The following is a 112,965-nucleotide window of genomic DNA, read 5'->3' on the forward strand; positions in this document are numbered from 1 at the left end:
GAACGGACGGGGGAAGTCGCGCTCGGACGAATTTGGAGCGAAAGACGGGTAAAGAGAGAGAGAGAAAGAGAGAGAAAAAGGAAAGGGAGAAGAAGGGGACGAAGGGGCGAAGATTGGAAGAAGCACGCGGCACCGCGTAAGAGCTCTCGGAGATTATCGCGTACCGAGCGCACAGTACAGTCGCGTATCGCTTCCTCTCTCTTTCTCTCTCCCTCTCTCTCTCTTTCTTTCTCTCGCTCCGGGCACCGCTCGCTCTTCACGCCGCTTCCACGTCGATCGCGGCCGCGTAACCAGCACGCTCTGCACTTGTTCGTTACAGAGGGGTAGGACGGCGCGACATAGCGTCACCGGAAGCAGGAACCGTGTCTCACGCGCGTAATGGAAGCGCGATGCCGCGATCGCGTGCGATCCGCCGCTCGATCTGCCGCCGACGCCGCGTTAATCTGCTGAAACGTTGTTGCGAACGTACGCGGACTGCTCGACGTCGAGCACTGTGCGAACGGAGACGCCTCCGACACGCCGCCGCCATCTTGCTACGTCAAGGGGGTGATATTGCGCCGACGCCGGTAGGGATAAGGGCGAGCGGACACGAGCGAAGTCGGAGCCGCCCGACGATCGTCCCGGCGAGAGACCGTCGCGACAACCCCCTCCCGCACTTGGCGGCCGCGAGCCACTCGCGCCGGTTCGGTTCTCTCTGCGATCCTCCTCCGCCATCGGCGAGAGGAGCTATCTTCCCCGACGATGCGTTCCCCCGTTCCGGGAGTGCAACGTCTTCGAAAATCGTTGCAGACCCGGTCCGCGTCGGACGGGATAATTTCAGATTCGGAGGGGGTGGAACATCGCTCCGCTCTCTCTCTCTTTCTCCGTCGATTTGCATGGTACTTTAATGAGAATCGCTTTCGCACCGTCAAAAATTGTGCGACGAAATATTCAATTCGGTTCGAGTATTTTCATACCAAACACATTTGCACCCTGTATTTTTTATAACGCGAAAGATTAAATACATCGAAGCTCCGTCGATTTCGAGTTTCACGGATTACGTTAACTTGAATTATTTTAATTAACGATATTATTCTAGTCTTTCTTGTTTTCGGAGCAAACGCATGTCGCGACGGAATTCGTTTTCCACGAATTATAATAGAGAAAGAAAAAGAAAAAATGAATCATTTGTAGATGCCTAATCCCGATAACAATTGCCTACATCGCCATTCGTGATTACTTTACGAAGCGATGGCAATCTCTCTCTCTCTCTCTCTCTCTCTCTTTCTCTCTCTCTCTCTTTTTCTCTCCCTCTCCCCTTTTCTCTCTCTCTCTCTCTCTTTTTCTCCCTCTCCCTTTCTCTCTCTCTCTCTAATTATTTTGAATAAATGCTATTCCGTTGCTATCATAAAGTAGCTATAAAAAGCTACTAAAGTCGTAGTATGCCGCTGGCACGATTCAATTTATACACTCGAATGAACGAAAAGTTGCTTTCGATTCCGCATAACATATAATACATGCGAGAAATAAAATTTTATTCTACGAATAACACGCGAAATATAAATAGTATATATCGTAACGTCCAAACTTTCCCGATATTACCAATTCAAGATATATTCCGAGCATTGGCATTAGAGATGGAAAATTGGTTCTCATTAGGATGCATGTGGAAACTATTTTCTCGTTAGCGTGATAAAGAGTCGTAAATGCGGGGTTGAACGAGCCGAGGGACACGCAACGACTGGTATTCAAAGTCTCTGTAAACGTGAAATAAGGTTACACTAGTATCGTTGAGATAAGGAATTTTGCACGTTGTCAAATAAAGATATTTAATCTTTAATTAACTTCGCGATCTATTCCCTTTTGCGTCAATGTAACAGGTACGTGAAACTTCCCCGGAAAACTTCACTATTTACGCCGACAACTCTACGCGCGCAGGTAATGCACCGCGTTAGCAAGTAGTTGTGTCGTTTTATGGCGAGTCTTAACAAGTAGTAAATCTCGCTCGCGCGAGACGCGCGAGCAGCGAGCCGCGTCGTTGACTCGAACTACTGAAAATAAGATCGGAAGTCGCGCACTGCGATTTTCATATGTGAAATATCGTCGTATCAAATAAGAAACACGTATTTTCCGTGAAATAAATCCGTTTATAGGTTTAGAAGTTGAAAAAGCCCATCGAGAGATAATCTCGATATATTTTATTCAGATCAAAAGTAGTCAAAGAGTCATGCCGAAAAAGACGTAGAGGAAAACGTAGACGAAAATCTTTACAATATTAAAACAGTAATGTATATGTAACCATGTATATGTAATCATGTATATTTAGTTTTTTCAGAGATATTGTGGAATTAGCTTCAAAAATATAAAAAAAAACTGAGATATTATATAATATATATGTATATATATATATTTTTTTTTATACTTTTATATGTATATATATATATATTTTTTTATATTTTTTCGCCCCATAATCTACGCGTTAAAATCATAGCTTATGCCTGAAATACACGGAATTTATACACATACACATAGAATAATTTAATCAATCTTTATCTTCTATTTAATTTTTTACATACTTTGAATTATATTGCCAAATGTTGAAAATGTTATTAATAAATGTTATAAAATATATTAAAATATATAATATTAAAAAAAAATATATATATATATATATATATATGTATGTATGTATGTATGTGTTAGATAATATCTCAAGCTTTTTTTAATATTATATATTTTAATATATTTTATAACATTTATTAATAACATTTTCAACATTTGGCAATATAATTCAAAGTATGTAAAAAATTAAATAGAAGATAAAGATTGATTAAATTATTCTATGTGTATGTGTATAAATTCCGTGTATTTCAGGCATAAGCTATGATTTTAACGCGTAGATTATGGGGCGATTAACAAAGTTTTAAGGATAAAAGCGATTAGAAATCAGTTGTACGTCTACATGCTGACCAAATTTTAAATATAAAAAACTTCGTGTCACGCGATATCGACGTTGTGTATTTTGATCTAACCGTTTTGTCGAGGGAAACGACGTCAGTTCGATGTAGGGCGATTTCATTGGACCAGGTTATAAATAGTCTTTCATGCTCCATAGTTATCAATAAGAGATGCACCGCGCACAGTAACAGAGCGATGTTCTCTTCAGACATTAAGGCGCACGCCAATGTCACACATTGCCATAAGCTTTTTATTTCGAGAGAAACAAACAATGGCTGTTACGTCATAAATAATAAGAGCCGAAAAAGAACGCTTTAAAAATACCGAGCCGTTGTCATTATTTCATTCCATTTAAAAAAATGTATTTTACTGACTTAAATATCTTACACGTCTATAAATCCATGATTATCACACGGTCAAAGATTATAGCTCTGATATAACGTATTAAAGTTGACTGCGATATCTATTTTTTTACATCGCATAAGAGGTATTTTTGGAAAATACTCGAATGTATTTGTTACTAAAATTATGTGTTTCTTTGCATTCATCACATCTATATTCGTCGTTCTTCTCGATAATATTGTACGCTTGATAACATTAGCCGTAAATCGCAATTGTCGATATAATTCAAGATTGAATTGCGAGCCTGTTAAATAGCAGCAATTCTACACGTATATCTCATACGTTTACGATCGATACAATATAACGTAGGAAATCGTAAAAGGGCCAAACGGCCACGCGAAGAAACGCGAGGATTAACTGTTCGTAGAGAAAAAAGGGAGAAGTTGCATCCGCTTTGGTAGCATTTTAACTTGGGGATTACAGACTAGCGTGCTTCAAATATTGTCGACTCGCGATTCCGGTCGTGAAAGAGAATGATGGAAGAAGAAAAGGCGTGGTGAATAAGAGAGAAGTCAGGATAGACTTCCGAGACTGCGTACAATGCATAAAACTAAACGTGTGGAGTATAAATGTAACGCGGAGTGTGATATTCGCGATATGTATGCACGAGTAGTCACAACTCAGCAGGTATATACGAAACATTTATCAGACGGCTATATATATATAGTATATGTGGCATTTACAAGCTCATGCGTTTTCCCGATATCGTCGAAGCTACTTCGCGAAATCGATACAATTATTTCGCGATAATATGCGACCCGATTTACGTCACAGGTTACGTCCGAGGCATGCTGTTATTAAATTAACGGCTAATTGAAAGCTCTTATAAGGCCCAATTATCTTTTTAAAGACGTTTGAGTTGAAATGTGTGTCCTACGCAAATCCTGCTATTTTTCACATGTTAATCGATCGCACATAATTTTAACAGTTCGTAACTCGTTGGAACTTTTATGAGAGAATATTATATATAACTAGTTTATTTTTAGAGCGTTTTTATTTAGACTGATATAAATTTGTAGAGAATAAAAAATATGAAACGTACGCACAGTTTAATAGATATTTATTGAAGAAAAATATTGGCCGCCCAAAATTTTGAAAAAATATTTTACCCCTTTATAAATCCTTCTATAATATTCCTTCTATAATATTTATAAAAAGATATATAATCTTACATTTCTCGATGCTCTATAAATATATCAGTTCAATACTCAATGCTCTAGAAATATATCAATTTAAATAAGAGTTCGCGTATTTGAATATGTGCTCTTGCCAAGTTCAAAAGTAGCACGAAAAGTTTTGGCAAAATACAACGAAAAATAGAAAAAGTAGGAGAGGAAAATAGAGAGAGAAGAGAGGAGAGAAAGAGAGAAAGAGGGAGGAACGTTCAAAGTGATTGATATTGACATTTCCTACGGAAAACATTTAAATAATGCAACAATGTGCTTTTTATGCAAACGATTGACCGCTGCAAAATGTGTCAGTGGTTGTAACCGTATTGATCAGCCACGCCGACGCTACTTCCGTTAATGCAGACACCGAGAGAACATCGATACTCCGAAATTCTCCATGTTACACATGGACCATTAATACTAGACGTATAGCATTCCATTACTATATTCCGAGATGCCTATCCCGACGATAAAGGCAATCGCGGCGTTATGACATCCATTTGTCATCGATCACCGTTATATTACCTGCCGAACGCACCTGTCGAATCGGATCTTATCTAATAAATATGTCAAACAAAAATACGAGAAAAACTCAAAAAACGAAAGAAGACATCTGATATCGTGCACGTACATAATAAAAATAAATAATATACCGTCAAAGAATATAATATTGCATATGTGCCCTTTTAGGAGTATTAATATTGACATGTTGTTCATGTTGTTTCGATCATAAATTCGATGATAAATTTTGCATCACTCTATTATTGTCATTGTTGTCGCAATAATTGACTATCGATGATGTATATTTGATGTTTCTCTCCCTCCTCTATCTCGTTAAATCAGCAACTACACATTAATTGCATATTAAAGGTAGCGGGACGATTTTGACGTCATTTCGATATAAAATTTGACGCGAAAATGATTACTTTTTCTACCCGAGTTGCTAACGAGATATATTCGCGCACAGGATCGCACGTTTTCGCCGGATATAGGTATATGCATGTGGTCTCTACCTGTGAATTTTCCTCTTTGTCGATATTCCTCTGAACCTATAGTTGACTGGCTATCGCGGGCCGATTGCTTTTTAAAAAATGCACGAGCCCGCCCGAACGATTGAATACCGTAAACGGGCCAAATGGAAAATAACGCGGACACGATACGAGCCGCCATGTGCGCGCTTTCGCCCAAGTTAATTTCTCAGATTGCGAAAGCGCTTGCTCGAGTATTATCGAATATCTATTTTCGTGGAGAGCCAACTACGAGCCAATAAAAACATGCGAACGTCTTTTCCGCGATGTCTTAGCGGCAGATCCCCTGATATATCTCGAGGATGGAAAAATGTAATGAAAAATCGATGTGACGAGGAGAGAATTTCAAGTTTGCGTGACCTGCTTGTTCTCTCCGAGATAATATTTCCGTCTTATTTTTATATTTTACACCGACGTCGCGTCGTATATATCAACACCGCGTCACGGTCCACGGCGATAATACACCTTACCTTCTTGTATTTAATAATAATAATGATAATTTTACTCACATTTTTCGTCCCGATCCGTCGTCCATCCGTGATTTCGCGCGTCACCATCCCCGCGGACCGATCGCGCCCTCTGTCAGTCGGCATCGATCGTCCGTCGGTAATGGAAGGGATCCTCGGCTTGTCGCGCGCCTGCGCACAGAGGACGTTGGCGTCACTTACTTTCGAGTCGATAACGACGTCATGACGTCGTCGCCGAGTGACTCGGTGCGATGACAATTACGCATTGACATGACGCGCGGACCGATCGCATCAATCTTCGCTCTCGGATCGCCCGAATAATGAATTGATCGGCGCGCGAAGTAAGAATCGGACCGCGACGGGTATCGCGTATTCGGAGAGGCTTCGTCGTGTCAGCGACAGACGGCTCCGGAAGCATCGTCGTCCGAATGGCAGAGGCGCATCGGCGACTGATCACGTCGTCGCGCTCGCGCGGCCAATCGACGTTCGCCGGCGCGTACCACGTGATCGAAAAAATCGAAATGGTGGACGTATCGGGACGCAGGATCCCGTGCGGAGACGAAGGACGATAAACCTGGGCAAGGGCCCGTCATCGGTGACCGTGCGTCGATTTTCGCGGCGGACGAGCGAGACTTGGGGCGAGGAGCCGCGTCGGAGGGATACGTCGCGATTTCAAGAGCGTCCCGGCCAGGCCGGTGCGCGCCTTCCGATCTCCACGTCCAGCAGTGCCGATCGCGACGCGTGTTTACCCAAGTGTCAATCCGCCCGTATTGTACGCGCGCGCGTGTGTCCGATATATATATATATACACACACGTATATATCGTCGTCTGCCTGTCGTGCTGCCGTTGGATTGTCCGAGGTCTTTGGAAAACGAAGGCACGACGGCCAACGTAGCGCGGCGTAATCGCGAGCGAGCCAGCCAAACGTCGTCGCTCGCCTCGGTGTTGGTCTCGCGATTTTCGCCGCGCTTCGAGAGAAGGAGGGAGGAGGAGAGAGCGGGCGCGAGCGAGCGAGAGGGATCCGCGAGCTGTGCGAGGCTCGGGAAGCGGATGCGAAGGGGAAGAGGGAGAGGAGAGATCGGGGCCTCGAGGACAAACGGCAGCATTTTCACGCGGCGGCGAGCTCCTGACCCGCGACAGCATGACGTTTGAGTGCGCGCAAAGTGCTGCCCCGCTGCTCCCGGAGGACGATGCATCGCAACGTGGATCCCGCGATCAACGAAGGAGGTAAACGGATTGCAAGGCCGCCTCTCCGAGCGGCCTCCGATCCCTCGCACGCAAGTGAGCGAGCGAGCGAGCACGCACGCACGCACGCACGCATGCACGCACGCACGCCTGTGCCTGCCTGCCTCGCAATCTCGCAGCGATATACATTCTTTCGCGGTGATATCGCGCGCGCGAGTCGAGAGTGTCGCGTATCGTGATCAGCTTCGCTCGAGAAATTCCTGCGACTTTAAGCTCGGTTTATCATGTTGACGTTCGTTTGTCACGATACAGCCGTCCCTGATTAGTGGCATGGTCCATGACCCGTCAGTCTATCGCGACCGAGTATCCCTTTCCCGAATGTCACACGGCCGTCGAGCCCCGCTGGAGCGAACGGACGCATTTCGCAGAGATATAATGTAAATGCCGCTTTTAGCGTTCCTTTGTATACGTATGTATACGCGATCGCGCAATCTGTTGCCGATCCGACGAGAGAGTCCCTGGACCGCGACCCAATGTTGTATTCTTGGAGCGATGGTGTTTTTCTCGTCGCGACAGAGTAGTTATTTGCGTGCGCGAATTCGCCGGAGAATTGTCCAGGGTAGAAATGAGATATTTTTAAATTCGGCTTCATCACCTCGAAACACGTGCATATGTGTATGCGTCGCGTCCGATGTGAAGTTTCCTCCGCTGACGATATAGATATTACGTGACAGATTAAAATGATTGGAACTTTCAATTATTTTCATTTGTTTTTGTGCTCTTAATAGCCGTTCTAATAATTGACTTTCTCCTATATAATTCATTACGTGCCTTATCTCGATGTGTGTGGGCTTGTTTAAAATAGGAATTCAATGCATCATCTGTTCCATTCTTGTCAAGTCACAAAGTAAGATGGACTGTTATGTTTAAAGTGATTTATTTCATGTGTATATAACTCGATCTTTTTGAATATATAAAATTTCAAACTTTTCTGTATTTTAAATGCTTGAAACATGGAGTATCCGCACTTTTATAAGACATTGCTAAATTTAATATATTGATTAAATATATGAAATGATATTAAATATTTGCAACTTTTATAAAAATGCTTACACGCACATTTCTTCGTACAAATTTCACATTTCCTCTTTACGTTAATGCATTATATACATTTTTTTCAGATAGGATACTTTTCTGGCTTAGAAAAAACTCTGTGCAATAGAGGGAAATGATACACAGCCGTTGTAAACTATTGCAATAAATATACTGAAATACTCAGGAGGTACAAGAATATTTACAATAAAAGACCTAATTTGCTGAAGACCTTGGATTTTTGTCAGAACAAGGAAACTAAGTTACTGCCTACCAACAATAGCACACCCACGCTTGTCACCTGTTCAGTGAATGTTGTGATAATAATTTAATGGCTGTCAGAAAAGTTCCAATAGACATTTCACGTTAAAAACTTGATATTCGAATGAAACAAGCTACTCTACAATTAACAAAAATACTCTAACTCTTGAACAAATCAGCAACAAGGACCTATAAAATTGACTGAATCTATAAATCTAAAAAAGAATCAAATAATTCTCTAATGACTCTATATATTTTATTACTCTAATAATTATTAACCACAATATGGTTGGAATACTCTATTCTATTCTATGAGTCATGATATTCTGGATTTAACGGATTTAAGAAAGACTTGAGAATAATTTGGAAGGGTTTTACAATTTCTTATTAATATGCTTTATGACCAGAAGAGATACCTGCAAATTTTTATTTTGTCACAGATTTATTTTTAAAACTTTATAAATGATACATATGTGTGTGTGTGTAAAACATTGATTAACTCTTGAAATCTATTTTGTCAACTGACAAGTGTATTTGACAAGAGTAAATTAAATTGATATTACAGCAAAAATATAATATAATTAATACATGTAAATAATCATAAATACTGAAATCATATCCTATTGCAAATTTACGGGGGAAAAAACAAAATGTATAATAATTATTTTAAACGTTTAAATCAGTGGTTGTACATAACAAATAAACAAGGAGAAGGAAAAACGACATATTTGAGATATTGTATAGATGACAGAGGACATACTTATTAACCCTCTTAAATATAAGGTATATTTTGTTACATTAGAATGATCTAGTGTAAATTAAATATTATTTTATATATCTCTTTATAATTTTATTATCTTAGGGTTAGAAAATGGACAACAGTGGGTCTGGAGTAGTGCAAGTGTTTGTGGGTGAATGGAGCCCTGAATACGAGGCGTTATCCATTAAAGCTACGAAACAGACTTCATCAGCTGAGATAGTGGAATGTATTATTGAAAGGCTTGGACTAGTTGTCGATACTTCTGTTTCAAATAGCTATGAATTAGCAGAAGTAGTAGGAAATTCTGTTGGACAGGAATGTAAAGAAAGAAGACTCGGTCCCACCGAGTGCCCTGTGGCACTTATGTTACTGTGGCCGAAAAATGATGCCCAGCAAGAATATTATAGGTCTATTATATATGTTTTATGAAAATAATTATTATTAATTATTTCTAATTTAAAGGAGACAAAGTTTCCTTTACTAATATAATTTTTATGTTTAAACTTTCAGATTTTACTTACGAAAAAAGCAACCAGACTACTTATGGTCTGATAGTAGATTTCCTATGGATCCTCAACTTTTAAAGGACTATTTCAATAGATTCCTCTATCAACCACGTGACAAGGAATATCCAGATCTGTGTCAGCTGCCAGATCTGAATGAACAAACGTTGTTGGATAATCTGAGGGCTAGGTTTTTGGCTGGCAACATATATACCTACGTCGGCAGCATATTAATTGCCTTGAATCCATTCAAATTTTATCCTATCTACAATCCGAAATATGTAAAATTGTATCAAAACAGAAGATTGGGCCCAGACATACCTCCGCATATATTTGCCATAGCTGATGCAGCTTATCATTGTATGCTTAAGGAAAAGAAGAATCAATGTATTGTTATTAGTGGTGAAAGCGGTTCTGGTAAAACAGAATCAACGAATTTCCTCTTGCATCATTTGACAGCACTTAGTCAAAAGGGTTCGCATGGCAGTGGAGTGGAACAAACAATACTGAGCGCTGGACCTGTCTTGGAAGCATTTGGTAATGCAAAAACAGCACATAATAATAATAGCAGTCGCTTTGGCAAGTTTATTCAAGTAAATTACAAGGAAAATGGAATGGTCCATGGGTATGTTCTAATAATAATAATATGTAAGGACACACTATGATAATATGTAAGGAAGAAAATAATCTTCTAGTTACTGATTTTACAGTGCTGTGGTTCAGAAATACCTCCTGGAAAAATCCAGGATTGTCTCTCAAGGACGAAACGAAAGGAATTATCATGTATTTTATTATCTGTTGGCTGGCGCAAGCGATCAAGAGAAACAATTGCTACATTTGGAGAGCTGTGATCGGTATAATTACTTAAATAAAAGCGGTTGCTATGGATTGGAGAATATCGACGAACGGCACGAGTTCTCGAGATTAAAACAATCTATGGAAATGGTAGGCTTTACAGCAGAGAAGCAAAGGCGGCTCTTCGCAGTTCTGTCGGCGGTCCTTTTATTAGGTGATTATTCAATCGTGCTTATATGTGCTTATTTCTCTGAATGGAGTAATTAAAAATTTTCAATTTAGGTAATGTTGAGTTTCAACCACGAAAGTCGTACCATCATCATGATGAGGCCGTAGGTGTCAAAAATCCGGAAGTGGTTGCACTGATATCGGAACTTCTTAGAGTAAAACAAGAAACTCTTTTGGCTGCACTTACTGCCAAACGCGCAAGAGCTTCCGGCGAGACTTTAGTTATTAACTACAGACTTCCCGAAGCGATTGCGGCACGTGATGCCATGGCAAAGTGCTTATACGGAGCTTTATTTGATTGGATTGTGCTACAGGTAATAAAGATTTGCTTCTATCTCCAAAAACTGATATCATATAAAATAATGTATTAACATATAAAATAATCGATATCGTATATATCAGGTGAATCATGCACTGCTTTCTAAAAAGGACACTCTTAGAGACCATCAAGGCAATAGTATAGGTGTATTAGATATATTTGGCTTTGAAGATTTCAAAACATGCAACAGTTTTGAACAACTATGTATCAATTATGCGAATGAACAATTACAACATTACTTTAATCAACATGTTTTTCAATACGAGCAACGAGAATACAGAAAGCAAGGGATTAGATGGACAGATATCGGATATAGCGACAACTCTGGATGTCTCAATCTAATTGAAGGAAAGCCGAACGGCCTGTTGTGTCTTCTTGATGATCAATGCAAGTGAGTATTGTTTTATAAATAAATGAATGCTTAATGTAGTGAGTATTGTTTTATAAATAAATGAATGCTATAAATAAATGCTTTTCAAAAGCTTGTGGAATTGATTATAAAATATGAAAATATCTAACTAAATTTTTTATCTAAACTTTATTTCGCAGCTTTCCTGGTGCAACAAACGAGACGTTGCTACAGAAATTCAACACTGTGCATAAAGAAAATCAGTTTTACGAGGCGCCGCAGCGACGAGAAGCCGCATTCGTTGTACGCCATTATGCTGGCGCAGTCAAATACCAAGCTGCTAACATGAGAGAGAAGAATTTAGATCTAATGCGACCCGATGGTGTAGTCGGAGTATTGAAAAACTCTTCCCTTGCCTTCGTGCGGGAATTGGTCGGCGCTGATCCAGTTGCCGTATTCAGATGGGCCATACTGCGGGCTTTCTTTCGTGCTCACTTTGCATTTCAAGAAGCCGGCCGAGCGCACAGGCATGGTAGAGGTATGTATTGAATCATGTGTAGTTTAAACATTAATGCATAGAATAAAAATGCGAGGAATTAATAAAAGTAAATATATATTTCCTTCCTTTTAGTTGATGGAAATAAGACGTCTGTACAAAACAGATACAGGACACCTAATGAGAATTTGATAAGGTAATGTTCAATTTCGTATAACATCTTTAATGAAATAGAATATATATTACTACATATATGAACGGTAATGAAAGACAGTATCAAATGCTTTCACATGTAATTTATAGAGCAAGATATATATTAGTATTACATTGACAACTGTAAGAAGAAAGTGCTGATGTTGTTGCGCTTGTTTCTTTGAATATGTTTGATCTGTATATTGTCTCATATACGTATGAACGGCGTATGAATCTACGTTGTGCATTAATAATACATGCATCACGCTGACAAAGTTTTGATGTTGATATATTAATTAAGATAAATCTTTATTATATTTATATTGGCCATGTGTCTTTTGTCCTTTGTAGCCATCTTGTGACGTTGTCGGCCGTCAATCTAACTATTAACCGAATTGCGTAAGTGGTCTTTTGATCCACTGTATATGTAATTTTTGGCAAATATTATATATTTTGTTGACATATCCCATGGATTTACAACACAAATTATGTTATACATATATTAAGAACAGTTAAACTCAGTTGAAGTTTTTTTAACAAACACGAGTATCCATGTAGATTGAGTAAATTTGTAAATCCATATATTTTTACTCCAATTCTTTTTCGATATATATGTCTTCCAGATTTTATTTAAATTTCTGTTTGCACCTCTTGTATTATTAGCTGCAACTAGAATGCAATCTTCATGACATTCGCCATACAATTACATTCTACCATTTTACAATATTCTTCTTGCTATTGTACTTGGGCATGATTCATGGCGCAAAACTGAATTTTCTTTTATACAGTTCATGTCAGTCATCTTCTCTCATTTTCTTTGTTTCTTATATTTAAATTACATCAATTGATATTCCTTGAAAACATCCCACCTAAAACTTGATGAGAGGAACAACTGAGAAAAAATTATTAAAAATATAAATGAATAATCAATTAATTAATCGTAAGAAATATCATCGATTTCTCGACGCAGTAATTAAGGACCAGAGAATTTTTCAGTTCACATAAACATACTCGCCCATCGAGTTATCAGAAGCAACGCAGTGTATGTTTACCGCCGGCCACTACTCCTTCTGCTACATTATCTTCTATACAAATCGAAAACAACGACAATATAAACAACAATCGCCTATCGTGGCCGCAATTTAGAAACATTAATCAGACGCAATACCCATCAAACGTTACATCGGCCAAAGGTTACATAATACGGGGCAGGGAAGACCAGCCTCTTAGTATTAATAAATTCAGACGAGATACTCACACACCACTAGAGAGGGTGCTTCCAAAAGACGAAGCAAATGTCATGGAACGCGCTAATCAGATCGTCATGTATGTAAAATGTATCTATTCGATACTCGATTAATAATGTAATTTAAGCTATGGAAAATTACTGCTCTACACAAGTCAAGATTAGTATGCGCTCTATAGCAATTCTCGGGTTGGTGATGGGTTTCCTTTTGTAGGTAATAGCTCATTCTCGTAGACCATTGATATGTTAAAACTGTATTATGTAATATGGCTTTTTATATATCATTATATCTTGATTCCTCAATGCGCGCACACTGCATTTCTTTCTATGATTAAAGAATATCGTGCATTATCATAAAATCACTTGTCATCAGATCTTGCTCCATCTTGCAGTTGTTCTCGATATATTATTTAATGATGATTGCTGCATGCTGAGTGTTTTGCAATACTTTTTTTTTTTAAATAATAAATCTTTAGGAAAAAATGTATAAATTTTTTAGAGTACTTGTTGTTGACTACACTGTTATAATCATAAATTTAGAGTACTTGTTGTTGACTACACTGTTATAATCATAAATAATTCTTATAGCACCGACTATCAATGTAACACAAAACATTGAAGTAATTTTGTGATCACAGTCATGAATTAAATATAATACAATCATGTATACTAATATTTTATTTATACTGTGTCATCTAATATTTATATCGGATATTTCTTATTATAATAGATGTTATATTTAAGCTTATTTTGTTTTTTTTTATTATATAACTATATATTGTACTATATCATTGCTAATTTTCTTCTATTATCTTTTGTATTTTATATTAGATACACATATTTTTTCGACACATATAAGGCACTATTATGATAGAGTATATGATTAGAGTAATTCCTTCTCCTGTACTGTATACATATTAATTATCAAACATATTGTTTGACAATGTGAGAATGATAAAGTAACAGGAGGAGGAATGTACATTGTATAATATCAACGTATTACAAATCTTAGCATAAAAACGTTTACAGGAAAAATAAATCATTTCGACCGAGGGAACGTGGTAAAAAAGGCCTGAAAAATCTACAAACTGTGAAGACACTTGCTGGAAGAACTCAAAGTTATGGCACTGGACCGGGAAAAGCTAGAAAGCAGCCCATGACAGTTTCCGCACAATTTCAGCAAAGTTTGCACAGTTTAATGGATACTCTGAATCAAGCTAATCCTTTCTTTATCAGATGTATTAAAAGCAACGCTAATAAAGTACCGAATGAATTCGATGAGGAAACAGTGCAACGACAATTGCGATATACAGGAATGTTGGAAACTGTCAGAATAAGGCAGGCTGGTTTCAATGTGCGATTAACGTACGAGGAATTTATACAACTTTATCGGATGCTGCTTCCTAAGGGTCTTTTGAGCTCGCAATCAGACGTGAGGGATTTTCTATTGACTCTTAATCTCAACAGAGACAATTATCAGCTGGGTACTACCAAAGTTTTTCTCAGAGAGTCCGAAAAGATCAAACTAGACATCGAATTACATCAACAGATCATAACGAGCATTACTACTATACAAAAGTGGTTCCGTGCTTGTCTGGAAAGGAGAAAATTCCTCAGATTGAAAAATGCCATTGTACAAATACAGTCTTTTTGGAGAATGGTTACTGCACAACGACTAGCTCAAGTCCTTCGTGCAAGAACTGAAGCTGCATTGCACATACAAACTGCCTGGAGGGTATACAAACAACGTAGCTGGTTTAAAAAGCTGAAATCGTGTGTAATTACCTTTCAGGCATATATTAGGGGCAATAACGCCAGAAAGAAATTTAATGAATTGAAGAAACGAAAAAGACCACTACTGGATAAAGTTCAAGAAGTCAGGGAAATTCAAGAGTACAAGGAGTTTCTATACGATAAAATATGCGCCAAAGATCGAGATAGCGAAGAGTAAGTAATGTTTTTTATTAGTAAACTCATATATATTGGAACATGATATGAATAATTTTTTTTCTTTGTATTATTTTATTTTAAACATTATTACAGATTATTCACGGAAGATCGGAGTCTCACGGAATATGGCGAATCGCCTCGAAAAATAGAATCTCAAAATCGGCTCACGCTAGCAAGGTAGGTGCTAAAATCTAAATCTATTTCATAATTAGAGCCTCTGCAAATATTATGGATTTTTTTCAGATGCGATAACACAAATAGAGAGAGCGCCATAGATACAGGTATTTCATATTCTAAACGCAAACTCACACCGAACAAACGGATTCTGCATGACACAACGTTGAAGAATACAGAAACGTATCATTTCGACGAGATTGCGGAACGCAAGAGTAGTCTCGAAAGCTTGACAAGTCTGAGGAGTTACGAATCTCAAGCTAGTGTCAATAGTACCGAATCGCAAGACAATTCCGGTTCGAAACCCGTGCCGAGCACGAGGACGAAACGCGGTGATCATTCGCCAATAGTCACATCAAATGTCAACCTAACGAATGCGTCCAGTCGGTTATCCTCGGTGAGCAGAAGGACTGATAGTTCCTCGACGGGATACAGTGACGGTGAGACCGAGAGCGAGACACCGAGCGCTGTGCAAAGTGCCCCACCTGTTTTCAATACGAGTCCACCGTTTACCAGTTCGCGCGATACAAAATATCACACCGTTAATGTAAATCTGACGCATAATCCGAATCCGGACATTTGGCACCGTAGAGCGGATTTCTCACCTGCATATAACGATTACTTCATGTCGGTACCGCAAAAAGCGACTGTTACACGTTCTCCGAATGTTTCTCGTTACAAGAATATGACTGACAGCGTTTTCGAACAGATCCGACAAGATAAACCTAACGAAGCGGCGAACTATAATGTCAAAGTCGACACGAGTGATCGCTTTGTTCAGATGGAAAGTTTGACGAGCGGCAAACAGCAGCGTAGACTCAGCGATAACAGCGTACCTGATGAACGAATAGAGAATATTCCGATATCTCCGGTGAAACGAGATCAAACGCATGGATCTGCTAAAAGTATTAAAGATCTCGCCTACTTGCGACGACAAAACTCGGAGGGAGATACTACGACAAAACTCGTAGGTGTTAACGATGACAACACTTTAAAGAGCGGTTTGGGACTGAGAAGATCGCCCCCGAAGGAAAAGAACTCGCGATCGGAGAAATACGAACCAGATGTGCCGGTAAGAAGCGCGAGACGAAACAGACCCTCGAGAGAAGTTCAGTGTCGATCTATGGGCGAGAGCGCAGTTGAAACAAATGCGGAGACGCGAAATCTGCTCCTCGGGACGATCAAGGAGAGCGATTTGACTAAAACGACGAAAATATGGTCTCGAAAAGATTATCCGCACGAAACTACTTCCCGATCTGTGACAGATTGGCCTGTAAACAAGAACGAAACCACATACAAGGGACAACAACCCGGTAAACGCATGAGATCCAACGCGATTACGACTTTTGAACTACGAAGAAGAAACTCGGATCCAGCTACGAAGATCTCGGGTCTAAGCGAAGATAAAATGGGAACGGATACTAGTCCGAACGATTTGAAACTCGCTCCCGGTATGGACCTCCTCGAGTGGAAAGGTCATAATCTATTTACCTTGGCCGGTCATCGTTTCCGAAAAGTGGCGAGGTTCGCCAAGGACGACGTTTGCGTATGTTGTCACGAAAAGATGGACGCGTTCGTGACACAAGGTTACAAATGTGTCGACTGCAAACAGCTCTATCACGTCAAGTGTATTCAAAACGGCGGAGTGCTGAGAATGCCGTGCATATTGGCCAACACGCCGAGTAGACGGAAAAACAGGAAACCACCACGCACACCGTACGATACCACGAAACAGACAGTCGCGTCCAAGTTTAGTTTAACCGGCACTTCGGCTTTCTCGGATAGCACGGATAAAATCATTTCCGATGCCAAGGAGTTAGCGCTGATGCAAGATTTCATTACCAAGAAAATTTATATAATGGAGGGTCAAGGGGAGGGACGAAAACCGAGCGAAGTAGACCGCGTTTTCAAACAAGCTCTCAGAAAGTTTAAAGACGACTTGGTGATAACGTACAGCGTTGCCATACAACAAGGCGTAGAAGGCAACATCAAGTACACCGATTTGATTGCCAACTTTCTTCACGTTATGGAGACTGTTTGCAAGCAGGAGAACACAAGGGAAGATTTCCCTGTAACAATGGGCGTGAACGCCTTCAGAGGCTTTATGAATGAATTCATGACAATCGTTAAAACTGAAGCTCTCGAAAAACAGAGTAAGAGCAAACGAAAAAAAGAGAAAAAACGAAAGCAGGAAGAGCCTATCCGGCACGGTAATCACATGTTCCAATTGACTATCATCAATATACCCACCGCTTGCGAAGTTTGCACGTCTTTCTTCATGTGGCCCATTGAGCGAGGACTTGTTTGTCAAAGTAAGTAATTTATTCATATAAATAAATTTAGTATATTCCTTTTGTTGTATTAATAATCGTAATTAATCGTAATGAATATCTATTTTAGATTGCAAATTAACATGTCACAAAAAATGCTATACGAAGGCGTCTTCGGAATGCGGTAAGGACGGTTCGTTGCTCGAAACAAACTCCCGCAAGGTATTCGGTGTACCGCTTTACAAATTAGATTGCGGCGATGGCAAGGTACCGCTTGTAGTAGACAGACTGATCACAACTATCGAGATGCATGGTCTGTATACCGAGGGCATATATAGAAAGAGCGGCGTCAGTTCCAAGGTGAGAGAGCTCAAGATGAAAATGGACGAAGGTGATTTGGAGAAGGTAGACTTCGAGAACTATCAAGTGCATGTCTTAGCGGCGGTACTAAAGAGCTTCTTTAGAGACATGCCAGAACCGCTATTGACCTACGAATATTACGATGACTTTTTACACGCGGCGAGCTTGACGGATCCACACGATCGAATCAGCACGCTTTTCGCCATATTGAAAAAATTGCCGAAACCCAATTACGATCTGATGGAACGCTTGATCGTCCATTTGGCGCGAGTGGCGCGACATGAGGTGGACAATAGAATGTCACCGTCGGCTCTAGCTATCGTTTTTGCGCCGTGCATTCTCAGAACGAACAGAACGTTACCCGCGCAAGACTCTCTTCAAGATGTAGGCAGGCAGACGCGTTGCGTCGAGACGATAGTACATGAAAAGTTGAGAGTCGTTAGAGCGACATTAGCGGACATAAATACCCTCGAATCCGCCTGTCACACGGCGACTCATCGACTCTCCAGTCTACGATCGTCTAAAATCTTCAGTCCGGAGGAATTGAACGCGGTCGCTCCGATTGTTGCGGGACGAGCAGGTGCGATGGATCGCGAGAGAGATCGAGGAGACGAAGAAGAAGCATTACTCGTCGATCATATACAGGAAATTCAGAAGGAGAAGGCTCTCTTGACATCTACTCTACCCAGTCTAACGAGAGCCTCTTCGGACGATGATCTCCTCTTATCGGCAACGGATCTGGACGATGGATCTCTCGACGATCTTCTCCCACCTTCTGCTGGTAAGTATTTTTCGATAATTGATTACAATTAAACACTTTGGATAAACGATTATTATTATGCCAATAAAGCTATTTATTTTAGCAAAGATTTATATATAAGAGATTATTTAATCAGTTTCTCTCTGTGAATATGGACTTTTTCGAAAGATTTGTTATTATTAAATGATGAAAAATATTTAAGACATAAGTATAAATATATATAGATAGCTTTATAGGTTGAGTAAGATCTGTAATTTTTATCAATCACAGACGGACTCGTAAGGAAGAAGCCCGTTCAAAGGCAAAGTTCGGCAGACAATTCGTTTCCGACGATTATCAATATGGACGACGATATGGTAATGGTATGAATAGCGAATAACATCCGCAAATAATGTTAACGTGCATTTTAAACGGCTGTAGTAATTCGACAGATGATGCGAGATGTTGTTTTAGGATGGGGAATCAACGACTTTAAATAATTGCTGGTCCTACTAGCGAATCATTAATGTTTCGAGACTTATTAGTAAATGCAATTATAGATAGCTCTCGTAATTTGTTGATTCCGTAAAAAAAAAAGTTTAACTGTACGACTGAAATAACTCCATTTTCTCATCGAAATGTCAATAGAAATGTCTAAAACTTTCATACAATATGTGATAGGAGCACTGCACAAATTTTAATTTCGCCACATAATTTTATTCGCAATGCATTCCTGTCTTCGAAGACTGTCAAAGTATTTAAGCGCAACGTTTCGTTCGTCTATAGATTCTAAAAGAAATGTTATTCAATTTATCGCTTTACACATTTTAAATATAAGAAATGAAAAACACAAAACTTAGAAAGTATTAAGAGGAAATCGCTCTTATATATATTTTAAGAAATTTCCGCTTGTCAAAATGATGAGGGGGGTCGTATTGAATTACTCGTTTTACAAATTTACGTTCATAAAAAAATGTAATTTATTGTTGCACCATGTTGCAAATTCTCAGTAAGAAATCTGTTTACGGAGAATTTTTCTAACATATTGTACGTAGATGCGCATTTCCTTTAAAACTATATTCGTTTAGCATTAGTAGATCTGCAACTCGAAAACTATCTCTTCCCAAAGGATCTACTTGTCACGTTCGAGTAGAATCGATAATCGACTGCCTTAAATTCCTGCGAGATGTTTTTATTGTATGTATTTCGTTATATGATGTTTTCCGATGACGATAATCGACTTAAAGTGTTAGGTTTAGACGCAGGAATTTGAGGGACGACCAAGAGAGAGAGAAAGAGGAAACCAAAACATAGTTTGTACATATATTATGCAATATAACAATTTCGTAATAATCTGTTATTATTGTTAAATTTACGAGAGACGTTTAAAACGCAAGATTATATTTCTATTGTCGATATTTGTTGTAGGGATACATGCACGCTGTATATCGGGTCTCTGCCGGTTTTAGTGTTCTTTGGATTGATTTTTACTTAACGTGCTTTTTTTCCCCTCGCGCTCATATCATTGGGGCGTCTGAAAGTACGTGCGCATAAGTACGCACACATACACATGTACACATATATACACATACATGCATACATTACATACAGGTACTTATGTATAGACAAATTCGCGCGCGAGACTAATCAAACTTTTCTGCTCGGAATTTATCGCACCTCTCTCTTCTTTTAATTACTTTTTAATCCATATATATATTATTCAGTGCGTTTTAAATTTCAACAATTTCTTTCCACGATTTCGCTTCACTGTCCCCTTCGCCCATTCGTAGCCCGTGTACGCGATAACCTGACGATCCGGGAAAGTCGACAAAGGAAAAGGGTGAAAGAGATTTCGATCTCGCGTAATAGAAGTCTCTATCCAATAAGGATAATCAGATTAGGTCCCCACTTACGTACCGCGGACTTAATTGAATTCTCCTGCGAATTAATAGTTACGCTTGATGATGATGCCGGAAAGAGGAGAGGGGGAATCGGTGAATCGAATCTTTCCTTTTATTTTTTTTTTCTCTGATTACCGAAGAGCTGGGAACTGAGTATAACGATTTTCATTACGAGGGATGGTGAATTTATTATTATTACACGAAAAGTGACCTATATAGATTTTTTATTCGCTATTTCTGATGTATCACGTTACTGGATCATATATGCATCATACCTTCTGTTGCGTCCAATCACCAAAGACTCGTACGCAATTATTTTTTCATTCTTATATTTACGTCAGTTCAATATTTTTTACATCGCGTTATCCGTTTTTTTAATACTGTAAAGCGTCGTATAATTTTAATTGCCTTTGCATATCCATATTATGTATATAAATATATGTAAAAGAATGGAATTTATATTTCCATCCTCTCTCGAGTAGATCAATAGGTACGTTTGCGCAGCAGGTGAATATTTTAAGTTTCGTATATCGGCAATCGATGACGAGGTAAAAACTTTCTTTTTCCATTCAATTAAATCCCGTCTCGGAATATTGGACCACGCGCGACTTTTATCCGGATAACTTTTAGGATTAAATCGAATAATTAGAAAAACAAGAGAAAAATCTCGTTTGTACTTCCAGAATTTTTCTTTCTCTCAACTCGTAAAGAGACCCACCTCCGCGTTTACATTCGTTTTAAGAATAATCGACTCGGCGAGGATGAATTGTCCAAGCGATTATCGTCACGTCAAATCTCGATGATCGTTTTGGAGGACGGTCTCGAGAAACGGGACGATTTTAAATTGCCTTTTTACAATCGATAAGTTTTACGAGGGGTAAACTATAAAGGTGAAATCGTTATAAAATCGTTTTTTATTTTACTGTGGATATACTTCTGTGGATAAGCTGTAGTGTTATGTAAATGTAACGTTACCTTTCTCTCATCTAAAGCCATGACATCGCGATGCACAAGCGTGCACAAATGACTTGAGGCGAAGCGGAATGATCTTTAACGGAAGAATTTCATATATATTTATATATATGCTAGAAAATATATATATATATTTTCGTTACGTCTACCGAATGTGCGAGTTCCAGTGTGTGTCGTCCTCCATATATATTATAATCGCGGGGATGTTATCTGATATATGGTATGTTAAGAGAATCTTTTTTATGCATCCGTTTGTTATTTCGTTGAAATGTTCTGCGACGCATGCGGTTGACTTAAAAATTGATTTCACTCCATTTTGGACTAGTCCGTTGTTACGACAGTGAGATATTTCGGATTATTGATTTATCTCTCATCTGTCAATATGTGGGTAATAATCTATATTCTTCGACAATTTTAATGGGAAGGGGGGGGGGGATAAAAGTCGCACAACGGTTATAATAATAGATATTATAAATCGAATTACTCTTCGGCGACAGAACTGGGTTAGTAGACGTAAGGTAAAAAGTGAACTAATTATCGTTGTACGTGTAAAGTATCATCTATACAAACGCATACGCTTCTCTTACTGTGGAAGGTGCTTCGGACGACTCGCTAGCACGAGGCTAGTGCGAGAGAACCGAGCCGAATCGCGACGCTGAGATCGCGAAAGAAGATTTTCCTCTCGAGACGTCCCTTATTATAGACGGAGCGGAAATCTCGAACGGCCGTTCGATTAATAAAATTGCAATAAATCCGTGCCTCTCTCCGCAGAGGACGATCGAGGTTTCCACAGCGTGTCTAATTAAAGGTATAATTAATTAAGAGCCTGAATCAAATGTACTCCCCTCCGCGAATCCCCGTTCGAGATTCTCGCGACCGCGGCTATATATCTTGTCTATATAAGGATATAAAGATATGTACATAGATAATCAGTTATAATATCGTAAAGCGCGCAACAACTCTTCATGACAATATCGTTCCGCAAAGAAAGTCGCAATTCCGGATATCTCGCAGCTGCTGCAACGACGATGGGTGATTCTCGTTTTCCTCTCTCCTACATGCTTGTCCTCTCTCTTGATCTGCGCTACTTTTGTCGAGTGTTTCGTCGCACGAATTACATCGTATCGATGAAGCGGCTCATTACAATCGACCCGCGTCGATCTCTCGGGAATCGAGGTAGCAGCGAGCGCGTATCATCGTCACGAATCACGGGGAACCGAACGAACGAGATCGGTGTTGCTGCACTACTTGGCCGAATTTTTCAAATACGCTTATTACAAATATAGGTAAAAAAAAATACGCTCGCTGCTGTGTGTGTACAACACGAGTGTTGTGTGCGTGTGGCTGCGATGCGTGCGTGTCCGATTCCCGTTCACCGACGCGAGAAACCGCGCCGATTCCCCTCCTCGGCGAGATGAGGATATTTTCGCGCTCTGAATCTCGCTCCTACGATCGTTAGTTCTGCAGTCGTGCAGGTTTCTTAGCAAAAAAATAATTTAAAAAATCAAAATCAGATAAGAGAGAGACAGTCGGAGAGAAATATACTTTTCGGTAATCATTAAAATATTCGCGATATTAATGCTCTTCCCGTTTGTATCTTGGCGTAAATCTAAGAAATGACAATAAGCAGGACGTCTGTCAATCTCTCCCGGATTATGGATATCTTGAATATTTTATATCGGAAAATATATATTTTTTTCTTGTTTAATAAAGAAATATATATTTTTCTTGTATATACCTTGTGTTTATAAAAGATTCATTTTATTTCAATGTGCTTATTAAAATATTTTTTATTAATACATTTATTAATATATTAATCATTAGTTATACATATACATATACGATATCAAAATTATTTAGAGGCACAGCGGCGAGACATTGGACATCCTGCTTGTTATATTTAAATATGTATGTGTAGCACAGTGTACCCAGGAAGGTGTATGCTAGCGGCAGTACTCTAATCTTATATGAACGAGTCTTTCTTAGCGGAAATTTCATCGAGCGCATTATTATAATTATTTGTTTATAATCGTTTGTAGATTGTTTAATGTCGGATGCTTTGGCACGATTAGATCTCGTATTTTAATTTCCGCTAAGAAAAAATACGACTCGCTCGTAAAATAAAATATACGCACTCCTTTCAAAATAATATGTATACATACCATTTATTTTTCTTCGAGTGTGTATGCGTGAGAGAGATATGTATCCTATCGTGAATAATACATATAAAAAGATATAAATATATACATATATAAATATATATATATATATATATATATACATACAAAATATATGTGTGCGTGTGTATGTGCGTGTGTTGCATATATGTGTGCGTCTCGTAAGCATCTGCAGAAATGATCGACGGACATTTCTCGCACGACGACACGCTCAGTCGAAGAACGACACGAATGACGTGCACGATGGAGATTACAGACTTTTACTTATACAGCTACGGAACAATTTCAAGAGAGATACACATGGAATGCAAAACGTGTAAGATGAAATAGAGAGAGAAAGAGAGAGCGAGCGGACTACGTCTTTTGGATCCGTGTTATAATTGAAATAAATTTTTTTTCTCTCCTCTCTCGTTCATTTCCTCGCGACTTTCACCCTGTGAATTCCTTTCTTCTTTTAGCGATTGCAAAGCGCCGTAATTTGAGAATCAGATTTCACGCATAATAAACCGATCGAACTTTCAGCGATCTATCGAAGATAGAGCCAGAATTGGTACCGATTTTCCTGTCCTCGCGCAAGCCCTCGAACTCTCTCCCTCACTCTTTCTCTCTTCCGATCCACCTTCGTTTGCTTTCTTCTTTTTTTCCACGTTCGATCGCGCGTTCGCACCCTAATAACTGAGAATCACCGCGGGCGAGATACCGTGAAATGATCGAGGGCGGGAAGCAATTCCATGGGAACCCCGATGGGAACGATAGAGGTGGTTTACGAAGCATGACACTTGTCTCTTCTTTCATCCCGAAGTATTGATGCATCGACGTGGACCTATGTCATGCATGATTATTCGTGATCGTGATTGCGCGTAATTATTCGAAGTTGCTTCAGAATTAATCGATGGTATGTACGAGCTTATTCATTCTCGTGTGTCGCTGAAAATAATAAATTCCTCGAGAAGCAAAGGACATTTCTTTTCGCGCTTCCTCCTTCGAATGTCCAACCAGTGAATCCGTGCGTATTACGAGGAAGACATCGCAATTATAAACGACGACAGCGAGATAATAGAATCAATCGTTTTGCAACGAGAAGCTTTATAATCGATCGATTAAGGCAAAGAGAGAATACAAAAAAAAAAGAAAGAAAAGGACGAGCTTTATATCTCCTCGCTTTTTCGTGCGGCGAAGGAAAACGATTGATATCCGGTCCCATGAGGAGACACATCGATCGTCTCCTACTCGAGTAGCATTCGCACATCAAACCTTATAGACGGAGATTAAGAAAAGCGTCGAGGACGCACTTTCTTCGGAATGCATGCGAATGCGATTGTCGTCAATCACGCGTACTCCTTTCTTTTTTTGTTTGAAAATTTACCGATTTAGTTCGCGAAGTTACTTTAAAACGTTTCATTTGTATGCTTGTCGGTGTGTAAATGTATCTCCAAGTGTGATGTGTAAGATCGTATACTGCTAGCGTGGGAGTAATGGTGAGCAAGGTTACTTTTCCATGATCGACTGTAATTTTATATAATATTTGTAAGACAAAAATGAAATACTATATATATAATATATATATATATATATATATATATATATATTTATATATATGTATGTATGTATTAATATATATACATATGTATGTACAGCAAACCTGACAGTAAATAATAAGTATCTATATCTTATATCTCTAAGAGATGTTCTTGTCTTCTTTTCGGACCTATATTCAATGAATAGATTATCAAAATGAATTAATTAATATAATTCTTATTTTTATCGCACTTTTCTTATCGTTATAATTTTTATTTACATTAATGTAGTTTCGAAGCACTCGTTAATCACACTTAGAGGAACTCTTAAACACCAAACTCATTATTATCAAGCATGCTATATGCAAGTTAATATAAATTTCGTATAATCTAATTAGGATTTTCATCAAATAGCAATTGTGAATTGGCATAGATTGCCATAGAATTGGGATAGATTGCCTACTGTGATCGCGATGATACTCATTGCCTAATTAAATGACGCTTGCGCTCGTTCATTCGCGCCTATTGAAATTAGTACCATTCACATAATTGATCGGAGCAATAACTGACATTGAGATATGTCATCTCACGATGCAAAAAAAGATCGGGGCGTGTCACAATTAATTTACATTAATTTAAATAGTTATTGTTAATTTATTAATCTCCTTTTTTATGAAAATTATGTACATAATTTTTTAGAGATATAATTATATCATTCATTTCTCAAGTTGAAACAGCAAGGCCAATCAAGTATCCACTGAATTAACTAATGAGTCCTTGAGTCGCCTTTTTTTCCTACAAACGTCATTTATCTACCGACGATTCTTCCCGCCCAATTAAGGACACCGTTTCCTCAGATTCCTGAGGGTGGCTTGCGGCTAAGGAATGGAAGAAATTCTGAACGGGCGGCGCTGGTCCGGAACCAAAATCCCTCGCAACGACGACAGAACGAACGGTAATGTTCCTCGGCCGGCGGACAGAAATGAAATTCCGGTGATTTAGCTGTTCGAATTCACGGACATACATACACATACATTGGGCAGCGGTAAATCCTCCCGAAAAATGGTCCGCGCCACTTCTTTCTCCCGTACGTGCGCCGCACCCTTTTCATCCCTTCGGTCCTCCCCGACCGACTTCTGCTCGTCCCGTTCGCGTTCGTGAGGCTGATCCCTTTTTATTGGCACAAAGGTTTTTGGGTTTTCCGGCCATTGGTGGTACATCCTCTTTTTCTTCCTTTATAAAGATTTAAACAGCCATCGTTATCAAACGATTAGACGCGCGTCACTTTCGTTTGCGTTTTTCCTCTCTTGAGAAAGTGAATCGCACGTATCTTTTCTTTGTACGCACGAAAAGTACGCACAAAATAATCTATGAGAAAAAAAGAAGAGAGAGAGATTGAAAGGGAAAAAATAAAATTCATTAAAGAAGATTCACAGACGAAGATTTAGATTCAATTTGCTAAACGAGTTGCCCGATTCTCTACCGATTAGCTGCGGGGGTGTGCGATGACGCGCCACGTCACGAGCAGATCTAAGCGAATTTACCACCTTACAAATTGTACCGCAGCGGACGCGTAAATACAATCGGCTCGACGTGAACGCGATATTGGAAATATCGACAGTCTCTTCGGTGCGATAGCTTCAATGCCGGCGCTTTGGTAATTCAAGTTCGGGAATCGTCTGCCTTTCACTTGTTACGCGAGAGTAATGCAAATTAATGCTAATTACTTTGCCAACTTATTGGGCAATATTATTCGATGCTCCTTTTCGTATCAGAAATAAAATAAAACTGAACAATGTCACTCGGGGACGACGATTATCAAGAGCAGTCCGATCGTTCGAGAATTCGTGGCACGGCCACAATTGTTCTCCCAGGTTCTGCTAATCGAATCGAATTGAATTTTCTTCCTTTCCACGATCCGGAGAAACCCTCGGATTCTTTAGGATATCGTCTCCTGAGAGTCAATAAAAATTAACGATTGATTTGGGAAATTAGAGCTCTCGACATTCTTTGGACGCGAAGAACGACGACTACATTCAGAGATGCCTCCTGAATAATGGAAGCTATAAGGTTTTGCTAATAATAATCATGGTGCGCTTCTATTTGCGTAAGAACGAGTTTCTTCACGGAAGAATAATAATAAAAGAAGGAGAGAGAAAGAGAGGGAGAGAGAGAGAGCTCTATACTCGAGGGAAGCTTTGATTGACGTCGACTTCATTACGCCTGCAAAATCTGGAATATGGAACGGAAGTGGGTCTAGTATTCTGATTGATCGCAGACCGGAATTTCTACCGGAATTTCGATATTCGTCAAGGAAAATAAGCAAACGAATCATAGTATTTACGAGCAGTACTCGTGACCGTTGTTTACGTAACTAAAATCTCCATCAGATGCTGTTCAGACTTTTCATTCCGAAATTTAACGATGAGACAAATCGATTGCTCTCTATATTGTCCTCGGTGCTCCAAATTATTAGGTCGATAAATTTATATGATTATCTAATCGAATGATCGCGCTATTTTATTTCGTAAAACACACGTACAATTTACAGACACACTCGAAAGAGCACGTGGTGATCATTTGGACGTTAGAATACGGCGAGTTTGTACGCGAAACACGTCTGGTCATATAATCGAGCTGTTTCTATAGTATTCTGAGAAACAGGACGAAACAAAGCAGCCAAAGTAAACGCAAGGGGCATCAAAGATTTATTCTCGACAAATATACTTATCCAGGTGCGCGCATGATTACGTATTATCATCTCTTGAGATATTTTGCTCGGAATATTTCTATAAAATTTTCAATCGCAAATTTAGAGTTACATCGAGGCGCCGAGTAATAAAGAATGGTAGAGGGAATAGTATGGAAACCAAAAGCGAATGACCTCAATGTGAACGGGAACTTTTGACCGGTCGGTTTCCAGGCAAACTTGTTAAAAATTGATCAAAGGTTAGCCATCGCGTTGGTAGCAATCAAATAGTTACTGTCATATGAGGTCTCGCGTGAGATTGAATGTGCTGAAAAAATGCTAGAGCGGCAATCTCTGTGTGTGTGTGTGTGTGTGTGTGTGTGTGTGTATGCGTGTGTGCGAGAGGAATTTTAAAAATTAGTTTTAATTGAATAGTAATTATTATTTAATATTTAACAAAAAAAAAAGATTTAAAGAATGTCACGCAATATATATGTATGTATATATTCAAAAAAAAAATTCGAGTAAACAAATAGAAAAAAATTTAAGAATTATTAGAAAATTATTTAAAATATTTAATTTTATCGCTCTAGTTAAAAAATCCTGTGATATGGAAATATTTTTATTAAAGCATTTAAATAATTGGACAAATCTGACAGTAAATCAATAGGTCATAGAAGTTTCTTTTTTTTTTATTCATAACATGCTGAAAAAAAGTTACGGGTCCTTTCATCGGTCGCACGAAAAGAGACAATGGACCGTGAGTAGACGTGGTGAGGGACAGCTCGGTTAAGGAAGATAGCGTGTGTGTATGTGGCGGAATTTTTGGGCAGCAGTCGGCCTCGTTATGCTGGAAAATCTGAAATCGATTGGTGAACCCGGCCCGTGTCGGCGGGGCGTCTGCGCGACGCAGATGTCGACGCAGACGCCGAGGTTGCTTGTCAGGTCGATAGCGCCGAGCTCTGGTTAAACTCCACGAACGAACTTCGCCGATGGTCCGTGAGGAAAAGAGCCCCAGTCCCGTGAGCGAGGTGAGGAAGGGAGGGCGGCGAGACAGAATGAGCAGTTAGATAGAGGCAAGGTGGAAGGGAAGGGTGGAAGAAAGGGGAGGTCCTTGCTCTTGGGCTCTGCTCTCTTTTCGTAGGACTTTCCGTCAGCTCTGCGACGACGAATTAATTACGGACGCGCGCGCGAGACGAGCCTTGGGCCAATTTCGTGCAAATTCGAAAACTTCGGCCCCTTCGAAATCGGGGTCGACCGCGAGTCCCTCGCGCCGCGATATCCGATTATCGAATGTCGGTCTCGTATCAAAGGAAAAAAAAAAAGATCCGATTATTTATTTCCTACCTTCGTCCCGGATGCGCGACGTCGCCGCCGCCGCTGCCGAGGCAGCGCTCCATTTTGTGTCAAGTTACGATGGATTTCGAGAAATAAACCGAAAAGTAGGATGAAAGTTTAGGTCGAGCGGGATCGATCTCGCTTTACGTCTGCATACGGGTCTCTTACGGGAGAGGAATAAAAGTTACGCTGCATCCAAATGTTATAGAAGTCTATGCGTTTTGTCGAGAGATAAATTTTTCATAGCGTGCGGAAAATATCAGTATATAATTTATAACGCGCGTTTTTTTTATTTTAACCAAACAGGGAACATTCGCGTATTCACATTTAAATAATGTACACGGCGGAAAATTTTTAATTTAAGATTATTGCATACCTTCTCTTTTTATGCTGCGAGAAATTCATGAATTTGCTGCGCAGCAAATTTTATATATACATAATTATTGCTGCACGCATACACAGGCGTAGTAATGATTTAATATATTATAGCAGTTATAGTATACGTGCACGAAATATCAATATTTGAAAACAAAAATGATTTGATCACATTTCTCTCTACTGCTTTTTCGATAACAGATGATCGTATTAACCAAGTGCAAACAAACAGGAGTATCTCATTATGATATTACAAATATGTATAGTCTAAATAAAATTGAACTATTCCAAGTACAACAAATTTCATTTAACTTTGTTAATTAGAATCCGTGACTTGCATGTTGCTACAATAACACACAAGACTAGAATAAGAATGTTCAGCTAAGTTAACGTAAAATATTATATCAAAATAAAACTGAATAAGGCACAATTTGTAACTTGATAAAATAAAGTTTACCGGAACATCCTAATTTAAATGAAATTTAATATAAAAGTATGAACACAAGAAAAAAGGAGGAATTTATCAAATATGCGCAAAGCTTCTTTAAGTCTTATCTCTAGATCTTCAAAGAATCTTAGAAAATGACTTCAGGTCGTTTCGATTCTCGCAAAGAAATCGATGTCGAGTTTGAACAGGCGCTGTCATGGTAAAATGAGGTGGTAAAAGGAATCAGGGTCTTGAGACTACTCAGTACACTTGGTTCGACGCCTCAGAAGAGTTCGAAATCCGTGAAACCTCTGCTCGATAACACCATAAATCTCAACGAGGGAGCACGAGCGATGCTTTCCTCCGCGCGCACGGTAGGGCTTTACCTTAAGCTGGGATCGATCGAGCGCAGTGACAAACGTCGCTAAATAAATTCGTCCCCTGGACGGGTGGAGCGATCCTCGTGGCTGCCAAATTATTTTAACGTATCGGCAACGTTGAAGGTGCTCAACGACCGTTAAGAGTTCCTCCTCTCATGGATATTTCACTCCAACTGAAAGAGTTGGCGTCTGTGCAAAAGTATCCTTTAGATGCAGTTTATGCGATAGAATAATTGCGTAGAATAATATAAATACAGAATAATACAGAATAATATATACGATATATATAAAATAAAGAGGGAAAATTATTCTGTCTAGAACGACCATCTCTCGAATGCAATCTCAAACCGAATACATAATTAAGACAGTGTAATAATCGCAAAGTATTAAAATTAGGATACGATGCAGAAGAGAAAAGAGACAAGACAAAATTTAATTCCTAAATACAATACAGAAATCAAATCATTCCAAATAAAACTCAAAGAAGATATTGCGAAAGGCAGTATATGTTAAAGTCGGATGAAAGCTACAAAGTATATTTCTGCTCCTCGCTTTTCAAAAGACGCGACGCTGAAGAACTTTCAAAAAGCACCGATTGAGATAAGTACGATGATTAACTATATATATATGCAAAAATGACTATACTCGTCTATGACGGCGTAATTCACAAGCCGCGCTCGTTACATTCGGCTCGTTGAACAGCCGAGTCGCCGAATCTAAGGAACACGTTTTCCCTTTTTCGAAAATTGCGTAAGTTTTGCGCGACAACGAGTTTTAACCTTAATAGAGAGGTAGGTCCAACGGGGGTTGCGCCTCGCCGTCGAAACGAGGTCGTCGCGCTTAATGTCGAGCTTAAGAATTTCCCCGTGAAAGAGTTCTCGCCAACTAAAGTCAATTCCATTCCATAGCCGGCTTTCGCCCTGACAGCTGTCGAAGACAAGATGCCTACGTACACAGACCGTGTGCACCGTATGTGCGATAATACCATTTCGATCAGACGTGATTCACCTCTGTCACGTCGCCCTTTATCGCGCGTTATAGTTGGTTGTGACGTTTAGGCGTCACATTTTCCGAAAGATATGTACTACACCCCCTTAGCTCGCTCTCTCCTTCTTTCCTTCTCTCCTCATTTCTTTTATACATCGAAATCATTTCACGTATAATTGATATTCCCGCGATATATGATATCGCACAACGTAACCGTCGAGATCGCAACCTATTCGTCTGATGATGTAATTTCGTCTCGAGTATAAATATCGATTCAACGCGAAGATTCGAAAGCGAATGTCTTATTCCCTCTGTCGTTGCCAAACGTCGTCTTCGGGGACCCTTGTTCGCATAATATTCGCAAATTGCTGGTACTGCAATTTCTCCCACCTGGCTACAGCGTTCTTCTTCGGTTTATGGCCGGCACTTCGGAAAATATACTGCCATTCTCGTTAAAACTTTCTCGCGGATCGAAGACGGCGACGTAGCGTAACATAATAAGACGCTCTCTCGGAACAATAGAGATTCCCGTCACGACAATGACGAAAAATGTAATCTCGATTCAAGTTCAATGCAATCGCGAACGTCTAAAACGATCTAAAATATAGTAATTTCGTACATTTTCAAAGAAGACGCGGATATTTTGCGCGTCCGAAATCTTGAAAGTCACCCATCCGAAAGGAAAAAAATACATGTGTATTTTAACTCATTGTTCCCATCATTTATTTTTAGAAAAAGAAGATTGCCTCCGAAACGTGCTACAATTGATCGCGATGTTGTAGTCTAGATCTACGAAGCGATAGAAAGAAAAACTCACGTCACGTATAGATAATCGTGTAATAAACTATAACATCCATATCCCATCATCCATCGCCACGAGATGCATCGTGAGAACGAGCCACTCAAGATCCGATGAAGCGATCTAACGAAGAGAAACATTTCGTCCAAGTTCGATATCTACAACTGCGAAATAATATTTAACCATCCGCGCGTTCCCCGCAGCGGAACGAAAACGCAAAGTTACTCTCTAGCGGAAGTTCGTAAACAAAAACACGTTATCTTGCGGCACACGCGCGCGTACGAAGTTACGCCGCTTTAAAAAAAAAAAAAAAAAAAAAAAAAAAGCGGAGGAAAAAATTGCGGAGAGGAACTCGTCCGCGAACTCTGTCATAACGTAAGAGTGGACGCGTATGCGGGAAATTATTAAAACTTTGCTGAGTACGCTGTGCGAGAGAGGGAGGGTGGAACTCCCTGGCCGCGCTCTTAAAAACGTCCATACTGCCATTGTGCTCGGTCATTCGACGAGGGCTCGGCCAAACGGGAGCAAACGCGGTTATTAAATAACAAACGCGATGAGTGACTAGGTACATACTATGTGAAAAGCTCTTTCCGTCGGTCGGGAATCCTTTTTGTCGAGACAGACGACGATAAAATAACAAATGCAAGATTCAAAAACAAGATTTCAAAGCTATCGAAAGAGAAGAGAAAGAGAATTAGAAAGAGTACGCTACTGCTCTCGATCGTGAATTTTCCTCTCTCCTCTTCCTCGTTCTTGTATCATTTCTCCTACGTTAAAACGAAAACGCGCACTTGGTCTCGCGATGCAATAATATCATTACGGCGGTATCTCGCGGAAACGATATCTCGCCGCGGAATTAACGTCATAAATAATGTTAATTAATAGTTCCATCTCCCTCCGATACGGCGGAACGAATTAAATAATAATCGTTGACCGCGCGCCCGCGGCGCGATCTCCCTTTCTCTCTCCTCTCTTGGTCCCGTTTACGTCCATCCGATAATTCCCCTCTCTCGTCGCGGCCGACACTTTCGCAATATTTTCCCACTTCCGCTGTTCTACTTTACACGATCGCTCCCTTCTCTCCCCTTTGCTCCGCAAAAACACATTCGCATTTGTCATCTCTATCGTGGCCGATCCCACGATAAGCCTACGTCCGTCAACGACGAGAGACGTGAAGTAACTCGATACGTTGCGTTTTTTACACACACAAGTGCAATAAATTCCGTTTCCATAAATTCATTAATTATTCATTAATTAAAAGACAAAGCTACGGCTTTTCAAATATGTCCGAATATTAATGCGAATGACACACTGCATACGCATTACAGCGAACAACACAACAATTGTCAAGATACCTTTGTTATGCATTTAGCTTTAAATTATATTCTGAAATAATATAATTAAAAATAATCAACTTATCAAATCCTTTTTTCCCGCAATCGATGGGGTGCCGTCTCGTTACGCTTCATAACTTTCGCGGGTGGGTGTGCGCGCGTAAGAAAGGGCAGGTGAAATTCGCGGAAAATTTCTCCACGAAAATTACCGGATAACCAGCGTGACCGCACGCGGGTCGCAATCAAGATCGCCGTCGCACGAAGAAGGCAAAAAAAGGGAGAATCCGAGAGAGGAGAGAATCCGGTTGAAACGGTTTCTGTATCGGTCGTCTCTCTTTCTCTCTATCTCTCTCTCTCTCTCTCACCACCCTGTCCGCACACCATCCCTCAGTTTCCTTTCCGTTAGCCTTCCGACCCTCGTAGATGCCCAACGTGTGTTCGTGCGGTCTGTCCGGCTTGTTTACGACGTGGGCATCGAAGCGAACTTTGCCCCCAGGGCGAGGGGGGGTGGGGGCGGGAGGGGGTGCGGGAAATCCGATATAACTCTGGCCAATGCAAGCTCGCCGTTACGTTTTCCCAACGTGTACAGGAGAGAACGGAGAGCTCGCAGCAGTTGCGTCGTGCGACTGCGAGGCAACCAACGGCACCGTCAAGTCGGTCCCGGGAAGCTAACTTTCTTCTCGTTCTCCGTGTTACCTGCGGGCCACCTCTCGCAATTTATGTGTGTATGTGTGTGCGTGAGAGTGTACGTGGGCATGTGCGCTCGCACTCTTCCATGGTTGTAACGCCGACGCGACGCAACGCAACGCAATGCGATGCGAGCGCGACTAAGGAACTCAATTTAATGATAATCTCATTCGCGATGCAAACTTGCTCGAGTTGCGCTATCGCGCGCGGATCACGCCAATTGCGTCGTTTCGCGCGCGACTGCACGCGACATGCATATCTGCACCGACGCCGACGTCTCTGTCGAGTGCGCACATGTAATTTAAAATGGCTAAGAAAATACTAAAATCTCTAACGGAGATGTCTTATTTTAACTGTATTTTTTTTCCTCAAGTATAAACAAATATTTCTCAATTAAATCCCCGGGGAAGGTATAATTTGCGCGCGAGATTTTTCCCGGCGGTCGTTCAATTAATTCGCTCTGGATTCCAACGGGTTGATCTTCCTCGATCAAATTGTTTCGACGAGGTGTGACGTAAACGGAATGCATACTTGCGTTAGCCCGAATGCGCTAAATGTTCGATCGCTCGCGGGGGGGAGGTAGCTATCGATATTAATATAATATTCGCGTCGTCGTCGACTTGGCGCTATTCAGGACGATTACTGCCATTAGCGCTATTCCACGAATACCGAGGATTAACATTAAAGATCGGGACGAAAGATCTCTCTTGGATCGTAGGATCATCCTTTTTCCGAGAGCAAATTCCGAGGAAAATTTAATATTGAATCTCGCATGGCGTGTGCGCAAATCTGCACGATAGATACTCGGAAATTTCGAGTCGGCCATATGTATATATGCGAATAATCGTGCACGGTCCAAATTTGTCGCGTTTATCGATTTACTCGCGTCTTTGCGTACACAAAATTAAGCGAGCGGGTATAATGCTCGTCATTCTAAACGGCGGAAAATGACATGGCAATTTATTAACGTTTGAAAATATACATATATATGCATTTTCGACGTGTCATTATCTCCGATTGTGCAAACGAGTGAATTGTATCATCGGTCTCTTTGTTAAAGATTCTCGTATAATAATTACGGTAAATTGGCTGCTCAATTGTGTGTCAATACTTATCCGTGATAGCTATTTCATTTCATGTCATTACATCGGCGCCGATGCAGCGGTATAAATAGGTACCGTTAATTTATTCGAGTTAATTTCTCGACATGCATAACAAATTGACCTATATGAGCCGGGATGCATATTCAATAATACGTTTCAATACAAATATACGCACGATGTGTGTGTGACCGACGGAGATGTGCTCTTTCAATTATTCTTTCGCGGCTAAAACTCATTATATGCGCAATAAACTTACGTCTCTGCACATCGTATGCATTATATTGTACGAAGCTGGGGCTAAATATTTCCATTTCTTAAACTAAAATAGCTAATATAAATACGTATCCCGGAAAACTATTCTCTTTTCCGTAAGCTCCCTTGCACTCTGTCCCGAAACAATTTTCAGTGGAAAAAGCCGTCGTGCAAAAGCCGAAACTGCATACAAATACAGCTCTCCCTCTCTCTCTCTCTTTCTTTCTCTCTTTGTGGAGTATGTTTTTGAACCGCAACTATTTCGGTGAACTTGTTTTATTCTTTTCATGGGATGGGGGAGAGGGGCTAGTACTTTATTCCGCCCGGAAGCTTTTCAAAACCATCCGAGACTCGCCTCTTTCCCCCGTGTGTCTCTCTCTTTCCCTCTGTGAAAAGATCTCTCTGATAACGATAATACCGGGAACAATAGAGTCCATTTGCCGAAGAGAGCCGAAGCTTCTACTGCAATGGCGTCGTCGTATCGTTCGCGAGGCCACCATAGACAGAAGGACCGAGAGCAAAGAGAGAAGGAAAGAGAGAGAACGATCGTTCCAATATCGTTTGCTCGGAGGAAATCAGCGCGAATAATCGCCGTCGAAGAATTTCGCGAGAGTCCCCTCTCCATCCTCCTTCTCCTTTCCTCCCCCTGGTGAGTGAGATTGCGCTACGAGATGAACGTACGTGCTTGCAGGTACCTCGCAGTTAGCTATATAGCCGTAGCGAAGTACGAGTAACGTAGTCCGAGAGTACGATAAATATCGTCCTCTGGAAGCAGCGAGACGTTCAACGTCCAAGCGCCCCGTTACTGCACATCTGGCGCTGTCGCCATGAATATAACCCCGTGCCGGAGCCGACTCCACCCCCCGGGCTCTTTCCTTCGCCCGCCAAACTCCACCGTCTCCCGTTACCCTTTGCTCACCACATCTTTGACTTCTCTCTCTCTCTCTCCCACACACATACACACTTCTCTCTCTCTCTCTCTTTTTCTCTTCCTCTCCCTCTTACTCTCTCTTATCCACGTTCCCGTTTCTAGAACTAGAAAGTTTCATCCTGTTTTGCACCAGAGTGAAAGGAGGCGGGAGAAGAAGAAGAACCCGCTAGATCGTCGCCGGAGATGGTTGTGTCGCATGGTTGCTTTGGCGTCTTCGTGTGTAGAAATAGGTAGAGATAGCTAAACGTGGAAGATGGTGTAGATAATCGTTAGATCTGCGCGCGGAATTTCGTCTCCCCGCGAGTTCGAACCCGCCAAGTTCCAGGTCCTTTTCTTGTGCGCGAATCGGGGCGGAAGAGTCGACAGGATGTGATCGAGGAGGATAAGGAAAGTGAGCGAAATAACGGATGCCGTATTTCGGAATCAATTTACCCACGTTCCCCAGGAGAGTCACCAGTATCCGGAGATACCTTTGTTCTCCGACGTTTTTCGCGAGAGCCACGAGGGGGTTGCGCGGCCTCTCGCGAGATATCAGGATTCTCGGTTATACTCAATAGGCTATCGAAGGATAGGTTTCGAAGTTTTAATATCCGGTCTCCTCCGAGAGATATAGAAATATTCTTCGCCTCGAAGACGAAATCGTGCCTCGAGTATCCCTTTAATATATCATCTCGCATCATTTATCTTTTTTTCACAGTTGAATGGGGTGTTACAGATAGTGCTTATCTCGCGCGTAAGGGGAGAAGATAATTTTATACTCGGGTAAGATTTATTTTCCCAGGGAAAAAATTATCACATTCGTTGTAAGTTTATGTACGCAGTGAAAGGCAGTCGAAAAGCAGCCTCTAAACGTCACGTCCTGCTCCATGGAGCGGGCTATTCGTCTTGTCGGCGTTCTTTTACTCGCCGAACTTCGCCGCCTTCTGACGCCCGCGCCTGCTTGCCTGCCCCGTTTTTAATCTTTCACGTTCACCTAACACGCGGCGAATATCTGCATGCTTGAATTCGCACGAGAGGATTCTCGGGAGAGGAGGCGGAGGGGCGTTTCTTTCCGCTATATAACGTCGCGACGATATAAAATCGCGCTGTCTCGGCAAAACATTTATATCGTCACGTTTGCCGCCTGCGTGAACGATCTCGGATTTTTACGATTTTTAAAATTCACCTCGCCGTATTTCGGAAGCGGGAAAGTTATCATTGCGTCGTTTATTCGTCTCGTCTCGATGTTTATAACGTTACATTCTTCTCCGCGCGTCGCCGGTTCGTTTATTAATTTCCAATAGCGATTCTGTCGTGGACGTTTAAAGCGAGCCGACAAACTACGCTTTTCATCCCCGAGTTCGTCCGCAATCTTCCCCGTGCTGGACTGTTCTAGCTGCCGGCAATGCAAGCAGCCAACTAGTCAGCGGACGTGTCAGTTTGCATCGTTCCTTTCCGCTGGACGAAACGCGAGGGATGACAGACCTGGTTAAAGCCACAAACTAATTACGACCTGGGGCGCCGTTGAGAATAGACGCCCCGGTGGTCGCATGAGCTACGAACAGAGAAGCAGCCCGAAGGGGGTAAACGACGGCGGTTCGGTATCATCGGTATATCTAAAGTACACCGAGAACTTCCACTTCATCTTACGCCTCAAAATGACTCGAGTCTATTTTTTATATTATTAAGAAAAAATTGCAACAGAGTGATTTACACGAGATCGTATTATTGCGACTTTTTACGATGTAGGCCGCATTCGCATGTTGATGATCGGCAAGATGTTTGATAAATAACGAGCGTCTATCTTGGATAAGAGCTATGCATGTATCTAATCCACCGAAATGCTATACCTACGTCGTAGTTTCTGCTGTTGCTGCTGCTGATGTCTGATTCGAGTGATGTGCTCTGACGCAATTAAATCCTTGAGCGCCTAACTAGCCGTCTCATTGTCGGAGTCTACGCTTAATTAAGCTATATGCATGTAACGAGATAATTAGCAGGGTAATTTGAAATATACGAAAATTTCGATGCGCGTCATGATCGGGATAGAGAGAACGTTAGAGAAGAATTAAGTAGCTCTCTTGTATACAAATATTGTTTCGATATACAACTGACTGCGTCGGATATATCGGATGTGAAAGCAAAGCGATATCATCCACGCGCATCCGGTTTCGATATTCAATTTAAACGTATAATGTTATCTCTCATGGTTACACAAATTACACTCTATTTATCTATAAAGGTTAATTTGGCCTTTCGAGATAAATAATTTACAGAGTTTGTAAATTTGAATAGATAATTGATTAATATTACGTTGTTTCTCCCGAGTCTATTTATCTATTCGTGTACATGCATGTGTCAACATTTTATATATTCCAATAATAAAATATTAAAAATGTGAAAAGACTCTTCCGTATATATAGATAAAAAAAGCGTTGATTATCCGCAATCATGTTCATCCACGTGTGCAAAAATATCGTAGAAATAACTTAATACAAAAAAATCATTATCTTTTTGTGTCATTCGAAATTATCATGGAGACTTTCGTAAACACGAATTCACAAAGTATGCACGTGCGCTTCATTTATAATAATTATAATGAATAAATAATGCATACCATCCGCGTCCCTCTATAACAATTCACATATGAATCACGGTATTAGGAAATAACGAAGGCACACACACGTGACATACACACAATAATATCTCATCATGTATAATAAAATGAGACATGGATGAGGCTAAGAAAGGATGCGGAAATGATGAAGGACATGAGAGAAGCAAAACCGTTGTACGAATAATTACCCTGGAACAAGGAGTAATCAAGGTTGTCGGATTGCGTCACGACTGACCGGTTAGCCCAATTTCTGTCGAAAGGATCGATGTCGGACGACAACGCCGATAACGTGATTCGTAGTTGCCATATATATTTGCAAAGAGTTTTCAGCGGCACTCGTTCTTCGATTTTCGTGGGATTTAACAGATATTCGTGGAGCGAGAGAGAATAATTTTGATGTACCTCTTTATTTCCTCTCACGTTTTTCAAGCTTACAAAGGGATCGGAACTACCTTTCGAAGTTGTAAAATGTTAATTTAAATATGTAGGTGGGCAAGAGCGATTTGCTGAAAATCCATAAATAAGAAAGTTTTAATACCACTTTAGTAGTCTCGTGGAGAGCGAGCGCCGTGTACGATGTTCAGCAATTTATGGATAACGGCGCTGTACTTCGTCTTTAACGATACTTCTGACGTGAGTTTTTCATCGGGCCGGCTTTCGCTTATAAAATAACGCGAGAGAGCGCGGTTAATCGATATATTAATTTCTGACGCTTCCGGCGAATTTTGTACGTTGTCGGTCTCTGTCGGTTAAAGAATTTTCACAAGTTAAATGTAAACACGTCGACGTGTACTGGCGCCGGGCTAACATTATTTGCATAGAGCGGGCGATATAAATTGACAATAAAAATCAGGGATGATCGGGTCGACGCAGTAAAATATGTCATAGTGCTTTAATAAATATCACGTGATAGCTCGCCAGCCTTATGGCCCGTGCGCTACGAAATGGTGGCAATAATCCACCCTCGTTCGGATAAGAATCGGCAGTTTCCCGGAAAGAGAGAATTCTAGGAGTTCTGGAAGTCGTGTCGATACAAGAGGTAAGAATGAAATAGCCGGGCGAGGTTTATTGGGTGTGTATGTGTATGTGTATTCATGGCCAGACTAGTCACATAATTTTTGCAAACATAATTCAGGCAAAATTATAGGGACCAGGACATATATTGCGATAAAGGCTTATCATCGAAGGGTCTAAAAATATAAGGTAACTACATACAATAATTATAGCGGCTATTGTCTGATACCTAAAAATATAATGCGCAACTTTATCCGCTTCTCGTATCTTTCCTTTTAAAAAATAAATAAAAAATAAAAAAATATATATCGTGTCGTCCCTATCTTCCTCTCTTTCGAGATATTCTCTGAAAGATTAAACTAGAGCATTATTACTCGGCAATTATTTACGCGGTCATAAATAATTCCGCGTTCCTCTTCTTAACTCGAGAACACATCGCAATACAAGAAGGTACTCGTGTCGACATCGGGTTTTTTTTCTTTTTATTCCAGACCGAGCGCCTCTCCTTCAATCGGAAGCACGAGTCGATCGTTCGTTCGTTCGTTCGTTCGTGTATAACAAGGCTTCTTTTTTTTCGCCTGTCTGCACTCTCGCGATGTGATAGTTATAACGTTTTGCTTTTGTTTAAAACACCCATCAATCAACGTGCATTCAATTACGCAGAATTCGAGCGCACTCTGGTCTCCCGATATATTTTTCGCGTCGGTTAAACGTCTGAATTGGAAAAAAATGAAACTGACAGGGTCGGAGAATCCACGTGGTGCGGGAAAAATGCGTGAGGAAACGTGCGGACTCTTACGTAGCCGTTTACTCGTAAACGATGACGTTGCTGCGCAAACCTCCGTCCGTATTGTATATCATATATTTTCCGCCCCTGTCGTGTGTGCCGCCTATCAATCAAATTATTCTCAAACATTGTCTCGGATTGCGCGAGTTACCTTTCGTGCAGGCAGGATACCCCGTCGTGTCGGTCAACCGTGATCCTCGATTGCTTACTTAGACACATACGGTTGATGTATGGGCAACGAGGCCGCCTCGGCTTTATAAGGGCTCGCGATCGATCGCGTAATTACGAAGTACAAATACGGAGCATCATCGGCCTTTCTCGTATTTCGACCGTGCATTTAACGGGGCCGAATATCTTCGGGCGCGTTTCTGCAGATAAGAGGATTGGCCTGTTCTCCTTTTACCCCTCCCGCATAATACGTATCTGCACGTTAGCAAGAAGGTACTCGTACGTAGGTGGGTAGCAGTTATTACTGCAATAAATAGAGCTATTACAGCGCAACGCACGGAAAGTTCTCTCCGGGATACAGCCGAGTACGCTCACATCGCTGCTTACACAACATCCAACGGACACTTATGCGCCTTCGATTTTCCCAGGGAATATTTCGTAATTAATGTCTGCGACGTGCCTCCGTGGAAAAATGTCCAACGGAACAATTTGTCATTATTTTAACGGCATTCTCGTAATCTAGAACTCGGCGTTATTTAAATAAATACCCTTTCAAGTATTCTTTCGAACGTTTGCTTAAATTAAACATTTCATTTTGTTTGATTAGGGATTCTTCTCAAATAATTATATGTATGAATTGAGAGTATATTCCTATTTATATACAATCGATTAATTGCATGAACGTTTGCTCAAGTTGAACATTTCATTTTGTTTGATTAGCGATTCTTCTCAAACAATTATGGGTATGAATTTATTAAGAGTATATTTCTATTTATATACAATCGATTAATTGCATAAAGAAATAAATAAAATGTGTCTCGCAGTTAAATTTTAACACGCTGCAGATATCATTACAATTCCATTGAACTACATAAATAAGCAAATTGTTCGAAGTCGGGCAATTTTGGTCGAACCCGACTGCCGATTTCGACCGATCTTAATCTGCCGGCCGCGCATTGAAATTCATGAGGCAAAATCACTCTCCAAATTTCCACGACCGGACTGATGGTAATTTGCAACAGAATAATGTTTTGCCAATTTATTATTACGAACGTTGATCGATAAGTCGTCACGATTTCTAATTATTACACAATTCAAGGAAAACGGTGTTGCTCAACATCTTCAATAGTAGGTGTTTACTTAATCAATGAAATTTTGTAAATTATGTTTATATATTTGAAAAACACTACATATTTAAAAATTAATGAGGGAGGATTCTGATTTTTTTTTCGCGAGCACATTCGCATTCTGCCCAAATACCACAATGAAACGCACGTATTCATGTACTGTGTATTTACTCAAGTACATTCATATGTAACGAAGCGGACACTTACACGTTCACGCTCGGTACCGACTCTCGGGTATGTTTTATGTATTCAATAGGGATTCTGGTTGGCTGACCGTCTGCCCTACATCTGTTCCCGTATGGAGAGGAAGCTAAGAGTGCCCTTACCACATCGACAGGAAGAAAAAGAACGAATGGCAGAAGAGTGCCCGAGTCCCCGAGTCTGTATCCATCTTATTTCGATCCCATTGATCCGACGATATAGACGGCCATCCAGGCCAAAGAACTCGTGAAGGAGAGATCGCCGGAGCATCGGTCCGCCTGCCAATTGTAAGAAAGCTTTCCGATCTCTCCTCGTAATTTTCGTACCCTCCCCTTTGCCTCGTGTCTGAATTTAAAGAACCACATCGAGATCATCAAAGAAATTTCGCGGCCCTTTTCCTCCGTGAAATATTTTATAGCGGAATAGTATCCGAATAGTTACGAGTAAACTATGTAAAATTCAGCAAAGATAAGGAAGAATCTTTGATCGAGTTGAGAAATTAACTTTTTTCTTTCAAGGAAGGGATCTTGTATGTATTTTTATACGCGCAATAATTTATGTTACATGTGGGCAGCACATAATACTTGGAAAAATCTTTTTCTATCGTGACGTACGCGATGAAAATGCAAATTGGTTGTAAGAATGTAATTCTACGTTAGGTGGGGAAGTGGATTTCCGATCCTTCGTGAAAAACATGGCATTATAATGAGCCGCGCAGACTTCCGCGTTACGGAAATCGTGTCGCGCGAAAAATTTCCGAGAGGGCTTCTTTCTTCGTACGTGTGTAGGACGTGCTAATGACCCTTGGAATTTTTCTTGCGCGCACACGCGCGCGTCTTTTATTAAAGCCGGCAAAGATGAAGAATAGAAGAGATAGAGAGAGAGAAAGTACTGACTGACATGCCAATGAGAATACGTTTGGCAGTTTCTATCCGACTTTATGGACTTTACCAAGTTTATATACGTGGTCACTACTCGCCATCCGTCGACAATGCTTATGTCTTGAACTTCACTCGGCGATACCCACGAATATTTACTTAATCCGGCTTTCTGACGACGAAATGCTTCCCCCGCGAGTTATATATTTACATATTACCTATACATATTCAACGGAGAATGGCTCGCGTGACTGGTGATAGCGACAGTGTATGATTAAACCGGATAATATATTCCACATGCTACGCAATATAACGTATTATATTTAGTTACAAAGAATCTTCTTGCGTTCTTTACATCAAGCACAAATATACATTTCAAATTTTTCATTTCAATGTTACAGTATTTCTTCTTTTTTTTTTAAATCTGTTTCTTTGTTTGACAGGATGAAAATTTGTCGTCACTAGAATATTGTCGAGGAAAGGACAGACGCGCCACTTGGTTGGAGTCACCGATCGTCTCGCTCCTTCTTCGCCCCTCGAAGTTTTACATTCCACTTCTCACCCCATCGAAAATTCCCAGTAGAGAAGGGTCTGCCACTTTTTCCATCTCGAGGACGCTTCACCTTGATCCAGGTAACCTCCGCGAAGAGTACCTCTGATCGATGGATTCGAATTCTCAACCACGACTCGCGCGACCGCCTCGAAGAGAGCTTAAGCTTTGCGCACGACACTCGCGAAATTTACGATCTTTTCATTCCCTATATCCATGGCATTTATTTCGAGCAACTCTGATGATCGGGATAGATATTTTTCGCTCGTAAAACCACACGCTCATACACATACACACGCTCGTGATTAAATATTTTTCTCCTGAAACTGAGAATAAATGTTTTCCATTCGTCCAACTTTGCGATTTTACTTCTGATCATTACGGGATACTTAAGAGGGGGCAAAAAATTACAGCGCTGCCGAGAACAGAGAGAGCGAGAGGAAGAGAAAGAGACTTCTTTGCCCTGTAGAATTCCGCTTATGTTCCTAGTTTCGGAGAAGTTAGCGTAAACAGTTTTGCTAAATGGACCGTAACTCATCGAACGTGGACTTTCTGTATGGGATCTTGCAAAAAGTTCTTTAAGCCGCGCGCCCCCCGTATAGTATATTGCATAACTTGAATTTTTGTATCCCGAGTACGGCGCCGTGAAGTTAACGTGGAACGCGCGGAACTTGCAGCCTCGAGAGTTTACACCGACAAAGTTCTATTTATCTGGATTTTCGCGAAAAAAAACCTCCCGGTTATAACATTTTTATGCGTTATACGCGTCAAGTAAACAGGATGTTTTCACATTCGAATTCGAAAACCCTATCAACTCTTAATCCAATGCATCATCAGAGATTAATAGAAAGGGAGATTGAAAGATTCGAGTTCCTCTCTCAAAGTTCATATATGCGCGATCGATTGCTTTGTCAATCCTTTATTTAATCCGCTATCCAGCCATCTCGCGAGAAAAGTCATACCGAAGTCGTTTCCGAAAGGAATTCGAAATGAAATCGACGACAATCGTTCGAAGGGAATCTTTTGCGGATAAAAGGACAATCTTCGCAAAAAGGGACGAAACTTTTTCACGGTCGTACTATCGTGATAACGCGATAAAATCTCGCACTCCCGCATCGATTCGATAATTGTTCCCGCGGACGGAACAAGGAGCTACTTTTTTACACGTCCGTTTGCATTTGCATCGCCGATGAAGAGATGTCATCGTCGAGTCTTAACGAGAGGAATGTCATTAGCAACGCAGCGTCATCACCAGCGGGGCAAACTTGCGATAAAGCGCGGTCGTTCTATCGATCCGTTGGAAATCGCGCCCCTAGAAACATCTCGGCTACTAAAACACCGCGCGGCGCGATAACGCCGTTTCTATTTTCTTCCGCTTTCTCGCCGCGATGCACTTGGTCTGATACGTATCCGGCGTTGGTGGTTTATCTTCGTTTCTTTTTCCCCGATTCCCTCGTGAAGACCTTAGGTTCGATGTTGCCGGCATGCGATCTAAAAATCGTCATTATTTAGCACTTGCCGCAATCTTAAACTCGTAGACACAAGTTACTGCTTTAATCGCGATCGTACTCGACACGATGTCCCACTTTTAATTCTCTTCGATAGATAATTTAAAAAAATTCCTCTTAATTTTATTCAGAATCGCTCTTGATAGTTTACTTTTTTGTACGAACAATCGATCATCCACAATATAATTACGATATTGATTAGTATTAATTATCATTGTATTAATTACCATGTACAATAATCTCTTGATGCACAGTCGGATTTGATATCTTCATTCGCAGCGCGGATGCGCGAGGATGCGGTGTAGCCGATCCTCGGTGGAACGATCTAATTCCCGGCTGCATACGGAGCGAAGTATGTACGTATTGTTAACGCGAGAACGACACCGCAACCGCATACGTACACAGAAAGTGCGTTACGTACTTTGTGTACCTTAGCGGCGAGATCTACCGAGTCTCTTTCCCTCTCCCTCTCTCTTTGTCTTTCTCTCTTCTCCGTCTCTCTCTCTCTCTCTTTCTCTTCAATCCCTCAGGCTCATCACAGGCTGCTTAATGAAAGCGGCGCGGTTAAGTGAACACTGCTTTAAATGTTACCTCATCCACCTATCTGCTCTATCCTAGGATACGCTTTCTCACCGACATGTGAATACACTTGCGAATACTCGCGAGATCTCGGTAGACCAAATGGATTTTTATTTCGAGGCAGACTGTGCCGCTAGCGAGCTAAAAAGAAATGGATGTTATAATTTACCTTAAGAACTTACCCGAAGGAACTTCAATTCTTTATTCAGAAACACTAAATAAGTTGTAAATCAAATTTATTTCTTCCCCGTAGGGAGAGAGAAAGAGAGAGAGAGAGAGAGAGAGAGAGAGAGAGAGAGAGAGAGAGAGAGAGAGACAGGAATTTATAATTCGCGAATAAAGAAAGAGAGAGAGATTAGAGTTTATAATGTTCTTGTTCTAATACGTTTAATCCTGTCTTAAGAGAAAAAATTTAAAAGTTTAAGAAATATTTACGCTTTAATAAGAAATATTCAATTAATTTGTAAATCTTTTCGTCGTAATATTTATAATTACAACTTTATAGACGGATGAAAAGTCTATTGAATTGATGCTGTCGATACCTCCGTCATTCGTAGCACGCCATAATATTATCAATCAGTCACAGACCTCGACCCGGCTCTCGACCTTCGCATGAAAAATAAAAAGACCGTAAAAATAGCCATTGCGTATCTCATAAAACGCTTCTGCTCGGAATCCTAAAGTCAGCAATCACGGGCACTCTTTCCAGAGCTTTTAAACGCGCGCACACGCGCTATCGAGACCAGCGCGAAATTCCAGTCTGTCTGCCTCTCTTTCTCTCTCTCTCTCTCTCTCTCTCTCTCTCTCTCTCTCTCTCTCTCTCTACTTGAATTATTTTCGAGCCGGAAACGACGTGTCGCGTCGGCGAAATTCGTGCGCATGTTGCATTTTGCATACAAGACGCTACTGTCACGATTCATTTCTCCAGATATCTTCCACATCGATCGCCATGAAATATGTATTTTAGTGATACTACAAATACTTATAGAATCATAGAATAGAAAGCTAATCAAATCACCTTTAATCCGATAAAGTTGTGCTCTTTTTATACGTCTTCGATGTAAATAACACGTTCAACTCGAAGCAAAGTTATTTGGTTATTTATATGTAATTTTGCGGGTTCAGTGACAATAACGAACCTTCAAAAATAGAGGAGATGATTTAATTAATTAACGTGATATCCTCGAGAGGAAATTATAATCTGTCGAATCATTCGCTGATGCGTGGGTCGACAAAGTTGCAATTCTCTCTCGCCGCGAGATTATTATTATTCCTGGGACCGAACCATTCTGTTCAGTATCTATTTCCCGATGACAGTTTTGAGCATGCTAAACGATGTCACGGAGCGAAATATATTCCAATTTCGCCGGAGCTGTTTCCCGTAATGCAAGTAGTTAGTAGAAAGTTAATCCGCGGGGCGCACACTCGAGAATTTACTTCAGCTTCTGGTTTCTCCACGTTAACCATTTATCCTGCTTTAAGGAGAGGAGAGAAGGAGAAGGGAGGGGGAGGGAAAGTCCGCGGTTTAAGGGAAAGTGGATTACCGGAAGTCCCGGCACGACCGTCCCGTTCCGGTCCAATCTCGACTAAATTCGATCACGTGGCTATTCGCGAAACGGTAAGGGACGATTCAGCAGTTATGGCCTACCTTTTGGAAATGCCGATTTTAATCATCTTCTTTTTCTCTCTCTCTCTCTCTCTCTTTCTCTCTCGCGGCTCAGAACCCGAAAAAGAGAAGCGTCATTTGGCAGCGGCTGCTCGACGCTAAAAGCAGTAAAATAAAAGTGAGTACTTTCGTTAGTACGAGACAAAAATGTTATACTCGTATACCGCGAGGAAGGGAATGGCGGGGGTGGGCGAAGAGAGGGAGGGATGGTAACTTTATTCCGCCTCGGTAGCGAGACCGTCGAGAGAAAAATGGTTTATCGAAGTGCTGGAACATCCCGCACGATCGATATCGGACTCTTGTAAATCCGATCGCTCGGTTGCTCCTTCACGACGAAAAAGTCGGAAATAGAAAAATTGCCGTGTGAAATCCATTCGGTCTCATAGGTGCGACGCGCTGCATCTGTAAAGCCCCCGTAGAATCAAGCATTCGCGAGACCACGTTGCCTTCCGATCATGTCCCCATTTATTTATTTACGCGAGCGTCTCGGAATGTTATATATTAAATCGTTTGAAATAATTTCTCTTATCTCTCCGAGAGTCAAAAATACACGAAACTGTCTGCGAATTTTATGTAACTGTGAGCGAAATTAAGTTGCGTCGTATATACGCGCCGAGAGACACAGATGCGAATTGCACGGAAATGTTATGTGTATCTGCTTTGAATTATTCCTCCTTAAGTGCTTCCCGCACACTGCCGCGTTTATCTTGGTGCTATTTTAGTTAGTGCCTATTAATGCATATTTGGTATAAGTAAACTTTGTGTAATAAGGTGACATAATCCGACTAAAACAGTCTTCGGTGTACACGTACTATGTACTAAAATTTGCAACTAGCATTCCACAATATTATCATCATTTCAGCAATCGCGGTTGATGCATCTCACATTATTATAATTGTGAATATTAAGCGAACAAAAAGAGAAAGAGTACGGGAGGATATTTTATAAATAAATATTTTAATAAATTTTTAAATAAAACTTGAAATTTCTCAAATTCTTTTCTGTAAAAAGAATTAAATTATTTATTTGAAATTATAAATGTAAACATTTCTAAGAGTATCTTTTAGATATTTGTAAAATGCAGACAACTTGAAAAGAGCAAACTACATAAGAATAAGTAAGTCGCAGGAGGCTCTTCCTGTTTGTTGGACTTCTCACGTGAGTCTTATACGTCGATCGAGACTTTTTCGGCTCATTTTAATGGCCAGGGGTGGAAAGTAGGTTTGAAGTGCTTCGCGCTATTAGTGGGAGGGCGATTAATGATTGGGCCGTGCGAACGGAACATCTGCTTGCAAAATGGCGGGCTTACCGTGGAAATCGCTTAATCCTATGTGTATCTTATCTGCTAAAGCGCTAACGTAGCAATCGCCTGCACCGCGATTTAAACGTACGTTAAAAATACTAAAATAGACGCGCGTATGCCGTAAACTTAACAGATATTCCTGTTCCCACCAAATACATCGTTAATTCGCGGAATAACGGCGTGCCTCTTTGTTCTCCAAAAGAGAGACAGAAATACAAAGATCTCTCTACAGTGACTTTTAAACTCGGCCCGAATCACTTTGAAAGATGCGCAAAGTGCACCGTTAATCCTAATCACGTCGTATAACCGACGTCTCCTCCGGCGCTTCAATTTTGATCCTGCCTAAACGCGGCCTGATTTGCACTGGCACGTATAAAGCACTGTGCGCACGTGGAAATGCAGAGCTTATGTACACACCATGTTGTGTGAGCACGAAGGTGTTTGCACTTGCGTATAAACAGATGTGTGTACCCGCGCGCGGACGTGGAAATCGGTCCCGGTGAAATGACTTTGGGATACATCGCGATTCCGTTCAAACGAAGCATCGGGCGGGTAATACATCCGACAGGACGCGAGAGAGATCGACTATCGATATATCGCCGCCAAAATGGAATTTATTATCATAATCCGTCGGTCCAAATCCTTCCTCGATTTTATTTCTCGCCTCGGAGCTCCTGGAAGAGTTTCCAGCGAAATTTCAAAGATACGGGAAAAGCGCTGCATCATGCGGCACGTACGCGGCGTGTGAGCAAATACTTAATCAGACGTATATCGCCGAAAGAGAAACGCTCCGGTTCCACGAGAGCGGACTCGTAATCGATGGTCTCGTCTAAGTGCATCACGGACGCACACTTGGAATACGATTGCGCGGGAGATTACTCCGAAGAGGATCATACCCGAGGATTGTTCGCAATAGGATTAATACGGCGTAACGATGCAGAATTCCGCGGACTGCATGCCAATTATACATCCGGCTTTATGATGCCATACGGTTAGCGCGGTTGTGCAGACGCAACGAAGCACGCTAATCTTATCCCGAATGCGCGACGTATTGACAGCCCATATCCGTGCAATCTTGTCGCATTGTGCATCGTTCGTATTCATCATTGCTCCAATTTCCAATAATCATTAACAAAAGGCAAACAGATATCGTTCAATTTTACAAATCTACGCTTTTCTATGCAATTATTAAACCCTCTCCAGAAAAATGTTTGTGTATAATTGTATATAATTAATTAATTATAATGGGATGTATTTATATTATCATTTATATGTTATTATATCAAGATATTCCTTCATCTCGATTTATGTAAAATTATATTAGATTTTATTCTCCGATTGTACTCGATATTTTTACATAATTCGATATGGAGTTATAAATATTTTGATATTATTAATGTAAAATGTAAACAATAGTAATAAATAGATCTCTTTATATATAATTAGATCTACACAATTATATATAATTAGATTAAACTTTTTTCCTCGGGTTGTTCTAATGCGATTCTGCATATATAGGTCAATTAATATTTTATTAGTTTTATCGAGAATTCTTTTTCTCATTGAAAAAGAAATTAAATTTCCGGGAAAGGAGAAAAGATATTTTTCCTCTCTTTCTTAAAACGTTTTATATCGAAAATTTTAATAAAATAATAAAAATAGATACTAGACTTCACTGAAAAACATGAGCAAAATTAGACTTTATAAAGATTGCAATTTCTTGTTTTATAGTCGGTAACATTTAATCACCATGACTTCCGACTACAGCCTAATGACTATAGCAATTGAACAGCTGTTCGGATATCCTTGAGAACATAATCTTGCAGATGTATCGCGTCACCAATCGTAGCGGAAACGGGATAACAAGAGTGACTTTAATCCAAATGACGCATTAAACGATCAATCCCGGACAACAGTCATCAATGCCGATGTCGTTAATGATCTCATCGATCCGAGGTTTATCCGAGGTTTATCTGAGCGGAACTCACAATGACTTGCAGCACGGTCGACTGGGTTATAAAGAAGAATAGAGCCAGTTTTTGCGGGAATCCGGGTTAAAAACTCGATGGTACCCTGCATGCGCGCGTGTCAAAAGGACGAAGGGCACGACTTTATGAACGACATTGAAACTTATCTATCGTAAACCTACAGTTTATGCAAATTGCGTAAAAGTAGCTGCGAAATGTAAACCCGGCGGCTTAAGCCCTCATAACTTTTAAATAAGATTAAGGAATCTTCGAGGTGATTGCGATTTTACAAGCAACGAGATTATTAGATTTCGTCGGTTAGCGTTGCTCGCGAGAAGTCGACGATCGGTTAATCCAGCGCCTGGTGTCCACTTAATTTTCCGTAAGGCTCAACCTTACTAAGACTAATGAGTCTCGATGTACCCCCGCGCCGTATCGTTGTCTTCGAATCGCCCGCCCGTCGACACGCTCGAGAACACGATAATGAGAAGTTCGCGTGAGGCTTGATAATTAAGCTTCGCATCGAGTCACCGTGTGCCGGCTGGTAGAACAACAAGCGCATCCGGAAAGTCGAGCCGAGCCTCCTTTTTTTTATCCGGGCCCCATTTTATCCGGGCAACGAGCAAACTTCGCGTATAATTCTAAAATTCTCACATAATTTCCCAGGGAAAGTTGCCGCGAATCGCAAGTTTTCCTATCGACCGACGGATTACGGATGGGAAAATGCATTTCTCTAATCAACAGCCCTGCGGTTTTCGAATCGTTTTAATAGCCACAAAAGTGCTAAACTGAATTTCGTCTCGTTACATCATTGTTTGACAGGTGCAGTGATACGAGGCTCTTTTTACATGACACTCGTCGAAGAGTTCGATCCATCGGGACGGCGGTTTCATTAATCATCTCTCGGATGCAGTATGAGTCTCATTAGTGCGATATTTCTAATCGAATCGTATTATCCGATGACGGATCGGCGCCGGCGACAAACGGGACAGCTCCGATGGGACTCTGCGAACGAAACGATATTTTCTTCCCTTGGCATAATAAGACGTCATCGTGAAAAAGTCTCGCAAATAAACGCAATCGTAGACTTTCTTCTCTCTCTTTCTTTCTCTTTTTATCGGGAGTGTTCCTTACGTTATATATTTTATAATCTCTTATTCAATTTTAAGAGCAGCATGATTGATTTTGATGGATCGCGAGTTTTAACATACATAATTTTCAGCGAAATACGAGCGCGCGTTTGCACGTTGCATTCTGAGAGAAATGGCGTATATCGAGCTAAGTTTTGCTCCTTTCTATTTCGCCGTAAAATATTGAACCCGTGCGACGACTCGACCCGTAGTACGAGTCGACAATAAATGAGCCCGTAAAGTTTGAATACGAGACCCGACAGCTCACGCCCGGTACGTCATACGATGTCAAGCCTAACCATTTCGTATCTCATTACGGGAATTACATTACAGGAGTCCGCGCCTGTATCTCGCACTGTCAAGCGTTGCTTTGGAAGTATATTATTGCCGTTTTGATGAGCACGAGCTTGTCACCGCGCGTTGCCATGCCGATGACAGCACAACACAAATATACAAACGGCGCGACTTTGAACAATCATATAATTGGTTGGATTACTTGACATTTCACTCGGTTTTATTGCGCTTCTTACGTCGATTAGTCGCTTAAGGCCGGGTCTACAATAGGTAATTAAAGCTTTAAACCTTGAGAGATTGATCAATTACAGTCAAGTATGAAGAGAATAGTCGACTGTGTCAATTTCTTAAGGCTTAGGGCTTAAATTATCTATTGTAGACCCGGCCTAATTTTGCCGATGACACTCTTGTCGGCAGTATCGGACACTTAACCAATTGCAGAAATGGATATAAATGGTTACGCCAATCATACGGTAATTACAGCGCACGACAAACTCGAACGTCAAGGAGAGAGGGAGGAAGAGAGCGATATGAATTAATGACGGCAAAAAATAGCGCGATGTGCAGCCGAAAATAATCCCGAGCTCCTTTATTCGTAATCTTCGGAGCATTTTTCATCGAGCGCCTTTCCGTTTATTCTACGGAATACGGCCGCGATGGAAAAAAGGAGGGGGCATACGAAGCGTCGAGCAGGACAATAAAGACGATAACGTGGACGATGAAGAGGACAATGGATTGAGAAAGGACGGACAGCGCAGCGCCGGATAATGGAAAGATCATTATTTTCGCGAACAAAGTCCGTCGTCGGGTCGCCGCGTCGCGACGACGACGTCATCGTCGTCGTCGACGTCGACGTCGACGTCGTCGTCTTCGCCTAAGCGCGAGCGCGAGAGCGCACTTTAATTAACACCTGCCCCAATTAGAGCGGCGCTACCAAAAGATTCCGGGGGCATGCTTTGACTCCCCCTCCCTCGCAACCTTTATGCGTGCCACAGTCTCGACTTCCACGTCTCGGTATCGCGTCTTATCGCGCTCGCGGCGGTTCCTTCCTGCTACTTGTTTCCCCGTGAATAAACGTCCGCGTAACAGTGACCCGGTTTCCGTCACAACGACACAATTTACTCGGGGACGCGCGCGCGTTTCGGCGAAATTACGGAAAAAGGACGACGCGATGTGCTCGAGGAGGCGTAATGGAAGAAAGTAGGGTACAAGCCGGGTAGGGACGCGAATCAAATGGAGCATACTCGATGTATATCTTTGAAACCGGCACCGACAACGTACTCGCAGAAGAGATAGGACGTAACAAACGCGTGACATCTTGCTCGAGACTTTCATCGAGGCATCAGCCAGTTTCATCCGCGTTTTTATCGGATTTCGTCCGCATCTCCGCGCAAAAATAGACGCTCGCTCGATTTTACCGCGCACTTTACCCTACATACAATTTTACTCGCGCAAAACTTGGGTAAAATTGTGGAAGAAGAGCACGTCGCGCGCGACTGTCCTATAAACGCGCCGTAATTTCAAAGCGCGTGGGTCGCGCGTCGATAATTTCTCGCGAAACGAGACCAGGACACATCATCTCTCTCTCTCTTTTATTTTCTCCCGCTCTCTCTCTTACACACACTCGTACACTTCTATCTTTCTCTTGAACCCGCGCCGCGCTTCCGCCGTTTCTTTCCCTTTTTGCGCCTCGATTTGTCAGGGGTATTAATCGCGAACGCGATAACGTCGTTGCTCGTGCTTCGTACATGACAAACGACACCGATATGGCATGCCTGCACGAGCCGCCGCGCTGTTAAAACGGAAGAATGTATTTATTCTACGTGTTTCACGAGCTTTCTACAAATTAACTTTCCGCGAAAATGAATAGGCGAGGAAGAAACGGAGGGAGAGGAGAAGAAGGATAACGCAAAACGGTCGGCAGGGACGCGGGCCATGACGGAGGCGCGCAAAGTGCATCAAAAGTTTCGCGTCCCGCCGCGCGTTATCCAATTATCCCGGAATCACGTACGCTTCGTAACGCCCTCAATTATCCGACCCGGATAAAACGTCGCCCCGTCGACGGAAAAATTCTCTGTACGCGAGGTGGCGATAACGAGGGAGGATGCGCGAAAATATTTATTTACAAAACGCCCCGACTGATTATTAAAGTCGGCGCGCTCGTTTACCTTATGTAGGGCGAATGCGTTTTAGATGCTTAACGGCGCGGTTACCCCGTCGACGACGTTATATTTCGCGAAACGCTCGTAACGATTCCTCTCTCGCAAATTAGAAAATCTCTCGCGTTCGAATGCATCGTGATATTTTTGCCCGTCGCGACAAAGTGCTTGTCAATGTTTTTCTTTCGGCGGCGCTTGTCGAGAAATAGACGGGAGAAACATCGACGAGAAACACATTTCCGCTATTGTTATCGAAAATATTATCAATCTATAGGAGCCATGCATTTCTTGTCATGGATTATATAACCGGTAGAGAAACTTTGCCTGTAACGGCCGTGGAATCGTGGGAAGAATTCCGGTAAACATGTTGCGAAGATATTCGCAGCAAGGGAGGAGAGCGGGTAGGAGGCGACATTGTATGCAGTCCGATGCACCTGCAGCTGCGTGTGACGCTTATATTTTACAAAACTTTTTTCTCCCTTTGTACCTGAGCCAGCCGAAATCCCCTTTGCGCGCACACACACAGACACACACATACACTCCAGACACACACATACTTAAAAACCGTCGCCAGTTTTGCATGCAAACGATAGCACGGACAAGTAGCTGGGGATGCAACAACGAGGATATTTTCTTCTAGCCAACTTTCAAAGTACCGAGAATTGGAATCCCATACATCGCCTATCGTTAATAACGGAATTACCGAGGGCGCAGTCGGAAAAGCCGGGAAATCGTTTAAGGGTAAATGACGTTTTATTAATGGCCCTTTTGGGCCATGTATCTCGCGCTGCCCGTAATTCTACCCGCGAGTTCTCCCGCAGGAGAGACAGCAATTTAGCGCATCTGAAAGTTTCAGCGCGTCGCGAGACAAAAGAGAGACATCCGCGAAAACGAGAGATAAAGAGAGAAATGGAATGAGGCATCAATAAAAAAATGACTAATCGGCTCGCCAGAGAGTTCTATGCTTTTTGCCAATTTTCGACAGTTTATCAGTCACATGCAAAGTTTATCTTTCTACAGGTTATCGATATAATCCATGATGAGAGACGCGCAATTTTGGAGACGCCGACGATAAGGTTAACATCGTCTCAGCCAGGTCAATGCACCATGAAAAGCGTAGGATCCTTCGGATTGTATCTGAAAATGAGGTGAAGGGCCAGTGAACAAACAGGCCGATCGACTTTCGTCTACTCCGATCGAGAAACGAGTAATCCCTCGGCGGTGTTTTCGACCTTGTTGAAAAAGTTGGTACACGGCCATCATTTATCCAATTGAACGGATTGTTTCAGAATTCTAATGTGTGTGTGTGTGATGATAAAAGATTATTGATCTACCTTGATATATAAATAATTTAACTGTTATTTGATAAAATTATCTCTTTCCTCTTATTTATTAAAATATTGTTTAATAAAACAATCTTTTCCTCTTGTTATCTTGCATTAATTAATATATAATACTTATTTATGCGGAATGATAAAGCGAGTAGCATTAATTTTCCAAAGGTGCGCGAGTAAAGGAAGGTGTAAGCGAGAAGATAAGAAAGTCTTGTAGGAATGACGCGGATCAGTGGATCATATATATCTAGGAAAGTTGTATAATTTACAAATGTCGTCGTATACATTCTCTCTTTCTCTTTATCTTGTATTACAAATTACGTCAATGTCACATGAATTCGACGCGATACGAAAACTTATTTTCAAAGACGACGGCGGTTAATTTTGGCAAACGGATGTGAAAGCTTGGAACGATATTCGTCCAGATAACATCGAACGAAATCTTCCCGTCGTAAATTATACAAAACTTGACGTATGCCAAATTAAAATCTGTCTCGACAAATTTAATATATTTATCTATTTGTAATATTTATTAGCGACAGAAAACAACCATCAAACATAACGCAAATGAAATTACGTGAAAGTATCGAATCAACATCAATAATAAAATAGAGTATACGTACAATTTAAATATATAATAACATATAATTATAAATGACATCGATGTAAACACACATGAAATATCAGTATCAAGCGAAATGGAGAGGTTTCTTTTTGATATTATCAAAACTCGCTCGTTAAATCAAAGTAGAACAAGACCAGGGACACGACATTATTGTCTAAATGTCTCGAGGAGCGAGGACGCTGATATAGAACGGTTCGTTGTATTGTCAAGGAGAACACGAATAAAAGCGCGACAGCGTTACTTTTTTTCCTATTAAATAGCCAAGCCCATTGCACATCAGTCTCCGGGGATAAGATTCATACCATAAGCGGCTTAACATTTGTTCACAGTGAAGCGAGTTAGAGCTCCTCATGGTGAGACGAGAGACTCCAAATACATCTCCGCCATTTCGTTCCAGGCGGTCTACTTCAATTTCAACGTTGCATATTGCATAGATACCCGAGAAACATTATTTAATGTAGCACATGAACACGTATCCAATTATGCAATTGTTTTCATAAAAATTTCATTTTTCATATAAATGTGTATTCTCGGAAATATCTGAGGACATAATTTATGCTGATAAAAGATTTTCATGCCATTTTCTCGCGTTGCATAAGTTGTTTCAAGTGTTTGAGAAACTTTGAATCGCATAAATACTAAAAGAAAACTTTGACCCACAACACACACACACACATCTAAGGATTAAATGTACGCTCACGAAAGATTAAGGAATCCGGAGTGGACTCGGAGAATTAATTTAGACGGGACCATAGATGAGACCATAGCGGTTGAAATCGAGGAAGGAGACGGAAAGCGAGAGAACCAGGACGGCCATATTTGAGATTGTTTGGAGCACGAGAAACTCGAAAGGAAGACCGGGTTTAGAAACAAAAATAACGAGGCCGTTAAAGCGCTACGGGGCTCTTTAACTCCCATTAACGAGCACGAATGATCGCGGACAAAGAACCACCCGGTGCTGCGCGACCTGACACGCTCTCACGAGCGAGACGTGAAACGTTTAAAGTTTCCCTCGACTGCTGGCGGAAGAGAGGACAAGCGCGCGGAAGTCTAAGTCTGCGCGCCATTCAATTCCCAGAGGGGATGTACAAGAGAGGATAACGTCGCGTAAAGAGCGTGAAATTTGCCCACGCTTGCGAGACGAGCAATAATCGCGGGTTTCGTCGTCGAATGGGGCGCACGACGGCGGCGGAAGTACGGTGAACGGCAGGAAGAAGAAGGACGAAGAAAGCGGGGAAGACGGAGGCGCGAGACCCGAAGGAGATGAGAAGAGCGGGAAGAAAAATTTGGAGCGGGTGAAGCGCTGGTGAAGCTGCGCGACGCGGAATGAAGCGCGCAAAACCGGAGCGCGGGGGAGCGGAAAGCGGCGGCGGCGGCGGCGGCGGCGACGGCGGCGGAAAAGGCAGAAGGCCTCGAGGAAGGAGGAGGCTGACGGATCGCCGCCGGAGTAGAGTAGAGAGGAGAGAGCACGCCTGCGCGGAATCCCCGGGCGGGCGCGGGCAGTGCCACCGGAGGCCCGGCGGTTTCAGAGCTTCGCCCGGGACGACAAACCGCGGACGAGCCGAGTGCGGGAAACCCCGGTCGCGTTTTGCAATCACTGCCGACCGATTCGAGGTATACCGAGTGTCCGCACGGAACGAGGAGTAACAATCGGGGGTAAAAAAAGATAAGGGGGGAGAGCCGATTGTGAACGCCGAGGCAGACCGTTTCGTGACCTTGGTGCGCGCGACACTTTGCGTCCTCCTTCTCTGGAGTAAAAGGAGGATCCGGTGCTCTTCCGGATCGGTTGCAGCGGGATACGATAAATTTTTCGCTCGTCCAGACTGATTAACTCGACCGTCGGTTGCGTTCGATGAGATATCCGCTCGGCGGAGTATCCAACGGCAAGATAATGTGATATCATAGTGTAAGAGGAGGAAGAAGAGAAAGGAAGAAGAGAAGAGAGAGAGAGAGAGAAAGAGGAAAGATTGGTGAGTGCGCGACGAACAGGTTGCAACGAGGGGGTTGCAACGACGGATAACGCGAGAGTATGCGCGATTCCTGGTAGCATCAAGCTGGAAGATGAACGGGACGACGACGGATGATTATTAAGCAGAGAAAGCACCGGGTGAAGGGGATGCACGGGGGTGTTTCATGAGATGTCAGTGGATCCAGGGACAGTTACGTCGTCGTCGTCGTCGTCGTCATCGTTGTTGTTGTCGTGATCATCATGAGGAGGTCCTCCTACGTCAACTACTACGTCCTATGCCTCGTGTGCTGGATCCTACTAGGTATTACCGGTAAGCCTCGAAGTTTCTCCATCTGTCAATCGCGCGGCGAAAACATACACATTACTCCGCGAAACAAATGGCGGTGAAAATATCAGTTGCGGCAGGTTATGGTTCCAGAAGAGGAGGATGCCTCTGGGGGAGGAGGGAGGGAGAGGATGCTGCGGTATTCTTGTCGCACGTAAGGGTAGGTTTGCGATCAAGCCGTCGATGTTGTCGCACGGATTTGCGGGGAGGTGGGGCTCCATGGCACTCGTGCCGCGGATGGATCGATCAGATTTTGGGGTGTAGCGATACGTTGCATACATCTGTCCCTCTTTCTCTCGCTCTCCTCCTCTCGTATGCCACATGCATCGTCCGGATGCGTACGCGGTGCTCGTGCGCGCCGCGTTTTTCCCGCTAACCTCCCTTAAACCGAACCACGGATATGCGTAGGAGGAGAGATGATACTCGAGAATAGATAAGGATGAAAGGACGGAAGCGAGAACTCCGAACGGCAGGGGGAGGAGGGGACGCAACCTCCGGTCCCGGTCCAGGACCGTATCTAGCGCCACCCTTGTTTGTCGCGCCGCAGCATTGTACCTCCCTCCACCCTTGGTCTCCCTACGTCTCTCTTTCCGTCTCTCTTTTGTCCCTTGCTCCTAACATTCTCTTCTTTGTCAGCCTCTTCTCCGCCCGTCCCTGCGGGATCTCTGCGTGTCGTCTCGATGATTCCATCATCGGACGGAGATGAGGATGAGAGGGGAGACGAACGACTCCCCCCTTTTCTCCCCCGTGACGTCGTTCAGGGACGTGTCTATCGATTTCATCTCGCGCGGCTGCATCATCGCGATGCGGTCGCGTTTTAAAGTCTACTCATGGAACAGAAACATTACAGCGTCGTGTCTGGATAATCCATTTATGGATGACAGGACGTACATACGTACGTCTTTACGAGATAGACCAGCCGCGGGCTGCAACTCGGCATCCCTTCTTTAAACATGAATTGGAGCAAATTTGTCGAAAGGGACAAACTCTCTTCGACAGTTTGTAAAACAATCAGGACTATTCTTCGCGTACAAATGCATTTTGTTTTTCTAATTGTAAGATTCACCCTGAAGATCATTTTAGCAAAGGGTAGGAGTTTTTATCTTGATAGAAAAAAAGGAGAGAGAGAGAGAGAGACAAAGTGCAGGATTAATTTTGAAAGACCAAGGATTTCTAAATTGAATAGACGCAGATACGAGTGACTTCGAAAAACGCTTAACCACGAGTGACGCAATCACTCGCAGAAGAATATCTGCTTAAAGAGCGACCTCGCTCGCAGGCCTGTCTCTTCAACGAGGCATAATCAATTCTGGGAGTAACGGAGCGTGAGCGGAAAATCCGAAGCGTCGATAAAATCGGATTATCACCATGGACCTCGCCCGCCTTTCGTAGCCTGGAAAGTCCATCGACACTATCGTTCCTGTCGATGCAATCGGTTCAGCTCGTTGAATAATTTACTCGAGTACCAGTGTAGTTTCTCTCGAGTAAACCACTTGAAAAGTACACTAATTACTCTCGACTACGAGAAGCTACTACGAGAAGTTCAGACCCAGTAATGGCGAGTTTATCCCGGCATCACCTCGACGATATATTATACGCTTTCGATCCGTAGTACTCACATGTATACACGTGCACACGTCCAGAGCATGCTCCTACACAATCGCTGATTATACCTCACCGGTGATTAACCGCGGGCCGTTTCGCTCGTTCTCCGGAAATGGAGAAGTTCGACGCGCTATCAACGCGGCTGCCACAACTCAGGGCTAAACTACTGACTCGAGACGTTGCACGAGCGAAACCGCGCTCGAGAAGGGTCATTTTGGATGCGCAAAATACATTTGCGTAAAACGTGATAGGACTTCGGCATTGTTGGGAGCCTCATTCGGAGAAACTACATCGAGAAGAGATCAAGAAGAACAGAGGAAACAACAGCGCTTCCTATTTATATAATTCTTAATAATAACACATAAATTTTATATTTTATTCTATTTTTTACTCAAATCTGTATTTATTTTACATTGAAATTTATATTTATTTTACATCTAAATTATAATTATAGACGAAAGAAAGGTTGTTACATACAAAATGCCGGACTCTCGCGTGTGACATTAAATTATTCTTAGCACAAGGGAAAGGATTAATACGATCTCGCACGTTACGAGAATATTTCAATATAAGGCCGTCGCGAGTCGAGAGTTATTATAAAATCACGTCACGCGTCGGAGGGAAATAATCTTTCAGGAGCTAAAAACTGGGATTTATGTGGCAGTTTAGTACACGATGACGTCGTAAAACTGCACGGGCATGCGTACGTGTCGCTCTGATAAAGTGGGAAAGGAAACACCAGCCCTCCCGGACGCAGCTTGAGTCGCCCTGCACATCGGCTAGCTTTGTCTCTCGGGAAATATATACGATTTTAGATTCGTCTTCTGTTTCCGAGAAATTTACTTCTTCTGGTCCCTCCTTCGTCCCTTCTCGCGATCACGTTCCACCACGCTCAATTACACAGCGGGGAGACAAGTCACCTTCGCGACTTATTGTTGCGCAAAATGAAATAGATCTACGAAGAGCCGCGTTTCCCCAGATTTCTATAATAGTTTTCACTCTGACAGATTTTCTCGTACATTTATTTTTTTATTTCATTGTTTTTCTTTCGAATTTCGTAAAAAATAAACGAATTTGACGATAGTCGAAGCGATTTTACTTGAGCGTACTTGATCGAAATATCAAAGTTTTATACGCTTTCCGAATACAACGCTTTATTTCGGCAGTCTTAAATGTAATACATGACCGCGAGAATATCGTATTATCGTCCGACCTTTACAGTTTTTATCGGAATCTCCGATAAACGGGGCGTACGTGATTTCCACGCACCCCTCGCGAGATTGTGCGACAGGGTCGTGCGATCCGACTTACAAAACGTTGACATGAATAATGCACCTGCCAGTCGCGCCCACGCTCGTCATCGCATTCACGCCCAACGCATACATAAACGCATTCGATTTACTCATTAATGAAAGAGCTTGCTTTGGACTATTACATTGCGAAATTACACGTTTCGCAACACGATGCATATCTATGCCGCGTGTTATCCGTTTTACCTCTGCCCGCGAGGAGTGTTTCTCTCTCTCCCTGATTTAATCTCGAGATAAGCGCGATTATTACGCACCCCCGAGCAACTATCGCGATCTCCGCGTAATTCGGTCCGCCGCACGTCGACGTGAAAAATACGTTTGGGATGACGTAGACAGCATCTAGCGTATCTACGGCATTCGTGCCCTCTTTCGCGGTAGGCAAATGATCTCGACTCGAGAGAGGGCTTAACCGCGAGGCGCGTGCGCAGATTTCACGTTCCTCAAGATCGACAGGATCGACTGCGCGAGAGGAGAACCGATAACAGGCCTCGTCTCGATGCGAATTCGTATCTACGACGCATTTGACAATACAACGCTCGTCGTCGCGCGCGCTGATTGCCAATCTAGGCGCCCTTCCTACGGAAACGTGTCGGGCGGATGGATTCGTCGGCTACGAAATCACTAGGATATACTCGTAACGTTTCCGGAATTATTGATGATTTCTCTATTAGAAAGAAGCGAGTCACTCTTTTTATCATAAGTGAAAATTAATCTGATTAATTCTCGAGCGAGATACGAAAATAGAAAAGTTTTTTCCCTTTAAATATGATAAACTTGAGGAAAATATAATTTCAGAATCTTTATATATTTTTTTTTCGTTAGAATTATTACATGTGTTATCTTAAATTTCTATTTGTATAATAAAAATGAGGGAAAAAGCTTGTTTGAAAAACAAGTCAAAAATTCTACCCCCCTTTGTTTATCTTAGCTCGCCGATTGTTCGTCAAGATAAATTCATGATTCATTACCCTGCATTTAACTTGACTGAAACAATAATTAACGCCGTTGCAGCGGCTGTGATTTTCTTGCGCATAAGTAGAACAATCGATGCGCGATAAGCCGTCTGGAGCGAGGCTTGCATCGTATACGAGCGATTTCATATTTATTCCTTATCATGCCCTTATCGCACTCGTGATCTTAATTAAGCGTAATTATCAATATACCTTTGTTGTTTGTCAAAGTTTCAACAAATCTTGATAACGACACATGTTTGCGTCTTATGTAATTTAAACGACTCGAAGGAATTAATAACGTCAGTTACAAATCCTCAGTTTTGTTACTTAATTAATAAAATAATAAATTAATGTGTAATCAACGTATTGAAATAAAAATAAAATAAACTAAATGCTAAAAAATTTATTTAGCAAATTTGCAATAGAAGAGCACATTTCGAATTTTTGCAGATGCAATTTATTTAGTCAACCACTTGTCCTCCTGTACGCGAAATATTCTTTCGTGATTCACGATATCATTTTTTATTTTTTGTTAGACAATCGTTTTTTTCGATCATGCCCGTGTAATGTTCATGCGAAACGGGTGAGAAGCCACGGGATCTCGCGCGTTCTCCGATCGAGCATTAGATCGGATGTGATATCGTCAAGGTCGTTGGAAAGACGCCCATGTCTCTCTCTCTTTCTCTCACCGAGTGCTGATCCGCCTTTAGATTTCCCCGGAATCGAAATCCCCGAGATTAGTATCCATTTCCCTCGGGGTTGGCACGTTGGCGGAGTCCTCGCGATAGGATTTATTCCGAATAGCGCGCACGAGCGAACGAATACAGCGCACGAATGCGGAATAGTCTCTTCTCCTTTCCTCGAGGAAGTCCGCCTCGGCTTTATTATTCCATTGCGACGCTAACGTCATACCTTCCATGTTAATTTGCCGCATAACGTGTTTGTGCGACGGTGATGCGGGCGAAATTATACGGACGTTTTAAGAATGCAACGCTGATAAATCGCGCAGTCCACGCATTCGCGATTCGCTTCGCCCAAAGAATATCTATGTACATGCATACTTCCGTTGTATCTCCGCATTGCGCCCGAGTTTCTCCGTCTTGTGGTCGCACGCCACGATACGAATACACGCGAGACACTTTATCTGAGACCAGGGATTTTTGCAGGGGTGAGTACGAGATCTCATTCGTTGGTGAAGAGGTTCGACGGGATTTACACGGGGCCTTACTTTGACTCGAACACTCCAACGAATATCACAGCGCAGCTGGGCACTCACGCTTATCTACCGTGCAAAGTGCGGCAGCTTGGTAACAAATCAGTAAGTTGCTTCATATAATTAAATCTACCTGTCAGAAAAACTGTAAGCGTCAGGAATAAACATTTCAGGATATGTTCAACTTTTCTGACAAGCGTACAAATTAATGTCTTAATAGCACGAGACGCTTACAGAAGTTTTTACGTCTTATATTTCGTATATACGTAGATTACTATCTTTAGTTTATGTAAAGGTAACATGGGGATTCATACATATCGATACAATTGTCATGGCACCTTTGAACCGAGACCTAATTTGCTCTTGTCATATCGTCTCCCGCATCTTTAATAGGCCGAGGGTGTTGTCTCATATGTTACGTGTATTGACAGTTTGATTTATTAACGAGCTTATTTGACGGATATCGGCGCGATGATGGCGAAATTTCTGTCTGACAGCTCTCTAACGATGGAACTCTATTTGAGACACGATAACAAGGACATTAAAAGAAACACATAATTATTACAACTAAAGCGAGCACGAAATAGAGTTTGAAAGACAACAACGTCGTTCCCATCTTATTGGATATAATTTCTTCGCCTCTCTTCAACTTAATTTTAAACAACCTAATTTATTTACACGAATGCACAAATCTCCATCTCCATTTTATTAATATCAACTTCTCTCAGAATTAGGATCGGTACACAAAAGGAATAGAATTTATTTTAGTTGCCTACAATTTTTTTCATTAACATTTTCATTAATTTTCATTTTTTTTTCATTAATTTTTTTCATTAACATTTCGAAAAAAAATACCGACCTTGGGCAGCTCGTAATCGGTTCTATGAAAAGTCTATAAATATATTCTATGGTCTATAAATTACAACGATATGATTAATAATATTTCATAACTGTTATCGCGCAAAATTCGTCCCATTTTCCGTGACGGATAACTATTCGCGACAGATAACCCGCCCACGTGTCTCGGGCTATTAAATCGTGAATTGCGATCGCGATTCCCATCGTCGCATCAATTTATCTCGCTAATAAAACGCCAATCTGTTAATGATTCGCGTTTCGTCCGGCCTTTTTGCACGCTCTCGTAACCCGCATCGTGAAATCGGAAACTCGTGTCGAAGGGTGGGGTGGTTTTACAGGGTGGTCGTCATCGGACGCGTAATTCCCGTTAGCACGCAGACTACGCTCAAAGGTGGTCCCTTGTTAACGAACTTCTCCAACGTGTACGCAGACGAATACTCGAGTATACAGGGTGTACACCTGTCGTCTATTGACACGCGGTCGGGGATTAAGTATCCGGTAACACGCGACTCTCGTATAATTCCAGCGCGTACTTAAGGGCCACCACCGTCGCCGTCGCCACCTTGATCCTTATCATAGTCGGTGAATTAAATGTATTCGTACTTCACCTTCGTTTTTCGACGGCACGGGCCGCTGTCGTATTTGTGCACCATCTAGATTTCCGTCGAGCGCGCGCGAGCCGTCCGGTCGATGAACGATAAATTAACTACGCGACGGGCAAGCGGAAGATTGATCGTCCGGAATCGGAACAAGTGGAATGTAACCTTTCTCATTTTTTTTCGCCGTATCTTGCCGCTGCTTCTTATACTTGCCGCGCTTTTTATACGCAACCTCAACTTTTTCCGCCTCTCTCGATACCCACTCAATTGCGAATAATGATTGGCGACAGGCTGATGATTCTGAGTTCAAGTTAATCTGATTAAAAGAATGAAGGCTGATGAAAACGAGAGTAAAGGATCTCAGATGTGTTTAGAAGATTCTTAAAAATGTTTGTTTTGTAATAAAAATAGGAGAAAAAAATGAAAAAAATCTCAAGGCAAGTTAATAAAATTTAAACTTGAGATTAATAATATTGTCAAGGGATTATAAAAAAGATCTTATATGTATGAAAAATTTAATGTGAAAGATTGATTTAAGATAGCAATTAATTTCGGCCAATTTGAAGGTTTCCTGGATCAGAAGAAGAGATTCGCATATCCTCTCGGTGGATAGAACCATGTTCATTCCGGACGAAAGGTTCCAGGCGATTTTCGGGGAGGCGGACACGTGGACGCTGCAAGTGAAATATGTCCAAGCGCGCGACGAAGGCGAGTACGAGTGCCAAATCTCGACCGACCCGAAGAAGAGTCACATCATCAAGCTCAATATCGTCGGTGAGTCGAGCGAGGATTTTATAAGCTAATTATTCATCGGTTTAATAAAAAAAGGGAAATATCAAATAATCGAAATCATATTACAGTGCCAAAGATCGAGATCTTGGGGGATCGTGATATGTACGTGAAGACCGGAAGTACAGTCGCAATACGATGCGTGATAAAGCAGTCCCTCGAGGGCCCGTTCTATGTTTTCTGGTACCACGAGGGTGATCGTGTTCTAAATTATCAACTGGGCAAAATCGATATTCAGACGAAGAGGATCGAGCAAGACACGGTGAGCAGCCTCGTGATTCACAACGTGAGACGAGAGGACTCGGGTAACTATACTTGCAGCCCGAGTAACCTGGATAGCGCGAGCGTGCAGCTGCACGTGCTAAACGGTGAGTATGTAATAGTTTATCTCTCACTTCGGGGAGAAAAAAAATATGTAGAAATTGTAGAAATTAAAATTAAAACAAGGCAGAGTTCCGAACTTTTTCTAAAAATGTAAACTTTTGTCGTATGTAATTCATGCATTGTCGTACTTTTTTAATACGCACGAACAGACTTTTATAAAACGCTTAAAAAATGAGAGATGTAACAATTGCGCGGCATGAATATGGATCGTAATTCTCATGGCTGACTTTACTCTTCTGTCCATTGTTGTTTCGCGATGCAAATACATCGGGCATTTTTTTTCTAGGGGAACATCCCGCCGCAATTCAGAGAGGCATCAGTTCAGCGCCGGGTGGTTGTCCCACTCTGTGGTGGCTGGCAGGAGTGGTAACATTATACTCGAGCCACGGCAGCCGCCCGTTCGTCCTCGTTCTTCTGATCCTTATGGTTCTCTACTCGAAAAATCCATCTTACTTTGCGACGGAACGATAATCAGGCAAGATCGCAAGGATGGTATACGCGTATAATCGATTATCTCCTGCTACGAGACCCCGACTACCTCGAGAAAAGAGATCCTCGACTGCGGACTGATTTCCCGAGATCAGAAACAAAAAGGGCGAAGCTGATAAGATTAAGAAGAAGGAAGGTAAAACAATAGAGAGAGAAAGAGGAAGAGCAAATAATAATGATTCTGGAGATAGTATGTTTTTTCTCGCGCGAAGTAAGAGTTAGAGGTTTATCTCGATTATCGAGACAGTGATCCGGCCGTTAGAAATTAGGACTTAGTTAATTATATGAATTCTTGTTAAATTGCTGCGAGAACTGTACATGCTGGAGAAGCTATGAAATTTTTGACGAAGATATAAATTAGATCGAGTTGGAATAAAACAAACGGGTGGTCCGTGGACATATTTAAGAATTTTCAGTAAGGGTCGCGAATAAAGTGATAATTTTACGCACGCATAAAGCTGTTTATTCTAATCTTGTAATATATTTTTTAGAAACTTTATCTAAAATATCGCTTTAATGAAGTTTATTCGTATATATTTCTCCAAAGATGCGTTCGCCTTTGTACTTTTACGTTTGCAAAATCGTTTCACGTACTTCCCGTTTGTGTTAGTCCGACAAAATAGAATGTTACGAAATCTAAAAAAAAGCGCTCTAAAAACGATCGCGATCGCGAGATCTTGTCGCGAGGGCGTTGGGTAGTTTCGTAGCGCCTGTTACAAGAAGGCGATAATGTGACGAGAAATATATGTAGGACTGAAAAGCGAAAGAAAGGGGGAAAAAGAACGTCAATGAGTGACGACAACAAAAAGAACCGTTATGAGAATGGGAAAAAACAGAAAAACTTCGTCCGCGCCGCTCGAATAGAATTGAAACTTGTTCGATGAATTTTCGAAATGCGATGTGATTTATTATATTCGATAGCGACCGATTATAAAAAGCGTGTCTATACTCGACGTCAATCGCATGATCTAGGATCGTCCTGAGATTGAAGCAATCTCGGCCATTGTCTCTTACAATTAGATAATTTGTCGGCATAGCTCAAAGAGCGATTAGAATCTTTTTCAACTTATCGATCAGCTGATCTGTTCCTGGTTTGTAAAACAAACCCAAGAAAAATAGAAAGATCTATACGCAAAACGATTGGAAGATGAAAAATGTTATTAATGTTAACAGCACGACAATGGTTATATTTGATCCGAAGAAAAGAATTCATATCAAGCGATATCTTGCCATATCAAATTCAAATTAGTCGCGTGATATTTTCAGCACAAGACGCGTTCAAAATACATATATATAGACGGAAAGAATTATTATTTTAATATGGATAATTTTTATTTAAGGTTCATCGACCGAGAGAGAACGAAAGGCCGCACGAGATGTCGCGATGGAAATTATCACTGCCCCTATTTTAATCTTGTTCAAAAGCGACAAGTGGCTTCAGACGATCCGTGATCAATATTTTAGTATTAAAGCGCATTGAGTATACACACGCCGATCAAAATAATATCATACGTCCGCGCATGCACAGACTAATTTACCGCGACGTGGGCCGTGCAAACCGATACATTTTCCACTTATCCATTGTTCATTTGCGTATTTACATTCCATGAAAATATCGCATTTTTATATAAAATTGGAAGATTTTTTAGAAATGTAGACGAAAATTTATATATACACATTTCAAAGAGATTTTAATATTCAGATATAAAATTTGTATTTTTTCTTCAAAAATTTATCGAAATTAAGATAGCCGTTTCTCTATTAAACGTCTATTCAAATTTACGACCTAAAGATGACATTTGCTCTACATAAAGGATTTATAAATACACCTATAATATAATCTATACAAGTTTTATATGTACTTTAAGTCCTCCTTTGATTCCTTTTCGACGGATTTTTTTTTATGAATCATTGAATATATCATAGATGTTTAATAATAGGCGGACTACTTTCGATAATTACCTTTTGATAATATTTCCTGTACTTTCACAATTTCACGGTTTTGGCCCGCGGCGTGCTGCCTCTGAGCATGATCGGTTGTATAATTTAGCGAACGAGCGTACGGCTTTCCGGTGGGTGCCCACGCGCCCCCCCCGCGATTTGCTTTCTTCTCGCAAGTACTAGAAGAAATATACTGTTTTTTATAATATTATATAAATATAAATAAATCTATATATATATATAAATATATATATACAAACGAACAGAAATATATATATGTATATGTGTACGCGCGCAAATACGTTGCACATGGGTGTTGAATATTGAACAAGTTTCAGCTCGCACGAACGAGGGGCGCATATAAAGCGAATAGGGCGTAAGTTCTCGTTGAGGCAATTTTTGGAGGAAAGTCCTGAAGAGATATACGAGAGGCACGAAAGAGAGCGGGAGAGGGGAGAAAAGAGAGAGACGGAAATATACATCGTAAAACACGAGGACACCGGCAGGAGACGAACGATTCGTTAGAATATCTACGATTCATGTGATTGTAAATAACATAATATAGCATATAAATAACGTAACGTTAATTAATGATATGCCGTACGTGTTACACACTAAAGAAACAAGAAAAAAAATAAACTAAATAACGTTACTGTGTAATTTTTCGGATCGTAAAACACACACGCATTGGAATGGGTCTGGCCGCCTGTGCTAACCGGCTCGAGAATCACGCACGGTATCGAAGAAGAAGAAGACGAGAAGGGAGATTTTCTCGATCGAAAAAAAAAAAAACAAAGAAAAAAAAGATGCCGCGCGTATATATATGTATACGATGTTCTCCAAAATCGTCCGAGACTTCCATTTCCATTCGAACATTCGCGGGTATCTCGTGATCGAAACGTGGAAACTAGGATACGATCTTCGCGCGTCGTTCGGGGATAACAATAATGATAATCCTAGACTTTTTTTTATTATAAACGGACGCGCCTCGTCGCGCTATGCGCGATAGATTCTTCGAGCTTCGGATCATCGGAGCTTCAAGTCGTCAGAGATTAACGGAAAAGAGTGACGCGAGGATCGGAAACGGAACGCGAGCACCGGCGCGCACGCTTTTCCATGGCACGCCGGTGCGTCCGAGTGCGAAAAGAAAGCGGAACGCTTTCACGTTTCTCTTGAGCGCGCTCGTGGATAGCACGGGCCGGCCACACGCGACTAGATGTAACACACTAATTAATGCCTAGCGTAAGGGAAAACTAATGGATATAAATGCAGATATATTGTCGGACATAATAGCCAGGCGGGGTGAATGTATGCGCGAACGACTGTGTGCCACGCGGCTCGGATGCGAACGTACGGCTTTAGAGTGCGTGAGTCTGTTTGCGACGAAAAGACTGAAAGAAAAACGGCGTGAAAGGGTGCGAGAAAGCGAGAGAGAAAATAAGCCACATGCATATATACGCAGAGATATACACACACACACTCACGTACACACACGTATACACACGCACATCTAAACGCGTATATTGAGAGAAGTTCGTTGGACTGACGCGTACCAAGGCGTTGGTCGAATGACACATTTTAAGATAAAAAGGGTCGATCGGGGATGCGGTGCCTCCTTATATCGTTTCCGCCTGTTCTTCTTCCCGCGCCTCGCGAGGCTCCCTAGTATCACACAGAATGAAAAGATCTGAAAATAATGTTGTGCGCGAGGCCGCTGCCGCGATTAAGTCCTTCGCGGCCCTCCTTTTTCTCGCTTTGACAGAGGCCTCCCCCTCGCGGGGTGGAAGAAGAAACGCAATTCCGCGCTCATCCCCGAGGCCCCTTTGCTTCCCTGCGAAAAAGAAGAGGTAACTTAAAGAGAAGAAAATAACGAGACGGCGGGACGACGAAAAAGAAATTCAATTGAAACGTCGTCTTAAAATCTAATTCTAATGTAGAACAGCATTGAATTTTTGTACCAAAATCTATTGTAGTCCTTAAGTGTCGCGTATACTTCTTTCCGTTCGACGTTGCCGATCGCGGGCTTTATCTGTTATATTTATTTCTGATTTTTGTCGAAACATATATTGTTGGAGAACGAAGAAAACTTGCTAAAGGTACCTTTCTTCCGCAAGATCTTCGATCGTATTAAAGCTCCCGGATCTTCGCTATTACGATTATACGAATCCTTCTTTCCTCGCGCGCGATAAACGCGTTCGTATCGTAAATGAAGTTTTCGCATTTCACGGTTGACGTGAGATAAACCCGTAGAGACTCGTAAAGAATCGATGCGGATCCGGGAGTCTTAAGAATTTTCTCCGATCAATCCGCGCCCAGTCGACGCAGAAACGCGCGCCGATTCCCGAGAGTCGCGGTACGAATCCACGAAGTTGAATACTTTGTTTCTCAAGAGTGATGTTTGTGACCGTCCTGACAGTAGTCGATGTGCTCTTACGCGTAGCTAACACGAGTTAGATGTTATTCCGAGATAGTAAGCTATATACGAGCGATGTTTCACGTTCGGGCGATACGTCGTCATCGGAAAGATGAAAGACGGGTTAAACGCGGTGACCCAGAGAAATAAGTCTCTATCAGTCGCGGGGATTTCAATTCCTATCGTGATCCATCCGCGCCATCAAGCGATTTCAAAATTCTTTTCTTTTTGCTTTTGCTCAAGACGGGGGAAAACATCCCGCCCGTAAATCGATTACGCGGATTCTGCAGATGAGAAAGAGAGAAAGAAACAGGTCATCGGAAATCGATTTCAAACCTGGCGACGGAACGAAATGTCGGGGAGCTTTTTAGACGAACATTAAAAATAGCTCTGTAAAAATTGTATAATGATTGAAAATATGTAAAAGGATGATTTGCGATTTTAACCCTCTACTGCTTTTATCTGAAAGCGCGAACGACCTGAGTCTCTCTCTCTTCAAATATAAATGTAATAGATCTTTAATCTTAATATATGCAAATTTTTTATCCAGGAATACAGTACTCTGTGTAAAATGGTTTAGCTTCTTTGTCCGAGCGAGGACTTTTATTCTCGGCCGTGGAGGGTTAAAAGAGCGAATGGAGAATTATTTGTCGTCGATCGACACCCTCGGGACGGCGGATACTTCGTTAACGCGTCACTGATGACATTCGCGAAAAAACGCATCATGCAATTATGCGATTATTGCACACGAGCATTGAAGCTCCCGAAAATACGATTCGACGAGCATTACGTTATCGATGAATTATTTTCTTTGTATCTTTAGCAAACTATTTACGTGAAAATTATTTCAGGCGAATAAGAGAGATCGTAAATCAGGAGCTTCAATAAATCAATTGCGAGCAATTGAGTTCGACAACGTCCTTTTAACGTTAAAATGAGGTCCTACGTTAACGGGCGTTTGGTTGACAGCACGCGACAGATCACACTGTAGTAAGGGGTCTAATTAATCGTTAACGCAACATGTCTGCCGATTCGAACGTTCGACGAAGGTGATTTGCGACCGTTTAGCCGTAAAAACTAGATTGAGAAAAGTGAGGAAATCTAAGCGAGAAGACAGAATTTGTCGAGCGCGCGGATAAGCGGACATCGATTTAAAGTTAATCGTAAGTTTTAAAGAAGAAAAAACAGCAAAACACTCTGAAGATATTCCTCGAAGCCGAGCCTCGTCTCATGGATTCGCATCTGTACACCTTAAGCGCTTTAAGGGTTAATGAGAAAAAAATAGACTTTAACGAATCCACGAGATGATGCCGAGGAAAGGACGAAGAATACCGGAGCGAATGGGATAAACGGAGCGAGAGTTAAAAATATGCGCGATATGAAGTGCAAACGAGCGAAAGAACGAGAGCGAGAGAGAAAGTGAGATAGAAAGCGAGCGAGAGCGAGATAATAAATCAATGTTAAACCCATCATTATCGAACTTTCGCAATTTCGAGAGACACAAATCTTCGTTGACCGCCGTTTCTACGCATAAGTTGAGTTTAGGAAGTTGGACGCGACGCGTTCGCAATCGGCGACCGCGATTGCACGGTACAATTGTAGGATTTCGGATTTCAGATTTTACGCGAACGCGACGAGAGATTTATTATGCGTTAGAGAGAGCAACTCGAGCACGATTCTGGTCTTTTACCAACGTGCGGACGCGATCGTCGCCGAATGGAGCCTCGTCCACGTCTTATGGGAGTACTCTTCACATACGAATGTTTCAGCGTTTCCGTTTTTAAACTATCGTGGCGAAGTGGGACGAAGAACGGTCCCGTTCTATGTGTGTAAGAATCATAAAGCTTAATAAAAGAAAAAAAAACATTATACTATGAACTTACGGGATATCTAATAAAAAAGTAAGCAAAAGCGTTAAGAATGTGCTTTATTTCTTTCTCAAAACATACATATATATATATTGTTACAATAATCTTCCAAGTTATGGAGAAAACGAAAGATTTCATTGAGAAGACGTCACGTATAAATCTAAATAAATTATGCAAATGTCAATGATATCACATGTCGATCATATCGTATGCGAAGATTTACTGAAATTATATTAAATGCTTTGGTTTGGAATAAAAAAATAATCTCGCCTTAATGTCAGCTCGGTAATTATAAATACGAGAGAAATCTTCACTCGGATTTTTTATTTTTATCACGCGTTTTCATGCAATTGAGTATGATCTTGTCGAAGAAGACGAGGTGAAAAACGCCAACGATCCGTAATAGACCCATCAACAATACTTGCAACAATAGGTCGCAGATTGAATTGAACGGCGATATTCCTGCACACAATGTTACCAGAAGGAAACCTTCCACACCGACGAAAGAGAAGAATTTACCTGCCTGCAATACGTTATCATTGAACAATAAAGGGCATCACGAGAAAAAAATTCGCTATTTTTCACATACTAACCAGAGCATCCTTGAAAAGCTGCTCGGCGACTACGTCAGGTTTGACTAATCCCGACGATTGTGATATGAGTTTCGTTTCCAGCGGTTTTGACAGCTCTTCGACAGCAAACCCAGGTGTGTCTGTATCAGGCGGCAAAGACAGGGTCACAGAGATATTGTATGGCCGCAATTCCATCGCTATGCTTTCTGCTAGACCGCGAAGAGCGAATTTCGTACTGCAGTAAGCGGAGTAGCCAAAGATACCTGCTCGATGCGCAATTTCTTGTTTATTTATTGCTTATTTAAACAATGAATATTAATGGAATATCTATGCAAATACCTAAGAAGGCGGCTTGAGATGACGTTAGGACAATCACTCCTTCTCTGGAAGCTTTCATTCTCTGCACGACTGCCTTTATGCAATAGTATGTACCGAGCAAATTTATATGTATCATTTTGTCTAAACTGTCCGCGGTGGTGTCCTCTATTTTACCGGGAATTGCGGTACCCGCACAATTAACGAGCATGTAAATTGGTCCCATGGTTTTCTCGAGATCGGCCAGTGCTTTCTCGACATTTTCATAATTTGCTCCGATATCCAAAGACAAATATTCTACTCTTTGTGCATCTTTGTTCTCACAAGCGTGCAATATTTCGTTCTTAGCTGTTTCTAATTTTTGCACATCTCTCGCAATTATCGTGATATTCGCTCCATGTTTTGCAGCAATAATTGCTACACACTTTCCGATGCCGCTCGAGCCACCAGTCACCTATAAACAATTATATTATTATATAATTATATTAATATAATATAAATCTCTGTAAATAATTATATTATTAATAATATAATCTGATTCTTTCTTTTTTCATACTGTCAACTAAGGAGATCAAGGCTTTAGATTACAATACAAGAAATAAACAGGCCAAATCAGGAAATCGAGGTCGAGATTTTTTATGTACATATATGGTGTCTCTTTGTATTGTATGATTCATTTTCTTTGTGTTTATTATTCTTGAAGGTGACTCGAAATGTAAGATCAAAACATCTTGATAAATTCATTGAATTAGAAAAAATTTTATAATTTTTATTATTTTCGCGATATTTAATTTCACATTCGTCTAATTAGCTCGTTTTTATTTGTTTTTTTATAATATTTATATGAATAAGTTTTTCGAGGTTAAATGACACACACTTACCACAACATGCTTGTTCTTTACGCTTTTTAATCGTGGATTCCAGAAAAATTGTTTAATCATCAAGAGGGCAATAATTAAGACAAACGCGACAAGCACTACTCCAAGCCAAACAGTCATAATTCGTTAGATGTTTTCTCTAACAGATCAAAAGTATCAAACCCGCAAACACTCTTCGACTGAACTGTATTATATTCCGTTTACCAGAGCACTGTGAAGAACTAGGTTCAATCCAGAACCAGAACTAGTAAGCCGACTCACGATAGCTCTCGTGTAAGCTTAGTTTACTACTGAATGGTGTAGCTTGTCACCTACAATCGTCAAGTCAGCGTTCTCCAATACTCGGACTCGGTTTGCTTACTAAACACAGAAACTTATCCACAGCTGCTGATCTTACAATTATACGCAATATATCAAATAACAATTTGACAAAATCAGTTATTTAATTAATAATTTGACGAAATTAATTATTCAATAAATTTGAAATTTAAAGAATTTTAAATTTAATTATATATATATATTTTATTATTTTGTATATTCAATCTTCCACTTGAATAAATTTTTATATTTATATCAAAGATTTTATTTGTTTATTGCAAATAAATAAATATCCCGTTGATAACGATCAATTTCTAATTATTAATTTGTATTTATTAATATAATCATGATAAGATATCTATTTGATAAAATAGATATCTTATCATCATCTTATCATCAATATATTTGTTATATATATATGAAATTGTATGTAATATATTTATATGTAATTATATTTATATGTAATTATTTGAAAAAAAGGTTCACTTGCGTTTTTAGAGCCCGCTGGATTGCATACAAATAGATGCTGAAAAGATCATCCTTCGCCGAATTGATTTACTTTTTACCTCTTACATATTTTATAGCGTAAGAATTTACATAAATGATATTAAAGAATATACTAATAGTGACAAAATAACATATCATAAAGATCTGCATTTAAAAATAAAAATTATCGACACAAAAGCTAATAATAAATAGATGTATTTAATATTATTATTATTATTATTATTATTATTATTATATATTTTTAAGATGCATTATTATATCTCTTTACGAGAAATACAAAAAAAGAGAATGATCCACAAAAAACAATAATTTTGATTTGTATATTTATATTCATGCATGTAGGATACGATTATACATATCCACGAAGTCCTAATCATCAATGCAAGAAAATTCATTGTGTTACTAAAGCCGCAACGGTAGACCTCAATGATTTCAGTTTATAATTTATTACGGATTAATAACCCGTTTATGTAAAATTGATACGGCTCGACGGTCGTAACAATTAACGCAGTCCAAAAATTACTGTTTTCATATGCATTGATAATTACATCGCGATGTTATTTATGAAACACGATTTTCTCATCGGTACCAGAGACAATCGAGGAGAGTACGCAAATCCGACGCGACACCAATGACGTCACGCATTGCGAACATTTCCGGAATACGAAACGCATGCGTCGAAAAGTTGCAGGATAAGCCCCCTGGAGTACGTGCATTCACCCCCGCGTTACCATAGCGCAAACCATCCCCTTCCCCACCTCATCCCTACCGTTATCCTTCGTGCAAAAGGTCACGTACCACCACCCTGTGGCGATCGTTCACCTCGTCCTGGGACTCGCTCCTGGTGGCCAGGTTAAAGCGGAAGATACGTTTACGCACTTCGCCGACTTACAAGATCCTTTAGATGGATCCTTCAGATATAATTGGACAGATTGCTCGCGCAAATAGGAATATCGAGTCAAAGACAGGATACAAATTAAGCAACATCGCGAAATGTCATCACTTAATCATCTTAAATTGTTCGATAATAGTCGAAATTAAATCGGATTGTAGCACGCCTATAATAATACAATAATAAGCTATATATTAACAGATCAAGTACACGCAAGTTAAATAAAATAACATCGTTATTACATTCAGCAACTTGTGCAATTTTTTATTATAAAGATATTATCTGGAATCATTACATCGATATATCATTATATCATTATAGTCTACGCGTTGGTCGTCTTTATACATCAAGAATAAAGAATAAAGTTTAAATTTCCCGACAATTCACTCTGCGCGAGACCTCAGTCGCAAGAAGGTAATTTCAGCAGAGGGTAATCTCAGATAAGCGGAAGATCTACGATCGTCCGAGCACGGGAGCGTCGATCGGCTCCTCTTTTCGGAGGAGGAGGATCCGTTAAATCACACGCGGAAGAGTCAACGGGAATCGCGGCGGGAACCTCATCTCGGGTAGTCGCGGGGGGCTGCAGGAGCTTGCGGCAGTCCGGAGCAGCGATTTTGGACACGGAGGAGAGCGAGCGTACATTGCACCCAACAGAAGGGAGTGTCCCGAGCCCTCTCCCTCCTCCCTCCCTCTTCTCTACCCCTCGATCCAACACCCGGCCAGTACTCCGCCTGCCGTGATAGCCTAGCTACGATCCTGGGTGTCTCCCGGGCTGCACCGGAGGGTGAACGCCCTTGCCTGACCCAGACTCGGAATCGATCTCTATTCGTTGCACGATGTTGGCAACCCCCTTGACGTCCCATCCACGACCGCGCTGCCACCCGCCCCCGCCGTCGCCATCGCCGCCGCAACATCCCCCGCGCGCTCGAGAAGCAGCCACCCTCCGGTCGCGCTCGCGGATTTTCCGCGAAACCGCGCCGTAGTAACCTTAGGAAAAAGCGGGGTGACTCCCATGCGAAATCGAAAATAAATGACGCGAGGGATGGAAGGAAAGAGAAAGAGAGAGAGAGAGAGAGAGCGCGAGGGTGCATTTCGCACTTGCAGTATGAGATATGCAAATGCGCGTCGCATAGAATGAGCGACCGGAAAAATGAGAAAAAACGGAGATACTATGCGGCACGTGTCGGCACGCCGCCAAAGTTGCGAGATAACCGTTTTTACGCGCGTTACCGCGGTCGCAATTGCAAACGCGACTTGGCAAAAGCGACTTTTTGCGTAAACGGACACGCGCGCGAGATGCGTATTTATCGATATTCAAAGTGAAAGCGTTTATTCATATTCCCGACCATCATCGGGAAAGCTTGAAAGCCATAAATCCGATTTGTTTATGGGAGATTCGGATCCGAAAGATTGAAGAAAATGCGATTTCCTCCATATGCGAGCTGTAATTTCCACCTGTACTGCAATTTTTTTTTTTTTTCGATTCTTCGAAAAAAAATGTACATATGCCCTGATATAATATTAAAAAAAAAACATCGTTCACAACCGAAATTAAATTCATATCGAAAAATGAAACTGTGACGTGTTTTATAACGGTACAGCGTATAAGTCGCGTTATGATGAAGAACTTCGAATGACCGATGATGGCACGCTGTCTATTCCAGGACTCGAACGCGCATGAATGCTTTATAGCATACTATTTCTAGTCTTCGCTTTCTCTGCAATAGTGCCCTACACACCTCTAGAACATCCGTTGCGAGAGTCATTTTTATGAAAGACTCACCTCGTTCTACGTATCGATTCGAGTAAGTCTTAAAAAATTCATACATAATCCGTGATGATTCTATCTCACTGATATCTCTTAAATAGCTTACACAACAAATTTATCTTCCAAGCCTTTAAAATATTTTTTTATCAGTGCGCAAAAATTATAATCATTCAAATTATAATTACATCTAATCTTTTTTTTAAACATATATGTATATATAATAATTATATTTATGGAAAGAGATATAAAATGTCGAATATTGCAAGGTGTATCTCAGCAGAACGAAAAGCACAGTGCAGTTAATTGATCGCTGGCTGCGGCTCCGCAGGCTCTCCTCGATGACAGAAAGCGTCGCGACAGCCGACGCAAAAGTTGCCGTTGATAAATATGGTAGAACGCGCGTATCTAACATCCGCGAGCAAGAAGCAGTATACTATATCGGTGGCTCCGGCTGCGAAATGAGGCCATTTCACGCCCCTCGTATATTCCCCTGTGCGATGCGTCCCCTTTTTCCACTTCAAGATACGTCAACGCTTCGCAGAACAATCGAGGGAGAGTTCAGTGCACCGTCGTCGGGGAGTTGCATACGAGTCTCTCTCTCTCTCTCTTTCTCCTTCCTTTCTGCCTCTCTAGGTGATATAGATTCTCACCGGTGAGAACAACGCTTGATTCTAATGAAGTTTCGAACTTTTCGAGCCAAACCGCAATCCCAAGTGTTACCAGCGCGTGGGCCACAGATACTCCGCGATTATTTCGAGATGGTTTCGATATGCCGTGGCGTAAAATAACCCGAGCACGATAATACAGGTTCCAATTAAACTTTCCCCGCGACAACAATCTCATTTAATTTTTGCGGTCCTCGCCGCACCACAATCCGCTGCCGTGTGTGCATTAGCCAATTAGCGTGCAATTTACCGTGCCGCTTTGGAGCGGTCGGTTTCGCATCGGCCGCCCTCGTAAAAAAACATAGATGAAAGAACGGGCGAACAATCTGATTCGATCTCTAATCGTTCGGCCTGAACTTTATTCTTTCGTGACAACACTCCCTAATTCGAAACATCGGTCCGTATATCATTACGTATTCAAATTCGACTAAATCACACCGCGAGCAATCGAAATTTACGTTCTACGTTAGCGTGTCTGCCACCAGTTTAGTTGGCTAGATTCGATAACGCTCGTCGAAATCGCTCGTTTCTTTTTCTACTTGGCGATATACGTCATCGGCGCTCGAAGTGATCGGGCCGGGTTCGTTGTACTTGGAAAGTCCTCCGAACTCGACTCGACCGGCGACGCGAGCGAATTTCCCGCAGGAACGTCCATCGGGAGCTTTCACCGAAGTCTCAAATTCACCACCACTCGCGCATTCGTCAGAAAACTTAGATTCTCATTTAATTAATAGAATATCCGACATGGCTCTTCACTGCAGCCATAAGTTTATCATTCCAGCCGTCTAAAAGTAAGGGTGGCAATCTCATCTTCTATATAATTTCAACGTTAAGATGTTAACTTAGTTACTCGTAAATTTAGTTACCCGTAGATCTTAAAACTCCATGTCGCTCTGATGTAACGTAGAGTACAGTTTATTTCAATTTTTGTCAGGAGTAAAAATAATTATATTAAAATTTGACATAAGACAGATCTAATGTGTTCACTAATCATCTTCATTCAATTGAAACGTCAATGAAAATATTACGTTTATCTTTGCGACCGCTGGACGGAGGATCATCTCTCGTTGCACCCCCCTCCCTGCGCGGATAGGTGCAACGTCCGGGCGCAGCGTCCTTCGCATCCCGCTGATTTGAATGCTACTGCGGAATAACGGATCCATACGCTGCAGTTTCCAGTTTCCACGACTCAATTTTAAGAATAATTCCATCCATGTCGGAAAAGGGGGCGGAAGAACGTAGACGATGTTTTGGCGGCCGACGAGGGCTAATGGGGAAACCGATAGCGGGGAGGGATGAAAAAATTAAAGCATCGAGACGCGCCGGCAGGGGCGTACGCCGCGCCGGCACCGACGAGGGTAGTAGCGAGACGACGGGGGGGAGGGTTAGCCGCTGGCCGGGTCGTGGTGCGCGCCGGGAGAGGGAGGGCGGGGAGGACAGGGAGAAGAGTTGTTCGGCGACGCATGCGCCCATCGCTCGGCCCTGACTGCATCGCGGGGCGGTTCAATGTTACGGGAGGGCACTGACCCGAGCGGGCCGAGAGGAAACCACCCCACTGGTGCACCGAGGTGAGTACACTCCTGGTTATATCGTAGAAGCCCGCCGCCGCCGGTCCCTGCAGCCAGCCCTGCGATGATCCACCCTCGACGTTCTCCACCCCCGCTGCCGAGCGTTCACCGCCCTTTCCCGCGTCGTCCTCGTCTCACCGCTACGTCGTTTTCTCTGTCTGTCTTTCCTCCGCCGCCATCACCACCCCAGCACTGCCGACGAGGGTGCAGCAGCAACAGCAGCGGCGGCGGCGGCAGCACCACGGCCCGGGATACCCATTATCCACCTCTCACAAATCACCTGGACCGCCGTTTACGCATCGCGGAGTGTCTTGTGCGAGCAGCCGGGATTCCGGCAACGGAATTTCTGCCGCTGTTCGGATCGGACGACAGAGTGGACGTTTGCGCGACGCGCGTCCGATGCGAAGAGCGCATTTATGTCCGATCACTCGTCTGAGTTATGGTGATATATTTACGCTTGTAACGCAGTCGTGGATACTCAATAAGAGGAGGGACTTGTAACCAAAGTTACTTTTGTATATTATTTGTATTGTTATATTACACATTTGTTTATTAACCCTATATTTCTCGCTATCCATTATATATTAATACTGTGTTTACAAAATACACATACACGATCTATTTTTTTCTATTTTCCTTTATCATTTTTAATCTCAGTTCCACGTTAAATCTAGGTTTACAAATTACATTAGATACATACTTTTCTATTACTTATTATTCTATTACATATTATTCTAAACTAACAATAAGAAAATGATATAAAAGAAGCATTTCTATTCACAGATCAACGTAATCGAGAGATTTGGATATCGCGGAGATGCACGCAGCGCTATCGCGCCACAACTCGGGGTTGTTCAACCCCTCAGGTCGTTACTCCAGGAGAACAAATTCCGCCTCGACCCTGAGGAAGGGTCGGTTTTTGTCGATCGGACAAAAAATTCATCCGAAAGTAAAACTGCGTGATGTCGTGTTATAATTTAAAAAGAAGTAGGTTTCATCTATATATGTATATATATGCTCGTATTTATGAGCACAAAAAGAAAAAAATCAAGCGTTGCAAACCGACATTTTTTGTCCTACAAATGGCACCAGATTCGTGTTCATTGAATAAGAAATATGGCTTAATGGAACCTCGCTTAAGACAATTAAATAATTATATTGAAGAAACGAATATTCTAAAAATTTTATCACGTAACTCGGTCAGAGAAAAATGATTGAAGCAATAATCAATGAATTGCGAAAGTCACTTGATAAAAATAATAATAATATCTAAATATCTAAACAATAATAATATCTAAATCATCTTTTAGAATTATAAAAGATACTTTTTATATAAAATCCTCCCTCGCATTTTTTCACATTTAATTAAATGAAAGCTATAACATTAACACTGTGAATAATGATTAAAACACAATTTACATAAATTTAATTTTATCGCACATATCAATCAATTCTTTAATTAAACCATAATAATCAATGGGGCACAATCCGATACACTCTTGAAGACTTAAACTTAAAATTTAATACTAAGCTAATATCTTGCGGAATCGAGTTTTCGTCGACAACTACACAACATTCAAGTCAGAAGTCTGCTCCCATCGATGTCTGTTCTCTCCGGACACTCGAGACGCACTTAACGGGGGGGAGGGGGAGAAGGGGAGAGAAAGGCGGAGTTTCGATGGGGTTGACTCGAGGAATCAAGTCGAGTCGGACCGATTCCCTGTTATGCTAATTTGTTAACGGGCGAAAGGATAGCCGTACCTAGTACGAGAATAATTCCACACGACCGGCCAATTCCCTGCCCCTTTTTACCCTGTTGCTCTCTTTCCCACCCTTTCTCCTTCCTTTTCTCCCGATTCACCACCACCTGGCCCTCGAAAATCCTCGCGAGTGTACCTACGTCGAATATTCGTTCGAAAAAATAATTTCTTTTCTTTCGACTGGCACTTCGTTCGTCGGAAAACGAAACGTCACCTATCACATTTGTCTTCCTCCGGCGGGAACCGCCTCGCTCGAAAAATTACGCTATCCGTCTTTGTGGAACCGCGATAAAAGAGGAGGAAAAAAGAAAGAGAGAAATAGACGCGGTATTGCCGGAAAGAAATTACCGTCGATTATCGCCGTCGACACGAGAGAAATCGGCTAGAAATATCGTCGACTTCTCTCAACGCGGACTCCTGATGAAAAGATAATAAGCTGCGAAGAAGAAGACCTCATCGTCGACCGTAAATCCAATGCGACATTTCCGGATTCTGGACCGCCAATCAGAAGTCAAGAATTTGCATTAGATTTACGATAGGTAATGGAATTAACATGTAACGCCATGAGATTTCATCTTTACGACATATTGAAGAGATTTTTTTTATACTGCGAGATATTCCTGAAAACATCGAAATATTTTTTCAAGACAATCTTTCTAATTTAAAGTCAATAATATCGAGACATTTATTTAACGGAATTTATTCTTTAATAATTGATTTATTGATTGCTATAATCCGATTTGCTAAAATTCGTTTTTATATTTAATCGTTTAAATACATTGAGTTTTTTTATGATTTAAATATCAGATTTGTATTTCACTTCTAGCAAATCTTTCGTTTCGAAGTCGTTAATTATAAATCTTGTCTAAGGAAAATTTGCGGAAAATATCAATTAGACAGATGAACTTTTTAATTTCCTTTCAAAGAACAGAGACGATTGAAATGTTTTAACAAGATTAATCAATTAACGATTTAAATTTTTGATGGACGGAACTTTAATCGCGAACACGCAAACAAAATTTTATTTTCTCGACTTTAAACAAATCCCGAAGATGATTGATTCAATAACAAGCGTTCATCTGAATATTTTCCAAGCATACGGAAAAATATGTGCGCAGAAAAATCTCTCGTTCTTGGAGGAGAATTGCGACGGGATCCGTTCGCAGGTACGATACCCCGTTGCGTTTTCCTCCACGTTCAGAAGATATATCGGAACGTTCAACGGGAAAAGAAGATGGAAATAGCGAGAGCAGGAATGAAAAGGAGCCGGGAAACAAGTAGGCCGACGGAGAAGGAGAGAGAAAGAGAGAAAGAAACACATTTGAAAAAAGAGGAAGAAGAAAAAAATAGAAAGAGAAGGGGAGAAACAAGAGAAACAGGGGCGTACGTCGTTATTTCGCGGTGGATGCTGTGGGATCAATAGCGTGAAGAGCCGAAGAGCCGACAGGGTGAGTGAGACGGAGTGAGATCGAGGTGGAAGAGGGGAGGGGGAGTTTGGCTGAAAGGGAAGTGCAGTGGGGGAGGAAGAAGGAGAAAGAGAGAGAAAGGAAAACAGGAATAGCGACGGGGTAGCGGAGAAGGATAGATCCTGAGCACGAGGCGACTAAGAGAGCAAGAAAGATAGGGAATGAAGGGTGACTCCCCAGTTTCCAGCACCTTTATCGCTTTCTCTCTCGTTTTATCTCTTTTCGTCTCCCCTCTCTCTCTCTCTCTCTCTCTCTCTCTCTCGCTCTCTTCCTCTCTCACGCTTCCTTGCTTCTCAACACTCCTTCTCATCGATTATACCTGTCTCCCTTCGTTTCCCTTGTCATCTCATTCTCTTCGTCTACCCGCTACCCTTACCACCGAACAACCCCAGGAGTCGATGCATCCAGGGTCGTTGCTACCAGCAGCGAACGATCCAATCTTCCAGGCATTCTCCCTCCGTCTCTCCTTCTTCCTCGTTCATTCTATCTCTCTTTCCCTCTACTGTTCTTTTTCCCCTTTTTGTCTTTATATATAAATATATATATATATATATATATATATATATATATATATATATATATATCCTTTCACGTATGCTCGATCTACGTTTCTGCCTGCACGCTCAATGTATACACGCATCAGCATCGATGCGCAGTTAGCGTACGCGGTACACAGGTGAAGTCATCGAACACACCGGTATGGGTGAACATACACTTTTTCTCTCTCGCAATCACGAGTACGTGTGCACGTATGTGTTTTACGTGCACGCGCGTATCGTTCGCCTGCATCGCCTGCCACGCCAAAAGAAACACGACCTGCGCCGCCCGGTGGACTTCTGCCCACCTTGCAACCGCGTGCCGGCGTCAACTTTTCAAGGACGAGCGGCTGCGACGCCTTACTTTTTCGCGAACCACGTCAATTCGATGCTGTCGATTTTCGCCTAAAATCAATATGTCTTTTTTTATCCGAACGAATTGTAAAATTCTCAGTTTAAATAATTCTCCTTTTCGATTTTTAGAGTACATTTTTTAGATGAATTCTTAGTTAATATTAATAAAAAAATTGTAAATAAAAATTGCAATCTTCTCATAAAATAAAATCTTCTGATAAAATATCGATTCCCCTCTTTTGTTTTATAAAACAATAACATGAGCAAAATTACTTAATATTCCCCTTATAACTTTTCTTTTCATAAGCCGTATAATCTATACGTGTAATATTATACATAAAGGTGAAGTTTCTAGATCGACAGGACCGATTTCTCGAGAGATTCTTGAACTTGCGTTATCCGCAAGATTCTGTCAGCCGAGAACCCGATTGAAATTCCTGCAGTGGCGAGTCCATATATCGCAAGCGCCAAGCAATAAGAATCCCCCAATTTTGTTGCTGCGGATATCATTTTCGTCCCGTTCTCTTTGCTACAGCGATTTCATCCAAAATGAGAATTCATCTCTCGAAAAATGTGAAATTTAAATTTTACTTCGCTCGCAGGCGGAACGATGAACCCCAGCCGACTATACTTGGATTCATCAACATATGTTTAAGCCAGTAGTAGATAGCAATTAGCTCGCGTAAACCTGATTTTAACGTCACATAAAATTTTACTTTTTTATATATCGTAGAGTAAAGGCGAGATTTAACTCTTTAATTAATTCACAATTAATCAGGTACCATTAAAAGGTAATACTTAAGCCATCTATTACACTTTAAACGTCAAGTAAGTCGATGCATGCACTATGATTTGCTCGCTCTCGGTGAAATAATTATTGCGACCACGCCCGATCGCGCGGCGGCCGATGTGACTTTCTGAACGTCAAGGCCTGAGCTTCCTGGCACCTTGCTCACTACGCACAAGCTGACTACACAAGCGATAATAATTATTATATTATCATTATAGCCGTTAGTCATCCGTTCTCTCGCGGTAGAACTGACAAGGGAGAAACGCGGCGCCGGAATTCGCGGAACGCAATCCGAGAAGATGACGGAAAATGGATCCATGGCTGCGAATTTCTGCCAGGGTATACGTTTTTACTCACACACGTGGCGAGTTGTCCTTCGACCATCACGTATTCTCGTAAATCGAGAAAACGTGCTCATCACGAGAAAATTACCTATTAGAATCGGGCGATAAATAATTACATCGTAACATCGATGATAAAACGCACCTGAAGCACAAATGAATTTTGCTACAAGAGAATTTTCATCCGATCTGATAAAGCAGTTAATATCAGAGATTACGTTTAAAAAAATATTTTGCTGGAAGATTTCTAGGTATCGCAACAAAAATTTATCACTACTTTTCATATCTGTTGGAACATTATTTGTAATATTTGGAATTTATAGCAGCAAATTCCAGTAATATTTTCAGATAAATTTAAATCCATTGCCACATATTAATCATCGTATTGAATAAATATGAGTTTCCATTCTACTATAGCTAAAACATTTCGATTTTATAACAAATATGATTAGACGCCACGAAAAGACTTTTCTAAATTTCATTAACAAAATTCTGATATAAATTCTATTTCCGTCACTTGGATTGATTAAGCACAAAGCATATACGATACCCCAATATTTGCTAGTCATTTATTTACTTCAGTTAATTGTTCGCACCTAGAAAATTATAGTAGCTCCAGGATCATTTTTTTAGCGTACGAGATTAAAAAGAGCCGGTAGCCCTCCGATCAAATTTTCCCTGAGCGTAATTTCGACGGCGTACAAATAAATAATAGATAAGCACTATCCCGATTGATACTGATCTTCGATACGGCCCCCGGTGGTACATTTAGGTACACCTACGATGGCACGCGTGTCATGAATATTTAATTTCATTACACGCATCCATACAAGAGCCCTTGGCAAGGCGTATAGCCCACGGTACGGAGAAATTACGCACGAGCAACGTTGCGTATCCGCTACGGCGCGTCTCCTTCTCGGAGCGTATAACGAGAACGTTTGCTCCCGTATACTTTCCTCGTCGACATTACCGAGAGTACATTAGATACGGGGATACGAGTTCTCGCATAGGTAGCTACGTAGATAGTGTGCATCCGATCAAAGCGCGCACGAAAAAGAGACGTAGCTCGCGCGCGCGCGAATCTGTTTATTTCTCCTCCTCGGCAGAAAGCGTAGGACGAGGCAGTCCGAGAAAAAACCGAGGGGAATGCAACAACATCGACCGGCAAAAATTTCCATCCGCCTAAGTGCACGCTTAATCGTGTGCCGTTTCGATGAGCGCGCACGAGCGTGCGCGACGTATGCCTGGGAGATCCGACGTCATATTCGTTCTACAAAAGGATAACAAAAGCGTCGGACACTCAACTCGTCCGATGCCGATGCAAGCGAATGCGCCAACAGAGTACGGCGATGGGAGGATGCACTCTGAGGAAGCGGCGCACCGCGACGTAATAACGCGGGCGTAAAAAGTGCCCGAGATATTCGATTTATTTCACGGCAAAGTATATATAGCGATTTCTGCCTCAACACGCCTATCTACCCTCCTACTGTATCGAATAAAAAAAATTTAATATAATTATTTAATATAATTATGTTATAAAATTATGTGTAATAACTTATTATTTATCAGCGTTACTTATCGATCATGATTGAAGATAGGATGTGAAATATCAATGGTGAGGGGAAATTAATTCGAGATCGTGTTCCCGATTGCCAAATATTTTTGCTAGCGAGAAATAAAGGAGCGGAAAAACATAAATTAGCATAGCTACGTTAAAAAAAGAAGCGGCATACATGGATGCTCGGCAGTGGCTCGTCGATCCGCCAATACGCGCGTCTGGATTCGCGTATCGATTTCATCCCCTTGAAAACGGAGGCAGGCGACACGACATGTACACGTACATATTTAGCATGCACAACTATTGTGTACTGACTTGTGCGTGTGTAAATCAATGAATTTTATACGGGCGATTCAAAGAAAAAACGATCAAAATGGAAATGCACACATACACACACACACACACACACACACACATACACACGTGGCAAAGCATCTGCGAGATCGATCAAAACTTGGCGCACGAGCGCGCTCGTAAAGCCATCCTAGAGGCACGAGGGACTGTAAATTAAAAAGTTTCCAGTTTTCTGGACAAAATTGAAAATCCTGAAAGCATCGAAGCAGTGAGTCTCTGAAAGGAGGAAAGAGATAGGACACTTTCCGACAGTGATTCGAAACGATTGGTTTTGCGGTCCGCGCATATTCAACAGATTTAACGGAATAGAGAATTTGGCCAATCGATCGGGACCCTATGGCGGAATATATCGAAAAGCGGAAGGGCTTGTCTCGCAATGCCTATTAAATTGATGTCGGCCTCAAATTCATCGCGTTCCTGATGAACTCCGCGTTGCGTGATATCGACCGAAATTAATGCCGCGATGCGGTCAGCGCTATAATCGAGAGAAACAGAGAGAGAGAGAGAGAGAGAGAGAGAGAGAGAGAGAATCAATTAAAACGTTTAAAGTTAAGCGACTAATGAGATCGGTTATTAATGTAAATCGCATTTGAACATGTTTAATTTATGGATTTTCTATTAATAATTCGCGATAGTCGCTTATGCATAAAAAAATCATATATTTCTGCAACGTAGGTCATCGCGTACATGGTTCATCATCTCGTATACGGTTAATGAAATACTCCGTCACTCATTTTACTCTACACGCGCTACATCTAATAAAGTATATATAACTTTGTTACGAGACTTCGAAAATTACGATTATCGTCATTCGTGGCAGTAAGTACACGTCCATTATTTCGTTCGACCGAACTTTCGCCATCTTTATGAGGCAGCTTTTCACCTCCTCCTCCCCCTGCTTTCTTTTATTATTTTTCGATCCGTGTTCCTCTTCCCGACCATGCGGCGTAAACCCGAAATTCGTGAGTGAAAGAGGGTTAAGAGCGGATCGACATCGATCAGCGGCGTCAGCCAGGTGGTGCACCCGAATTATACCGCCCCCTCTCTCTCGCTTACTCGTACCTGCCGTCGAAACGCATCGTGACACTACATATGTCCGTGCCCAAAGTGCATTCGTACGCGTATAGGTAATGCGCGAGTGAGAAACAGCAACAACAGCCCGATCGCCTGCCCGACCCGTCCCAGGTGGGAGGCAGCTGTCAGACGGCAAGACACCTGCCCTGCCCTTCCTCGTTGATCGTTCGGTCGACCCGTTTCGAGAAGAGTTCACCGCCATCGCCGCCTATCTCTTTCGCCTCTTCGCCCTCCAATCTACCATGTTGAAGATGGAAGATGCGAGCGTCACGTGTTGCAGTGGTCATTGCTTCCTATGCGGGCACCGGTGCATACACACGAGCAAGCGACAGCACTGTATCTCTTGTATCATCCATCTTTCATTATTATTGCATTAGTCTTGACGCGATATCGTGTACAACACACGGGACACACCGGATGTGCCCAGCTACCACCAGTCTTTCGACCAGCGGACTGTTTCGACAATTTCGACAAAAATATATATAAAATTGTACTTTCATCGTATATACGAAAATTTATTATACGCTTAAACATGCGGGTATCGAAGAAAAAAACCCACGTACATTACAACTGTGCAAGCGCAATTGCTCTATTTGTACCTCTTCATTTTAGAATATTTTATTATTGAAGGGAGTTTTCGAAAAATTATTAATAAGGGAGATAATGATAAAAGTCGTTGGCAGATGAAATAGTTTTCATTGCACAAGTATTACTGTATTATTAAAAGAATAATATACACAAGAAACATATATATAATTAGAATAATATATAATTTATCCCTTTATGGCAACAATTTGACTTTTATTTTAAAATAAACGAAATGACAAAACGAAAAAGAAAATAATTAGCTGCTTTTCTGTTCGTTGAAAAATACGAGAATAGCGACCTTTGAAAGAAAGAAGTCGCAGAAACACCGCGAGAAAATCACACTATTACGCTCTCTTCCTACGCACGATTCAATTTTGCCCGGTCGCGATAAAAAAAATTCATTATACGGCACACGGATCGCGTATGTTATTCCTTACGACATATCCTTTGGTCACACTGCTCCCCCTTTTCCCGCTCTCCTTCTCTCCTTCGACCATCTCTTCCAGTCCCTTCAGCGATGTCACGGATGCCGACTATATGAACGAGCACGCGCCACCACCTGCTCCTTATTATCCCTACCCCGCGCTGCACAAGGAGCACCCTACAACCCTCGCTGGTGCGCTCGCTTGCTTGGCTGGCCGACCTATGTTATTTTCTTCGGCGCCTTTGCTGTCGCCGCCGGATAAAGCAGGCGCCGAGTGAAATCCTTCACGGAATTTTCTCGCTCTCTACAAGCTTATATATCTCAGACAGAGAGAAAAATTATCGTGAATGATTTATGTGTATACATACAAAGCATACGATTATCTCTTCAACACACTGGAAATAAGTCTGAGTAACAGTTATAACAAAATTTAATTAAATGATAATAATATTCATGTCAGTCAATTAAGTATAAAAATCTGTACTTGAAGTATAAAATATATTTCAAATGTTTTTTCTTTCCTTTAGTTCCTTATAGCTATATCATTTTCTGAGATGTTAAATGAAAAATATGTAAAATATACATATTTTTCTTTCCAAACGCACTCTTGCAAAAGAGTTAAGTGCAGGGTATTATATGCGACAGCTATTAATTTTCACTGTCCTTGTCGTCCGGCACATTTGTATCTGGGAGTCGGAATTGCTGCTTGAAATATTTAACAGTCTAGCCTTGGACGAGAACGAGAGGGGCGTTGCGACGACCGAGGGTTAGAAATATATAAGGGGTAGTGCCGATACGTGTTTCACGAACGTGAGAGACCTTGGAAGAATGACTGTATTTGAAGGAAACTCGGCGTATTCCCTTTCCCTCTCCTCGCACAACTCCTTACGTGACTGCAGCCTTTAATTTACGCTCAGAAATATGTATGAAATATTGTTGATTATCCATCCGTAAATGCGAACAATGAAAATTGCAAAAAAAAATGATATGCAACGCATAATAATATCGTTTCATAATTAAAATATTTTAAATATCAAATAATGTATTGTGTGCAAAGAAAAAAATGTTGTTACGGGAGTTCCTATCAGTTTAGCTCTGATGATGGAAGAGAAAAAGTTGCCGGTCGACGGCGGATAATATTACGGAAAAAGGGCGGCGATTCCCAGGATGCAGGGGTTGGAAGGAAGTACAAGGGATGGTAGCGAATGCCTGGGTGCTGATACCGAGATCCATGATGGCACCCTGTTTCATCTAACAACATCTCTTCTTCTTTCTTCGTTTCTCCCTCTCTCTTTTCTCTTTCTCTCTCCCTTGTTTCTCACTCCGACGCATAATATCGACGATTCCTATATCGCGAATTTCCATCTCACATACGACGACTCGTATATTATTTGTGTTATATGATATTTGCGAGTAGCGTAGATTTTCGAAAAAGAAAAATTCGAACGCGTGTTATTTAAACAATGTGTAATTTAAACGATCAAATGGCGAGAGTAATTGTAATATCCTTTAGAATACTACGAATAAGCTATGAACAATTTTTTTAAAAAGATCAAAAATAAAAATTTGCGAAATTTTATTTTTCAAGAAATTAAAATAAATTATTAACTATCGATTTTTCGGTTTCCTAAACTTCTTAATGTTTCGAGCAAATCACGGTCGAAACTAAAGTGGAAGTTTCTATATTTTATGACTAATATTTATATTACGAAAAGAAGGGCACTTTTGCGTATTCAGCATTCTTAAAAGAAGATGCCGATACCCTTAATCTCTAAGTTCGGCGGCGAATCTTTAACGAAGGCAACGAAAGGAAAATAGGGAAAAGCTTTAGTCGCGTGTACGCAATTAATTATGAAAACGAAGCGAAGAGTGACGATTATCCCGGACGGAAATCCGCGTTAAAAAAGTCGTATCAACAATTAGCATTCCCTTCAGCGCCCGTCGCCTCCCCCCCGCCCCCCCCCCGTCGATCGGATCCTGCGTGTGCGTGTACGCGTTAATTAATCCCAAATACACCTGAATTGCCAACGTCGAAGGGAGAAGAGGGAGAAAGGGGGGAGGGAACAAGCGAAATAATTCACGAGGCCCCGTTACAGAGGGTCGAAACGACGTCGCGTTCTCTCTCCTCTCGTCCTCCGCGCCTCCGCCCTCTATTACCCCCTGCCACCCGTTCTCTTCGTCTCTCGTTGGAGCTCCCTCTCCGTGGACGGTCGTGATATTTACGAGCAAACCGTCCGGTCGTTCGCATAGAAATTACCAGTAATTCACTAATCGATATTGCAAATTAATATAAAGAAAAGGATGCTTCTGAAAGAATTTCGCTACAAATGGAAACGAGAGATGATTAAATTTTATTTATCATCTTATTCACTTGCAGTTGAATGTAATCAGTTTATGCGAAATAATTCCGAATAATAATCCATTGCCTTCAATTCTTGGTATTTTAAGTTCGATTTAGGTAATCTAGAATTTTGTGACGAAAATCAAAATAAAAATCTATTTACAATTTTGTGCCACATATTCTATATATAAGCATTCTGATATTTTGTACATATCAGTATTTATACATTTTACATTTCACATATAGAAATATTTTCTGCGCACGATGATAAAATTCTGAATAGAATTCCTAAAATTATGAATAGAAGGGACTTTGATTTACCGTGTCCATATACTAATTCTATTTTATTCATTATTCTATTTTATTTCATACTTCTGCTATACATATCTTTTCTCGATTTTATATTTTTTATTTAAATTTATCTAATATATTAAATATATTTCATATAAAAATGTTTCTATTATTATCTAATCTAATTTTCGGGGCACAGATAGCGAAGAAACACGTTATTCCGGAAAGCGTCCCTTAAAAGGCCTCCCCATTTACGAATCAAAATTGCCACTCTCGCGTAATCAACTCTGTACCTGAGCAATTTTGGCCCCGCAGGGCTCGTGGTGTAGAGCGAGGCACCTCAGTCACCCTTTCCCTATATCCCACCGGAACGACTGCGGTTCTCGGTGCGGATCCGCAAAATGGAGCGGCCACCCTCTTTTCAACGTATACCGCGCCGGAGGGAAAGAGACGCGAAAAATAGAGAGGGCTGAACCAGATGGTAGAGAAAACGGGCGAATGAATCGTCGCCGAACGAAAGAGAGAAAGAAGCGGAAGCGGAACAGGACGCGAAAAGAATCGAGTTACCGTAGGACAGTTATAAACCAAAGTTTTTCGAGATAAACAACAAGACAGAGGATCGAACGGTGTAATATCTATCATCGAAGATCTGTACATAAACAGACTGCTGAAACCGCAAATCAGATATTGAAACCGATGTAACTCCGAGCTCGATTTAAACAATGTCATAGACAGAATGATCTCCATATTCATCTATAATAATGAAACAAATTGAATCTGGATTATAATTATATTTGCCTCGGTTTTTTTTCTTGTAAAAGAGAAAGGAAACGGAACAAGGGTGTTATACGAAAATTTGCGCGCTTCAAGGGCCACCCTACTCGACACGTATTGTTTGCATGTAGAAGCTACGATCGATCGATCGTAGATTACTTGAGGGATAAGTAGAATTAAACTGGAGACTAGGAGGGAATAAAACTTTCGCAAGATGGCACATCTTCATTTCGCTACTTTGTATCCTCAATTTTCCCGAAATTGTCGAGTCGAGTTCTCTTCCTCGTTTCCGGAATTCCTGGGCCGGCACGGGGATCGCGCTTAGCGTAGAACCGGGGCCTCCACCCTCGTAGACGAGGGATGGCGGGCGTGCAGCACCAGGGACAGAACCGAGGAGGTGGATGAACCGGGCGGCAGAGTCTGTAGAGTCGTATACATACGTACGCGGCGTGCACGCGATAGATGTGTAGGACGCGTAGAAGCCGCAGGCGGGAATTGGCGTGGCTGCAGAATGAAGCGAAAGAGACGGAGAGATGAAAGAGAAAGAAACGAGAGAAGCGAGAAAGAATGTCTCTGCAAACGGGTCAGAAAGAGAGAATTGCCGATGTGCGGATAGTATTAAATACATATACACGGATACGTGTGTGTGTGTATAAGGGGGAAAGAGAAAGCGAGAGAGAGAGAGAAGAGCGAATGGAAAGAGAATCGCGAGAGAGCCAAAGGGGGTGTGAGAGAGTGGCTGGGTTTCCTGGGTTCGTCGTCATGACGACGAAACCTCTGCTGCCAGACCAGACAGAGATTCGCGCCGACGGGAACGCATACACAAACGCACACATTTGGGGAGAGGGAGAGGCGGAAAGATGCAGAAGGAAGGAAAAAGCCGGGGGTACGAACGCGCGCAGACGGAGAGAGAGACGGCGCGGCGAGAGAGCGAAACGCGGAGATTCGTCTCTCTCTCGAAAGCAACCCCCGCGCGAACTGTTCCTTCAATCGTCCCGTCCTCCCTCCCTCCCTCTCTCCATCTCCCCAAATCGTTCCGCAACCCCCGCTGTCTGGCCGTCGTTTGTTGCACCGAGCAGGCCGGGCCAGTGATTCTCAACCCAGCCGGGAAATAAACCGGCGTATCGAGTGCTTCGACCCCTTGTCAACTGAGTTTGTTGCACCCCTGCCAGTGATTCTCCACCGCGAGTCGCTCGCAGAAGTCGCGCGCTTTCAGCACTTCGTGAAATGCGGCCGTCTGATTCTCTCGAATCAACATTTTCGTAGTAGTCGAAGAAATCTCGAGGCGGACAAGCACATTTCCAAACACTAATTTTCCTTTTTTACTTCAAAGAAAAGATACCTCATTTAAATTAAAAAAAAATGTTTAAAAAAGCAAAATATTTTATTAGATAAATATTATGTATATATAACGAGAGATATTTAAAAGATACGATAGATATTTTTGAACGCTAAAGGAAGGCTTCTCTTGGGAAAAGATGTACAAGATGAATGACGAGACAAGCATGTTAAATGTGATATTATTTATTAATATAATGTATTTTTTATATAATATATATACATATATAGGTGTAAGTGTATGTATGTATATATATATTTTCATATTTATTTTTATATATATATTTCATATATTTATATATATCTATATATATATATATATATAATTCATCCATTTTTATTTAATTTATCCTCTTTCATATCATTAAATATATATGTGAAACCCTGATAGATTGGGATTAACCGCGTTATTTCCCTTTCTCTCTTCCTTTCTCTCCCTTATCATTCGCATATGTATAGTATATCTGATGTTCGTTAGGATGCATACAATACTCATGTCGAGTGCCGAGTGTTTCGCGTACGTATTATGCTTAAGCTCATCGCGCATCCTTGCTGCCCATTCGGTATCATATACATATCTCTATTCCTCTCTCCCTCCCTCTCTCTTTCTCTCTCTCTTTCTCTCTTTCTTTCTCTCTTTTACACGCACACGTACAATCACGCACACGCACTTTTGCTTAAATAACAATTTTTCTTTAGCGACGGTACGGTCGAACGACTACCGTCTCCTGGAACACGTTTGACTCGACGTATCGTCTCTCGAGAATGCAATGCCGATGCAAATCCGATGCGAATAGCGCGAGTTGCGAGGCAGGGTGTAATCTCGAGTAAGCGGGGAAGCGAAAAAAAAGAGAAGCAAACGCGCGTAGCATACACGATGACGCGCTTCCTATGCGCCTCGCATGCGCTGGCAGAATCGAAAGTTAAGAAAGGCAAGCGTTCAAATCGGCTCGACGCGGCCAACGAGATAATTATTCAGATTAATTCAAGCGTACTTTTTCTCGGCGCATAATCCCGACTTTGATCATCCTTTTCTATGGGCGCGGAGAGAACCACCACCCCTTTGACGGGGAAGGGAGATGGTCGCCTCCGACGAGTACAAGAGGACTCCCGCGGAAGTGATCGATAGAAGGGCACTGACGCTTTTACCGGTCCTGACCTGCCCCTATACTCGCACGATTCGCGCAGCACGTATTCTCTGCGGACAGGCCCGGATTAAGAAAATCCGCGGCATCGGATCTCTCGCGGATTTCCTACCGCGTTTCAGCGATTTGCGCTACCGTCTGCCACTATTTCCTTTCTTTTTTTTCTTGGCGCGAATGCCGAGAAAGGAATGTCCGTCATTGCGCGCTTATCGCGCGATGATTGGCACACAAATCTTTTCCCTCTTCTTTTCATTTTACAAAAGACGAAGATCTAAACGTTTTGCTAAGAACGCGCTCGAAAGTAAAACCGCCAATTCCAACTTCTACTCATCGAATTTCATCGCGGTAAATTTTCTCATTGGCTCTCTACTTCTGACTCTCGAATGTCGATAAAAATCGCGATTCAACTAGAAAGACACTAATCTAGGCCTGTCGCAAACTCATACACACGTTTAGACCGCTCGAGGTCACGAAAAAAAAAAATCTCGCGTACGCTCGCGCGAGTGGATCACGGATTGCTCCCTCCAGTCGAGATGTCTTATACAATGGTGATAATATTGCAAAAATAGATTTCTCGTGAATATAAACTCGCGATGTGAAAACCGGCCCGAATTTTGTTCAGTTCACCGTGTCCACTCTCCTTCCTCCCCTCGAGCGGCGAAATATTCGTGTGCGGAGACGCACGTTTTATGTTCGAGGACGAAACTCTTATAGCCCTTACTAAGAAAACACGTTTAACCGCCTAAAATACATTTGCGGTACAGTCTTTAACACCTTTACAGACAAACAGACAGACAGACAGGCAGACGAACAAACAGACAGATATATAAAACACCGAAGGAATATGAGGATGCGATCTGGACCGAGCGGAGATGTTTGACCGATAGTCGGAGATACGCGTCACGAAAGTGTGCGTTCGTTTTATTCGACGGCTATCTTATTCATCGTCGAACGCGATGAAAGACCAGCGTCACAAAAAGAAAATATTTTGAGCACCTTTTTTTTTTATTCAAGCCGAAGTATCCGAGTCACGATGGATATCGAAGAGCACAGGGCGATCGGGTTGAACGTCCGAACGCACACGTATATCCGACACGGGCAATCTCTCCTCTCGGTTCGACGATCCGCGAACGCTCGTTACGCGAACGCATCGTCGACAACGACGGCTACAACGGCGAGACAATGACGATGACGACGACGACGACGACGACGATAAAAATCCTGACCCGCGCAACATGCGCTCGCACTCGGCAGGCAGGGCAGGTGCATCGGAGGACACGGTAAGTGCATCTGGACGAGACGTGCATCGTTGGCTGCTCGTTGGTTGCCACGTGTCGGCGGCGTTCAAAGGTCACGGCACGTGCCCATCGGAGAGTCAATATTATCATCGCGCCGCAGTCGCAGTCGCCGCCGTAGCCGCCGCAGTCGCAGTCGCAGTCGCATCGCCGATGCATCGATGCACATCGGGATGAGAGATTCGGATGAGCGCTTAAGATTGATTAAAAAAAAGGACCGGAACGTACCCGAACGGGACCGAACGTGGATAACAAATTTGAGGGATGTTACGTTATTCGAGTATCCCCGATAAGAGAGAACATATTTTTTTCCGTCTTTCTTTTTTTTCTCCGAAAAACACATCTCGCGGGATACTAAAGAGCGTCCTGTTCAATTTCACAGGATCCGATTGATTCGAAGAGGGAAACGAGACGCACGAGATGGAAATTAAAAGGAATCCTCCTTTTACGCGCTTTTAGACTCTTTATAAATTTTATACAACGTATTATTTATACAACATTTTTATAAAATGGCTATAAAGACAGGCATTTGTTTTATATATCTATTAATTTTATGAGATTTTCAACATTTTGTACGAAAGATTTAGCTATTCTTTTTTTTCCTTTTTATAATACTGTATATTTGCATTGGACTTTTGTTTCCTTGTACCGACAGTAGAGTCTCGTTCCTCTCTCTAAATCAGAGATTTTATTTGTTGTGCGATAGTAAATATGTTCGTAGAAATTCGCCGAAACGATTTCCGCGATAAATGCGATCGTGACAGTCCAGGTACTGACTCGGTACCGAGGGTACGTCCGTTCGCCGCGATCGTGCGATCAGCCGCATGCGCCAAAGTATGTATATATCAGTCGTAGAGCTGAGAGAAACGGATTATCGCCGAAAGCGATATATACGAGCGATCTCATCGAAAGTATTCGCGCGCTATGATACGAATGCGCGATAAAACGTCGATAGGAATATCGAGGATTTTACAAGAGGATGGTGGCTGGGAGGGCGGAGAGAGGATATACATATTGCTGAATTCATGATACTGCATTGTTGCTGATTATTGCGTATCAGAGATGAGAAGCGTTCGCGTTAATGAGGATCAAAGAGGATCGGTCGAGCGAATGGATCAGATGCAATCGTTCGAGAGGGGATAGAATTGGAAGAACCGTGTTCTTCTCTCGCGTCGTACTCATCTTTCTTTCTTTCTCTCTTTTTCTTTTATTACGATATCAAAATTTGATAAAAATATCCAGTCGTCGGCGACATTTTTTTCCTTTTTTTTTTTTTTAAATAATTTAATCTCGTTGCCCTTAAAACACGAACGTCGATTCAGTTCGCGAGGATGATTATCAGTCTACGTCTCGGCTGCGCGTCTTCGCTAAAAGCTGACTGAAGGAGCGCCCTTTTCTCTCTCTCCATGCTCTTTATTATATATAATATCTGTGGGCAAGATGGGGTATCCTCCGTTCCTTCCCATGCCGCGCGTATACGCGATTCTCTCTCTACATTTATGTCCCTTTACATAGAGATTAATATATTAGCTTATTGGGATATTTATAATTATACACACACACACCGAATACACTTGGGTATTTTCTTCTTTTACTTAAATCCATTTCTCTCAGACGTACGATTAATATCCTGAGCGTGTGCGTCTTCGATCTTTCTTTCTCGTTTTTGAGCATGTTTTAACAAATCGCGCGCGTTGCGTGATTTAGGATACATTTTTCAGTTGCCTCTCGTTAACGTTAAAAAGAGTTTGGCACCGATTTTTTTGTGACGTTTATCCTTCTCAATCTTTTTCTCGATCCTCTCACGCGGCTCTTTCATATCCTTTCTGTATCTTTCTCTCTTTTAATCGTCGCCAATTCTTACTCCATACGTCTTTCGATCATTCTTTTAGACTCCTTCGCTCTTCCCTTTCTGATTCAAAGAGCCGAGAGAGACCGAAAGAGAATGAATCCGACATAAAAAGGAAGCGAAAACTCGCGATTGAGCACCCTCGACCAATGGAAAAGGGTTGCGTTCAGCGGTGCTCAAGCTCGAATTAATCGACATAGGGCTGAGCAATAGTTTTAGTCGATTTTTTTCAAAGTTCGTATTTTTTAAACTCAGCTTCGTCAAACCAATCCGAGAATCACGGCGATTCGTACGCACGTCTCGGCAAATTTGTTTTGTCGTAGCGAAAAAGTAAGTTATATACTCGAAATTTGCCGATTTTAAACGAGCCCTTCCGCCCTTTGGAATGTCCGGCGCGCGTATCGAGAATATCCCAACCGATACCAGGGATTCGATTAATATGCTCTTAAGTAATAGTGTCCCGATTAAAGTGTGACGAATGAATGACGAATTGAAATATACGCGGGGGGGCGGTATAACGCGAGGATGGAAGGCGGGGAAACTGAAAGGGGAATTCGTCGAGTAAGATCTACCTACTAGGCCAGCGGAGATCTCGATCTTCGGCCGTTCAGGAACTGACACAATTCAAAAAAATATATATGTATATATTAGATTATCGTGTATATATATATTTCTAGAGTCGCGTATATAATATGTATATATATTTAACGGGGTGGAACGAACAAATTGGGGGGAGGATCGGCGCGGGGCCTCACGAGAGTGGTTTCTCGACACAACTTTCTCATTGATTTTCGCGCATTCTCTCTTGTCTCCTCCTCTCCTCTCGTTGTATCGGTCGTCGCGCTCGCCGAGTTATTTCCGTTGTCGTCGCGACGCCGAGAAATCGAGCTTTCCACGACGTGCGTCGCATTAATGTATATTATCTGTATATTTTCAAAATGCGCATCGATACTCATTTCCAGTTCTCGCGATAACTTGCAGAACTCACTCTCGTCTTCTATCGCGGACCCGCTACGAAATATCATCGAAAACTAGATATATAATCTGTTGCTCTTTTTTTTCTTTTCTTTTTTGTTTTTAAATATCATTAATTTTTTTTAAAGTCTCTCTCTCTTTATATCATTTCCCTTCCTCCTTTTGTCCGTACTCACATTACGTAGATAGTCTTTTGCGTTAACATTCTATTATTAATCATTAGAGAAATATACGTATATAATATTTTTTAATTGCGCGTGTCATGTCGTTCCATATCTCACGATATTTTCTCTCTTCTTCTCTTTCTTTTTTCTCTTTACGTACTAAAGCTTCTCGCTCTCTTCCCGATCTCGCATCTCACGCCAGGAAAATTGACTCAGTCATTTTAGAGAGGATCTTTCCATGAAATTTTTGTATAATATGCGTACGCTGATGTATGATGAATGTGGTACATGAAAGATCGGAAGTGAACAATGATGAAACAGAAACGCTGCGAAATAAGATTAACGAATGCGCCAGTAAAAAAATAATTATAAAGTATTATAAAGTATTATACAATTATAAAGTTCAAATTATAATTTAATTGATACATAAATCAAATGAAAAAGTATAATTGATGGTAATCGATTGCGAGAAATAGATTGCGTCGATTAATCGGCGTAACAAAGAAAAAGAAAATAATTTTACACACCGTATTGTAGAAGATAATATATATTTTCTTTTCAATATATATATATATATATATGTATATATATATATCCTACATATACATAAAGCAATATATAAATATATCATCGATATATGACACAATTGTTCAAATTATAACACGTATATATTAGTACAGGCAGGATATGCAACTTTATGCAATTCTTTAATTTTGAAGTACCTCTATTAAGAACTCTTAAATCTCTTGAAAATCTCTCGACCACTAAGAAATTTTACAAAATATCCATTGCCATGTTCGCTCTACGGCATATCTCATAAATATATATGTACGTCATATATATAATATACATATATACGTTACATATATTCTCTCTAATATACAATTTCCGATAAATTATAAAAATATTGCGGCGATATATCATAGTTTTGCTCCAGTCTATATATCGCATTATACATGCAAAGGAGGAAGCTTGAAACGATGTAAAAAAAGGATTTCACCGAGCAATGGGCAATCTACTTCTCTTTCTCTCTCCCTCTCTCTCTCTCTCTCTCTCTCTCTCTCTCTCCCTCTCTCTCTCTCTCTCTCTCTCTTTCAGATGCGATTTTTTCGTATTATAAGCACCGCGTTTGCCTCTTTAAAACGTCAAAACGTTCAAAAAAGAAATAAATGTCCAAAAAAAGCACTAAAGCAAAAATTGAATTTATATAGATGCAGCAAATGGACATGATAACAAAAGCGATTTGATATCCTTATCTGATTCGCGATTGAACTTTGATCTCTCTGACAGAACTATATATAATTTTCTCTCTCTCTCTCTCTCTCTCTCTCTCTCTCTCTCTCTCTCTCTCTCTCTCTCTCTCTCTCTCTCTCTCTGCACTATGTGCAGACAATCGAGCGTACAATTTTCAGAATGTTCAGTACAATATATAATGACGATAAGCGAAAAATTGATGAATTAGGATAACAAAGTTATTGCGCGAAATATTTAACAATAATTTTCAAAGAATGAGAAGAAAAGAATGCTTAAAGATAAACTTTTCGTCTCTTACATTGATTTCTGGCCTACAAAGTTTGAAAAGGAAAGGAACGATGAATACAGAAAATAGGAGGGAAACGCTTGATGAAAGAGATAAAAATTTTCGTTGTCGCGGGAAAAGGGAGAGAGTGAGAGAAAGAAAGAAGGACGTGAAGATCGGGATAACGAGAAAGAAGAAGATACGAGAAATTCCACGCGCTATCGTCATCGAGCGAGCGACGATTACGTACGTATCACTCACTCTCATAAAAGGGATCAGTTTTTTCTTCTTGTCCTTCCCATTCACACGCCTCGCGTACTTCTTAAATAGCTTCATTTACTTTATTGCTTTGTAATTCCGTATTGAAGACGCACCGGCTTTTTATCTAGGAGAGCCGAGAGAAAACATAGTACAGATTATGCAGTGAAGGGGTCTCTTCAGGACGGGTAATTGGGAGAATCGGGGGAGCAGAGTCACGGACGTCTGGGACATTGAGGGATATTCACACGGGGAAGATATCGTTAGATAATAACTAGTAGACAATGACATCACATAACATATGTAAAAATTATAGATTATTAGTGTATTAAATACTATATCAGTATATATATTTGTTTATATATATTTATTTCTGTCATATGTGTTATAGTTATATTTCTGTACGCTAATATAAACGTGTGTGTAGTAACTCTGTGTGTATGTGTGTACGTACGTGTCGAATGCCTGTGCTCGATGTATGTGAGTGGTGTGTGTCGCGTGAGTGTGCACGCACGCATTGTGTCTATCTCTCCCTCTCTCTTGCTCTCTCAATCTTTTTTTTAGGCCTTAATCACTCATTGTGCAGAGTACGCGGAAACGCAAGTGGAGGTGTTCTCATGATAAATCCTCGAGAGATTGCGCACCACATCCACTCGCGCGCGTTAGAACCCTAGCACGAGAATGTCTGTGGCGCGGCGAGATAAGATGTATAGCCGAAACGTCGATTATGCCAACGTCCCCTTTGCGACAATGACAAACGATGATCGAATCGTCGTCGTGGTGTTTCGAAAAATTTCTCAAGTATTTTCCTCCTCTCGCCGCAAGACGTTTCGCGAAAACTCCCGCCGATGTGTGCCCGCTACCGTTGCAACCGTTGCATGCATCAAGAACGGAGCTCTCGGGTGTTCGTTAAACGTCGATACTCGAATTGGATTCGCTCCGAATCCACGCGCCAACTGGCTATCGGCAATCATGATTTGCCGTCCGTCCGTTCGGTATCGCATTCGAGGATCATCCTGGGAATGTATCTTCATCCCTTTCGCCTTTCAATCTCTCCTCGCCTCTTTCTCTTCCCCTACCCCTTTTGCATTTTCCTTCCGCGTTTCACTCTCTCAACAAATCGCTGAACGAATCACCATTAACACTGAATTATTATTATTTATCCTTATATCGTCTGACGTTTTGTATTCTATAGTGTCTTTACAAAAATATATATATCATTATTTCAGCGCACTTTGGCTATTGAAAACCTATCGTTAAATAATACTTCTTCGACATTGGTCCGGACGCGTCAAATGATTCGAACGATGCCAACGAATTGTCCCGCTAGTGTGAGAACAGAGCTTTTCTTTTCTTTCGTTTCTTTTCTTCTTTTTTTTTTCCTCTCTTTGAGAGAGCACACGCAAGACTGTGTTCAAGTTATTCTGCTTTTATAGGACGCGCTTCCTTGCTGCCGATGGCGTGTCTTCGCGGATCGACGTTACGTTACAGTTATACGCGACCTGGAAGGATCTCTCGGGATTCTGCGGCGCGGAATTTCGCGGGTCCCGATGACCGCGAGATGAACGGAAAGGGGCCGGGTGTACACGCAACGTTATTTGGTTCGACACAACGCGACGCGGCAACGAATATATTCACGGAGTGTTGTTGCACTGTGTGTGGGGACTAATAGTAATGTGTGCCTACTTTATGTTTGTGTTGTATCTCTCCTGCGGTCTTTTTTTCGTTTTCTCACGTTACGGATAATCAGTCAGAAAGCTATACGATATCGTAAAGTATGTTATTTAATAAATATATATATATATATATATATATATATATATCTTTATATGCATATAAATAAATATATATGTACAGGATAACGTTTTAAATATGTATACACAGGATGCTCCGGTTTCTCTCCGGTTTCTTGCTTTTGTCCTGAATTGTTTGAGCAATTTGAAACAAATATTTACTTAATAAAGATATCAAGGAATAGTATGATACAAGTCCTTTCTCACAAATTAAGCGTCCAAAATATGAAATAATCGACAAAATTTTATTTTTTTTTAATGTTAAATAAATTTTGTCTTAAAAATAAATGAAAATTCGTGAAAGAACAGTATTCGTAACATAATTAATCGGGAAAATTCAACTCTAAATTTGTCAAAAGATTTTTAAAAGAAAAAAAAGTGCGAGGAACCTGGGATACGCATCTTGCATATATATGTATAATATATAATATATATTCTATATGTGTGTATGTATATATGTATGAATATATATAATTTATATCTATATAAGATATTCCATTGCGTTTAGCCATTATTGTTTTAGGCAATCAAACGCGAAATGAATGAGTGAACGCATGAGTGATTCAAAGATGATCGAGATCTGATGAAGTTGGAATGCCGGTTCTTATTGTTTTACCTCGCAATTATCGTATTCTTGCTCTTTATCTTCGCATCACTCTTTCTCTTTTTTTTTCTCATGTTACACCCACGCACGCACATACACACACACATACATACATTCTGCGTGCATACATATACATGCATACATACATACACATTGCGATAAGACAGTACACACAACACGACCGACAATGAGATATCTTCCGGTGGCTCTATAGTCGACTATGAAATATAATAGATTTATAGCTACATCCTTTTTTTCCTTGCTCTACGGGGCTCTCGCTCCTGCGTGTGACTATGTCGCACTTGATTCTCGCCGATTTAACATTCTCACACGTTCAGCCGTAAGTACTTAAGTAACTAGGCTATAGGAGCATTGGGCAGTATGTGATTTCTTTTTCTTCCATCGTATATTTTTTTTTCAATTACCGCTTAATAGTGCGCTCAAAGGACGCCGAAGTCGACCGTCTCTCATCGAGCCATATAATCGTAGCATCCCTTTCTTTCTCTTTCCATATTTCCACCCTCTCTTATTTCCTTATGATTTCGAAAATGTCAAATGAGAAGAATTCAATCCGATCGTACGGGAGGCTATTTATTTGACGTTTGTTTGTACTCAGATATCTCTCCCAGTCCATATGAAGATGATTATGTTTCCGTGATGTTTGGATGATCGGTCCATTTGCGTTGCGTTGTCGGTCTCGAGTGTTGATCCATCGAAATTGATTATATTTTTGATAGTATTTTTCCAAACAATTTTGCCATACATTCACATTGCTACGATGCCGCGTCAGTCGACCATATTGAAAAAAGACGTCCCGCAATAGTTATTACATTAATTATCTATATTAAATCTATGGTGTCCCGTCTTACTTGTCGCCGTTAAAGGCTAACATACTACATTGATATAAATATATATGTATATATACGATATTTATGGTACCTGTATTTTTTACGCCAAAACTAGGATTTAACTAGAGTACAGAGAGCTTATATACGTCGAGGATGTTATACGAGCGAATCGATGTTTGTATAATTCGTACTTGGAGTCTTAAGGGGGCCGAGGAAGGGAGGTAATTAAATTGCGGTAGACTTGTGAAGAGCCTTAAGTTTTATATGACGGGTCGTGGGGAAGGGGCCGAGGCGCAAAGACTTTACGTGGATAATAATATCAATCTGTAATAGCATCGTACAACCTGCAAATACGATGCGCCATCTCGTCGATACAATAATTATATATAATCATCCATTATTACGATATATAATATATATATTTTTATGTATCATACACAGAGCGCATAAGTATATAATATTTATCGTCATATATATATATTTAGATTTAAATATCATTTTAAACTTTTATAACGTTTCATAGATCGAAAAATAAATATAAAAATAAACCGGGCATTTAGGTATTAATATTTTGTATCAATAAATTTTTTTTTCTTTTCCGCCAGTTTCTCCTCCACCGTTCTCTCATTCGTCGCACAATTCATATTTTTGCTTCTCTTCTTTTTATATTATTCTCTCTCGTCCTCCAGCGATCTTCGCTCCGTTCGTAGTCTCACGATCTTCGGCGTAAGAGCGAGACAATGGTCGGCGTGCTCTAGAAACTATCGTGAAAAGAAATTCTCGAACAATTTCCAACATTTTGTCTCACATATAGTACATATTTTGTGCGTTATCATATCCATGAAACGTATCTCCATAATATTGAATAAAACGAAAATCCATTCTTCTCTCTCTTTCTTTCCATTTGTGCTATTGTTCAGATTCCCATCTTGAGCTGCGTCTCACGAGCTTATTGCGATTAATTGTACGTATCGGATACTTTACAATTGTAACTCAAACGATATCTCTCCCAAGATTGCAGAAAGTATCGTCGAATTCGCGGCACGCCGGCCGTAAGCTATTTCGAAACGATTGAACGCTAATCATGGCGCATAATCGCAATTTCATCATTTGCAGCATTACGATTCATCTTTATTTATCGAGACCCCTTAACGCCGAGTATCGTATTCCTCATTGAGCCCCAACACGAATCGTGCGTCTCCAAATATATATCAACCATACGCGCACCAGTTTTATTTTAATTACGTTAGATAAGATATCTCTTCTTTTTTTTTGTTTGAGCATTTCGCAACGCGCACGAAAAAGTACAAAATTAATTATTCTTTATCATTATTCTCCAAGTATTTCATCTTTCTCTGACATTCTCTCTCCTCTATTTTTATTTTGGTTTAATATTCGTTTCTCCTGTTTTTTTTTTGTTTTTTTTTTTTTGCGCTTCCGCGTGTGCTGGCCGTTATACGGCTACTTTTTCTCTATACATTTCTCTCCGTTTCTTTCTCTTCTTTTTTCTCTCCTTTGCTAAATATTTTTTTCAATACTCGTACACACCTGTACTCTTTTTCATATATATATTATTTTAAATTATCGCGCGGTGCGATCGCAGTTTGCGAAACCGCGACCACACCCCTTAAGATTTTACGTGACATTTCTTCAACGTCTATGTTTACGTGTGAATATATATATATTTATATATATATGTATATATGTATATTTAATTATATATATATTATGTGTATACACATGTGTGTACGAGTATGCATATATGTATGTATGCATGTACATTTTTATAGTCGACAAATACAGTAATAATATGCGTAGATATAAGGAATAATTTTCATTTTTCTCGTCTTCTCATCGAAACGTGTCATATAGATAAAATCTACCCCACCTAAGAATTGTTATCATAATAAAATAGAAAAAACCCCCATTCTTACCAGAGAGGTCATGGCTCTATGCTATAATAATATATATAATATGTGTATTATATATATTATATAATATATAAATATCTATACAATACGCGCCTTAGAATGCACATACATCATATGTGTGTGTGTATATATATAATTTATATATCTTTATATATATATATATATATATATATATATATATATTCGCTCTTATAGTCCTATGTAATTTTCTCGCACCTTTCAGATATCTCTGGCCGCATTGCCATTTTTCTCTATTCTTTTATCTTTTCTTTTTTTTTTGGTTCTAAAACTATGCGCGATTGTTCTATACGAATGAAATGAATTGTGTATTCGAGAAAATTAAGATATATTTTATCTAATAATGCTAAATATACGCATATCGCCCGTTTACAACTAAACAAGGGAAGCCTCTGTTCCCTTGAATCTATTATTTTCCACAATGTCCTTCTCTCGTGCAAAATAAATCAGTACGATGCAATTTCTACTTCCGAAAAATAGATTAATTTAACAAAGCTTTCACATAATGAATTAATCCTCTAATTAGTATAGAATATCCATTTCATTTTTCGTTTTATAACAGTCTTAATTAGAGAAAATACGGATTCATTGAGACGCAATGTATGTGTATTGCAATACGATGAGCATGGCATATGGTTTGTACGTATCATTATTGATAATCGCATTATTATGTTACGCTTGCAAATACATTGCTTTCTATCATTATTCCACGTAACAACTGAGAATCACTGGCGACAGATATTTATTATCGAACGTCGTATACATACGACACGCCTCATCCTTAAAATGCATATGAAATACATTATAGTACTCTCCCAGTCGTTTACGCGATCTATTAGTCTCGTCCAAGTAAAAATAGATATTTCAAATTTATGCAAATATAAAATAAGAAATATCGACAGCTCATCTTGGAAACTATCGAAGCCTGTCCAACTAACGAGCTACTCCTGCATATCTCGAAGATAAAAAAAAAACAATCAACTGGCTGTTTATATTCACACTATTGATCCGTGTCCATATAATATTGCCTTTAAACGACACAAGACTTATTGTTAGAAATCCGACGATCGTAAAATTAAGTCGGAGGAGGAAACCGAAGAAACCGGAAGCGATAAAAGTATCCGGTATTGCGCACAATGTCCGCCTGTCCATTGATAAAATAATATTGAGTTCGAAAGCGTCAAGATCGGCAGAGTGGTGTCGTCGCGTGTTTATTCCGTATGAGTCGTCGAGATAATCAATAATATAAGCGAATAGCGGCGGTGTCGAGCCAGCTGCAACCGTCGTGCGACCGTTACGGCTGTCTCTCTCCGGCAACGAGATCACAAAATATTTTGATCAAGGTTGAGACCCCCTGATGGCAAGTCGCAAGGGGATGGACGGGCAGGGCGTCGCCGCGTCTCCGCGACCCCTACGAGCTATCGACCGAGAGAGGAGAGAGAAAGAGTATCGGAGGGGCGACGCAGTGCAGACAGAGGAAGAAAGAGAGAGAGAATAGAAACGACAGAGATGCATAAAGAGAAAGAAATAGAGAGGAGAGAGAGAGAGACGAGGAAATGGAAAAAGATGGAAGAGTAGCGTGAAAGGCGGCATCAAAGGCTAAAGGAAAAGAAATTGACAGATGCGAACACTTGGAGAATTTCATACGCGAGGCATGCTGGGAGAAAGCAAAAGTTTCGCGTTCATTTTTTAGTCTTATCCGACAGAGCACTGGATTTGCTTCGCGCCCCGAGTCTTTAAGCCGCTGTTGTTAAAGTGCTCTATACATCCCTCTTTTATCCCGAGTAACTTTTGAAAGAAAATTAGAGATATCGATCGACAAAGATCCCTACAGGACGTCGTGGAATATTTCAAGTTGCTCTCGAATATCGCGTCCGTCTCCGCAGAGGCGAACAAGATTTCTCCTCGGCGCAACTCTAATTGTTCGGGGACGAAACTGTCGTAATTAGGGAAATGTCAAGCGAGAGCGCTGTTTCGCGGACGAGAAACAGAGGTATCGATTCGGTTGGCGAGTTAAATTTGCGCGAGATGCAAGTCCCCCCTCGATATTCAAATGGATCTCGATTCGACTTTAATAAAATGCGAATTAATAATCGGATGCATCGAGTACGAATAACAAAAGGACTTTACTCGGAACTTCATGAAATGTCTGCGATACTGTATTGAGACTATGCAACATCTATTTCAAGGTCTGTATATCAGAAAGAACCGTAGCTCCGCGTAGTTGGACAATCTTTCGTCCAATTCAATGGAGATCAATGTGAAGAGACGTGGCACAGACGGAACAAGCTACGGCTCTGAAATCGGCCTCGACTGCTTTCCCTCTCTCTCTCTTTCTCTTTCCGTCTCTCTTCTTCCTTCTTTACCGTCTCACCCTCACGTGCTCTCTTTCAATCCCTTACGATAGAGCGTTCACTACGATTTTCCAACGTATGCGACGTATGCCTATAACATACATCAGTGCGCGAGTCGTGCGAGAAAGAAAGAGAGAGAGAGAGAGAGAGAGAAAAAGAATGAAAGAGAGAGAGACGAGCACCATTCCCGCTATCGATCTACTGCGGAGCAATAGAGACTGACGAGAGAGCGCGCCAAGTTGTGGGGGTTGAAACGGCAAAGAGAGAAAGAGGAAGCGCCGGTGACTGTCATATATTGTGCGCTGCGATGCAGCGTAATACGATTCGCGATGATAAAAACGCATGTAAGCTGCATTATCGCGTCATCAATGGCGTAAACGAGCGCAATCCCCCAAAGATTTGTCGATTCTTTTCGAAAAAAAAAATATACAACCCCCGACTAATACTATCGCCGACCAATCATCGTGAGCTTTTAGAAAGTAAATGAAGAAACGCGCGGAGACAGAAAAGAGAGCATATTATCGTTACAATTGGCGCAAACGAACCAGGAAAATCAGAGCTGAAGAGAGGACGAAGAAGATGAGCTGGAAAAACACCCCGAGTAATAATCTCGATATCCACGGAATAGAGGAGAGAGCGTCGGGCCGTGAAGCGGTAACCTCGGCCACCATCACCAGGACGGCATCGACCGCAACCCCAACGCTGCAATGCGACGTTGCCATCCCAACGGGCAACAGCCCCTTGTGCGGCCGAGACGCCCAAGGGGCCGACGAGACAGATTTTCGTGGGCACGCTCCTGCGTATTCTATACCGCCGCGCCGGCCGGTCGCGGTTCGACACGCGACCGTCAGTAGCGGGATCATGAAACGAGGAACCACGGTTATTTCTACCCCCAAGACCCGCATTCACAATGTTTCGATAGAATTATGCACGCCCGAGTAACCAGCCGACGCCGAGCAGTTTACGATATACACCTCGAAATTGACATTGACAGTTTAGTACACGAATATACAGCGCACATAAAATAAATAGAAATATATATATATATAAAAATACTTAATACGAAAAGATATAAATATCTATAAAAAATAGTAAGGGTCGAAAAGTGACAAGGACGAGGTAGAACAGAAGAATGGATAATGATGAACAGAGGTATATGGATAACGCGAGACGTAGAAAAATAATGAGAGAAATTAAGTATTAATGTATAAAAATCACGTAACATTTTATTAAATCTGTTTCCAGTAAATAGGTATATGCGAGTGTATGCGTCGTTCCTCTCTAGAGACTCGTATCCTCCTTTTCAATAAAATATTTTTGGTACGGGTTTGTGTGTACGTGTATATAAGAATCTGCTTACAGATATATATTAAACGGCAATCTTTTCCATTTTGTTCGTCGTTCAAATAGTCGCGAATCACCATTCGCATTCAAATATCGAAATAGAATGCAGTTTATGCGGTTCGTCGTTACAATGAATGAAGCGCGCGTGTAATTTGTGTATCGTATAAAAATAAATGTTTTGATGATAGAGCAATAGATGAATATATCGATAATGTGTATGAAACGACACCCGGCGTCATTGACTCGATGAGACGGCGAATATTATTAATAAAAAATGGTATCGCAATATTATATATATATAATATAAAATATAATTCAAAAAAATATACCAGATAAAAAATATGCATTACGAATAAGTAATCGAATAAAATTTCATTATAATCATTTCTTTCATAAACGATTGCTCACATAAATGTACACAGACTGTCCCAAAATTATTCTCTTTCATTACTGTCAACTGCAAAATATCAGAAAGAACGCAAGCATAAAGGAATTGTATTTATTCTTAAACATTAAGAAATTATGAAGGATAATGTCCGATGGTTTTCATTAAAAAAGATTTCGGCTCTATGCATTAATCTAAAATTCTGTAACTGGATCGTTATGGGACACCCTGTGTATATTGATAATAATAGACTGTAAAAGAACAATAATAAATATAATAATTGTAATAATAAAATAATGTATATATATATAATTAATATAAGATAGTCTATTAATCGTGGCGTATTTGATTTTGTTTCAGTATTACAATATTATTAAATCCTTTCAATAGAGAACCGGTAATCAAGTGCTTCGAAAAGCAACAACTGATTAACCAAATAGAAAGCTTCAAACAATCAGACAAGAACACAGGAAAGAAAACATAAGTACACATTGTATATATAAAAATCATATTATATATTAAAATATTCATAATAATATAATAATAATATTAATAATAATAGTATAATATATTACGTGATACCACAAAATTACATAAAAAAATATAGAAAATAATAACCTTGCTGCTTTTATAATTTCTTGTTTCTACTTTTCTTCTTTCGCTCGCTTTCATTCTCTCTTTCTCTCCCCCTCTCTCTCTCACTCTCTCTCTCTCTCGTATTGATTTGAATATAGGACTCTAAAAAATAACTCTCGTTTCTGTCGCTTTTACCCTCGCGGCTTTTAGGGTTGCAATTAGCCAAAATAAGAAGAGCAATAGTCTCATAATTATAACCATTGTATACATACATATTATATTTTGCTGCGATTGTACGGGCACGTGTATGTTTCGTTCAGAACGGAGCCGAGATGATGAATAAAAGTATAAAACTACGGAAATTATTTAATTAATATCATCTCGTTTCGCGTATATATACAATGCACAATCACGACGAAAAAGAAACGAATCGCTATATCTCACGCGCATATGTGTATCTTGTCCATCTAATTGGATTGGAGATTATCGGGGACAACAAAGCCTTATCGTATGTACGCTATACACGACCACGGGGGAGTAGAATATCGGGGACATCAGAGATGAAATATGAAGAAACCGGTACGTCGCACAACCGTCACAGTGCACCTGACGCTGCGGCTGATTATTGCTGCTTTAGTTAACATTATTATAAAGGAGAATTATGATTATAGCTATTATCGGAGCGAGTGGCGGCGTCATTGATCACTGTAACGTCGCGACGAAACCTAGTCCCTTTCTGTGAGATACGATTCGCTCGCTCTCTCTCTTTCTCTTTCTCTCTCTCTCTCTCTCTGTCTCTCGTTTTCTCTCGATAATCCCAACGAAGAAGGAAAGAAAAGCGATACGTCTTAGTTTCGCGATCTGCGATTAATGCCCAGACGATTTACGATAGTGCGTTTCTCTCCCGTCTGTGATCCAGCCGCGATCAATCGATCGATGGATATTCGATCAACGATCGACGTCGCGACTCTTCATCGCTAGGGAAATTCGAGGAGAAAAGAAAAATAGAGTCTCCAGACATTGCAAAACACAAAAAAGAGT

At 41.2% G+C, this 112,965-nt stretch overlaps 3 protein-coding genes and 1 long non-coding RNA gene across 7 annotated transcripts; 3 read left to right on the plus strand and 1 right to left on the minus strand.

Annotated features, from left to right (window-relative positions):
* Positions 1–9,113: 9,113 nt before the first annotated feature.
* LOC105254872 (unconventional myosin-IXb) lies at positions 9,114–24,379 on the plus strand. Of its 4 annotated transcripts, XM_011263817.3 has the most exons (15): positions 9,114–9,325; positions 9,405–9,709; positions 9,813–10,430; positions 10,516–10,814; positions 10,883–11,142; positions 11,231–11,538; positions 11,697–12,034; positions 12,128–12,188; positions 12,536–12,583; positions 13,181–13,510; positions 14,460–15,377; positions 15,474–15,557; positions 15,624–17,866; positions 17,955–18,965; positions 19,215–24,379. In XM_011263817.3, the coding sequence occupies exons 2-15, from the start codon at positions 9,414–9,416 to the stop codon at positions 19,310–19,312; spliced, it is 6,912 nt and encodes a 2,303-aa protein (XP_011262119.1). In that variant the 5' UTR covers positions 9,114–9,325; positions 9,405–9,413; the 3' UTR covers positions 19,313–24,379. The 4 variants fall into 4 exon arrangements, with proteins under 4 accessions (XP_011262119.1, XP_011262121.1, XP_011262120.1 ...); XM_011263819.3 differs by lacking the exon at positions 13,181–13,510; XM_011263818.3 differs by lacking the exon at positions 12,536–12,583.
* An 18,349-nt stretch (positions 24,380–42,728) lies between these two features.
* On the plus strand, positions 42,729–56,020 carry LOC112637280. Its single transcript, XR_003122488.1, has 3 exons — positions 42,729–42,972; positions 44,007–44,196; positions 55,740–56,020. It is a non-coding gene; the product is annotated as an uncharacterized LOC112637280 (long non-coding RNA).
* Positions 56,021–58,104: 2,084 nt separating this feature from the next.
* On the plus strand, positions 58,105–69,857 carry LOC105254871 (protein CEPU-1). The gene is made up of 5 exons (XM_011263815.3): positions 58,105–58,957; positions 64,007–64,158; positions 66,077–66,284; positions 66,371–66,667; positions 66,970–69,857. The coding sequence occupies exons 1-5, from the start codon at positions 58,888–58,890 to the stop codon at positions 67,152–67,154; spliced, it is 912 nt and encodes a 303-aa protein (XP_011262117.1). The 5' UTR covers positions 58,105–58,887; the 3' UTR covers positions 67,155–69,857.
* A 3,612-nt stretch (positions 69,858–73,469) lies between these two features.
* Positions 73,470–75,398, minus strand: LOC105254870 (3-ketodihydrosphingosine reductase). Its single transcript, XM_011263814.3, has 4 exons — positions 75,163–75,398; positions 74,306–74,735; positions 73,988–74,229; positions 73,470–73,917 (listed from the first exon to the last, which is right to left on the minus strand). The coding sequence occupies exons 1-4, from the start codon at positions 75,277–75,279 to the stop codon at positions 73,705–73,707; spliced, it is 1,002 nt and encodes a 333-aa protein (XP_011262116.1). The 5' UTR covers positions 75,280–75,398; the 3' UTR covers positions 73,470–73,704.
* Positions 75,399–112,965: the final 37,567 nt, after the last annotated feature.

This window comes from Camponotus floridanus, unplaced genomic scaffold (assembly GCF_003227725.1).
Source record: "Camponotus floridanus strain SB8 unplaced genomic scaffold, Cflo_v7.5 scaffold15, whole genome shotgun sequence".
Lineage (NCBI taxonomy): Eukaryota > Metazoa > Arthropoda > Insecta > Hymenoptera > Formicidae > Camponotus > Camponotus floridanus.

Coding starts and splice junctions, on each gene's coding strand:
- LOC105254872 (XM_011263817.3), top strand. CDS start 9,414: ATGGACAACAGTGGGTCTGGAGTAGTGCAAGTGTTTGTGGGTGAATGG. Junction 10,815..10,882: donor GTCGGCGGTCCTTTTATTAG/GTGATTATTCAA, acceptor TTTTCAATTTAG/GTAATGTTGAGTTTCAACCA. Junction 15,378..15,473: donor AAAGATCGAGATAGCGAAGA/GTAAGTAATGTT, acceptor ACATTATTACAG/ATTATTCACGGAAGATCGGA.
- LOC105254871 (XM_011263815.3), top strand. CDS start 58,888: ATGAGGAGGTCCTCCTACGTCAACTACTACGTCCTATGCCTCGTGTGC. Junction 64,159..66,076: donor GGCAGCTTGGTAACAAATCA/GTAAGTTGCTTC, acceptor GCCAATTTGAAG/GTTTCCTGGATCAGAAGAAG. Junction 66,285..66,370: donor CATCAAGCTCAATATCGTCG/GTGAGTCGAGCG, acceptor ATCATATTACAG/TGCCAAAGATCGAGATCTTG.
- LOC105254870 (XM_011263814.3), bottom strand. CDS start 75,279: ATGACTGTTTGGCTTGGAGTAGTGCTTGTCGCGTTTGTCTTAATTATT. Junction 74,230..74,305: donor ATCTCAAGCCGCCTTCTTAG/GTATTTGCATAG, acceptor CGCATCGAGCAG/GTATCTTTGGCTACTCCGCT. Junction 73,918..73,987: donor AGCTTTTCAAGGATGCTCTG/GTTAGTATGTGA, acceptor AACGTATTGCAG/GCAGGTAAATTCTTCTCTTT.